At 56.2% G+C, this 120809-nt stretch overlaps 13 protein-coding genes across 14 annotated transcripts; 7 read left to right on the top strand and 6 right to left on the bottom strand.

Moving 5' to 3' along the window:
* Positions 1–3178: 3178 nt before the first annotated feature.
* NCLIV_015400 (conserved hypothetical protein) lies at positions 3179–10330 on the top strand (the record flags this gene model as incomplete). The annotated part of the gene is made up of 3 exons (XM_003881731.1): positions 3179–3695; positions 4191–9488; positions 9954–10330. 3 exons carry the CDS (start codon positions 3179–3181, stop codon positions 10328–10330), a joined length of 6192 nt encoding a protein of 2063 aa, XP_003881780.1.
* A 2523-nt stretch (positions 10331–12853) lies between these two features.
* NCLIV_015390 (Zgc:56049, related) lies at positions 12854–13878 on the bottom strand (the record flags this gene model as incomplete). The annotated part of the gene is made up of 3 exons (XM_003881730.1): positions 12854–12890; positions 13399–13508; positions 13654–13878. 3 exons carry the CDS (start codon positions 13876–13878, stop codon positions 12854–12856), a joined length of 372 nt encoding a protein of 123 aa, XP_003881779.1.
* A 3205-nt stretch (positions 13879–17083) lies between these two features.
* NCLIV_015380 (conserved hypothetical protein) lies at positions 17084–18100 on the top strand (the record flags this gene model as incomplete). The annotated part of the gene is made up of 1 exon (XM_003881729.1): positions 17084–18100. The coding sequence occupies one exon, from the start codon at positions 17084–17086 to the stop codon at positions 18098–18100; it is 1017 nt and encodes a 338-aa protein (XP_003881778.1).
* A 3039-nt stretch (positions 18101–21139) lies between these two features.
* Positions 21140–31235, bottom strand: NCLIV_015370 (conserved hypothetical protein; the record flags this gene model as incomplete). Its single annotated transcript, XM_003881728.1, has 4 exons — positions 21140–21306; positions 22472–23693; positions 24373–29019; positions 29298–31235. The coding sequence occupies 4 exons, from the start codon at positions 31233–31235 to the stop codon at positions 21140–21142; spliced, it is 7974 nt and encodes a 2657-aa protein (XP_003881777.1).
* A 544-nt stretch (positions 31236–31779) lies between these two features.
* Positions 31780–35817, top strand: NCLIV_015360 (putative DnaJ domain-containing protein; the record flags this gene model as incomplete). The annotated part of the gene is made up of 2 exons (XM_003881727.1): positions 31780–32264; positions 33744–35817. 2 exons carry the CDS (start codon positions 31780–31782, stop codon positions 35815–35817), a joined length of 2559 nt encoding a protein of 852 aa, XP_003881776.1.
* A 2147-nt stretch (positions 35818–37964) lies between these two features.
* On the bottom strand, positions 37965–41516 carry NCLIV_015350 (conserved hypothetical protein; the record flags this gene model as incomplete). Its single annotated transcript, XM_003881726.1, has 6 exons — positions 37965–38224; positions 38819–38930; positions 39112–39312; positions 39626–39751; positions 40173–40252; positions 41135–41516. The coding sequence occupies 6 exons, from the start codon at positions 41514–41516 to the stop codon at positions 37965–37967; spliced, it is 1161 nt and encodes a 386-aa protein (XP_003881775.1).
* A 1928-nt stretch (positions 41517–43444) lies between these two features.
* On the bottom strand, positions 43445–44643 carry NCLIV_015340 (hypothetical protein; the record flags this gene model as incomplete). The annotated part of the gene is made up of 2 exons (XM_003881725.1): positions 43445–43814; positions 44582–44643. 2 exons carry the CDS (start codon positions 44641–44643, stop codon positions 43445–43447), a joined length of 432 nt encoding a protein of 143 aa, XP_003881774.1.
* Positions 44644–45466: 823 nt separating this feature from the next.
* On the top strand, positions 45467–50927 carry NCLIV_015330 (hypothetical protein; the record flags this gene model as incomplete). The annotated part of the gene is made up of 5 exons (XM_003881724.1): positions 45467–45719; positions 46511–47808; positions 48057–48690; positions 48781–49409; positions 50370–50927. The coding sequence occupies 5 exons, from the start codon at positions 45467–45469 to the stop codon at positions 50925–50927; spliced, it is 3372 nt and encodes a 1123-aa protein (XP_003881773.1).
* Positions 50928–53507: 2580 nt separating this feature from the next.
* On the top strand, positions 53508–83392 carry NCLIV_0153 (the record flags this gene model as incomplete). Of its 2 annotated transcripts, XM_003881723.1 has the most annotated exons (20): positions 53508–60308; positions 60933–61457; positions 61830–62318; positions 62611–63585; positions 63801–64235; positions 64653–64860; positions 65064–65638; positions 66262–67794; positions 68078–68296; positions 69347–69808; positions 70563–70808; positions 71074–71211; positions 71669–71860; positions 72046–72183; positions 72397–72588; positions 73002–73156; positions 73552–73677; positions 74297–74396; positions 75068–75205; positions 75535–76053. In XM_003881723.1, 20 exons carry the CDS (start codon positions 53508–53510, stop codon positions 76051–76053), a joined length of 14166 nt encoding a protein of 4721 aa, XP_003881772.1. The 2 variants fall into 2 exon arrangements, with proteins under 2 accessions (XP_003881772.1, XP_003881771.1); XM_003881722.1 differs by lacking the exons at positions 53508–60308; positions 60933–61457; positions 61830–62318; ... (15 more) ...; positions 75068–75205; positions 75535–76053 and adding exons at positions 79875–80054; positions 80939–80991; positions 81460–81629; ... (1 more) ...; positions 82607–82825; positions 83221–83392.
* Positions 83393–86655: 3263 nt separating this feature from the next.
* On the bottom strand, positions 86656–90585 carry NCLIV_015300 (putative phosphotyrosyl phosphatase activator; the record flags this gene model as incomplete). Its single annotated transcript, XM_003881721.1, has 6 exons — positions 86656–86785; positions 87245–87312; positions 87566–87640; positions 88405–88555; positions 89225–89664; positions 89833–90585. 6 exons carry the CDS (start codon positions 90583–90585, stop codon positions 86656–86658), a joined length of 1617 nt encoding a protein of 538 aa, XP_003881770.1.
* Positions 90586–91979: 1394 nt separating this feature from the next.
* Positions 91980–98451, top strand: NCLIV_015290 (hypothetical protein; the record flags this gene model as incomplete). Its single annotated transcript, XM_003881720.1, has 10 exons — positions 91980–92732; positions 93314–93591; positions 93845–93903; positions 94592–94686; positions 95414–95507; positions 96174–96265; positions 96496–96607; positions 96907–96995; positions 97413–97696; positions 98250–98451. 10 exons carry the CDS (start codon positions 91980–91982, stop codon positions 98449–98451), a joined length of 2058 nt encoding a protein of 685 aa, XP_003881769.1.
* Positions 98452–101512: 3061 nt separating this feature from the next.
* NCLIV_015280 (putative mRNA processing protein) lies at positions 101513–104991 on the bottom strand (the record flags this gene model as incomplete). Its single annotated transcript, XM_003881719.1, has 4 exons — positions 101513–101548; positions 101947–102022; positions 102690–102723; positions 102975–104991. The coding sequence occupies 4 exons, from the start codon at positions 104989–104991 to the stop codon at positions 101513–101515; spliced, it is 2163 nt and encodes a 720-aa protein (XP_003881768.1).
* Positions 104992–106347: 1356 nt separating this feature from the next.
* NCLIV_015270 (conserved hypothetical protein) lies at positions 106348–110958 on the top strand (the record flags this gene model as incomplete). Its single annotated transcript, XM_003881718.1, has 4 exons — positions 106348–106365; positions 106570–106636; positions 107253–107670; positions 108153–110958. The coding sequence occupies 4 exons, from the start codon at positions 106348–106350 to the stop codon at positions 110956–110958; spliced, it is 3309 nt and encodes a 1102-aa protein (XP_003881767.1).
* Between the last annotated feature and the right edge of the window lie 9851 nt (positions 110959–120809).

The raw sequence follows: 120809 nt of genomic DNA, 5'->3' as shown, positions 1-120809 counted from the left end.
AACTCCGGAATTGCTCGGCCGGCTAGTTGGTCTCAGTCCAGTCAAAGCGTGAGAAATCACCACGAAATGCGGCAACCGCGTTCTTGAAGTCCCTGTGTGTCACACGGGACAAAGGCAGCGCATACCAAGGCTAGTCGTTCTTCCCACAGAATCCCCGTGCCTCACACTAGTACGTATCTGCTTGGACATAGCAACAGAACATACACCTTAGCACGGAAGCACCTTCTTCCAGAATGCGCGCAAAGGGACGTGACAAGTCTCAGTCCCACAGCATTTTACGCACAAGTGCATTGCCGCCCGGATCTACTCCAACAGTCAGGAAACCTTACTCACGTCCACTCCAATTCTCCCTCATCCAGCCATCGACGCAAAATAATCCACTCCCGTGCGATTGTCAATCTGGCGACCCCCCCTACTGATACAAGATCGGCCAATACCCTCTGCACCGAGCGACAGCGCTGGACATGCGGAAGAGCTGAGAAGTTACTTTTTTGATCAGCAACAAAACTCCACAGAGTCTTCTTGCCCCTGCATCTCCCACTCACTACTCTGTATCGCAAGCCCGATCGATCGCCGAAAGCTCCAGCATCCCCCAAATCACCTCACTTTGGGGGGGGGGGGGAAATCCCACAGAAGACTTGCCCCAACAGAAGAATGCAAGCTGCCGGTACTAGGGCGTTCCTGTATTGTTGCTGATCATAGGCATTTGGGCAATACTGAACAGGTGTAACACAACCAATCTCAAGAGGGCCTCAGAACCCCTCAACTTGTTGCCTGCTGAACGTTCCCATAACAACCTTTCAGCCAAACTGGTTCTATCCCAGGCATGCAACGCAGATGAGGCTGCCTTGCACTGAACAGCCGAATCTCTGACTCTCCGCGCAAAGACCCCTGTATATACGAAGTATATCTGAGACTGCCACCAAGTAGCAATTGGAGAGTTATCCCACACATACGCCGATTTTTGCCACGATTGAAGACTGCTGCACACATCAGAAACAATTTTCATTTTCCCCCTGGTACATTTTCGAGTGTGTCTATGCGTGGCGATGTGAGAAGCGCTAAGCCTGAATTCCCACCTGGCTGCAAGAGAGCACAGGGTACAGGGGTATGAAACCCGTTAACAACCCGCCGGAAGTTCTGAAGTAATTACCCGAGAGGCCGATTTTGGGAGAAATGCGGTCAGCCATCCACACCTCCCGATCCTCATCAGCGCACAGTCCGCAGCAGTCCATCTTGGACGAATTCTTTTTAAGTCTGAGGACCACCCTTCTCTTGACCGACTCTTTTTGCGTCAAGTCTGAGGACCACCCGTCCGTTTCTCTACAGAAATCGGCGCTAGGAGGCGAGAGAGACTCTCAGGGAGCTCGCATAATCGATCTGCGACGACAGCCCCGCCACTGGTGACTGTACAGTGTGCGTCTGTACACAGGTAGAAATCTGGGTCTCCCTCTCTTTCAGAGTGGCTGCTGTGTAGGCCAGAAAAAGGGGATCGGGAGATAGCTTGGCAACGACACAGAAAGGTCTGCCGCGAATCCTGGTCTGCAGTTGACACTGCGCCGGCGGCCCCTCCTGCGAGAAAGAGGAAAACTTCCCTTGAAGGACGCGTCGGCGAACGTGAGCGACAATTCCAGATCTTAAAATTGCCGCCTGAAGAAAATACTGAGCATGTAAATTTACCGCATACACGCGGCGGCCACACAGCGGTTTCGCGTGTTCGCTGCGAGGCGCGGCTGTTGGCCGCCCGCACGAGAGGAGAGACGGGAACGCGGCGGAAAAAACTTTATGCCCTTCCTTCTAGAATAATGCCGGGCCGATAAACAGCGCAACAGCGAACTCAGCTTTGTTCTGGAGTGTACACGTAATGACTTCCGTTCCTGTAAGGGACCTCGAAAACTCACACACGGTTCTCGAGCAGCCTGGCACCTTGCAGGATTCACCGCTGGCACGGGCGCGTCGTCTTTACCCGTGCACTGTTTCCCAATCCGCTCCTTGTGGGCGCCTCAGAAAGGTTTGTCCTCGCGATGAACTTTGAAAAAACACTCCCCAGACGCGTGCAAATTCAAAACACCCAGATCTCTGCTGCCGGCCTTTGGTTGTTGCAGAGCGCGCGCGGCGCGGGGTTCTTGCGCACTGCGAACAAGCTGCGATTCCCCCTTGGGACTAGGCACTCACGCGCACCTGCGACAGCCACGTAAGAGCAGGCCACCCGCCCTGCCGATTTCTGCGCATAGATATCGCAGGACGCACATCCAGCGCGGCCTCGCCTCTTCTGTCTCGAGGTCTCGTCTTTCTCTTCCCCTCTCTGCCTTCTCCCGTGCGTGCGGAAGGCGAAAGAGATCGCGTTTTTCCTTCCAGCAAGGGAAAGCCACATGCCGTCACCTCGAGCAAATCCCAGCAGTGGCACGGGGCTAGCACCCAGTACCAGCGCACACATCGATTCTCAACTCTCTGCTTCTGACAACAAACTGCGCCAACCAGCGGGACAAATGTCTCTGCTCCTGAAATGAACCGTCGTCCCATCAGATGGACAGCGTCAGGAGAGACAGGTCACCAAATACCCCGCGCGGGGAAGCGATTCGCTCGGCTCTCCATCGGCAGCCAACAAAGACGCGTTCACCGGATCGGGGCCAGCTGTTCTTGAGCGCTCCACCAGCGCGAACGTTGCCGCACGCGTTTTCTGTGTGGAAAAGTTGCATGCTCTATCCAAATGAGAAAAACACACTACTGAAGGGACACTCAGCGGACCATCGAAGTTTTGTGTATGGACAGATTAATTCCAATTTCGCCGGGTGCACGGGTCACTGTGTGCTGCGACGTCGTGGTCCCACCTACCGAAAGTTGACAACTCGGCGAAAAGTCTGCTCCAGCGAGAGTCTTTTGCCACTGCTGTTGCCCGTCAGATGCGTTGCCGCCACAACAGCCGTTAGCATCTTCCGCTGCCAGGACCGGTGGAGTGACGGTTTCGATGTCGCATGCTTCTTTGGCACTGCCGACAACTTTCGTGTACGCGGGTGACCAGCTTTTCCCCTCGTGCGTGGTTCTCTTTTCTTGCCAGTCCCGTCCAATTCACTTGTTCGTGGAGCTGTGTTTTCTTTTGCAAAGGAAACAGAGTTTGCCATCGCAAATCGAGTGCATGCGCCCAGTGTGTTCCCAGTGAAAGGTGGCTTCTCTGACCATGCGGTGGGTCAGTAGCACCGGCGCCGGCATTCTGTCTTTCTATTCTTTGGGGGATGGCGTGCAGCATGTGCTTCCATACCTGGCCGAAGAGGTAAAGGAGGAAGAAGCTTCAGCCTCCTATCGGCCTAAACCAGCGGCCACAGCTGACGAGATTGCTTCATTCACAGCGCACCGTCACTCACCTTCCGCTTCGCCGCAGGCCTGCAGTGGGCATTCGACCTCCCGGTTACAGCCGGTCCAACCACCCAGTCATGACGACACTCGTCCACCCTGGGAGGAGGGAAACGCGTTTTCGCCTGCGCGCCCGAACGCAGCATGCGCCGAACCACCGGGAGACGCCGGTACGTTGGGGAGCCGTGGCTCTGCGAGAAACTGGGGCGACGCACCTGTCTCGGCAGCGACAGAGCACGTGAATGTCCAGAAGACTTCCAGTCTCGGCTATATCACGGCTTGCATCTTTAGCGGAGGATGGGGTGGATATGATGAGAGCGAAGTGACGTTTGGAACCACGGAAGGTCATGTAGTGGCGGTGCCCGCGCTGTGGCCAAAATCTGCGTTCCAGCGAAATCAAACGCTATCGACATCTTCGAGACACGATGAGGAAAACCGACGAGACTCCTGCTGCTCCCCCTCAGGGAAGCCTAATGAGGACGCATCTCTTCCATTTCCTTGCTCTCGGATCGCATGCCCAGCGAGGCGCCGCCTTTCCCTGCCGTACACAATCCAGCACGTCCAAATGCTGGGTCTGCATACACCGAGCCTGGCTGCTTCGTACCACTCTGAGCTCTTGAATCAGGATGCAAAGGCTTCCGGCGGCAGACGCCTCTCTGGAGGGGTTTCTCCGATAAATGGATCGACGCCGGCGTGCTGCTCTTGGGTCCCGGCCTCCAGAGACAAAACCGATGCAGGCTGCGCCGCGCGCACAAGTTGCTGCTGTGGAAGTCCGCCGCTCCTGGCGTTCGAGCGGTTCCAAAACGATGCTGGGTTACCTTCTCCACTTTGCGCTTCAGAGGATCGGCCTTCTGTCGCGGCAGCGTCGGGCGAGTGCTCGTGCGCGGCTGTGCGGCAGTTCTTTTCTTCCGACCGTCTGTTGCTGGCGTTGGACAAAGGCGGCAACGGTGTTGTTTCGCACTGGTCGTCGGTAGGTGCGGAGGAAGGCGACGCTAGTGGAGGATCGCAGGAGAGTCCCGCCGGTGACGGCGACTGTCCCCCGTCTTCCTTCTTCTCTCTGAACCTGCCGATACACCGCTCTGAGAGCAACCCGATCATCACGCCTCTTCTGTCTGTTGTTCCGGCCACCACAGGCAACACCCGTCTTCTCTCGGTCTACGACCTTGTCACGTCTTCCTTCGTGTTCTACGCGAGGCCTCCTGCAGGCGAGCCCACAGACTGCGAAACGCGGAGCGCGTGGAGTTCGGTGTCTCCTGCTCGTCTGACTCCGAATTACGCCTCGTTTCCTGATGTGCCGCTGGACCCGGCCGGCTCTCCGGACGTGGTCCGCGAGTGGAACGTTGGCAGCCGAAAGCGGAAAATGTGGATGCATGCAGCGGGTGGCTCTTGGGGAAGGGCGCGCGCATATGCATGCTCTGCCGCGTTGCCTGTCACGTCACCTCTCTGCATCTCGGGAACGGCTTGGCTGCCTAACCTGCATCCTCTGCTTCTCGCAGCCTCCAGCACAGACGGCATGCTTCTTTTCTATGACCTCCGTGCGTCGCCTCACCCCTTTTTCGTTGCCCAGCGGCCCGAGTCTGCCTCGTGGGCGTCTTCCGTTGCCTCGTCGACTTCAACTGGCCACTCAGGGTCGAGAAGAAGGAACCTAAATCCGACTTCCCCGCCAAACGGCAGTGCACCGGGAAAGCACGCGTCTGCCGATGCTTCACCTAACTGGCTTCCATCCTCTGGCGGTGCTACTTCTCCCGCGTCCTCTGCGGCGAGTGCCCAGGCGAGACCGTCTCGCCAACATGCGCGACCCTTTTCTTTTCTCACCACTGTCCCCTGGCTCACCTCGGCGTCCGTGCCTCACGACGGCGTTATTCTTCCTTGCGTCTGTGGCTGTTGTCGGGGCCGCGCTGCTTCACTCCAAGGTTCCGACGCCGGAGAATCTCCGTTGTGTTCCCTCGCGTCTTCGTCTTCGCTTGGCACGGGACAGTCCCAGGTCGACACCAACCAGGAAGGGAGGGCGCACCAGAAGACTGAAGGGGGTAGACGAACAGTTGGAGACAGAGACGGCGAGCCGCCGCATCCGACAGTTAGGGAAGAACAAAAGGGTGGTCTCGGTCAGCGCAGAGGATCCACACCTTCGTTTTCAGCTGACCCGCTGGCTGGGGAGGGCGAACAAGGCAAAGGACAAGAGCAGGGACGTGGAGACTGTTTGGAAGGCGTGGAATCCCCTATGGCCGGTCCGTCCGAGCCACTGTTTCGTCAAGGGGCAGAGTCAGTGTCCATTTTTACCGGCTGCGATGCGTCAATTGTCCTCAAACCCCGCAACTGTCGGCGACCTCGGCCAACAAAAAGAAAGAGAAGCGATCTGCCGGCGGATCCCGCGTCTGGACCACGAGAGCCTTCTTCGCTTCTTGGTCCAGCCCCGCGAACGTGCTCGGTTCCGCTGGGCGAAGAAGAGAGCCGACGGGAGACGCGGCGCGACAGTGCATCGCCAAACAGTCGGGCTGATCCAGCGAGTGGGGATGAGCGCGGGGACGCCCGGCGAAGTCGCGCTGACGGCTCAGCTGAAGCGAATGGAATACAGGAGACAGGACCACAGAAGAAGAGCAACGACCGGAGGGGACACTCTTCGCTCGCTGCCCGGACCAGCAGCATGGCGGCGAACGGTGGGTTGACCCTCCGACTCCGTCTCTCTCCCTCGAGCCAGACACCCAGGAACGTCGAGGGTTCTGTTGAGGAACAACACCGAGTGGCGACAGGTCAGAGGAAGACGAGTTCGCCAGGTCCTGTTACAGAGCGGCGTAAGGGCGGAAAAGGGTGGAAAACGCGGTGGTTTTCACAGGAACAGCGACTGTTTATGCGCTTCGCAACAAAAGACATTCTCAGTCAACGCAAGAGGGAACCATGCAGCTGCGTCCCGTCACTCACCGCAAACTCTCCTGGAGCAGCTGTCGCACCGGATCCTTCCCCCGCCGTTTCTGGTCTCTGTGGTCGGCTGCCTCTCAACTCCACAGAGAAAGGCTCGGAGGAAGAAAGAGAAGAGCAGGCGGGTCTGGCTCGTCGCTCTGAAACTTCGTCGCTCAGCAGCTGTGAACGCGATCCACACCGGCGGTCCTCAGCCCAGCCAGCAGTCTGTTCGAGTGTCTCGGGTTCTCCACTTGACGACGTTCTGCTTCCTGGGTTATGTCCAGTGTCCACCAAGCGTCCAGGGCCAAGAGTCTCTCTCCTTGATTTGGCTGCCGATCTCCTGCGGATTTCAAGCTCACCATCTTCAGTATTCACTTCCTTTCCCTCTTGGCATATCTCGCTTCCCCCCCTGAGTCAACCTCGTGGCGAGGCGAGTCGCCTCATGGCTTCGTTGGACTCAGATTGTTCAGCTGTGTCGGCCATATCGCACACAAACGGAGCGCGATCTCTTGCACATGCCCACCTCTGTATGGCGGCTGCGTCTGCTCTCTCTGGACTGCTTCTCTCCCACCGGTTTGATCAACACCTGGTCCTGTCTCAGTTAGCTAGCCATCAACAGCGGCAGTTACTGAAGCTCCTGCACTCGCGCTTGCCCCACGCCTCGCGTCCGTTGACGCAGGAGATGGCAGATGATGTTGCGCGTTCTCTTTCTCGACTTCACAGTCTGTTAGAAGGCAAAGAGACGCCCTCGGACGCCCGCGGCGACGAAGCCCCTGCCTCTTCGTCCGTCGAAACGGAACTGGAGGCGTCACAGACACCCTCTACTGCTGATGCACCACGGTCGACGAAAAAACGGAAACAGGAGACCAGTCACGTCCCGGTACGGCGGAAGGCAGGCAGTGGGGCGGGCCCCGAACCGGATGCTCCCCTGTTGCGATCATCAGACGCGACTGGCTTTCAGGATTCGTCGCACACGGCGAACGCCGGAGAGAACGCGAATGGGGTGTCCCCCGCTCTTGTCTCGAGCATCCTGCGCCTCTACACGCAACTCTTTCTTGCGAGCACGGTGTCTGGGGTGGGCGACGAGCGGCCCACACCGAAAGGAGACACCCGATCTGCTCGGGGCGGGGCGGGAGAGCAAGCGCCTCTTTCTCTCGTCTTGCCCGAGTCCGTGACAGGAGACTTATGGGGTGAAGCTCTCCCGTCCCCTCTCAAGAGAGGACAAACGTATTTCGTTCAGAACCTTCTTCTTCGCCACTACCGAAACGTTATTCAAGTGCTTCGCTATGCCGCGTCCGCTCTCTTTGTCTTTGGAGACACGCCCTGCCTTTTAGAGCCTCCCGCTGACGCACCTCTCTCCGCAGCGGTGAAGACCATTCGCGCAGCCTCTCTCGCATGTTCTCCGTGTCCGTCCGTTGCAAAGGACAGTTTCTGTCACGCGACGAAAGCGGAGCAGCAGGGCCAGAGCCCGTGTCGGACGACAGAGGCTGGACCGACAGAACACAGAGGCTCTTGTGACAGCAAGACGAAGTGGCCTTCGACAGTGGGGCCTGACTTCCGGTGTGGGGTCTGCGCAAGTGTAGAGTCCTTCGTCAAGGTCAAGATGCGTCGCTGGCTGCAGGAGGAGCTTCAGCATGACTTCGCGCGAGTGATGCGACACGAGGAGACGGGAAGGCGACAGGGAGCGGGAAGGAGCACCAACCGGTCAAGATTCAGCAGAGACCGACACGAACACAGACTGAAGATGAGGGAAATTCGAACTCTAGCAAAGAGCGCGGTGGCATCTCTGTGTCTGTGTGAACTCTTCCTGCCTGCTTCGTTTTTCCCGTCTGTGCTTTTCAACATATTCCGGACTTCCGGCTTGTCAGAAATGACAGCTATCCAGAGGAACTGCATGCGCGTGCTGCCCATCTCAGACAGCGCCTTCCACACTCTGGCACGAGCACAGGACCTTTGTGTGAGACAGAAGGGAACGCCGAGCTTGTCCGTGCCTCTTCTCGCGTCAATCCAGGATCGCAGGCTCGTCGCCAGTGAATGCGGAAGACAAGAGCGATTGTCTTCCCTGACTTCTTCCGCGTACCCACATGGTCGCCCTTCTTCTGTCGCCAGTGCCGCAGCGCTTGGCTCTGAGATGTTGTCAGACAGCGACTTCCAAAACGCTTCTCAGAAAGAAGGCTGCGTGTCGCATCCGTCTCTTCAGGGGTCAGTGGAGGAACGATCTGTCGTCAACCAGAAGAAGGGACAGAGTGCACCGTTTGTTCCCCAGTCGGGTCTTGGCGGCGCTACGGCGTGCTCGACAGAGGACGAGGCAGAGAGAAAGACCGTGAAGGCAGAAACCCGGCGACAGCAGCTGTTCTGCGTCGACGCCTTGGGCCGTGCTTCTGTTCTCACAGTTTCTCTCCTGCTGGTTCCGTCCAGGATTTTGGAGAGAAGGAGCGACTGTACGGAAAGGACTCGAATACGAGACGGCATTCGTGCACTGGACCTGAGGCCGGAGCATCGCAGTGGAGGGATGGATTCGGAAACAATTTGTAACCAAGTTGGGAAGTTGTTGACAGCCGATGCAGAAAGGGAGGCGGAAGACGACGGGCAGGGAGACGCACGGATCATTCTGTGCCCCTCGGTAGATGCAAAAAACGATGGGCTCCTGGAGCGTGCGCTCCTCAAAGAGAAATGTGGAGCGTGTTGCGGATTGGCTTCGGGGAATGGCGAGTTCACCAGACCCCCGCGTCCCCGAGGTCCTGTCGCGCAGGCAGGCAATGAGGAACACACGTGCTCGCGCCAAGTGGCGGATTCGCCGAAAAAGGGAACCGCGCCTGAAGAGGATCCCCGTTCCGAGACCGGCACTGCCAGCGGTGGGACCAACAGTCGAAATCGCAATGGACGGAAGGGGAAACTTCAGGAGAGAAGAACGCCCAAAGGGCAGAAGAGGAGGCGAGCTGGGACAGCCGACGCAACCAGTACATCGCCACAAGGAAATCTGTGGGATACTGAGAAGTCGAAGGAGAAAAGCTGTGAGAAAACGGCGAACGCATTTCTCGACCGACTGCCTATTCTGCCTGCGTGGCGGTTTCCTCCTCGTTCTGTTGACTCGAACGCGTCGTTCCTCATGTCCACTCCTTCGTCGACTGAACTCACAACACCGTGTACGACGAATTCAACCCCTGGAGATTCTCACGCTGGCTCGTCTCTCCCCACGACATCTTTGTCTACGTCTCTCCCTTCGCCACAACCGTCAGGCACACCGCCAGTAACCCCCTGTGCTTTTCCGACGAAGCCATGTCGTCCTCCTGGACAGTCGGCAGGGGCACTGTCCGGAGCCCCAGCAACGGAAAAGCGGAGGCTGCAATCTCCAGGCTCTCCAGTGACACAAACAACGCAGCGGACTGATTCGCAGCCGTTGCGTGGAACCCACTCCAAGTGTTTCATTACATTGGAGGAAGATAATTGTTTTTCGGTGCGCGGGCGCAGCGCCCGCGGAGGAGGCGGGATAGCAACCAGCAGCCGCGTGGCGTCGTTGGCTGTTCACGAAAACGGTTCCTACACTCTCCTTGCCACTTCTGCGCCGTCGTTTTTGCTTTACTCCAGCTCAACCACCCTTCCCCCGTACAGGCGCCGTGACAGACTTCTGTTTGGGTGTGCTCTGGGAGCGCATTCAGCGACATCTCTGTTTCGACCTGTGTCGTCGCGGCACGGCTCCACAGGATCTAAGCCCCTGCTGGCTTTTGCGTTGCCTGACGCGCCGGGTGGTCCACGACCTCCGCCGCCTCTCCTTTTATCAGCCGCGCCTATCCTTCCGTCCCACCCGTCACCGCCTTTTCTGCCGCATGCCATGGCGCGACCGTTTTCTGTCACCTCGCTAGCTCCGCTGTATGCCGGGTCCTTTGCTGCTGGGACCGTCTACGGCAGGAAAGCGGCAGTCCACATGAAGGTGCCTAGCGGTGGGGTGAGTGCTCTAGGCGGCAGGAAGGGGCGAGACGAACGAAGGGAAACCGTGTTTTCGGACTGGCTGACGGAAGACGAAGACGACGACCTACCCAGCGACGACGAAGACGATGAAGAAACGCGAGGCAGTGGCTGAATCGATAAGGGTTCGTCAACAGAGCGCACCTAACGCATTTGTTTGATTCCGCAGCGATCTCAAATTCTTCAGCTGGTGCTAAGGGGGAGAGCACCTTCAGACGTTTAGTGTGGGGCGGGCCCTTTGGTTCAGTGCTGTTTGCGATTCGGATTGAGGGCAACGCAAGTGGCAAGCGGCCAGAGAAGCCTCTTGGAGTACTGAGATCATCAAAGGAAACCCGGGCGGGAGCCGGTTGATATGCGTAGGCATGAATCGGCAGACTACGTGTTTACGCTCTTTGCCGGCAGCTCGAGTGGTTCAAAGACAGGGATACAGTTTTACTGAAGTGCGAACTCCGTTACTGAACAAGGGAAGAAACGCGCAAGTTGGGTTTCACGTAAAAACCTGAATTCTGCAGGAGAGTTGCTAATACGTCATTTCACATTCCTCCACAAGGCTCAGACTAGCGTGCTAACTAGAAGCATGTCAGATCACGGATTGAGAAACCCCGGGATGATTGGTATGGGAAAGAAGACGCGCAGAGAAACTCACGTGGCTAAAACAGGAATCAAAACCCAGGGGAAACGGCGGAGACAACATGACGACGGACGCTGAGTCGTACATCTAACGCCGTGGCAGGAACCAGCTAGAAATAGCATCCACGCCTGATTAACCTGGACTTAGCAGCTCAGTCCCCGGGTTCAATAGTGTGGACGTGCTACAGAATCGCATACCCAGCTAGTGGAAACGACCGCAAAAAACGTCACAGACAACTCGTTCCCAGAGCCTCTACGTATAGTTTTCACTCAGATACACAGCTTCTGAACACGCGTCTCAACCGAGATCCGGGCCGGTCTTCCCGCTGTCCTTCGTGGTGGAGCTTTAGATGATGGTGAATACAGTTCTTCCGCTTGTCTGATGGTTCGACTTGCCTCACTTCTGAGCTCGCTCTTTTTTCCTGTCCGCAGGACAAGCAACACAGTTCTCCGACTACAGGGTAAAAGAGGGGCTGTTCATTCAGGCACATTCTCCTCGGGCTGCGCGTGCAAGGGTATCGTGAACGGTGAAAAACGAGATTATCGGAAGACAGCATACCATCGGTCTCTGTTTCTTTCCTGATGCTTAGAGCATCTCTTTCTAAGTCCAATCCCCCGCAGTGTGTTGGCTTTCCTGCATGAATCCGGCGTCAAGAGGATCCTCAGCCGGCGCCACGGCGACGGCTCTCGCTGCTCTAAAAATATGAAGGAAGTCAAAACAGTTATAGTTATGTTCCGATGTGCATCTGAAGACATGCATTCCATTTTCCAGAAAAATAGGGGCTCGACGAACCTCGTCCGTGTTCGTCTTTTGCTCGGGATGGCTTTGAGTAGGTTCGAGGAACTCCCGGCCGATGTAGTCGAACACAGCTTCGATGTTTATATTATCTTTCACCGAAGTCCTGAATGAGCCGTGGCACATGAAGGATGTGTTGAGCAAAGGGTGCAAAAACAGATTTTAGCGACGTCATACGGCGAGCTCACTGTCCTTTCAGATGAGCTGAGGTATCGCTCAAATTTGGCATTTTCTTGTATCGTTCGCAGGACTGAATACGTTCATTGCTGGCTTCGGTGAACTGGCTGATAGCTCGCCCATGTCATGGTGTGTTTTACCTCTTACCTGAAGAGGTCCACATTCAATTGCTTCCTCAGATCCTCGATTTCTGCTGGTGTCACCGCCGCCTGATGATGTTTGTGCGACATACATGATGATGTCTTAATGGGGACGTGGGTATCGACATGCAAGTAATTCGACCACTGTGGATGATATCAGCAAGGTAAGTGGACGCAGAACTACAGATAACACACGTGCTTGGAATGAGAAATAAGTGTGGAATCAGGTATCAGCCAGCTGAACGGAAACTGGCTTTTCTCTGCCTTTAGTGGTTCGAGAAATCAGCTCCTGGAAAAGGAGTCGCACACAGCGGAACACTGATGTACTATCTGGCAGGGGACCAACTCAGTGGTCTAAATCATACAATCGGGGGTCCCACCTGATCCACCGGGAGTACTGGCAACGTCAGCAGACAACCGAATACGTACCTGGTCTAGCATATCTATTTTGTTTTGAACGAGTACACAGGTTGCATCGCCACATTCCTCCGTAATTTTCCTGATGTAAAGGATTCAACCGTCCGTCGAGCTACGGTTTCTTCCTGGTACAGACTAGTGGGTGTTCGCGACAGAATGTATTTTAGACATGTAACAGTGATGTACTAAAGTTCCATAATATGAAAATGTTTTCTTTGGCAACGTGTCGTGGCAATCAATCACCTATCTATGACCTTCGCAATGTCTGTTGACGCTACCGTTTGCGGTGCTCGGCTCGTCTATGGTGTTGACAAGCGAAGGAAAATCAGTCCCACACATCTCACTACACCAAACAGAAGTGCAGGGCACTGTGACAAATGGTTTGGACAGCGCGTCTATGTATGGTAACGTCACGAGAGAAGGTGATATGCCACTACAAATGTTGCTCCTCTAGCCACGCCAGGTGACACAAGTGGGATTATGGGAACATGGTGAACCTCGTTAGTTTTGCATGTCTGCTAGGATGCATCGAACTGAAGGAACATGTTCTGTCTATTAGGCATTGCAAATACCAACTCAACGTTGACATCGAAGCGCTACATTGTTGTCTGTTGTTAGGAGACACGTCACGGTAGTGTGGAACAAATGCGCTCAGTGTCGACCTATGCTGAGTTCCAAGATCTTTTCTCTCGAGCCTCCCTCATACTACGACACAAGTTTGGATTCTATGTTGTTCACGCCACAGCTGTCTTCAGGGAGTGAGGAACTTTGTCTTCCTTCACTCTTGCCAATAATTGTGTCCCATGCTGTTACCATTCTTGAGAGCCCTAACTCCTGACTCTTGAATCGCGAATGGTCTATCTGAAAGTCGTTCATAGTTGCGAGTGTCATTTGTCGATGAGAATATTCATTTTCTGTCGCCTAGTTGACGCGCCTGCGACCGTTTGTCGCCAGACGCACTCTGCCAACAGGATAATTCGCTAGTGTTTTGACCTTGACCTGCTACTGACAGAAACATCTCACCTGTGCCACTCTCGAACTGCATGGAAGCTAGCTCGGTCAGTTGTAGAAAAGACAATTATGGCGGCGCGTGCTCCTCGGTAGTACGCCCGAGTGATGCTGTTGTATTCCTCCTAACGATAAAAGAAAACTCCTTCATCAAGCACATTACAGGGTTCGGCAGCGCAGCGCTTTATGCTTTATCTCGTCACTAGGTGGTAGCTTCTACATGAAACATAGCCTTGCTGTCCGTTCTCTCGTGTGCTGGTTGAAGCTCACTTGTCCTGCCGTGTCCCAAAGGAAGAATGTGACAGTATCGTCCCCGCCGTCTTTCTTTTTTATTTGCCGAGTTTTTTCGATGAAATCAACGGCGAGGGTTTTTTTGTAATCGCTGGTGTATTTGCCATCAGCAAATCTGGCGATCAACGATGATTTTCCGACGGTGCCGTTTCCTACAATTATGACCTTGACGGATTTGTCGAAATTTTCTTCGAGCATCGCCATGGCTATCGGTTTCTGGCCACGCGTGAGCATGTACCAGTGGCAAAACTATGGACCAAAAGCCCCTAAAACAGAACGTTTAAAGGGTAAGCACTCAGAGCCTGTTGCACGTCATAAATTATGGCAAGAACCCGCATGTTAACCAGCGTGGCAAACTCCGGGGGAGCACTTTCAGTGCCTGGTGACAGTGATGTCGATGCTGAGTGAAGAACGGGAGCTTCTGCGTAAACCAGCTCGCTCCATGATGTTCATGATGCACCTCATCTAGTTAAGGAGCTCGATCTTGTAGGTGACTCCAAAAGAGTTCTCCAAGTGACCTGGTGTTCCAGAAGAATTCGCAGTGTCTCTCGTGAGGACTATCGTCGTTCCTAGGATAGTGAGTGCTCAGGAAGAGTCGCCTCCAGTAGACACGCCGGTTGAAAAAGGCACCTGACGGTCCGACTCCTGAAAGATCCAAGAAAATCCTGAATCGCCTTTTGCTGCTGATGACCGCGTTCCGTATTAACCAGCAGGATTAGCGGTCCAAGCAAAAACAACATTAACATACTAGAAACACATGTTACATGAGGAGCATTTTAACATCGGTTCTAACATCCTCGTGTGGCAACACCGAGCTTCAAGAGGGAAGACGAGCTATGGAGGTGCAAACATAGGACGGAAGCATACAAATGTTGCTTCGTGGAATGTCCTCTGCAGATAGCTCCTTAACTTCTTTGTCTTGATTCGAGTTGCGGCTGCGAATTTGACCCCGGATCTCCGGCATACATTCGAGGCTTGGCGCTCGGGCTGCTACCGCGGAACTGTCGCTGCACCGGCCGTGCTACAACCGGGCTCGTACAGAGGCGCTGAGAGTATGGTCAATGGCATTAATAAACCTATTCATTTATCGTGATGTGTGGCTATTTTTTTCACGGTTGGGCAACCGGAAGGAGTTCCAGCTGCCAAGGGGACCCCGCACCCGCATGCGGGTTTGACAAGTCACAAACATCGAACGCGTTTTTTGTCAACGCAGTCTTCCGCTGCTCGACCCAACTGGCCTCTGGCCCTTAGCGCACTCGAGAATCTTCGTCACAAATTTCATTATGTTATCACCGCTTCCTTCCACTTGTGGCCCGCAACTTGGAAAGTGATCGGTGCTGGAGGTAAAGAGAGTGTCTCTGCGGTGCGTGTAAACTGAGAAACCCACCATGAATTGAGTTAATATGCAACAAAGACGCCACAGCAGAGACGTTAAAATGGGTAAATTGCTGAATACCCATTCCCTGCCAGAGCGGAGTACAAATGTCTCGCCATCCATATGGAAGGTAACTGCGGGGCGTACCGCAGCGGCAGCGAAAACTGGATATGTGCCTACCTAGGTGCCGACATCACCAGATCGATGTTAAATAAACGGCAGATGACCTGAGGACGCCCCTATGTTACCCGGTGTACCGGATACCATTACATATTTGAACGGAGAGTGAGCGTGGCCACTGCTCAGCCTAGCGGAATATCGGCTGCATCCAATCCTCACACGAGCGTCACGCTTATACTACCTTGTAAACTCCCCCCGGAAAACCGAAAAACACTTATAATGGCTCCCAAGGGAATGATGGCACTCGCTGCGAACATCGTGTTGGCGAGAAAAAAGCTGTGTTTAGAACTACGAGCTCGACTCAACGTGTGTATAACACACACCACCTGCTGAACGATGCATGATGCTGAGCAGCGGATCAGATTTCGTTAAGCTTCCGTCCTGGAAATCTTCCACCAGCCTTGAAACGGAACTAGATAGTTCATATGGTCGTACTCTCATAGCACGGGTTTGTGGTTCTTAGAGACAACAGAAATGTAAGTCAGGAAAAAGCATTTGCACAGTGAAGCTCGAATTATTAGCCAGAAACTGTTGTTTTTGCCCATGAGGCCAGTCAAAAGCCAGGTTTCGACACAACAAGACGAAGAAGTGTAGCGCCGTTTGTCGCCATAGGGAATTAACCATCACCGTCGTAGTTTTCTGACGACGTGCCGACATCGTAGCAAGACACAGGCCATGTCATCCTGGCATCCCATGTGCTGCTGTGAACCCCGAAGAGTGAGCGGGACGCTTCCCTGTGCAATAACCAGCCCTCTCTCATTGGCCGACACTGAGGAATGCCAGCGGAAAAGGCGCCTTATCTGACCCCTGGTATATCATCTAGCACTGCGTGAAACTAAACACACGCCTTTATGTGGTGGGCAGTTCAGTATCGTTCTCGATTCAGAACAATACGAGTGTATTCATTAGTTGGTGGTTAAATGTCTGTCCATTAGCAGCATGGCGTGTGTAGGTGTCGCCGCTCGCGGTGATGCCGTGGAGAAGACCGCAGACAACTCTGAAGCCTTTCTCTGCCATCGATTTAATATGCGTCTCATATCGCTCACTTGCGACAGCAAACGTTGGGTTTGGCGACCACACAAAATTATCGTAGCCCAGCCAGACTGCTCGTCGCAATAGTGAGCAGCCCGAAATGCGCGTCTCAGCTCAGCCGTTCCCGCGCAGCAGGCCACTTTAGAGACGTGGGAGATACGGCTGAAACCGGAGTCGTGTGTCGAATGACAGCAGTTCGATTGTTGGTGGTGTCAATCGACGATTGTTTCGTTGTGTGTTCAGAGCAAGCTGTGGGGGTGGCATCGTATTAGTGTGTCGGTGTTCGAGCAGCACTGATTGGTAGATATTCTTGTGTGTGATTTTTAGTTTTTTGTGTTACGATCCTTAGCAGCACAATGGCGTGCGGAACCCATTTCTGTCGTCGATCAGTGACGACAGCGGCGTCAACATGTTTCCTTCTGCTGCCGTGCTGGTACTTGCTGTTGAGCTGCACACAGGGTAAGTTGCTCCGTGATAACCTGTTACCGCCGTGGAAGCCCACGTTTGGATTGAGGTCATCTGGGATGTGAAAAAATGCTGATGGCACAGAGACAGATGATGTCATTGACGTACCCTCCGAGATCGGCACACCCAACACGTGATTGTGCTTCTTTCCTTGCTCTGCTTTGGTATCACACGAGAAGAACGGATATCTGTACCTTGATGGGCAACTGGGCATGTTGGGACAGCCATTATAGATTTGGTCGGTGATGCAGGTGAACAGTGGTGTCTTAGGGTGGTGTTGGATGGCTCTATAAAAGTGTAGAACAGGTTCGTTTTTTTATGCCTGCAGGAAGTGAAGCATTATCAGCGAGCAGCACGATGCAGACGATGTCAAGTGTGGCTCACCGTCGTGAGCATCAGACTGCCACTAGAGGTGCCGCTGAAGCAGCCCTCGCATTGGCGGAGAAGGTAGCCAAGGATGCAATGGCTGCTGCATATAATGAAGCTTTTAGGAAATGGACAGGCATCAGTCATCCCGATTTCCACACCACTGACGTTGAAAACTGCAGGATAGTTCTAAGCTTCGACGTAGCGAAGAGGAAGAAGGCCATGGGCGGTGTCACGGAGATTCTTTCCGTGGTTGTGGACAATGCAAAACAGCAGCTGACAGTAAAATACCTCGAACGTCCGAGCATTCGGAATGCCACTGACGTCAGACGTGCTTCTTCCTGGTTGAAGAGGAAACTCGCAGTAGATTCTAAAGAGGAAGTTGTCCCAGTATCGGAGACAATCGAGGTGCCATCAGCATGTATGGCTGATGAATATTCGCGCTATTTCGTAGTCAAGCGAAGTAAAAAGCAGGGGACTCAACGCGTATTCGCTGCTATCGTCGAACTAGCGTTTCATCCCGGCTCCTTTGTCGTTCCACGAGACATCGCGAAGCGTTCGCAGCTCGACTTAATATTGAGGCAACTCCAACACAAACAGATTACGGAAGGACTTTGGGAAATGATGCCGGGCTGCATGATGTTCATCAGGGTCCAGTCGCAGTTACGAGGGGCACCACGTGTGGCAATTAACCCGTCTCGTGGGACTGTTGAGTTTCGCGGAGAAGAGGTGAAAGGGGTGGGCTCCAAGGCGCTGCCCAAAGAGTGTACGTGGGATGACCCCAACTCTGTAAGCGTCATGACTCGCCACAACAGAACCGTGGGAAGCGACATGTGGGATGTTCTTTTATTCATGACCAATGCCCCCTCGGAAACTCGGAAAGAATACGAACTTCCCAAGGCGGCAGAAGTCGAACGGAGGGAGGAGCTGACCCAGTTGTCTTCGTTGGATGAAAGCGTGCAAGACAATGATATGAAGGTGGGCGCTTCTCCGGTCTTGGCCAACTGAATTTCCTCAGGTTTCATTAAGAATGCATGGCTCGGGATCTGGATCTTCTAGTGATAGAGATGTTGCATGAGAACGTAGGAGGTCAGCAGTCTATGCGGGGCGCCTGCTTTTTCGCTTGCCGATTTTCAGCACGAATCATTTGCGGGGCAAGTCGTCCGTGGGATACAGAGAGTCTTCTGTTTGCTCAGACTGCTGCAGTCGGGGCCGGTTTTCCTTTATCGTTCTGGAGGGCTGCAGCTGTTTCCAGCATGCTCTCTTTTCTGCCTGGCAGTTCCGGCAGCTTTTGGTGGCAGTATTTAATTTCTGCGACTGCTTGAGTTTTCAGTCTGGAAATGTGTTTTGTTTGCCGACTACTGCAACCCTCGTTACACTGGTTCACGAGGGAGTATGGCGTAAGACAATGTGAATTCATGAAAAGACTAACGAATGCGAAGCACGGGTCATCCATGAAATAATGTAGTTTCAAGAGGTTCTAATACTTTCCCTGTGTCCATTCGTGGACCTGCGAGCATGCAAGACTTAAGCTACCTACACGCTGGAAGTGCCTGCTATTATACCCTCGCATATCCCTAGACTCAAAAACCCACTAAGCGGACTTTGCGTAACTTAGGTTCTGGATCTACCTACCTAGACCTGCGAGAGCGTCTGGAATTTCTTATGTGGACAGCAACATGTTATCAAATACCTGTCGCGCCTACATAAGTGGTAGCACCATGTAAAAGCATACATCTGCCTTCAGCAAGTACACAAGCCTATGTAAATACGAACAGATATATTCAAGGCGTTAGGGAGACAGCAATGTGCGGCAAGCATTTACACTGTTATAGCTTCCAAGCAACAACGAATACCAGCAGGATACTGAATCCTACACTCGCGGACTTCCGGGGGAGGACAGCCAAAACATGCAGGACTGGCCGTTGTTGATGAACGCCGGCCGTCGCTTCACCTCGCATTGCGTAGACAGCATTGGAATTCACCGCTCTTACCGCCCACAATTATAAGGGAACACTTTCGAACAGCTCGGGTACGTATACGTGGCACTGATGCGCAGTTTCATGGTCCTACATTTGCACGAGTCAGAGCTACGCCGACGCCTGGTCAACCACGTTTTCGCCTCAGGGACACTGCGGTCGAGGTGCCTGCCAGAGAGTTGCCTCCGGCCCCTGTCTCCTGTCACGGGTCATCGTGCAACAAACGGTCCTTCGAGAATGACTGATGAAGGCGGCAGACACCACACAAGAGCCGCATCCCGGCGCCCCGCGACAAACAGCTCTTTGAAGAGGATCCAGCGCCCAGAGCTGTCAAATGAATGCTCCTTCACTTGAGAAAACAGAGGCTGCGAGGGCACTGTAGCGCCGTACTCGTCCCTGGCGCCGTCCCCAGCTCCAGTGTTGAGGATTGGCGGGGTGTCCCTCGGTAGAAGCCCTTGCATCTGTGCTTGCCGTTGCGCATCTGCTGCGGCCGCCATCACGACGTTGCTAAACTGTGGTTTCAAGTGCCGCGCCAACATAACGGATATATGCGGGTATCGCTTCTCTCCAAAACACAGAGAGGACGTGGTGTCAATCTCAGTCGCGCCTCCACAGTTTTGATATCTGGTCGTGCTCACCAAAGACCCGCTGCAGTTGGTATCCACTCTCTCCCCTCTCGAGCTTGGACAAACCAGCAGTTCGTGGGTATTACTTGTCGAATGCAAAGGGCCCCCTCCGCCCAATGGGCTTTGAACACTGGGAACGGGGTGTGAGGTAAGAGGTCGCTGGCCAAGATCGGGTGATAGCCCTCGTCTTTGTTGATCCGAGGACGAAGCTGCACGCGGAAGATGATTCGCACCCACGCTGGCTGTTCGGCCAAGAGCCCCAGAGCTTCTCCGGACTCCGTCGAAGTCATTACTTAGAAGCACAAGGGGGCAAAGAGGCCTGACTCCAGCAACAACGAGGCCCTCTCCGAAAAAAACCAGGTGCGCCACTTCGACCCTGAAAGCTTGTCCTATAATACGACGGGAGGACAAGAACGCAGCCAGCAGTTCTTCATCGCGCGCGGAATTGTTGAATCTGCCACCACCACCCCCAGAACTACAGTTGAACCCACCGGCTCGACCGTTGCCTGCGTGGCCCCTAGACGTTGACGGAGGCCTTCTCGTATTGCCGCTAAAGCTCTCTTTTCCCGTACCCGTAAGAGACACCGCCTGTGCGCGTCTTCGAGTGTCTTCCTCTCTCTGCTTTGCCTGCGCTTCAAGAACATCCACATGTTGTTGAGTAGTCCTCACAACCCCACCCCCCAGATAAAAAGACGTCACGTGAAGGCCTGCGACACACCGCAGCGACGTGCGAACGAGTTGGGAGAAGCGCCGTGCCGCCACAAGGAATTCCTCTGATGGGGCGTTCGCTTGAAGAGTGTCCAGACTGGAGGAGACGAGCGAAAACAAAGTCGAAGCATGACGCTGCACGTCTATGCAAAAGTACACCGGCAGCCGGACTTCAATAACTCGGCATGGTGCTGACTTCTGCTGTTCGTCGTCTCCTGCCCAGACGCCTAACGCTTCCTCCACCCGCGTAGCTGATGATGAAGCTGCCGCCGCTCTCGCTAGCTCAGCCGAACCGTGCGACACGGCGGAACGGCGAGAAGAGAGAGAGGCAGAGTCAGGCCGCCCGCCGGGTTCAACCATCTTCGATTCTTGCGACTCGCCCGGTCTGTCCACACGGTGCACGCAGCCGTCGCGGGCTGTCTGTCTGGGCCCTAGGTGCTCAGAGCATGGAAAAACGGCCCCTGCTGCCACACTGGAGTGGTCGCGGTGGGGCCGTTCTCGCCCTGTGCCCCTACGGACGCCACTCACACATTCACTGACTCCACATTCTTGCCACACTCGAGTACACGGCTGAACTCCGCTACCTTCCTGAACGCCTTGTTCGCAATGGACCCGCTGCTCAACAGGACCCGTCAACTCAGGACCGACTGATGATAACTGCCTTCCGTCTTTACCATCAGCCTGCACTCCTGAAGGTTCTCCTGGTGAGGCACGGCTGCGATGAGAGCCCCCGTCTACACGGGTGTGCCGCTCTGTGCCTGCGCCTCCACTGTACAAGTGAGATGCAGCCCTGGGCCGTTGATGGTCTCGTGCTCGATTTTGCTCTCGCTGTCTGCCTTGCTGGAGAGACCGCTGAGAGCCGCACCCTTCTCGGTGACGTCTACCCTCGACAGGATGGCGGCTGCTGTCGTCCGAGTCGAAGACCAAGAAAGTACGCCCGAACCACGAAGTGCCAGCGAGACGTTCAAACGTTGCCTCTAACTCTGCCGACAACTCGCCGATGGCATCTTCGGGCGACGCAGGTGTTGCTGGTCCATATCCGGAGAAACCTGATTTCTGACAGACTGACACCACGTGATTCTCGCATCCGTCTGACTCTCCGATTTCTGTTTGCTCGGCTAGCAGCGACCCGCGTAGCGAAGCGTCTTGAGAGACGCTGTGCATTTGCTTTGGCAGAGCGTCGCTTTCGTGTTCAGCGGCTGAAAAGAGAAGCGACATGAGACGCTCATAGACGAGAGCGTTTGAGAGATTATCAGCAAAGGGTCTCAGATTTTGAAGCGCAGTTGCGATTAAAAGGGAACATTCGTATTCGACTGGCGCAGGAACAAACGCGTCTCCCGTCGTCGGTTTCGGGTAATCCTCTGACGTTTCGGCTGCTTCGCGAGGGCTCGCTCCAGCAACGTCCGTTGCAGCTGCCACCCCTCGCATCTCGCTTTCCTCTTGCGCCAGCTTCCCACTCTCTTGTTCTTTCCTGCGTCGATCGCGGGAGGCCGCGCGCTCCTGGACAGAAGAGAGAAGCCATACTGAATGGCACGGCAAAATTGCGTCCACGCCTGAAATCTTTCGAAGATCTGCTGGGTCCAGACTCTGATGACGATACAGGGCGACGAAGGACAGAAAGATGTTTACAACCGCAGAGGAGCCCACCGGCTGAGTGCCTCCGGAAGTGGAAATCGGACGCGAAGTGGAGACATGTGCGAAAGAGTCTGAGAGGTTTACACTCTGACCAGAAGTCGACTGCTCAGAGAAGGGACACGGAGAAGCTCGAGAAGAGCTCGTTCCGGAGTTTTGTCTCAGCGACCGCAGCGTCGGGTGGTCCGTGCGACACAACACACGCCGTAGACAGCGGCATAGCGTAGGCAGAGACCACGGAAACGGCCACGGTGAGCACGAGAAAGGAAGCGGAGGCGAAGCAAAGGAACACGGAGAAGTCGAAGGCTGAGGGCAGCGAAAGTGTCTCCTTAACGACCCGTCCGGACACGAATCAGGCGGTAACGTCATCAGACAGACTGCCGCTCGGATGAGTGGTTTCACCGTCCCTCTGCCGTCTTTGTGATGAGACTGACTTGAAGCAGATGCTGTCGAAATGGGGAAAAAAGAGGATGGAACAGCGTCCCGCGAATCCAAGTGGGCACTCGCCTCTTTGCGGAGGGCGCGCGTGCATGACTGGTTAAGCCTTCTGTTGAGGACGGCAAGGTGACGCTGGAGAATGGCAGCCTGCTTCGGCACAGCGTCAACGGGGAAATTTTTGTCGATGAGAACAAGGACTCTTAACGGCTTGTGCGTTCTTCCCGACGAACGCCTCTTCGATTTCGGGCTTTCATTCTTCTGCGCAAATTGCGAACTCGACCTGCCTGAACGTTCATCAACTGTGGACGCGCCGGGTATCGCGCAACCGCCATCTCCCTCACCCTCTGACTCTTCTGCCTCGCCTTCTCCAGCCGTCTCCTGCTCGCGGAAGTAAGCCGTAAGGCGTTCCTCCAGCTGTGCAAAGAAGGCCTCTACACTGGCGGCGAGATTAGCTGCTCCCTCCCGTGCCGCCGGTCGGAACACGTCCTCTGGAATGTCGTACTCTTCGTCTTGCGTTCGCCCTGTCTCTCCACTGCGGTCACACTTCCCGGCCGTCCCGTTCCGTTCTATCTCCTCACCTCCCGCCTGCGACCGGCGTCCGTGGTGGGCGACGTGGCGCAAGTCTGGCGATCCTTCGCTCAGGGTTCGCGCTCCCATTACGTTCGCTTCTCCTTCATTCCAAGTGGACTGGGCGCTTAAAGACATCTCCTGCGCACAGAGGCGAGGGTGGGAAAGGACGCCGTGCGAACCGTCGAGAGCCCTCACAGCCTTCTGAAAGCTTCGACTTGTCGGCACGTGTCGCCGGACACCCCGGCGACGAAGCGCGGCACCTGTGGCCTCGTCTGAACTGACAAGAAAAAGAATGTCCACCCCGCCAAACGCGGAACAGCCGCCAGGCGCCGGACACGCACCGCCGGCTTCTTGCGTAGGTCGGGAATTTCCTCCGTTTGGTGCAAGCGTTTCAGGTGGTCCTTCCCCCGTCCCTGACTGCTCGAAGTGGTGCACGCACGGTGGAGAGGCCGGTTGGGGCAGAGAGCACATCGGCGGGACAGCGCGAGGTGGGGAAGCCTTCCAAACGGTGATGGCTGCAGAGGGACACCAGCGAGACAGAGCACACAGAGAAGCAAACGAGCAGAGAGTATCAGACGGGAAGTGCACAGCGTTGGCAAACGGCGTGACGGGGACAAAGCGCTGCATGCGATCGACACGATACGAACACTGAATCGGACGCGAAAACGCGGACAGCGCCCTCAAGCTCCGCAGAGTGCTGGCGTCCCCATGGAAGCCTAGAAGGAAAGATGACGAGAAAGAAACCGAGACGGAGGAGAGGTGCCTGGGAACTGATCGGGTTTTCTCTTCCGTGGTTAGAGGCCGCAGGAAACGTCCACCTTTGTTTCTGTCCCGCGCCCCTCGTACCTATGTCTCCAGCAGTTGCATCGACACCCGAGCGACGCCGTTCGCCTGTTAGCCTTCTGTCTCCACACGCTCGTATCTGTCCTTGTCTGCCTGCGTCCTGCGCCTCTTCCCTAACCTCCTCCGCTCCGGTCTGCCCGGTCGCCTGCTCGCCTTCTCGCACGCATTCACCCAGTCCCTGTCGTCTCCAGGCTTCCTCTCTCCTGGCAACGCAATTGTGCACTGCTTCATGCACAAAGTGCATGAGGGCTGTGCTCTTCCCGCAGCCTGGGAATCCCACCGGCAGGACGCACGTGATGAGTGCGAGGGGAGGTTGCTCGGCTTCATTCTCCACTCGTTGCGACTTCCCCGTTTCGTGTGGACGCGTTGCGAGCGAAGAGGAATCTTGCCGGCCTGCCTGACGAGAAGATGTAGCGGGACGATGTTCAGACGAACTCTGCGTTGTGTGACCGTTCGCGTCTCGGCTTCTTCCTTCCTGCCTTACCTGACTGCCGTCCGAGAGCAGTCGCCCATTCACCGAAGTCGCACCGGGTCCGTGTCCTCCGCTCACCTCCTGTTCTCCTTTTCCGTTTTCAGTGTGACGCCTCGCCATGCTCCGTGCTGCCTTCCTGACACGTTCTGTGGCGCAGCCTTCTACCGATGGCTTAAATTTCCCGGGACGCGATTGTGCGGTGTCATCGAGCGTCGCTCTGAAGGCGTCGATGATGTGCACAAATTGCCGTAGGCCCTCCCGATGCTCCTCGTGTTTCGATCCCTCCCTGCCGGCCTTGCCCGACCCGTTTGCCTTCACGCTTTCGAATTTGGTCTCAGTTCTCAAAAACGAAGATTCGCCGTCCTGCGTTGTTGCGAGCTTCGCGTGTGGCTGCGGCAGCGAGGCAGCAATGAAGAAGAGTTGGTTCGCCCGAGCTCGGGGGACTGTTTGGTCTGAGAGAAGACGGGAAGACTTCGAGGCGTCTTGCACAGAAATTCCCCGGCGTGTGCGTTGCGGCGTGGAAACGGAAACACCTGAATCAAGCTCGCCCTGCGTCGGCTCGTCCTCTCTCCTTAAAGACCACACAGTGGGCGACGATACTAGGGATGAAGGCAGCCCACGCGAAGGAGACCTGGCAGCAGCAGATGGATACGGAGAAGAGTGACAAGACGAAAACGGGGACCCATACGCGAACGAAACGGAAGACGCTCCAGGTTCCGCACCTTCTCGTCCTGCGGGATCAGAAACCTCCTCAAGTTGACAGGCTCGGTTGCAGTGGGGAAAACTCCGGAGGACCCGCGAAACAGCCTGTGAGCCACCGGCCGCGTCCATTTGCTTCCCCAGCTCAGCCGGCAAGTGGCGCCAGAACCGAAGAAGCATAAAGGCGTGGCGGAGGACGCTTTGTGGAGTTAAGGACGAGGGGAACAGCTGAAGGAAACGGATGGTGGCATCTGCCACAACAACATCTCTGAGAGCTTCCACTAGCTTGTCCGCGTCCTTCACCTCGTCCGCAGTCTCCGGCTTCTTCGTCTGTCTCCTTTCCTCCTCGATGTGTTCACCCCCATCGGAGGCGTCAGGACGCCACGGAGATCCTGCCTGCCCCTTCGCGTCCCCGTCTGCTTGTCCACCTTTCTGGCTTGAGTCGGCCTCTCGACCGCCAGCGTGCCTTTCTCCGCCTCCCTCTGCCTCGCCTTTGCGCCCGTGGTTTGCCTTCGCCTTCTGCTCTTCTCCGTCCTCTTCCACCACTTTACAGAAATTCAAGGCGGCAGCAACCCAACGATTCGTCTTCCCTTCCCGCTCCCTTCCGCCGGGCTGAACACCTCCCCGCTCATGCGCCGGAAACGCCGTGCGCCTTCGCTTTCTGTCGCTGGTGGCTGTCGGATCTAAAGCATTGTTCGCGTGTCCGTCCTGCGTCACTGAAGCACTACTTGCGAAGCACAGGGCGTTGTTTTGGTGCTCGTTCCCCACGAACTCGGCGTTCCCGACCGTGTCTTCGCCTCGATCTCGTGAGACTGGAGGACATGTCGCCAAAAGACAGAGCCGCGCCAGATTCGTGAGAGAAACCCCCGCATGCGCTTCCACGTCATTTTCACTCGGCTTGGGCCACCCATAACCCCAAACAATCGTTAGCATCGCAAAGGAAACGGAATGCAGAGATGCAAAAGATGGCGTGGGAGGCGAGGACGAAGTGCACGTAGCACAAGAAAGAAAGGAAGACAAAGAAGGAAGAGGTGAGGGACACCGGGCCGAACGAGGAACCCCCTCGTCGCTCCCACTCTTCGGCGGCGTGTGCGGATCCGTCACACTTGCAGCTGGGAAATACAGGCAGTGGCGCACGACGAGACGAAAGCCGCGGGAGGCTGCGAAGGCCTTAAGGAAACGATAAACGCTGAAAGAGAGAGCAAGAGGAGGGACGACGAGACACACAACGGGAGGCGACGACGCAACGCTCGAGGCACCGACGGACGAGGCAGGAAACGACGAAGGAACCAGAGACGAACAGGAAGGAAGGGGAGAGACAGCGCGAGAAGGGGAAGTGAGCGAAGACGACACCCGGCGCAGAGGGGGAGACAGATCCTCTGGTTCCTTCTTTTCGCCACATGCGTTGCCCCGCGAGCAGCGCGAGGCCGTTGTGGGGGAGATGGACAGCAACCGAGGCTTCTGCCTTTCTGCTCCGGTTGTTTGACATTCCGTTGTCCCGACAGACCCTGCGGACGGGGGCGAGGGCATGTAGCCGGTCGCTCGTTCGTTTTCTTCTCTCGTCTCCACGGCTGGCTCGCCTCCTTCGCCGCCGTGGCCTTGCGGATTTCTCCCCTGCTTGTCGACAACGGCGGCTTCCTGCAGGAGCCGGCATTCTTTGTCGAGGGACAGACGAAAGGTGGACGCCTCGTTCATGAAGTCGAGGAACCGCAGGTCGACGAAGGCCTCGAGATGCTTCAAGATTGACCACAGGCTCTCCTCGTTGATTCGCTCTTCCAGAGACGAGAGAAGACACCCCGTCCCGAGGCCAAAAGATCTCTTCTCTCCGCTGACCGCCTTCAAATCCTCAGAGGAACTTCCCCGGGAAGCCGGACCAGCGGAAAAAGAAGAAAGCTCCGAGGAACTGGAAACAGGCAAGTCGAGGAGAGACGATACGACAGCAGCCGACGCGATGGAGGAAGCATAGAACAGCGCGTCTTCGTACTTCCGAGTGAGAGAGATAATGATGTCCACAGCAACATCGCCTAGGCTGCGCAGGCAAGAATTTCTTTCCTCGTTATCCACGTTCCCTGTTTCCCCTTTGCGACCTTCCGATCCGGCGCCTTCCTCTTCTCCATGCTCCTTCGAGTCCTTGCGCCTCTCGTTTCCCGTGGCATCTTCGGCGGCTTCGCGTTCGTCGCCCACGACTCGCCTCCCCGGAGCGTCCGCGGTCGCTCCTGTTCTCTCTCCGTGCGCCGTCGCGCCACTGCGCGGTGTCCACCCCGGCACCTCACCCTTTGTCTTGGCCTCGTGCGCGTTCTCCTTTTCCCGCCATAGTCTCTCGTTTCCTCGCTCGCCGCCGCTATAGGAACCCGCGCCTGGAGCTCTAGCTGAAAGCAAGGCTCGCCTCAACGGAGAGACCGTCCCTCGGGAAGAAGAGGATCGAGAGCAGGTCGACGAAAGCAGGGAGCGGAGACGGGAGACAGCAGGCGCGAACGCGGGTTGGGACGGCAGCAACCCGATCGCCTCCTGAACGAATTCGACGAGCCAGCACTCGGATCGTTCCGCAAGGACACTGAGACAAGAAGTCTCCGAGTCAAAAGACAAAGACGACGCATTCCACAACTCCGTGTCAGTCGTGAGCGCCGCACACGCTGCAGCGACGCGCAGTGCCGCGCCAGCCTGCGTCTTCCCCGTCAGGAGCTGCTCAGCCCAGTCCTGGGCCTGCGCTGCCGTCCGCCCCTCTTGCCTGGGTCTCCCGCTCGTCCGCAAAAAGAGTTGTTTCTCATCCTCTTGAGCGTCTCCTTGCTCTCCTTGTTCTTCCTGGTCTGTTTGCTCAAGGCGGCCACGGACGAGAGGCCGAATGCGGTCGAGAGCCCGTCTGAGTCTGGCGTGAACTGCTTCGCTTTCACGCGAGTCTGGCGAGGTGTCGGAGTTCCAGTTCTCGCTTGCACTCGAGCGCCCGCCGCGGCCATGGCCTCTCTCGTCGAATGCGGTGCCCAATGCGTCTCGAGTCGCGGACTGCAGAGGCGACAACGGGCTTTCCTTTGCGCGCTCAAAAACGTCCGCTTTCGGATGCTGCCGCGAGTGCAGGGAAGCCGCAAAGAACGACCGAACTCTCCGCCGCTGCCGGCAGGAGAGGTGCTGGGCATTTTCGAGGAGGTGCGGAAGCAAGGAAGCGGAAGAAAGAGGTTGGCGGAGCGCGAGAGACGCCAGGAAGGAGAAGGAAGGAGACGCGGACATGGACAGCAGATGCGGAGCGAGAGGCAGGAGAGAGAACGAGGAGATGGCGTGTCGCAGTTTCTCGCGAATGCGGCGACGAAGAAGATATCCCAGGCTCTTCACTTTCGAGAGACCAAGAACCAGAGGAAATACGCAGAGGGGAGACGCAGACGGGGAAACAAGACGCGCGGGAGGCGCGCAGGCGGGAGAAGGCGTTTGGGACGACGACAGGGGCAGAGACGCAGGCGCCGTTGAGGACGAAACACGAGCAAGAGAGGGGCCCTCAGACACGCAAGACGCAGGGGAAGCGTCCGCGTCAGATGGTGCGAGCGAAGCGGGGGAAACGTGACAGGGTGCTGTGAAATAGAGAACTACACCTTCTCCCACTCCACCCAGATGCACGTCGCTGCAAAACGTTGCGTCGACTAGACCCTGTAGTTGGTCGAGGAACGGAAGCAACGACGAGGCGGAAAACGACGAGAACAGGCGAGCCGTCGGCAGCTGGTATTTCTCGCGAAGCAGCTGCAGGGCTGCGTGCGGCGGCAAGCACACCTGAAAGCCATCGTGAGGGACTGCCGCGTAGAAAATCAGATACGGAGCAGAAGCGGCGGAAGAGGCGCGAGAGGCACGCGAGGAGGCGGGAAGGAAAATGTCTGCATAGGACGGATCTGAGTAGGGCAGGAAGTGCTGTTTCACCGTGCACCCAACAAACTCTCCAACAATGGTGTGGTGGGAGAGAAAGCGCTTGAGAGACGCGACCTGGGAAAAACAGGAAAGAAACAGGACGAGCGACATGTCAGTCCGTGACGTCGAAACCTAGAGACGATCACCGAAAGACTGAATACGAAAGAGGACAGCGAAGAAAGCTCTGCCAAGGAAGACAGTGAAATCGGAAGGACATCTGTGACCGCGGGGCGCGCCGAGCAGAAAGGGAACCCGACAGGCGAACAGAAGCGAGACAAGTGGAAACAGTGGGAACGACAGAAGCCCAGTGTAGAATAAGACGAAGGGGAAGAGGACAGAGTACGGAACCTTACTTGGTGCGGCGAGCGCCCTGAAAGAAGCCGTTTCCAAGCACGAACCACTTTAGCGGCGTGTTGGTATCGGGTTTCCTTCCTCTGCAAAATATCTTCTTCTCCTGCGTCTCCTTCCTTTTCTGCCTCTTCGCCTAGCCTTCTCGAAGAACCCCCTCTTTCTTCGTTGCCCGCAGTCTTCTCGTTCGCCACCCTTCTGCTGAGCGTCGCTTCTCGCCCTTCGGCCGTATCCGTGTCGCCACCGGTCCATGGCTCGCGTGGCGTCCCTGCTGTCCCTTCTTTGTGAGCCTTCAGCGCTGTCTCCTCGAACAGCGACTCCGAAGGCACGAGCAACGATACGTTCTTGCTGCAGACGCACCAAGCGTCCAGAGCGGCCGAAAACGAGATCTGCGCATTTTCGCCGTTCACCTTCTCCAGTGCAAACACTTCCACAGCGAACGGAGAAAAAGACCGAGAAGAAACGGAAGAACAAGACGAGGAAGCGTTCGTCTGAGCAGCAGACGAAGAGCCGGTCCTCGACCCCGAAGAATGACAGTCCCGGGTGACACACGTGGAATCCACGAGGGTCGGGCCTTCGACTGTACCGCTGCGTCGCGGGCCGCCTCCACGAGTCTCTCCCTCTGCTCCTTCGTTTTGTCCCCGTTCGCCTTCTTCGGGTCGACGCCCCTTCGAATCATAGATGTTCCGCAGTTCGGCAGCAAGCGCGAACGCTGCATGCACGCGGCTCGCCAATTGCCGCGTGGAGAGCACGGCAGTTTGGCTCGCGCTCAGCACAGCCGACTGAAGCGTCTCTGCTCGAACGGCACTTGGCAGCTGGAGGCGGCTCGGCCTGTCGCCGTTTCGACCGGGCGCCGAAGCGGGTGGGAAGTCCGTACCTGAACAGGAACGTTCGCCCGCGCAGTGCTCCTCGCACCTTTCTTCTCTCCGGAGTTTTGCACTTTCCGCCTCGTCCTCAAGCTGTCCCTGTTTCAGTTGCAAGACCAGGGAGACAGCGGCAGTGGGCGTCATCGAAACGGCTCCTGCCGCTCGCCGCAGCGACTCTGTCAAACGTCCTTCCGGATCAGTCCCGCAGACCTCGTCACCGTGGCGACGCAACGCCCCGAGGAACTGCGCAGCACACCCAGACGCCTCGATGCTTCCGTTCGGCGGATCGTCCCCACTCCCAGGCAGAGTCTGGCGAAGGCAGGCGTTCTTGGCGGTGGGGTCCGCTTGCCAGCGCTCCACGGGACCAAGTTTGTCTTTTTCAGGCGCTTCTCTGGAACCGCGAATCGCACTAGAAGGCGCCGGAGAAGCCAGTCGAGCGCGAGGACGCAGACGCGAGCTCTGGTGACGGTGCATGCACAGGAGAAAGGCGGAGAAGAGCGGCAAGTGGAAGTCGAAGAATTTCGGAAGGCCCATCCGCACCAGATGCTGCTCCGTTTCCTTCCGAGTCGAACCGGCAGAAGAAACGAAAGACGAAGAAGACACAGGCGGCGAGGCGGAAGCACACGAAGCAGCGCAGAGTGAAGGAACTCGATCATCTCCAGGCAAACGGGGGACACGTTCTCGAGTTGAGGTGCTCAAGCGTTGCGCAGCGGACGCCGCATGCGCTGTCCTTGCCTCATCCTTCGGCTGCTCTCCAGCGCCGAGTTTTTCTTCGCCATGGCCACGCCTGCAGGTATCTCCGTCCCTGAGGTCTTCGCATTCCGCGTCCTGTCTTCTTCTCTTGCGAGGCTCGGCCGTCGGTCCCTCGCTTGTGTCGACCGGCAGTTCCACCTCCATACGCGTCCTCTTTTCCTTTCTGCTGCCGCATCTGCTGTCGTCATCGAGCCTGTAGGCCGCCTCTCCGCCTTTCGCTTCCTCGTGTGTCTCGGGACTGGTCTCGCTTCCCATCTCGTTCTGCCCGCGGTGCGGCTCTTGGCATTCTCTCGGCGTGTATTTCACGACCTCCAGAAGCGACATGCCTCTGCGAAGAAGGACTTGGAGGGGAGGGAGAGCAGCATAAATTTCTTCCTCTTTGAGGCGCTGTTTCAACGACACGTCTACCAACTTTGCACTGGTTCGACGCTCCCAGAAAAGCCGGTTTGGTGAGTGTCCGTGCCCGTCCCCGTGGCAGACGACGCCCTGTGCTTCCGCGTCCCCGGTCGCATCTCCTTCTTCCCAGTCGCCGTTTCCTAAATGAAGCAACACAGTTTGTGCGCCCCTTCTTCCCGCACCCCGCACTCTGTCTAGACACGCCCTCCGCTTGAAGAGATAATCAACAGGTTGCTCCACACGGCACAGAGCGAATTTCTGAAAAACCGCCGTTGGGGCGCTTTGCGCCTCGCCGTCTCCTGGAGTTTGGACGCAAGCAGGACGATCGCGAGGCGGATGCGAGTCCCGCCTCTGTCGAGCGCACGCAGAGGCGGACGCCCTCGCAAGACGCTTGAGCTCCGCGGCCTTCCGCTTTCTCTCCCTCCTTGCCTGTCGCTTGGACAGAACAGGAGGCGGTACGGCCTCCGCTCCCATGGCGTCTGGAGGAGTCGCAGACGCAGTTGGAGGAGAGGCCTTCACGTCAGAACAGGCCTGGACGGCGCCGTTACCGGAGGCTCTGCGCAGTGCACAGAATTCGAGTTCTCGCTCGTGGCCAGCGGGGGGCTGTGCCGCCGCGAAAGGAGACAGAGGCGATGTGGACGACCAGTCTGGAGCGGAACTGAAAGAAGAGATTGACGCAGAACTGGAGGAAGAAGAGGTTGAAGCGGAACTGGAGGAAGAAGAGGCTGAAGCGGAACTGAAAGAAGAGATTGACGCAGAACTGGAGGAAGAAGAGGTTGACGCAGAACTGGAGGAAGAAGAGGTTGAAGCGGAACTGGAGGAAGAAGAGGTTGAAGCGGAACTGGGAGACGAGTTTGCCGGTCTTGTATGGAGGCCTAAAAGCACTTTTTTCGGCTCTTCACTCTGGACAGTCGAAGAAGGCGAGTGCGAGGCTGCGGGCGAAACGGCGCCTCGCAGGTGCTGAAGAGACTGCCACAGCCGCTGTCCTAGGCGTGCAGAGGGAGGGGGTGGAGAGAAGGTGACGCATGAGAAAGATCTCAGTCCCTCGCTTGGAGGATGCCCCGGCTTCCGTGACGCATCTGGAGTTGAATCTGAATGCCGAGAAGACGGAAAACCGGACGACGGGCAGCTTCGGTCTGACGAGCGTTCCCTTTCGTCAGCAAGGCGGTCGGAAAAGAGTCGAGCCTCGCACGTGTCTTTACAGCAGGTGGGGATCTCTCTCAAGGCCGCGTTTGCAGTTCCCGCCCCTCTCTCTTTGCCGTCTCCCCGGCGTTGAGTCTGCGCGTCCTCTCCGCTCACCTGCTTCGCAGCGGTGGACGGGGCCGAAGCGGCCTTGACCAGTGCAGACGAGTAGAAGAGAGGAAGTCCTGAGAGGTGTCCGAGCCTCTCGAGAAACGCGGCGTCGACTGCAGAGACAGGGACGGAAAGCGCCTCCTCCAACGGTCGCCAGTCGTGTCGGCAACAAGACCGAGCCCCGGAAGCCATGTTGGGAACCGTCCGTTCAGTGGGAAATCGGGGAACAGAGCCGTGGACGGTTGGAGCAGCGCCCCGCCTCCCGTCGCTGCTGGGGTTTTGATTTCGCTGCGCGTTTTCCCATTTCTGGCGTACGTGTCTTCCCCCGCTTGCCTCTTTCTGCGGCGTCTCCGCCTTTCTGTGAGACTCTTCCGTGGCCACCGCTCGTCCAGAGTGGGAGAGGAGACACGGCCGCGAGCGGGGAATGCGACTGGCTGACGAGGCGCGAGGTTTCTCGAGCGACAAACGCAACTCCGCACAGGCTCGCCTCGCGCAGCAAGAGGAAAGGAAGGCAAGCCCCAAAACTGCACTCCGCGAACCGAGAACGCAGGAAACGCGGAAAAGACGAGGTCGTTTGAGAACACACAGAGGAGATCTTGAAAAGAGAGACACGAAAAGACGAAAGGGAGACTGAGAGAAACAGGCGTCGGGGAGCGAGGACAACTTCGCTGACTCCCCGTGTGCGGGCGAGCGCGAGCGCGATGCTCCCGAGAGGCTGAACGCCCTAAACTGGTCCGGAGAAACCCGAAATTCCTCGCTTTTTTTCCCGGAGAACTCTCTCCGCAAAACCGCCGCGCTCAGACACCTGCACACTCTCTCCTGACTCCTGCAATTCATCGGAGATCGAAGCGGCTGTGTCTGTCTGGAGGTTTTCTGGGCGGCTCTTGGCCCACTCTCTCTCCTTCGCGGCTGGTCGCAACCGACCGCATGAGGGCAAGCCAGCGACAGGCCCCGCGCATGCATGCCAGGCGCGGCGTGGCGTTTCTCCTTCGCATTTGCCATGAAAGACCCGCTAGAGTTTTGTAGTGTCTGGTGCATGCTCGGGCACCCGTCTGCAGTTTTTTCCCGACTTGTGTGGCTTCCTCTCCGTTTTCGCGGTCTCGCAACTACGATCTTGCAGGACACTCGCGCCTCTCTCGCCAGAGCCGGCCGCGCGGACGGGACCGCTTTGCGCTCGATTCCGGCCGTCGAGTCCAAGCTTTCCTTTTCTCCGGCTCGGTTTTGGTGCGAGAGACGGCAAAGCGGCTCCTTCCACGCGGCAGCGCCTTCTGTCCGGGCGAGTCGCCGCTGCAGGAATCGAGGCTTCGATCTTGCGCGTGGAATTCGTCGAGCAGCCCTCGCGGAGGTTGTGCGGACCTCGCGCGTTGAAGGCGCACGCGCTCAAAGGACGCAGACGCGCGCACGCCAAGAGTTCTCAACCTCTGCAAGGTTTCAGCGGCGGCATCCGGACTGGCGCAAGATGGCGGTTGCGGAGAGAGCGACGGGGCAGGGGCCAGCGGGTTCCTCCCCCGGGGGACGCCCTCCCGCGCATCACGCAAAGTTGTATCTCTCTTCTCCTTGCTCGACTCTGCCTCTCGCGACTTCTTCTGCCTTTTCCCTTCCGCCTTCCGTCCGACCGTGTAGGGCGACTGGCCAGTCTGTGCGCGGTGTCTCGGGAGGCGCGTCGGTCCGTCCGTCAGTTTTCTCGCGGTCTGTCGCGGCCCTCCTCACGCTTTCTGCGCTTCTCGCCTCCCTTCTTCTCTCGCCACTCTCCCCTCCGTTCTCGAGCGGCTGCGCCGCGCAGACGAACGGTTTTCTCTTCGCGCAGGCTGCCTCGCATCGCCGATCGAGAGCCGAGGAGTGCCCGCCCTCTTCCAGGTCTGACGCGAACCCCTCACCCAAGTGCGCGAAGAAACCGTCTTCTTTCCAGGCTCCTCCGAAGACGGGGGCGTGTCCAATTGCGTCTCGGCCGCCGGCGACCTGCGAGGTTGCCCACATTCGAGGGCTGGAAGGCGTCGCGATTCCCCCGGTCCAGGACGACGGCTCGTTCGACGCAGAAGACATTTTTTCCTTTTTCTTCGCGCCGGACGAGGAGGTGCGAGCGACGCGAACGGCCTCTTCCGCCTCCGGCGATCAGCGAAAGAAGGGAAAGCAAGTCCGGTCAGGGCAGACGGGGAAGAAGAGCTCCAGACAGTCCTCCGCCCCGCCGGCAGAGAAGAGGGGGGGCAAGGGTTCTGCTCGCTCCGCGCCTTTCAGCGTCGACCCAGACGAGGAACCCGAGACGGAGGAACCGCGCGTCGAAGAAGAGGAACGCATGTACTTCGATCCGTACGAGATCCTCGGAGTGCCTTCCAACAGTAGCGAAGAGTGTATTCGCCTGGCCTACAGACAGAAGGCGAAACTGTGTCACCCCGACACTGTGGAGGGGAGGGAGTTGAGGAACAAGAAAGACTCGAGCAGATCTCAAGAGAGTAAGGGAGACGAAGAGAACACGTCCACAGAGAGCCGCGAGGAGAACGGAACGGAAGGCGAGGAACTGGCGGCGCAATCGACCTCGAGTTCTTCTGGAAGTGTCGGTTCCACCGCTGCCTCTCCCTCGTCTGGTGGCGAGGACGCGAGTGACGCAGAGAAGGCCTCGGAGACGTTGTCGCATGCAGAGAAATTCATGTTGATTCGCTCCGCATTTGAGTTGCTGAGCAACAAGACAAAACGGAGACATTTCGACCGGCATGGCCGGTCCCCCGATGAGCCCCGCTTCCTCCACAGAGAGGCTGTGGAGCGAGGGACGCGTGGGCACGACCCTCAGGGGGGCGAAGCGGCCTCGGGATTCGGGCGCGGTCGTGGAGACCAACCAGCCGCGGATGGAGACATCGACGGTTTTGCGGACGCGCTCTTCTCGGCATTCGCCGACTTTGCCTCGCAAGTCTTCGATGAGGACGAGGCGCCCGAGACTCCGGCGAGACGCAGCCGAAGCAACGCTCGATCCGCGCGCCGCTCCAGATCTTCGGGCGAGAAAGAATACGAAGAGGAGTGGAGCCGAGAAAGACGTCGAATGTTCCCTGGCGACGACGAAGACCAGGCCGAGGAGGTAGGCCAACACTGGGACGAAGAGAACGAGAGCGAAGTGGGACTGGAGGAAGACGAAGAAGAGTACGAGAGCGATCTGGACTTCCGCTCCTTGTTCGACGAAGAAGAGGCTGAGAGCAGCTCGTCGGACGCGTCCTCTGACGAGAGCTAACCTGCAGGTGGAAAATCGAGGCGAGGAACCCAAACCTCAGGAGTGCGCTCGCGTCCTGTGCCCAAGCGTTCGCCCCTGTTGACACGCCAGCGTGCCACCGCGGCTGAAGCGAAAGGCAAAAACCAGTCAACGGGATCGGGAGACAGCCGGTAAAATGCATCAAAAAGGTAAAAGGAAGGAAAAGCGAAAATGGTGAAGATTTTGTGAAGGCGATTCACGAGAAGACCCGACGGAAGCGCGTCAAAAGACGCGAGACGCAACCTCACGTCGAAGGGGACTGGAAGCGATCGGAGGGTGCATGAAAGACAGTGGAAGAAGGAAGGAAAGAGGATGGTTGGCGAACACGCGTGTGTGACCATCTCACCGAAGAGACACTCGCACCTGCCTTGCATGGAGAGGAGAGCAAGATGGCGAGGAACCCTAGATGGGAGGGGTGCGGTTTTGGGCCTCTCTGTGGGGCCGTGGTCTTTGGTTGGGGACACGGGAATGCGATGCTGGGTTGTTTGTCACGTGTGTACCGAGATGCACCACTTGCCCCGGGTTGTGGTTCGAAAGCAACCACTTTTTACATTGTTGCTCAAACGCAAACCGCTACGTGAGATTTGATTCCCTTTCCTGCATTCCTGAGTGTGTGCGCGCCGCTACCGACACACTCGCCTCGCGCTCTTGGCTATTTGCGTCGCATCCACACATACACACTTGGTCTATCTGTGTCGTCGATTTCGCCACGTTCTCTCGCGGCCTCTCTCTGCCTGGGAAGACCCGCACAATGCCAGCAACCTCCAGAGAGGCGAAAGGGAGGCCCAGGCAGGCGCCCGAGGCGACGCGGCGGACACGAGCCAGCAGCATAAAGGGGGGAGAGGGACATTCGGATCCGGTGACGCCGCCGCGAAAATCGAAAGATGAAACGGCACAGGCGGGTCAGGAATAAACGCTGCAGCGAAGTCGTTGCGTCCACGGGCGATCAGACGGAAAACGTGACATATATCTGGACCGAGCAGACGGAACAGAGAGCTGAAGAAGTCCCATCACTGGAGAGAGACAAATCCAGTTTGTCACCCAACCCACTGGCGCAATGACACAGGGTTACTCACGCATACATATACATGTATATCCACGGGGACACACGAACAATATGCATATACATCTATATCTTTTTTCATGGGTAGTTCCTCCATGGATATACACATATACGTATATATATGTATATATAGATATATGTATTCGCTTAAAGTTGATCAGACTCGCATGCTTCCACGGTTCCACGAGTTCCCTTGCTCTTGACAGATGAAGGCCTTGTCCGTGCCTCGGCTGCGTTCATGCACTACGCAGCCATTAAAAAACATCGTTTCCTGGCCTTCCCCCACAGGCCAGAGCTGCGTTCGCGGACGCGTTTCCCTGTCGTTTGACCCCGGCCCCGTCACGTTCGATGCCTCCCTCGACTCTTCGCCCGTCTTCGTCTCTCTATCGTCCGCACAACCCGGTCTCTCTGCAGACGCCGTCCACCTTCCCGCTTCTTCATTCCCTCTTCTCGCGGTTTCTTCCCTTCCTGCCTTCTGGTGTGTCGCTGCCCAGGCCATCCCCACGTCGGCTCCTAGACACACGCACGCACGGGGCTTCTAAGTTCAGAAGGCCTGTGTGTACCTACACAAAGCGACATCCCGCATGTGCGTATCGTCTACCGGCGCTCTGCCGCCGCCTGCCTCCTGGAGCTCCCCGCTTCTGCCAAGGCGAAGATTAGCAGCTGATGCTGGGTTAAGGACGACTTTCGACAGTTGGTGGTTTTTAATCCGCCCATTCTGCACATACACACCGCCCCGCCATCGCTTTCTTTGCTTGGCTCTTTTTCTAGTCTTCTGATTGATCTTTCACCGCCGCCCTCACTCCCCTTGACTCGCGTGGTGTCGCCCGGTGGAACAGACCTGTCCCACATGCTTGTCTCGACTGTCGACACACAACTTCGCGGTTTCTGCGACGTCGGCGCGCGCAGCTTCGGCCATGCCGCTGTCCGCTGCCTCGCTTGCTGGAACGTTCACGAACCGCGGTGTCTGCGCTTCCCGCTTAGAGAGGTCCGGCTTCGTTTCTCGCTCCGCGCCTGCCCTTGTCTCTGAAGCGGGGCCTAGACTTCGGCCTTCCCCGCCTCTCCCCTAGGCCTTCTCCCACTTCTGTCTCTGCTGGGGGGGTGGTCCACCACTCAGCCCGAAAACGCGTCCGATGCTTCTGCGCTGGTTCGCGCGCTTCTCTGCGTCGATCTTCTCGAGGAGAAACCGCTTGCCGACGTTGCCGTCGGCGCCCCCGCCATAACGCAGAAGCATTTCCCTCACGTCTCCTGCAGAGACCGCCGCGCCGATGAGAAAGTCCGTTAACTCGGGCAAAGCGTGGTCTTCAAGCATCTCTTGCGCTTCGCCTGGTCACACAGTGGGACGCACAGAACCACGACTGGCCAAATGAAACATATATACATATCTATATTTACCTTTATAGGTACAGAGAGTTCAGACGATAGGCATACGCGTGCGTCTTTCGAGCCACGGCAGGTTTGTTGTATAGGCCGAAGACGGCACCACAATAGGTGCACAGCGATCCTTCAGTATCTTGTGTGCTCGGGGTTAAGGAAGCAAATGCAGGAAAGAAACTGAGACCGTGAGACAGCGCGTGTCGCATGTGCAACCAGATGGAGACGTCGGCGCCGGATGTTTGCAATCCATCCACATGCAAAACTGTCAAAAACTCGGCACCGGCACCGACCTAGGCAGCGCCAGCCTGCATGCAACACGTGCATCTAAAAGCGCTCGGCGCGGCTCCAAACGCTGCCTACACAGCCCTCCGAAAAGCGGTTATTCCCACGGAGCTGCCAAACGCGCGTCTGGATGCCTGTGCGTAAACAAAGACGGCGCATGCATGGTATTCTCCATCGGCTGGTAAGGCGCGTCCGCGTCTCTCTGGGAAGACCTCCCCCAGAGGCAACGCGGGCCATCTCGGAAAAGAAACACAAGCGCACCGTGGAAGGGCGTCACTTTGATAAAGTTGCCGGTTTGCGTCGCGGGTAGATGGGCGCCGTCGACGTCGATGTACAGCACGCGGTCCATTCGGCGGCCGAGACGCTCGAGGTTCTGAGAAAATCGCATTTCACTCTCGAAATCACGTTTCCAAACGCAGCTGCTGCGAGTCTGCCCTAAGTGATTGCCGCGGCCAGTGAAGACCCCAGGACGGGGAGGCGCGACGACTTGCGTTCGTCGTCTCCCTCCGCGCCTCGCGGTCTTCTCTCAACTGCCTTTTTGCAGGCTCTCCTACCCGATAGCGGGAAGATCCCCGGCGGTCCATGTTCTCCTGGTAGAGGGTGAAGGAGATCGGCCACTCGAGGCGCGCGCGGAGCAAGTCCTCGATGAACGGGAACGGATGGTCACTCCAGAGAACGAGTTCGTAGAAGTTCGCCAGCGTCGAGAGGAAGGCATCGACTCCAGGGCGTTTCCTAACAATGTACCCCTTCACCGGCTGCATGCGCAGGGAAAACGAGAGCGACATGGGCTGAAAAGGCCCCCGTGAGACGGCGCGGGGGCAGCGCATGCAAGAAGGGAATGCCGCTGTGCCTAGCCACACAGCGAGACCCGACCGGTGGGCGGCGAGCCTGGGACAGTGAGGGACTCCAGGAGACATGCGTATGGGTAGGGAAGGGAACAAGACGGAAGAGATGAGGACACACACGTGGGATGCCCCTCCGCCGTCTTTTGAGAGCCCAGACGAAACGCATGCATCCCAGTGTAGGGCTCGGTTTACTTTCAAAAAGCATTCCGCGTTCTTTGCTTACGTCGTACGCGATAGACGCCAGGACGTTGTCAAAGTTCAAGACTAGCGTCGGCATCAAATCGGGTGCGTTAATCTCCGCAAGATCCGGCAACAGCGGCTCTGCCTCCTTCTTTCCTGTGCCGATCTTCTAGAGAAAAGACACGGGAAAGCAGCGACAACAACGAGCGCATGCGTTTTGGGTCGCGGGTTTTGTACGGGTGCGACCGTGCGAGGAGTTCGCGGGGAACAGAGAAGGTGGAAGGAGAATCGAACACGCGCTCTCTGTCTCTAGCTCTCGGCCTTAAGATGGGTAAGGACGAAAGGCATGTAAACCTACATAGAAGTGGCGATTTAGTCATGATGAGCCCATGCGACAATATGAACCTATCCACAGCTCGAGAGATGCAGAACGCTGCGGAAGCAACTGCATTGTGGATGGAAGGGCGGCCGACTCCCTTGGGCTGTATTCCAGCACGTGCACAGAGAATCTCCTTCGTGTGGGCCAAGCGCAGCGAAAAACGGAGACGCGGCTGTTCTTGCCGCGAGGCGTTTCCTCGCGTGTGTCTGACCTGATCGAGGTAAAGATGGAGCTGCTCGTTCCACTTGCTCATATGGGAATCTAGATCGCGGATTTCGTCGACAAAAGCCGCTGCATGCAGCAAAAACAACAAAAACAAGCAGCCTATTGCGTGAAGGACAAAACGCCGCCTGCAGGTCACGATGACAAGTGCCGGCAAAGGCTGTGTTCCGGTGTCTGCAAGGGCCGTTCAGAAGGCCACGGGCTGCTGCCGCGCCTCCGACGAAGGCCCCGAAACCCAGTCTTCGCATGCAAAGAGGAAGTGAAAAACCACCGAACAGGAAACGGCGGAAGCGAGTCACAGCCACGACGACGAACCCGAAGAGGCGGCAGCAAGCAACGGAGGAACCGGCGAGAAGGAAAAGGCTAAAAGAGACAAAGGATGCGGGTTTCCGCGAAGCACCATCGGAGACGACGGATAAGGCGAGAGGCAGAGAAGCAGGGGGAAGTGTAAGAAGAGGGAAAAGACGACGACACGAAAAAGAGAGAAAATATAAAGGAGAGACGGTGGATGAAGATCCACGGAAGAGGCGACAGGGGGATGCAAGCAAGCGAAGAAAAACGAAGAGGGAGGGAGTGAACGAGGAGGCAGCGAAGCCACAGGTGAAAAGAGCCTCTCGCTGTACACGCAACGAAAAGGAAGCCTACAGGCCGATAGACAAACAACCCGCAGACAAGGTGTAAATAGGAGCACGAAGCGAACTGTGGGTAGCGAGAGGGAACCACGTAACACCCGAACCGGTGAAGAGAACAAAGGCGCGAAACACACGAGGCGCGAGAGGGGAAGACAGACGACTGCGGCACACACACAAGCGAGAAGGCTCGGAGCGACGGAGGGGAGAGACGTAGACGAGGAAGGGAGAGATGCTTGAAGAACACAACGCCACAGATTCGCTTTGCCACAAGACGCCAGACGGGAGAACCCTTGACATAGGACCAGGAACGCGTGCTCACCTGAGAAGGTTTTTTTCTCTCGGGCAGCGCGTTCGTAGAGGCGTCCTCCCTCCAGGACCAATCCTCCCAGAAGAAAACTGGATAAGAAGACTGCTGAGAACCGCCCGCCGGTTCGTGGTTCGTCCTCGCCGCCGTGCTGCTCAGAGGCTTCGTGGCGCGTTTCAGAGCCTACTGCTTCTTGCTGCTTCGCGAATTCTTTACGCTTTGGGTCTGCATCGACCGGGTTCTCCGCTGTCTGAGTCGCGCCTGCATGGGCGGATCGCTCGACAGCTGCCTCGCCCTGGACACCTGAAGCGGCTGCAGTCGCTTGCGCGCCGCCTGGCGAAGTCGAGGCGGGCGCAGGGGCCGCGGCGACTGAGGCGGCAGAGCGCAGCGCATGCATGCATGCAAAGGGAGAACCGGGCGCGGGCGAGGACGAAGAAAGCGGAAGAGACAGGGCGAGAGCGCTGGCAGAGCAGGCGCCGTTCCAGACGGCGCTCCCTGGTCTGTGTGTCGCCCGGCGCGGGGACGGGGAGACGCGCCAAGAGGCGGCGCCGCCAGAGAACGAAGCAGAAGCGAGGGAGGGTGCAAAAGAGGAAGCAAAGGGACAAAGATGCGAGGGCGAGGAGTCAGGACTCGAGGAGAGAGGAGACGCGGAAGAACGCGAGGCGCGGATTTGCCTGGAGGGCGCGAGAGAGGAGGAAACGTGCGTGCCGGAGAAGGCGCGCGAGAAAGGGAAGGAGGCTCGCCACAAGTGCGCAGGCGCCATGGAGAAGGAGGTGAGGAGATGGAGACACGAATTTTCCCCGAGAAAACAAATCGCAAAAAGATGTCAACCGCAGATGGCCATGCGGAGACAGCTGCCGCGGAAGAGAGAGCGGCGGCGGAAAAGAAAGCGAGGAGCGGAAAACCTGGAGAAGGCGAGGCAAGCAAAGACGAAAGGGAAGAAGGCGAGGGGCCACCCGAGTCTCAAGAGAGCAACGCGTGGCGTCGAGGAGGCGGCGCATGCGCAGCTGCGCTGTTCGTGCTCTCCAGGAGGTCGTCTCTCTCCAGATCTCCAATTGTTTTCCCTTTCGTTTCTTCTCTTGATCTCCGCGCAGCGTCTTTTGTCCTGTCTTGCGGGCGTGTGGGGCCCAAGAGCGGAACGAGGCGGCCACCCGCGGAGGCACGTGTCGGAAGCCAGGCGGAGACGAGCTCGGTGCTTCTGGGCCGCGAGAGAGAAGACGACGAAAAGAGGAGTAGAGATGCCTCGAGAAAACAGAAAAGAGGGAAGGAAAGTGCGAAAAAACCACGCCGCTGGAGAGATGGAGAACAACGCAGCGTCGTTCTCTTTCACCCTCTCACTTTTCGCAGATTTGAGCCGCGAGCGCAGTTTCCAAGACTCGCGCGACAGTCTGAGTTTCCACGCCGCTTTTTCCGCGCTATCCCCCTCACATTTCGACACAAAGACTCTCAAACAAAAACGCGACGCACTCGTGACACACACGCGAGGCGCAGGAAATGTGTCCTCATGTCGTCGTGAGAGACTCTTTTACCCGAAAAACATGCATGCATGCGTCGAGACCGAACCCCGGCTCGATGACCAACCCCACTGTCTCCTCACTGCGAGACACCTGTTTTCGCGCCTTGCGAAAACTGCTGGAGGGCGACGCGGGCGGGTCTTCTGTCGCCTTTTTCCTTCTTTGTTTGAGTCTCCCTCTCTTTCGCCTTCCTTCCTCATCGATTCGACTTGCAAGGCCGCGCGAAAGAGATTTCTTGCAACCGTGGAACGAGGCTCACACCGAGCTTCCCCTCTGCGGAGCCTAGAACGGAAGGCAGCGGTCGAGAACGCGCCTGAGCGAGGCAACAAACCCCGGTGACGCGCAACGAAGAAGAGGACAGGGAACCAGGAAGAAGATGGAGAAGTGTTGTGCGTCGTTTTGTAGGGCCCTGGAAGGATGACGGCTCGCACACAGGAGACACAGAGAGAAGAGACAGAGAGAAGAGACGAGAGAAGAGACAGAGAGAGGGGGCTGGCCCCGGTCTCGTCTGCGCTAGTGCGTGCTTCGTCTTTGCTTCCTGTCCACCGTTTGAACGGACGGAGAGCAGTAGAGCGCCGTCCTGAAAGGATTTCTTGGTCACGCCTCTTTTTTGTCTCTCTGCTTCTGCCCTACCCCCCACGCGTCGTCTGTGTTGTCCTTTTCGCGTTGGTGCCAATCTCCTGTTCGACACGAACCTTTCGCTGTGCTGCCGTCACGGCACCATGGGAGAAGGCAGAGGCCTCATGAAACCCTCTGCCTCTCCCTCCTCTTCTTCTTCCTCTTCCTTCTCTCCCTCCTCTTCTTCCTCCTCTTATTCGTCTTCTTCCTCCTCTTCTTTCTCTTCATCGTCCTTCGCTTCTTCCTCTTCTTCCTCTTCATCGTCCTTCGCTTCTTCCTCTTCTTCCTCTTCATCGTCCTTCGCTTCTTCCTCTTCTTCCTCTTCATCGTCCTTCGCTTCTTCCTCTTCTTCCTCTTCATCGTCCTTCGCTTCTTCCTCTTCTTCCTCCTCTTCTTTCTCTTCCTTCTCTTTTTCCTCTTCCTCGTCTTTCGCTTCTTCCGCGTCTTCATCTTCTTCGTCTTCGTCTTGTGCTCGCCGCGGCTCCGCGTGCCTCTCTTCGTTGGCCCGAAGAAGAGAAGAGAGAAGAAAAGCAAAACTGCAGCTCCAGCACACTGTGTCAGGCCTGACGAGTTTGACCGCCGAGACTCTCGCGCTCAAGGCTGTTGACTCGAGCCTCCGTTTCACCTGTGCATGCTCATCTAATTCCCTTCCTCACGGCTCTTCTCTCTCCCCTGGCGATGGCCCTTCCACCGCCGTTTGCTCCACGCCTTGCAGCTTCTCGATCTTTTCCTGTCCCCACGACTCGCTTTCAAAAAAGCGACGGAAGGACGGCGAGAAGCGACAGGGCGGCGGCGAGGCAGGAAGACGGAACGAGACCGCGATCACGCGTGGAAGAAGACTTTCAACTGGCGAGCCGTCCACACGCAGCGCAAACGACTGGGACGGAGGAGATGGACGCCGGGGGGAGAAGAAGGCGAGCGCAGGAGAAAGGAGAGAGACGGACACGAAGACGCAAGGAGACATGACCTTTCCTCCGAGAGGCGGCGAGCGAGGAACAAAGAAGCCGGCTCGGGCCTTATCAGGAGCTGCTCTCGTTGACAAGGCGTTCGGCACGGTTGTTTTACCGCTTTTAAAAAAACTTTTTTCGTCTGTGCCTGGAGCGTCCTCGAGTCCAGGTGCGTCTTCTTATTCATCTCCCACTGTCTCGTCCCGCTTTGAAGGCCGAGGTGAACTGCCAGGAAGAAAGCGGTTCAGGCGAGAGACGGAGGCTGAAGAACCAAGAGAAGAAGCATCCGATGCAGACGACGACTATGAAGAAGACGATGAGATGCTTCTGGCTAACGCAGTGACTCTCAGGAGCCTCCTGCGGTTCGTGAGAGATGTCCTCACTGGTCGGATCGACCGCGACGCCCCACGAGGTACACGCGCTGTCGTTTCTGTCTTGTTTTCATTCGTTGTCTCCTTTTCTTTCCTTTTGCTCTCGCCTATCTCCAGGCCTTTGTGTCCTGACACACACGTGTCGCTGCATCCGCGTTTCAGCGCGCGTTGGCCTCGATCCAGCGCCTTCAGCGTTTTTGAAGAGTTCACCACGCACGCATGTCTGACGGCCACCAAATGCAAGTGCTTCTTGACATGCGGCTTTCTCTCCACCGACTCCTTAGCTTCTTAGAGATCCTCGTTCCTTTCTTTTCCGCTGCTTCCTCAACTCGCCAAATGATCTCGCGTCGGCCACCACCGTTCGCAGGTTTCACTCGTGTTCCCGCTCTCTGTCCCAGCGTTTCGGGGGCGACGCAAAGGAATCGTGGACGGCCTCCCTATGTCCAGAGCTCAAGAGGTCGTCTCTGAAAACCCTGCATTCATGCTCTCCCCCCTGTGTGCTGCTTGCCGCCGCTTAAATCTCTTGGTTGGCGCCATCTTTCGGTCCGTGTTTCTACCGAGATCTTTGCCTTCACATGTATCTTTCTAGGTGTCTAGACAGCTGTTGTCTCGTACCTCTCTCTCTCTCTCTCTATATATATATATATATATGTATATATATATATATATATATTGGGACACGCATCTATATGGATCTTGGTATGTACAGCTTTCTAAAAGCGTCGACGTGTATACCACTCAGGACACATCTCTCCATACATCTCTCTTTGGGGTAAATACATCTGGTCCTGCGCGGCTGCACGGCCATCTGAGCCGGCGCGTTTCCTGCCACTGGGTTTGCTGTCTCGACCGTGTGTCCCTGTCTCTCTTTGGTTTTGGGTGCATGCAGGCCTTTGCATGCGCGCCCTGTGTCGTGTCGCGGAAGCGGCGTCGCTCCTCCTGTCCTGTCTGACCCCGCTTCTTCCTCCAGCTGTCTGTCTGTCTCCGACTTCGGGGTCGGCCTTCGCTGCGAGCGCCGGCGCACATCGTGGCGAGAGAAACGGTTCCGCGAATCCTTTTCCGCGACTGTTGTGGCTGGTGAAGGAGGACTGGGCAGCTTCGCTCCTCGCATGCATGCAGGTTTTAGACAACTATTTAGGAAACCAGCGATGTGGAAACAGCGGCGAAGGCGAAGCGGCCGGTGCTGCTGGCAACTGGACTGTGGATATGGGGACATTCGTCGCGGAAGCAATCGAGGGCTTCGCTGCCCTAGGTAAGGACGACTGCTTTTCAAGTCGCCGGATGAATATCACACACACCCATCTGTAGTTCACAGGTATGCAGACGTATCTGTTTATCCAGCGTCATATCCAACATCCGTATATATATATATATATATATATATATATATATATATATGAATATTATGGGTTGCTTCGGTTCACTGTCTCTGAGTCTATAATACACACTCATCACCACGTTTGCATGTATATATATATATATATATATGCATAGATATGTGTATATATTTGTGTCCACTCAAGACTATGAATAAATGTATCCAATTAGCAAGTGTATATGTGATGAGCTGTTCCTCTCGAGACCAATGTCTGTTGACTCTGTGTTTCTTCTGTTGTCATGTTACGCGCTTCCGTCTGGCTGTCGGCACACTGCCGTTGTCACTCTGTGGGCGTGAACGCGAGAGTGTGTATATTTTCATCCGGACACTTCCGTCGCCTGTCGAAGGGCTGCATTCAATGGATCTAGGATCTAGTTTGGTATTCTCGCGACTTCCGAAAGCCTTTCACCTCATGCAACTCGCTCCACCGTGGCAAGATCGGGAATGTTGCCCACTGGCTGTGCTTCTAACGCTCTTCTCGCGGGCCTTCTTGTCACCCTTTGGGTATTGTTCCCTTCTTTCAAATTGGCGTCAGATCGTCCTGCTGGTCTGTCTTCATGCAGCCGCTCATCCCCCGCTGCCGTCTCGTCTCATCGATCAGTCTTGGCCTTCTCTCTTTCCGCGCACTCTGCTCTCGTTGTCCTTCGCCGACAAACGAGCCTTCAAACACCATGCCTCTGGGTTCCTGCCCTCCTCTCTTTCGTCCAGTTCTTTTTCGTCGTTTTCGTCGACTTACCGTTTTGCGGGCTCGCCGCTGGCCGGTCCGCTTCAGCCTCCTCCCGCTCGCCAGGCAGCGCATCCAGCTGCGCTTTCTCTCTTTCAGCAACTGCTAGTTCAGCTGCTTTCTCTTGGTTCTTTGCCCGCGATGCGTGACGCCCCGTGCGCCTTCCTCCGACCCTCTCGCCTGCCGAGCTTTGCACAGTGCCCGTGCCCGTCAGCTTCGGTTTCCCCCGGTTCTCTCTCTTCCTGGTTTCTCGCTCGTTCTTCTTCCTCCTCGTCTGGGCACTCGTTGTCGCGCTCGGCCTTCTCTTTGACAGACGACGTGAGGCGAGCGAACTGCCCCAGAACCACCCAGATAGATGACGAGGTATCTCCAGCCGACCAGGAGGACGAGGCGAACGCGGAACGCACCTTGCCGTCCCGCCACTCTTCGTCTCCTCCCTTCGCAGTGTCTTCGCTGCTCCTGTCGTCCGTATTCCCAAGCGCATCGACGGACGAGGCAATTCTTTTTTCTCTCGCAGGCGCCTGCGGAGCCTTTGCCAGCAAAGGTGGAGACGCGGAGGACGAAGCCTGCATGCACTTGTGTGGCCTCGCCATCGAGGGCGCGCTGGGGAGACTGGCGGAGATTGCCAGCCGCATGCATGCACCTGGCGACTCTCATGTGTTTGATTCTTCCATCTCTCTGACGGCTGTCCCGGCCCTTCGGAACCTGCAACGTCGCAAGCGAGCGCGCGGAGACGAAGCAGATCACAGGCCGGAGAGAGAAGAGGCAAACGCGCGAGGTGAGCAAGCGCGAGAGGCGGATTCGGAAACGCGTCTCGACGACGAGCGCCAGCTTCTGGCTTCCTGGATAACGCTCGTCTTGCATTTTGCAGGAGAGTCGAGCGACGCAGAAAGTGGAGGGAGAGGCGACGGCGACGCATGCAGTTCCTCGCAACCGACAGTGACCGCCCGGTGGGCGTCCCTCAGAACAGACGTTCGCCACGTCTATTCCAGACGGTACGCAAGAGAAACAGAGATCGAGGGCAATCGCGGGAGAAACAAGCATGAGACGTGCGCACGACAAATGCAGCCAAACAACAGACGGAAGATTCAAAAAAAGAGAGAGAACACTCACATGCTTCTCGTCAAGGGTGAAGGCGTACCGAACATCGAGACCGATTCATATATATATATATATATATACATACGTGTATGTCCCTGGGCATCTAGGTATATTTGTGGAGAGGGAGGACAAAGATGAATAGAACGTTGTGGAAACCGGAATGCGTAGGTCGGCAGCCAATACTCATCGCCTGGTCGGTAGCTGCTCACCCTATCCCCGGTTTGAAACCGTTTGGTTGCTCTCTTTCGGTTTTTGCACTGCATGCGTTTCTCGCTTTCTGCGAGTGTGGTGCTCGCCTTGTGTGTCTGCGGTTCCCCAGGCTGAAGACGCTCCTCCTCGCTCTGCATCGCACGCTTTTTCTCCCGGCGCTCGCAGTCGTGTCTGCATCTCGGCCGGCCTCTGAGGGGGATCGGAGGCAGGCCGTCGAGAAGGACCATCAAGAGACAGGAAGCGAAGAAGCCGTCCGGCCAGGAGGCGCTCGATCTGGCTCGGCGGCAGCCCGTTCCCATCCGGTGGTTCCAGCGGGAAGCGGGGAAAAAAGCAGCACTCGAGACGAAAAAACAGGGAAACTGCGAGGAGTCCCCGAGGCCTTCTGGGTCGTACCCTCAGTGTTTGGGCCTTTGCTGCCTCTCGTAGCTCGCCTCTTGTCCATATACTTTTTAGTCGAGGATCTGCCGGCTGACGAAGACGCAGCGCTTCGGTTTCTGGATGTCTGGACCTCTGCGCGGTGTGCGATCCCAGCGCACGGTGCCAAGCCCGCGTGGACCGTGGTGCGTCCGAGTCACCAAGAAACAGAGGTTGCTGCACATTGCATGCACGTGTTCTGCATCTGCAGCGGCTTTGAAAGCCGCACAGCCACGTGTGAACATGTCTGGTCTCTATCTGCCTCGGGGCTGTGTTCCTCCCGGATGCTCATGAGTAGATGTATCCATATAAAAATTAGACGGAATATATATATATATATATATATATATATACATACCTGCATGGGTAGATACTGCCTGATAGACAAATCGAGAGATGCGTCACAGTTCCTGACGCTCGCTGGAGATTTGCTTTGCGCCGGCAGTGATCGCGACTCGCTTGCGTTTTCTCAGTTTTGGGTTCCAGTCGCCTTCAGCAATTTCCCCGCCGAGAATGGAAACGTCGCGTCCGCACCTGCATGCACACAGCAGCCCTTGGGCGCGACTTGTGCGAAGGCGCTTCGGCCGCCCGAGAGGGCGTGGTGCGTGTTTTGCTCTTTTTTCAGCCTCCGGAATTGCCCCACGTTCTCCGTCTCCTTCTCACCGCCGTCGCCGACCCTGTCCTCCGCGCGGAGGTGTTCCTGGCGGTGCCTCTCCTGCTCCTGGGACGCGGAGAGGACGAGGTCGCCGGGAGCGGAGAGGAGCGGGAAAGAGAGGAAAACGAACATGACGAACAGGCGACAGGCCTTACGTGCCGGCGAGGACGCGCCGCAGGCGAGAGACGAGGCAGCGAAATCGCCTCGCTCTCCCTCGTCGGCGCTGTTCGCTGCGAGGGCCCCAACATCGTCCACTGCGAAGCACTGCTCCGAGGCGCCTTTCAGCTGGTCACAAATGGTGAGGCCTTTGACGCTTCGAGCCGCTTCGCGGAAGACGGGGAGCCGGCCGTGTCTGCCTGTGTTACGGGGGTAGCCTCTCTCATCACACGCCTCCGCACTCCACGGTTCGGTTCTGCGTTTCCTCTCTGTCCGTCACTAGCCGGCTTCATCCTGTAGGCGTGGCTTCACGTGTGAGTTGGCTGCAGAGATGAGGCTCCGGCCCCCCCTCTGTCTCGCTCCTGGAATCCCGGCGTCTTGCCACAGGGCAGGCAAATCTTTGCTGAGCGTTCCTTTCCTTGCGTCGTTTTTTTCCATGCTCCCGTCTTTGTTGCTGTGGCTTCTGCACGTTTTTCGTTTTCCGCGCGGCATCGCATCGTTTCCCTGCAGATCAGCGCCTCTCCTTCTACCGCCTTCTCCACCGCCGGCTCGAGTCTCTCGCTTCGCCGTCCATCTGGCAGTCGCCGTTCTCTGCGCAGCCTTTCCCGGCGACAATTTCGCCAGAATTTCTGTCGTTCCAAGCCGCGCTGATTGCGCTGGCTGCTCGCCTGCTTTCCCCGCCGGCTCTGCGCATGCACGGCAACGAGGCGGAGGAACGCGCACGCGAAAACCCAGGCTGCCGCTCTGTGAGAGAAACAGGACTTGCAGCTGCATGCGATGCAGCGGAGGCTGAGGCGGAGCCGGAGTGGGATGAGAAGGCCGACAGTACGTTGGTGCTGTCGCTTCTCGCCAGCATTCCCAGATTGCTTTCGTCGGCCGAGGTGAGGACGGTGACAGCACGAACCAAGACGCGCGCCTGATCCGTAGACAGAGAGATAAAGCGAGAAGGGGAAGCGGCGAAACAAAAGCGCAAGGGAGCGCAACACAGGAACGCGAAGGACAGAGCAAAGAAAACGAATGGGGCGCAAGGAAAGCTGACCTCTCACGATGGCGAGACAGGCTGGTCGGTGACTCCGTGCTTCACCTCTTACGGTTCTTTCTCCCGGTGTCTCTCTTTGCTTCTCCTTCAGTCTCCCCTCGTCTGTCCATGTCCCCCGTCTAGATCTCGCTTTCGTGCGTTTGGATTTTGCTGCAGGGTTCCCGGCCAAAAACTCGCGGCGACGCGCTGGAGCGGGGCATTGCCTGTTCTCTTTCCTCACTCCCCCCAGATGTCCTCGCCCGGCTTCTGCAAGCTTGGCAGACGGCCCGCGCGAGCGCACCGCGTCTCTCGCCTCATTCGGCGTCTCCGATGGCCTCTGGGTCTCCCCTTGCCCATGCAATCTGGTGGTTTCCGCAGTTCGCCGGCTTCGACACAACAGTGCAGGGCGCCCTAGGAGAGACATCTCGTCCCCAAGGATCCGCGAATTTCTCTGCGCTTCTTCGCCGCCAACTTACCCATGAGATTCACCGAGTAGGGCAATCTCCAGCTGCCCTCACCGCGCTGATGATCGTTTCCAAACTCCCTAAACTGTCTCTCTTTGGTGCTCACCCCTACGTAGCCCGTCTCTCAGCTTCCAATCGGTGTTTGGCGTGCTCACGCTTCTGCTCGAAGTGCGGGTGTCGCTACGGCTTTCGCATCCATTTTCTCGCTTTGCTGTCTCCCCCGTTTCCGCGTTTCTAGAGCCCGCCCAGCCGGGGACTCTGCGACCTTTTGGACGTATGGTTCTTTCTGTGCAAAAATGCTTCGAGGGTTTAGCCTTGCCCCCGCTCTCGTCCCTTCATTTCCCTTCGCCGTCGTTGCTCATTTGCGTAGCTCTCTGGCGTGCTGGTCCTTCAGTCACCGTTACTCACTGCCTTTCTCATTCCTCTCCATCTCGACGGTCTCCGCGTCGCCATCCTGCCGCCGTTTTCGTCTCCTTCGCATGCGTCGCCTCCCTCGGTGTCTGTCCGCGCCTTCCCCTGTTCGCTCCCAACCCACGGTTTCTGCTTGTCTCTCTCTCGCCTCAGTTTCTTCGATCGCCAAAGACTTCGCTTGCGGCCTTGCAAAGAGAGAACACGGTGGCGACAGTTTCTCGCGCTCTCGCAGAGAGTCAGAGACACCGCGCGTTCCCTCGGGTCTCGGGCGTGGAATCTGCGACCCAGCCTAACACAGTCCGCGACGGAGACGTCGGAGACGAGGAGGAAGGCCGAGGCAACTCCGCGCTCCGCAGGCGCGACGATGGCGTCGCGCCTCTTTTGGCTTCCACGCCTGCGTCTGGTGGTCGAAGGGAAGGCGAGCCAACCGACGGCGAAGGCGGCACGAAACGCGAGGAATCCTTGCACGGGCGCCGACTCGCGAGGGCCTGGATGAGGTCGACCGGACCCTGTACGGAGCATTTCGAGCGAATTAAGATCCTTCTGCATGCAGTCGTTGACGACGATTCCTTGACAGTGGAAGAGCGTCTCGACGTTTTGCTCTGGGAGGTAGGAATGGGAACTCAAAACGCGGCGTCCCGTTTTTCAACGCGCCCCCTGTTGCGCAAAACAGACGCCCAGAGGACTGAAGAATGCTATACCAAGCAGGGAAGTGTATCGGAGGCGGGCGAGTTTACAAGTTTGGTCCCGTGTCCCACGTTTTGAGTGGGAAGGACACAAATGGACGAAATGAACAAAGGCAGAACCACCGCGCGAGGGGATGTGCGCGGAACCCACCAAAACTTCAGGCTCGGGGTTGCCGTGCTCCTCGCTGTCGCTCACGCCTCTCACCTTCGCCTACCTTTACCTCGTCGTTGCCCTCGCGATCGCCGAGTTCCTGTTGTTCAAAGCAAGTCCAGATTCGCACCTGAGGCGACTGTGCCGTTACGAAGTTTTTTCCGTTCTGCTGAGAGAAGAGGAAGGGGTGGAGGGGACACGTGCTTGCCAGGACACTGAGCGATATAGCCACTTTGTCTGCATCCCGTTCTCTGCTGTCTTCTCTTTTCTCTCCTGCCTTCCTTCTCTCGCTTCACAGGTCTATCCGGCCACGGGTTCGCGTGCGAGAGACTCCCCCTCGGGTCTGCCACAGCCTTGCGCCTTTTCTCGCGCCTTTCCTCCTGCGTCTTCTGCGCCTGCCTCTTTCCAGGCTGGGGACAGGAAGAGACTTGCGAAGCAGGGAGACGGCGGCCGAGCTGGAAAGATCCCCGACGAGGCAGCGCAGCCTGCGGATCTTCCAGAAGAGAAAGCGGGCCCTGCCGCGCTTCCCGTGGAGTCGCTGCTCCAGTTCTGTGTCCTTGGTGCCATCGGGCGTCTCCTCTACAAGGTTGGCTTTTGCGGTGAAGCGATGGCGACGCATGCCGCAAGCAGGATTGAGAAAGGGAACGGGGAGACTGGAGAGGCACGAGCAGAAGACCGAGGGCAACCGGCTTGGAAACGCCTCGGAAATGCGCTTGCTCGATTTCTCAGGTGAGGCCTTTCTGGCAGTCCCCTGCTAGCTCCGATAGATCTGCGGAGATGTTGTCTTTTTGCTTTCCCTCTTTTCTGCATTCCCTACACACCCAAACTCTCTCTCGCTCTCTGGCGGCTACGAGTCCTCCGTCGCTGCTTCGTTTCACGCCTTGTAGTGCGGCCGTCGTTCGCCGTCTTTACCGGATGCAGGCAATGCAGCGGGCGATCGTGTCGCCCTCATCCTTCCTCATCCTCTTCGACTCAATCTCCTGTGGTTCTACCATCTTCTCTGTCTTCTTTGTTTCTGTCGTTTTCGACTCTGAGGTCTCCTGTTTCCTCTGGTCCGTTGCACAGGCTTCCTGCTTGTGCCTTCTCTAACACGTCGTCTCTGCCGCTGCGTGGCGGTTTCGTTTCTGGCTGCAGCTTTCTCGCCGCTCCGGATGCGGCCTCACCTGCCGCCGTCAGCGTCGCGCTCTCTTTGCTCTTTCCTTTCTTCCTTCTCTTCACCTCGCATGGCGCATCCCGGCACTCAAAGGTGCCTTCGTTGCCCGCCTCCTCTCGGGCTTCCGATCCTCGGGCTGCCTCGGCGCCGAGGCTCGAGTCGGCAGTTTCCGAGGCTTCCAGCTGGCCTTTCCTCCTGCCGCAGCGGGTGGTGGAGACTCTCTTTCGGCTGCCCCGAGAAGATGCAGCAAAGGGATACTGCGAAACCGCAGATACCCTAGACGAGGAACCGTCTCCGCCGCCCTTCTGCTACGGGCTCTGGCTGTCGCTCCTGGCTAGCCAGAAGGGAGACGACGTCGGAAGGGACGGAAATGCATGGACCTCTGCCGATGTCGGTGATAGAGCTAAGGCGCCTGGAATGTCGGGCCAGCGCAGAACGGGGGAAACTGGAGGAAAGCCATTCCAGCTTTGCTTTTCGCCAGTCGAGAGTGCAGAGAGACTTCCGCTGCTATGTCCCTGCTGCGGGGATCTGTTTCGGGATCCAACTGTCTCTTCCGGGTCTCTCTCTCCTGGCGCGTTCTCCGTTTCCTCCTCGGCGGCGGCTTCTCTTCCGGCCTCGTTCGCGCTCTTGCTGCCTCACACCGTCACGCCGCATTTGCCTCTTCTGACGAGCTCAGCGAGGCGAGCGACGACGCGTCAACCCTGGTGTGCCGCGCCCCTCGAGGCTTTCTCCGAGCCGTGCTGTCCACGCCTCTCCGCCGGTGGATCTTCCTTCTCAGCTTCGCGCGCACATCTCGGTGCTTCAAGCGGTGCGGCCTTCGCAACCGACGTGCGCTGCACCAAATGCGGAGTGGCGATTCCGCCTCTCCCGCCGGCTCCCTTCCTCTCGCCAGCGTCGGAGGCCCCGACAGCCTCCTCTCGAGCCCCGGAGCGTTCAGGGTTCCTGTCCTCGCCTCCGCCACAGCTGTCCGCCCGCATTGGCTGTGAGTCTCTCGACGGTCCCTCTCTGGGATTCGCTGTCTCTCTCCTCTGCGCTTTGGTCTCGTCGATGCTCCGTCTTCCTTCGTCCCACCCTCTCTCCTGTTCCCCGCCGTTTCCCGAAGGGCGAGGAGGTCTCAGTTCCGACAGCGCGAGGGCGGTGCCTTGCCGAGAGCAAACAGAGACAGTTGTCTCTCGGGCCGCTCGGGAGTCCCCACCGAGGAGACAAGGCGCGCGGCCCCTCCTGGGCTCGCAGCAGTGGCTGGTCGAACGCGAGCGTGAGCAGAATGCTATTGCGACGGCGCTTCTGCCTCTTCTGCTTCTGTCTCCGAAAGACGCAATGGCCTCGGCCTCTGTGATCTCCCCCTCGCTCCGTGACGCCCCGCCCTCCCTTTCTCATGCGTCCTCTTTTTCGGCGGGTCCCAGACGCGACGAGAAACTGACAAACGCAGGGGGAGCGGAAGGCACAGCCACGCGGCGAGACTTCGAATCTGAGAGCGCGAGAATACAAACCAGCTGTGGATTTCGCCTCCTCCATCTTCTGCGACTCTCCGTCCGCACGGTATCCTTCTCTGCTCTCCACGGCCTCTTCCCGTCCATCTCCTCTCTCTCGTCTCCTCCTCGGCTGTCTTCCGGCTGGGCCTCGCCTTCATTGCCTGTTCGTCGCCATCGTGGTGCGTCAGGTTCAGTGTCTCCTGAGAAAAATGACAACCTGGAGGTCATCGTCGACCGGCAAGAAAGGAACGGCGTTGAAAAGGAAACAGAGGCCGCGGAGTCTCTGCGACCCGGCTTCAGTCCAAAGGATGAAGCGTGGCCTTGGCTGTTGCCCGACGAAAACGCGTTCATCGGTCAGGTCGGAGCGTCTCCCTCGCGGAAGTTGCTATCGTTCGCCGTTCACTCCCAGGACGCCTTCCTCGGTTCCCTGCTTCATCCTCTCATCGTTCCGTCTGCCTGGACTTCCGCCTCTTCATCGACTGGTTCCCAACTCTCTCTTAGGTCGCCTTCGTCTCCATTGCGGCCTTGTGCTGACGCCAGAGAGAGTGGAGGCAACGCCTTGGCGTCGCCGTCCTTCCCGGAGGCTCCGGCTGTCTCGCGCTTTTCAGCTGACCGAAATCTCCCGTGTCTCCTTCGCGAGGCCGTGCCGCACCTTCGTCTGGCTCTGGTGCTGGGGACGGGTCTCGGTCGTCTCCTCGAGTCGCTTTCCCTTGCGCCTTCCTGGCAGACTCGAAATGACGCAGAAGCTCAGGACGCAGCAGACAACGCAGCCGACAAGGACAGAGAGGAGACAGTCGCTGAGGAAAGTGAAGACGAAGGGAGCGACGAAGGCGATGATGTCATTTGCATCTCGTGCTGTGAGGGCTTTGGCGAGCGTCTCCATCTCGCACGCGACCGTGCACAAGCGATGGACGAGAGAAAACGAACTTCCTTCTCGAATGCGTCTTCGGCGCCTCCAGCGTCTTCGAGTCCAGATGGACTCTTGTCTCTTCTTCTGTCTTTTTCCAGCTATTTCTCTTCTTTCGTCTGCTCTTCCGCTGCTTCATCTCTTCGTACTTCTTCCTCGTCCACGTCCTCCGCCGCCGGTTCTCTTTCCCTCTCTTCGGTTCGTCCTAGCCACACACGCCGCGGGAGAGGCGGCGCGACTCGCGGTCCGTGCCTTCTCTATTCGCCTTCTCTGCTGGTGCTGGCAGATGCCCTTGAGCAACGGGGAGGAACTCAGACACACCGAAGCTGCGGCTTTTCCTTGCTTTCTTCCCAGTCTTCCGCGCCCGCCGCGTCTGCTCACGCCTCCCCTCTCGCCTCTCTTCCTCATCCCTGGGAGCCTGGGACAGCCCTCGTTCTCACCGCTCTGTGCATGTGTCAAAGACAGAGCTGGGCCTGGCCGTTTGTTCCCACTTCGTCCCCGCTGTCCCTTCAGTCTCTCCTCTTCTCGCCCTCGGGCTTCTCGTCTTCTTCGCCCTCGCTCGTTCGTTTCCTGTGCGAAGAGCGAGACGTCAGTGAACTGCACACAGGCCAATCTGGAGACGCCCCTTTGCCGGCGTCCTTAACGTCTTCGGTCTCCGGCTCGGTGCCTTCTTTGTCTCCTCTCTCGCCCGCTGCCGCCCTATCGCTCCATCTCCTCAAACCTGCTCTCGCGTGGCTCTACCTGGCTGGCTGCAGCGCCTCCCTCGTCGACCGAGGTCTGTCCGACTTCTCGCCCTTCCCTTCGTCTCCATCTCTCCCTTCTGTCTACAAATCGTCGTCTATCCTGTCGACTGAGGGGCCGTGTCGAGTGTCGCGACCTGCAGGCGCCTCTCCGTCTGCCGCCGCGCTGTCTTGCGGCCGTTCGCTCGCCTTCGCTATGCACCTTTTCTCGGCCGTAGTTCGACGTCTTGGACTCGGATCTGGTCCATCGGCTCTTGTCACACTGGGCGAAGACGCATGCGGAGGGCCAGCAGGGGCGAGCCCCATTGAGACTTTGTTCTCTCTTTTCTTCTCGCCCGATCTAAGCCGGTCAACTTCCAGGTGGAGAAGCCTCAGCAAGACCCCATTGCCGTCTGCGTTGCTGTCACCGTCTCCCTCGCCCCCTGTGTCTCTTGTTTCGCCCACTGCCTTTTGGCGTCGCAGCTGTCTTCTCCTTCTGCTCGGTCCCCCCACCTACACGCGCATCCTCCAAGTTCGCAGGAGACGCCCACCGCCCTACTCCTCCTTCGTTCCTTCCTCTTCAGATTCCTACTCCGTTTCATATTCTACCCCGGCCACTTCTTCGTTCCTCTCTGCGTCCTCCCCTGGTGCCCCGTCGGCGGCTGGTCTTGCCGGCGTTGTTGCTGAAGACGCAGACAATCAACGCCTTTCTCGCTTGCTGCTTCCGTGCTTCCTTCTTCACTCCGCTTTCAACCTTCGCGCTCTGCAAGAAGCCACGGGGCTCTACGCAAGTTCAGCGCTCGACTGGAGTCACATTTGCGCCTCCTTCGTCTTCCTTTTTTTCCCGGACATGCCTCACTCCGTCGCGGGGGCTGATGCCGCTCCCGTGCGCGCACCCGCTCACCGGGAGCGAGGCGCGAGACACGCACGTGCGCCGGAAGCTAACGAAGGCCGGGAGAACGCCGCGCGTGACCGTTCCGCGATGGTAGCCGTCTTCACTGCGCTTCTTAAACTCGCCATCGAGGGACGCGTCGCCGACAGGCAAACCGCGCCGGTCGACGGACCGGAGACAGGCTACGCAGGCGAAAAGGTGTCAGGCAACCGGGACCGACCGCGGACTGCTGCGCATGCGCCTAGCGACCTCGCGGACGCAGCGGCGGAGGGAAACGCGAAGGCGACAACGGACGAGTTTGCCGAGAAGAAAGCCGCGAGGAAGTGCGAGAGTGAGAGAGGCCATCCAGGAGACGAGGAGCGAACCCACGCCACGGTAGGTTTGCGAGGAGCTGGCGAGTCTCGAGTCCGCTTTTCGGTTGGCCGACGCCTCGAGGACGGCGCGGCGAAGAACTGTGCGAAGAGAAACAAATCGCGCTTCGCTGCATGCGACCGTCTTCTCCTCCTCACGCTCGCGAGACTCATCTGGGCTCTGGCCGCCTCTCAGGTGCCGCCAGAAGCCTCGCTCGAAGTCCCGGACGCCGACAGCCGAGGCGTGAAGCCTTTTCGGACAGCTCAGCGTGGGGCGTCCTCGCATTCCAACTCCCTCGCTTCTTGCCTTTCGTCTCCGCGTCTGTCTTCGTTGCCTTCGTTTTCTGACGCTACTTCCTCGCCCTCATCCGCCGCATCTGCTTGCTCTTCGCCTGCGTCTAGCGGTCGGGATGAACTTGAGGCGTGGACGGCGGGGAGACGGGAGTGGCTCTGGGCCTCTTTTTCGCTTCTGCTTGATGCCCGGGAGAAGCTTTTCGGGTCCTCTGGAAGCATGGGGCTGGAGCCGAATGCGTGCGCGGAGGCCGGAGAGAGACAGGCCAAAAGGAAGAAGAACCACGAGAAAGACGGAGCCTGCGAGGGCAACGTGACGTCTTGCCACGCAACACAGTCGTCAGAGGAGGGAGACTCCCAACCTCTCCTCGTCATCGACGAGGACATGCGCGTGGCTGGTGTGAACGGAGAAGGCCTTGGAAATGAAACTGCAGGAAACGTGGGGGCGAAAGCCGTCGGTACGAAGCCGGCAACGCCCGCACCGGCATCGAGAGATTTGAGAGACAGGGCGCGACCCAGGAGGGGCATGCGACTTCCCAGCACTCCTGCTGGAAGAACGACTTCTCTCCACGACGACGGCCAAGGAGAACAAGGTGAAGAGGAGGATTGTGACGCGGTTGACGTTCCTGACAGAATCGCTTCCCCAGACGCCTCGACCGGATTGGCGGACTTTGTTACTTGTCACCTTCTGGAAATTGAAGAACTTCTCCTCCACTGTTTGTTTCCATCTTTCCCGCTACCTCCAGCTACGCGGCAGTACCTTTCAAATTACCTTTTCCTGTTTTCTTCGCCTCACGAGCTTCCTCAGTTTTTCGTCTCTTTCCTCTTGCGGCCGCCTCCCTCCCTCTCGCTGGGCGCCATGGACAGGATCTTTGTGGACGGAGGCGGCGACGCGTCGGTCGACAGAGACGCCCGCACACAGAGAGGGCCTGGCATGGCGCCGGCTTCTTCGCCACCCTCGGCCCCGCAGGCGGCCGCGCCAGGATTCACCTCGCCTGAACGAGAGCTTCGCTGGCGAGAAGCGAAACTTCAAAACGCGCTCGCCTCCTCACTCGACAAACCGCGGGGGCTCAGGGCTCTCTTCCTCTGCATTGCGTGTGCCCATCGAGGCCTTCTCGGCACGCATGCAGCGCGACTCATCGACAGTCTGCGCCATGCATTTGAGCAGTGCAAACGGCAGCTGGAGCTCCGCTCGTTGCCGGGAGAATTCGAGTCCGGCGGGGATGTCAACTCCACAGCCTCACGACCCACATGTCGCTCTCTGCCGCCCGGTGCGCCTTCTTCATCCTTTCCTTCCTCCTGTGCCGCTGTCGCCGCCTCGCCCTTGCCTTCGTTCCCTGCATATAGATCGCTTGCGTGGTCTGTCGGCCGCCGCGTGCGCCTCCCCCACGATGTCTGTCAGGTGTATCTAGGCGCTTTCCGCCTTCTTTTCATATCCTTCTCGCCGTCGACTTTGCTCTTTTACACGCCCTTTTTCCTGTACACGTTGAGCGAGTTTCTCGAGCTGAAAGAGCCTGCGTTCTCTTCTGCCGTCAAGGCCACGGCAGACAAGGAGACTCGAACGGCGCGCCGCGGGCGAGAGCGAACGTGGGCACCCGATATTCGGCCGAGGCCAGCGACGGTTGGTGGCGGAAACCCCCAGGAAAGCGCATGTCTTGCCGAGCCTTTTGAAACTCCCGAATCGAGTGCAGACTGTCGGGAACGCGCGAGCAGCTTCGAATCGTGGAACATGCAAGAGGCCCAAAGGCTCGTGCTTCTCCTTATCAGGCGTGCAAGTCAAGCGGTCGGGGAAGACGGCGAACTCCCTCCGTCCGCGCTCTTCGCAGCCCTAGCCTGCACGCCAGTGTTTCCGGCTGTTTCAGACTGCGACGCTGCAGAGACGACGGGAAGGAGTGGAGTCTCGTCGCTCTCTGCTTCCAGTCAGTATGACTGGGAGACGAGCACGCAGGACCGTCGGCCAACAGAGCCTCCGGGAGACGAGGGCGACAATGTCTTCTTCGCGCACGTTGACGACAACGGGAATCCTCCAGAGATGCCGGTGGTGTCATCCGCGTCCAGCCCCCCGTCCGTGGGCGATCTGGACCCGTCAGCCCCATCTTCTCTCCTTCCCCTCCTCTCTCTCCTGCCTTCCTTTCTCTTTTGCCCGACGGCGTCTCTCTCCTCGCTTGCTGGCGCGCCTCCTCTCCCTGCCGCTTCGGCCCGGTCGGAGGGACGGCGTCACTGCATGCCGGCCGGCCCCGGGGCCCTGAAAGCCGTCTGTCGCGTGCGTCGCTGTCGGCGGTTTCTTTCCTTCCAGCGCCGGCATCCGCTCGAAGTTCTCGCCCTGCGCTTGACTGCGATTGCCGCCTTTCTGGACGATCTTCATCCCTACCTCACGCGGCTCTCGGCTGCCTGTCTGCTCCAAAAGTTCTTGCTGGCATACGGGACTGTGCTGACGCGTCTCGTGCATGCAGCGACCGAAAAAGGCGGAACAGGATCCGCCTCCGCCGTGTGCAGTCGCGTCCAGAAAGGCCTCGGGCAGGACGATGTGGACGCAGCAAGGAGACGAGTCGAGGGCGAAAGAGCTGCGATCCACCTGCTATCGAAGGTACGGAGCGACGGCTCGTCAAAGAAGCTGGAGAGGCCTGGCAACTCGGAGCGAGGCATCAGAGGCCAAAGGGGACATCAACGCGACGGCACACGCACACACCGCGGGAAAAGGGAGGTTCAAGTCAAGAGATGCAAAGGCACGTGCCAAAGCGTGTCAGATACCCGTGATGTCTCTCTCTGGTGCGATGCGCAACGAAGGAGTCTAGGGGGGAGCCGTCTGTAACCGTTTTCTGCGCAGTCCTCGGCCTTCCGGGTCATTGGTGCGCGCATCTGCCGGCTGAGTCGACAGCCATTCCGCGTTACAGGAAAGAACAACACACGCCCGAACATCTGTCAGAGACCGCGTGGGTCTCTCTCCGCGTGTGTCTGCCTCGTCACTGTATCGACCTCAGTCGCGGAACTGTCGCACGATGCCCCGTGCCTTCTCCATGCAGAAACACGCCACACAGCGGATGCACCCTTTCGCCAGTCCCCTTGCCTGCCTTTTCCTTTCATGTGCGTCTCAGTTAGGAACCTAACTCTCGCTTTTCTCTGTCCCCTTTCTCCTTCCCTTCGTTTCCTGGTGTTTCCGCAGGTTGCAGAGACGTGTCAAGCCGTCGTCGCGGAGTTTTCAGATGACTACTCGATGGAACCGAAAGCTCTTCCTGTCGCCTGCGTGGCCCTCCTTGGTTTTCTCTTGCCTCTCGTCGCTCTGCCTTCCTTCCCCTCTGCCTCCCCGTCTCGGGCGCCATCCTCATCCCTCGCCGCCCTCCGCGGCGAGCCGGAGAGCCTGTCCGTCTCCGCTGCCGCTGTCGCGTTGCTTCTCTCTTCTTCCTGTCCGTCGGCTTCTGCTCTCGCACCGGCGGCAACCTCTGGCAGTCCCTTCCTCCCCCCTCGCGCTTCAAAACTGTCTCCTCTCGCCCCTGCGGCTAGTGCGGGCTCGGGGGCTCCGCTGGCCTCTTCAGCTGGAGCTGGAGCACCCACTGGAGATTGCCCGTGGCGAATCGGAGACGAAGCGCAACTGTGTTGCGGGCTGCTGGAGCGCGTCCTGATCTCCCACCTCCAGCTTCCAGTCGCGGCCTGCTCTGCCCAGGAGATCTTGCGGCAGTTAGGCTTTCACATTCACTCCGAGCCGGGTAAGAGCATGCGTCTACAGAGAGGCAGCCGCAACCCCCAAGCAGGAGGCATAAAAGTGAAACCGAAGGCGGCGAAGGGCGAACAGAGGCGGGTAGAGACCGTCACGAGGGGAGAGAAAGCGGAATTCTCTCTCGAAGATTCTTCTTCGCTGCGACGAGATAACGGAGCGGCAGGGCATGACCGGCCGGGAAGACAGCGCGCGCGCCTCCGCCGCAGTGGCCTTTTAAAATATGAAAAAAACGCAAGGGGCGACGTAGGCGGGAACGTCGAGAACCTCTCACAAAAGCGAGCCTGAGAAAACCAGATCGAAGCTGGAAAACCTGAGAGGATGCACACGTCGATCCTGGTGAACCAGGGAAAAGGTGTGCCGACGCACACACAAGGAGGGGTCTTCACTTGCCGGACTGTCTTGTCTTTGTTTTTCTGCCTTTTCGCTTCAGGGCGCCTCGAGCTGATGTTTCCTTCACTCGTCGCGATGTTCCGCGCGGAACAGAAATCGTCTTCTGTCTCCCCGTCTCTCTCTTCCTCCGCGCTTTCTCCGTTCTTCCATTCGTCATCTGCGCCGTCCGTATCGAACCCCTTCACGCCGGCCGCCCTGACAGCTCTGCTACGGTTTCCCCTCGAGTCTCTCTCGCCTGCGTCTCCTTCCTCGCTGACGAGCGTGAACGAAGAAGCGTCGCTTCGAGCGTATCTCTGGCGCCTCGTGTTTCCTCCGCAAGTCCGCACGGCCCTGCTGCCTTACTGCTTCACGTCCTACGAGCGCACGAGCGCGTCTGTGCCGTCGTTTTCCTCCCACAGCGCAGCCTCCCCGGGATTGAGGGGACCACGGAGCGGGCGAGACGCAGGGACGAACAAGACGAACGCTCGCGGAAAAGTCTGCGGAAGATGCGGCGACGGAGACGAGAGAGATTGCGGACCGCGGTCTGTGGCTGCGGTGAAGAAGAAGGCCCTGGCCTGTGGAAACGCGCGTACGTCGATCGCAAAGTAGAGCGAGAAAGCACATGAATGACAGCATGAACAGGGGCGAAAACAAAGACCAGAGAGAGGCATGCGTGCGTCATATTGCATGCACTCAGAGAGGTCCTACAAATATGCGAACATATGTTCACATTTTGTTCGCACTTCGTCAAAGACCAGCTTCTCTTACATTCCCAAGTTACATGGAAACGAATCTATATATATATATATATATATATGTTGTTCTAGTTCTCGCTTTTTGTCTCCAGTTGCGTGCGCTGCCGTCTCGGCGGTTGAGGGCCGAAGCCTTGACGGGTTGCAGCTGTGTTTCGTGTCTTTGCGCGTTGCTGTCTTTTGCTCGTTGCGCTTCGCTTTCAGCGGCACGGCGCGGCGCATCGCCTGCGGGGCTTCCGGTCTTCGTGACTTGGCTTCTCCACCAGCTCCAGACGCAGCTGGTGACCTTGGAGGCCGCTGAGCGACGCCAGGCCAAGGCGTTCTCTGAGGCAGGTGCCGGAATGGAGGAAAAAGCCTCCCACTCAGATCTCAAACCGCTCGCGAATGAGCGACAGAAAAGCCGGCCGAAGCTGAAGAGTGGCGGGTCGCAGAGATCGTCTCAGCGTTCGTCATCTTCTCGCTCTGCGTCTGCCCTCACTTGCGCGGGTGCGCGAGGCACAGATGAAGTGATTGTTCTCTCTTCCTCGGCCTCTTCTTCCGACGAAGAGCGGCGGCCGTCTGGGCGGAAACGCGAGCGCGAGGCTGCCGTCTCGAGTTCCGCGGTGCGGCGCAGTGCGCTGCGCCTGGCGATCTTCCGTGCATGCGACGTCGTCCTGCTTCAGCTTCCAAAGGTGCTTTCCTTTCTTCTGCCCCACATGGTGGACTCTTTTTTGTCGTCTGCTTCAGACCCCGTCAAAGCCGCCGAGGCGCTAGGCAGGCGCATTGCGGTGCTCCTCCTCTCTTCGCTCGAGGGCGGCGACTACGGGGATGTCCGGGATGTCCCCGGCGAGGAGAACAAGGCGGCGCAGCGCCTCGAGCGCGACAGAGCGAGCGAAGAAGAGAGAGAACGAGGAAGGCCACAGACGGGAAGCCGAGAGATCCCGTATGGAAGGAGCGACAGCCAGGCAGCCTTTCAGGTGAGCCGAAACGTGAAAAGGAAGAAACCTCCGCCAAGCAGCGACCTACACACACACACACACAGCGGCGCAGGGATGTACACCACTCCCACCAGCAGGCAGAAAGACAACTCCTTGAATATGAAAAGCTCTGATTTTTTTCAGATTCCCTTCCCTCTTTTCCTCTGAGTCCGTCTGCCTTACTATTCGCCTCTTTTCACCCCGGCCGCGACTTCTCCTCCAGGCTTTTTGCTTCCTGTTCTTGCTGTTCCTCCCTCGCTTCTCATTTCCCACTTTTTGTACTGCGCTGGCGGTACTGCACTCGCCGAGTGTTCCCGAGCTTCTGCGTCCATCCTTGCCGCTCTGAGGGGTGTCGTGTCTCTGGCCAGGCCGTTTTTTCCCTCTTCCAAAAACTCCAGTCCTGGCGTGCCTGGATTGCTTCGCATGCGCTGCCGCGTCTCGCGTCTCGCCTGCGGCCGCTAACCGAAGAGCTCAAATCTTTGCAAAATGCTTCGTCGCCTCCTTCGGTCTCGCCCGTGTCTCTCGCGGCTCTCATGTCGAGTGCGAACGACGACCGGGGACCGTTGGGCGAGAGGGACGTGGCGAGGGGGCCTTCGCAGAAGACTGACGACGCACGGAGACAAAGAGTCGTTCTGCTTTCTCGATCGATCCAGCGCTACCGAGCGCAAGAGCACAGACAAAAAGCCGTTCTTCAGGCCCTAGGAAGGCTCCTCGAAAGCGTGGACCGCATTCTCCTTGCTCGCGCCGCTGCCAGCTGCGAAGCCTTCGCCAGGTTAGAATACCACTCAGAACGCATTCCTCCCCCCCCCCCCCCCCCGCCCCCGTTTTCTCCGGACCTTTTGTGTTCTCGCTCGTGACTTGTGGCTGCCCTTTTCTTTGGTAGGCCTTGCCTGTTGTTCCTCCGTTTCTGCGTCGCTCTCTCCTCCTCTCTCCCCTTCTCGGGCTTTTCATCGGATTCTTTCTCTCGTTCTTCCCCCTTGAAGTCTGCTGTCTCTTTTGCTTTTCATCGATCCTCGCGCGTTTCGCTTCTCTTCACGCCCAGCCGTTCTTCTTCGGTCGCATGCTGTCTCGCTACGTAGACCCCGCCTGAGACTTGTTTGCTTCGCCTTTGTCGCTTCTTCCGGTTTTCCTCAACAGAGCCCTCTACTGGATTGAGGCGGAGATGGCTGCCAACGTGTTCAGTTCGCTCTACCGCCGCACCAGCCTGGGGATCGTGGGCCTTCCTCCAGCCGTTTTTGCCTCTTTTTCGTCTCGCTCTTCGCCGTCATCGTCCCCGAAGAAGGACGGCTCCCCGGGCGCCTCCCAACCCTCGGCGCTTGCCTCGACATCTGACAAACTGCCAGGTGCGTTGTTCTCTCCGGTCCCGTTCTCTCTGTCCTTCCCGCTCCCGCGCTGCTGCCACGTGTCGCTATTTTTCGCGCGACAGCCACAGATCTTGGTCTCGCGTGGCTACGCTTGTTTCTTTCCAGCCTGCGCGCTTTCCACTGCGACGCCCTGTCCTCACCACGGCCCCTCCTGCGCGTTCTGGGTTCCTGTTTCTTCTTCCGCAGATGAGACGCTTTTCTTCGCCTCCGTGCCGCTGCTTCTCAGCATCTTCCGGGGCCTGCATGCAGGCGACGCGCTCGTCGGGCTCCTCGAAACCTGCAAGTGCCTCGCCAGCGTCGGCGTGGCCGACGGGGCGGCTTCCCCTCTCTCTTCGGCTTCCGCGTTTCGTGGTTCTTCTCCTCTGCCTTCTGCTTGCTCGGGCTCGAGGGGTCGGGAGTCCCGCCGCTCCGAGCGAGAGAGCGAAGGCGCGCGGGGGGAAAACGCGGACCCGCGCGGAACAGCGTCGCACGTTGAAGACGCTCAAGACGAAGAGAAAAACAGGAAGGCGGCAAGAAACAGACACGAACGACGAGACGCATGCCAAGATTTGCACTCCGAAGTAGCAAGGAAAGACGCGATGGATGGGCAAGGCGACGATGGCGCTCTCAGCACCACGACAGACGACACGGACGTCGATGATCTCGTTTTCGACCGTGACGAGAGAGAAACGGGAAGCGACGATTCGCATCTCGATATGAGGGCCATCGAAAAGGAATTCCAGCAGCAGTGGAATGAGGCAGCCATGCTCTATCTCCAAGGGTACGATGCAGTGAATCACCGTGCACGAGATACCGATGGAGAGGCCTTTTTTGAACCACTTCTGGACGCGTTCGCCTTCCTTTTCTCCCCCATGGTTTTTGCAGCTCGTCTCCTTGTGTGGCTATCTGCCGGCATCGTTTAAACTCAATATAGATATGCGTGGATATGTGGATATATGTGAATGCAAGATGATGTACGTATATGGACATGTATGTACGAAACGATGAAATATATACATATACTTATAAGATCTTTATATGAGCATGAATGTACGTAGCGACACACGCCTGGCGCACTGTGTATATGCAACACGCGTTCCGTGGAAGCATCTACCATTGGTTCTGTACATGCACCCTCCTGCGTGTATCGATCCTCCAAGCCAGAGCGAACCTAGGGCGAGCCTAAGACATATATATATATATATATATATATAGATAGATAGATAGATAGATAGATACCTGTGAGTATCCTGCGTTTCGCATGGTTTTGCTCATTCTGTTTTTGCGACACTTTGCGCTTTCATGGGGTTGTGCTTACCTTTGTCTCTCCCGCAGGGCTTCGCCGCTGTGCCCAGCAGCCGGTGCCGAGGCGGAGGCGGTCGCAGAGGACGGGAGCGGACTCGAAGAGAGAAAGGAAGGCAGTCGCCTGCGTCTCCTGTCTCCTGCTGGCCACTGGGCAGGGTGGTTCAGGTGCGTCACGCATGCAGGCCTCAAGTGCTCGTCTGGTCTGTGGCCTTCGCTCTCTTGCCTTCTTTCACTCGCCACTTCGGAGATCAAGGCTCGCCCTCGCCACGAGCACGACGCCGCCGCCGGGGCCGAGAGGCGACAGCAGCGTCTGCAGCCCACCGCCCGTTCGTCGCCTGCTTCGCTTCCGAGCGGGTTTCTGGCGGACGCCGCAGCTGCGTGCTGGAGCCTGGGGAAGTGGGGCGATCTCGCGCTGGTTCTCGCGGCGGCTTCGCCCCCCGCCTCACCTGTCTCTTCGCTCTCTCCTCCTCCCGCCGCACACGCAGGCACGCACTCGCGCCCCACAGATGCCGTCGAAAGCTGGTTGTCTCTGCAGCATGCGCAGCTTCTCTCTCTCGTCCACCAAGCGCTTCAACGGCGTCCTCGCTGCGTCGGCGACGCTCCAAAACCCCCTGCGGCGGAGGGCAGTCTGACTTCGACGAGACTCCAGCGGCTGCCCCAGCAAGAAAGACGGAGCCCGCTCGACTCGGCTGCGCCTGGCCACAAACGGCTGGCGATACCTGGTAGCGGCCTCTCTCCTGCCTCGACTTCGCTTCCGTCGCCGGCGGCCGTTGCTCCCGCCTGCCCTCACCGAGGACTCGCCGCCTTCCTTTCCCAGGCGGCCTCTGTGCATGCAAACGCTCTTCGCGGCGTCTCTCGGCCACTGGGAGCGGCCCTTCGCGAGAGTCCCGAGCGCGCCGCGCCTCTGCTGCGAAGCATGGCGGCGCTGTGTGACTTGTCTTTGGTTCTTCAGAACGCGGGGCTTCCTCTCTTTTCCTCCGATTCGACGTCCGTCGGCCTTTCTCGGGCCCCGCGTCGCGTTCGCCCGGTGACGCGTCCGAATCTGTGTCTTGCGCCCGCGTCTTCCCAGCTTCACGACGTTGCTGAAAACGCAGAAAACGAAGGCTTTCTCTCTCCGTTCGGGAGTCGGCCGTCTCTCGCTCCCTCGCCTTCGCTGCGTCTTCCCCCGAGTATCTACGACCAGGTCTCGGTCGCCTCGCTCCTTCTTCAAAGGTCTGCCCTCAGCTTCCAGACGGCTGCGCCTGCGTTCGCTGCCGCCTCGGCTTTGCGCGCCTCCCAGTCGGCGTCCTTTGCCTCCTTCCACGCGGTTCTCGGCGCCGGGAAAGTCGCGCTGGAGCAGACCAATCAGCTGATCGCCGCTGCATGCGTCGGCGTGGCCATTCGCGAGCGAGCGCGAGAGCTCAGATCGCCTTCTCTCCAAGTCCCGGGCTTTCTTCAGTTCTCTTCCGAGGACACCCGGTGCGTCCTCTCTCAGGCAAACGCTTTGCTGAGAAGAAGGAAAGGACGTGGATCCAGAGGCGCGGGGGTTGGAGCAGAAGACGGGGAAACCTCCGACTCGATCGCTTCGCAAGACGAGAGTGAAGCTGAGAGTGGCGTCATCCGAGAACTCGTCTATCGAATGAAAGTCGAAGGCGCTCTCGAGTTGCTGGATCAAGTAAGCAGAGAAACGAAAAGGGGGGCGCATCCACAGGAGGCGGCTGCAGCTCATGACAACTCGAGACTCTCGATTTCGCGAGACTCCAAAAAAGGGGTGAGTAGTGTTGGCCACGTCCTTTGCACTTTTGGCGTTCCTCTTGTTTGTTCGTCGCTTCGTTTCCTTGCCTACGTTTCCACTTTTTTTACGTTTTCCCTCTGGCCTGTACGTTGGTGCTGTCCACGCGCGTGCTCTTTCCAGCCAGAGCTCAACCTTCGTGCAGGTCTTTCCCTTCCTCTCGCGTTCTTCAGGGACAAGTGACCGACGGACTCCAGGCCTTGAGCCGCCTCGCATCTGCTTTCTCGTCGCCCTCTGCTTCGTCGCTCTCTCCGTCCTTCTCGTCGGTCTTCCCTTCGGCTGCACCATCCGCGCTTCTGCTGTACACGCGGGAGGCGGCAAAGCGCCTTCTGCTTCCGCCCCACGGCACCATTTCCTGCTTTCAACAGGTGCGAAAAGAAAGCAGTCGGCCTGTGTTTCTGCCGACTCTCCAGGCGCCGACTTCCTGGGGTCCAGCTGTAGCGCTGTTCTTCTGTACATTTCTCGTTCTTCTCTCTGGAGCTCAGCCCGGTTGTCTCTCCCTCGCCACGACGCCCATGCCATTCTTCTTCCCTCGCTCTCCTTCCCTGCCTACGTGCCGGTTGTCTTCCGCCTTCTCGGTTTCTTCCTTTCTGTCGCCACAAAGCTGGTTCTTTTCGCCGATGACTCGATATATTCGCCTGTCTCTTCTTCCTCCCCTGCTTCCTCTCCTGCCATCCTCTCGTGTCTCATTCGCTGCTGAGGGCCCTCTACCTCGGTTTTTTTGTCTATATCGCCCATCCCGGAACTGCATGCCGCGTCATAAAGTGGTGATGTATCAGCATTCGAGCATTCCAGGCTCCACTCTCTCATCTCATCCTAGAATAGTAGCATTGAGACCAGCACGGTCTTCCTGCGCGGTTGTCTCCGTCTATAGGCCGTCAACCAGAGCCCCTGCAGCTCCACTGTCTACTTCGAGTATGCGCGCTTCATCGACTCGCTTATTTCTGCACGGATCGAAGAAGAAACTGCTCGGCCTCCTGCGCTCGCATCTCCTCTCGGCCCTTCCTCCTCCGTCGCTTCCTCCTTCTCTTCTCTTCGTCGAACAGGCGAGCGAGGATCTCGAGTTGCCGAAGGCGCGCATGGAGATGAAAGAAGCAGTGCGTCAACCGCAAACCTACTGGGCAACAACCGACCGTTGCCGAAGTCACCCATCTGTCCACCTATCCTTCCATATCTACATACGCCTACATTTACATATGTATATATTTATATGCGCACTTCGTACGTCACTATCTAGATATATATATATATATATATATCTAGATAGATATTGATCCGTGGAAGTGGTCAAAACTGTGTCACGCCCTTTTTTGTTCGCTGTCGTTTCACCATTCCGTGAATTCATTTCCTGTCCCTGCTTGGCGTGTTTCTCCTTGCAGGCCTTACACTTCCCTTCCTAGTCTGCGAGGCTGTGCGCCTCTACCTCAAATCTCTCGCGCATCTCTCTGTCGCGGCTTCTTCTGTTTCTGCGACTGCCCATCCCGTCTCGTCCTTTCCCCTTCTTCCGGAAACGCGAAACGACGAACGCGCCTCGCTCTATCACCACTACAGCATCCACCGGATCTGCGCCCTCGTCTTCACCTTTTGCACGCCTTCGACGTTCATCTCGCCGCACACGCGTCTGGACCAGTCCACGTGTGAAGCGTATGCAGCGCATCTTTCTCGCCTGCTTACTGACGAGGACGCAGTTGAAGGAAACCGAATCTCTCTTTCTCTTTGGTTCCTGGCTCTGCCTCAAGTAGCCTGCCGCTGCCAGCATCCTCTCCTCGGCCGCGACTTCTGCGAGGCGCTCCTTGCAAAACTCCTGGCAGCCTTCCCGTGGCGAACGATGTGGATGCTTGCCAGTCTCTCCAACTCAGTTGCGCGCGAAAAGGAAAGACGCGAAAGCCTGCGCCGCACTCTGGAGACCATCGTGCACCGCGTAAGCTCTTCAACGCCATCGAGCAAGAAGAAAGGCGAGCAGAAGCGCGAGCCGGGTGGGGCCGCAAACGGTTGCCGATCTCAGAGTTGTTAGGCTTTTCACCACGCCAAAAAATGCGGCCTGTCTGCGGGGAGGAGGCGTTGCAGATCTGTTTGCCGTCTTGTGGGAGGACGAGACACGCCAGGCGGGTGCGGCGCGTCTGGCGATTTCTGGGACCTCAGCCACGCCTTGTTCAGATGCCGACCAGGGGGGGAAGGTTCGGCAGGCAGTGCCGACTCTTTGGGTGCATGCGAAGGCGCTGCTGGGTGGTTCACAGAGGCACGAAAAAAGTTGGACTACTGGTTTAGATCTCGAATGTCTTTGTTTACCGGATCCAAGTTCTATTGTGTTAGCATGGTTTCGAGAAATGAAAAAGCGGTGACGCGGAATCGGGGCAGAAGCGAGCGGTGCTGCCGCGTGTAGGAGACTTCTTTTGCGAAGAGAAGACCCAGTGAACTCTGAGTCCGCAGCGCCTTACCATCGACGTGGTTTCGAGTCTCTCGCATCGAGCGAAACCCGTGAACGAAAGAAAATCCACTTATCTCTGCATAAATATATGTGCGTTTTCGTACATGTAGACATGATTACGTAGATAGGGAGACGCCGATATGCTATATATGCAAATGCATATAATATATATATATATATATATATATATATAAATTGTGTTGCATTTGCGCACGGGGTGTTGACTGTGGTTTGTTTTCTGTTTTTTAGGCAGCAGAAATCCAGAAGCGGTCCATCGTTGCCACGTCGGGCCGAGGCGCAGTTCGGGTGCTCGATGTCTACCGAGTCGCTTCGGTGTTTGTTCGCGAATTCCACAAAGTTGCCATGGACGAGGCGATTCGAAAAGAAGATGCCTTGCATGCAAACCAGCGGTACCCTGAACTCTACGAGTAAGACACGACACAAAGGATCATACGCGTTCACATACCAATTTATCTCCGGCACTTCCAGGTCATTTCTCCACGATATACATATACCTACACACTCATATATATATATATATATATATATCTGCGCATAAAGTGTCTATCGGTGTCTCTTAGAGTATCGACGGCGTGTTGTTTTTGCTTGTCGTGAACGCCCTTTCTTAAAAAAAAGAATTTTTTAAACTCTCGCTTCGCTCTCTTCCCCTTCCGCCCTGGTGTGTGCCCAGTCGCGCATCTTTTCTCTTCTTTCGATGCCTGCGTTGCCGTTGTTTCCTTCGTGCCAGGATGATCGCATCTCTTTCTGAGCCCTCTAGCCTCGCCTCGCCTTTGCCTTGCATTGCGCTTCCGACCCTCGCGAACCTTCGACTGTCTCCTGCGGAGGCTTCCGGCGACGTCGAGTCTCTCGTGGAGATACGTTCTCTCTCTCCCGAAATGCAGGTGAACAAATGCGAGAACGCTCCCGCTCTTTTCCCTCAACTGAGGGTTTATGCAGCTTAATCTTCTATGCTGCGGGGCGGCTGCAAGAGTGGTTTCTGTGTGGATCTTTCCTACTGTCAGTTGCCTGTCGGTTCACAGTGGTGCCTGTAGGCCTGCGTAAGCTGTTTAGGATCGGTCTCGTTTAGTCTACGAACGCCCATCTGAATACCCACTTTAATGTATAAATATGTATATATGCATGTTGGTTCATGGGCATGCATATACGGGTGTGGTGCACGTTGGTATGCATTTACGCACCTATGCATTTGCATGATTATACGTGCGTGGGCGTGGAAAGAGGCGCGTTGTCTTGGCTGCGTGTCTTTCTGAAAACGTTCGTTTTGTTCAGGTTTTCCCGAGCAAGCAACGACCGAAAAAGGTGACCGTCGTGGGGAGTGATGGCCGCACTTACGCGTTTCTCGTCAAGAATGAACGCCACGGTGATCTGAGGAAGGATTCAAGGTACTGTTCCGGCACTCTCGCCTTGCAGTTTCCGTCTTTCTCTCTCGTCTTCCTTTCCCTCAAGTCGCGCTCCGCCTCTGTCTCCTCTGGGCCGCAAAAAGAAGTGACTCTACCGCTTCAGCTGTCGCTTGTCCCCTCGCCGTCGGTTATGCAGGTTTCGGAGTTCCCTTTGTTCCTTTCCCTCGACTCCTCGCGAGTGTCGTCTCTTCGTTTTTGAGCGTAGCGTCGTCTCCACGCGTCTACCTTTCCTCTCGGCACTCACACGCGTTACCAGTGTGCCTTCCCGTCCACGTTTTCAGGACGATGGACTTGGCCGAGAACGTGAATGCGTTGCTGGCGCACGATCCGGCGTGTCGCGCGAAGAATCTGAGAGTGAGGCTTTCCTCCTGTCTCTTGCTTCGCCCTTTCGGTCTCCGATTTTCTTTTCTCCTCCGGTGCCCTCCTTGTCCCTTCGGCTCTTTCAACCAGGCTCTTTCTTTCCTTTGTTTTCTGCCTTGTCTTCTTCGCTTGTGGTTCGGCTGGTGCCCCGCTGGCTTCCCTCCTCTTTTCGCCCTGCGCGGATCTCTGCAGCCCCCCCCCCTCTTCCTTTTGGATTCTTGGATTCCCTCCTCTCTCTCCGTTTTCTTCCTTCAGCTCAGAACCTTCAGCGTTGTCACCCTCAGCGAGGTGACGGGCATGATTGAGTGGGTCGGGGGTCTGACCACCTTGCGGCGATGTGTCTCCTCTCTCTACAGCGAGAGTCTCCCCGACTTTGCGCAGCGTTCCTCAGAGGTAAGGCGAAGAAGAGATGTAAAGGAGAAGAAAAAGAAGAGAAGTCAAAGAGCGAAGACACGGTCCAGCACTAGAAGGGGAAAGGGGCGCGAACACCTGGATGCGCCTCGTTACCGTCTCTCTCCACGCTCCTCAGCAGTCGTTCGTCTCGCATTTTTGCTTCTCGGCCTCTCTCGCACGCCTGCCGGCGACCTTCTGGCCGTCGTGTGTTGTGTCTTCTACTCACACTTTTTCGTCTCTTCGTCGCAGTCTCATTACAGTCTCAGTGTCGCCTCTTCCTCGCCACTTTCCCTTCGTGTTCGACGTCTCTGCTTACTTCCCTCTGTCGGGCAGGCTTCCTTTTCTTTTCTTTGTATCCACCTGCATGCCGTGACGCTTGGTTCCACCGCGTGCGGGCAAAAGCGCTACGAGTACGAAAGGATGTCCGAGTGTATATACGCGTATACGTCTCTGTGTATCTTCAAGGAATGTGTACATGTTGCTCTGATTCCCTGCTTGTTCTACTCTTCGTTTCCAAGTTCTTTCGAGCCTTTCAACGCGCACAAGAGCGTCGAGACCATCAAGAGTGCTACCGCGTTTTCACTCAGCTGGGTCTCGGCCGCTTGCCTCCTGTTATGCAAAGGTAAGAGACGAACCGGTAAACCCAGCGTTGACTCGCCTCTGCTCTTTCAGCCACGAGCGCACACCCGCACACGCTTCTCCTGATCTCTCCGCAGGCGGAAGCCCTGTTCTCTCTGACTGTTTTACGCGTCTGTGCGCGGAAAAAACGCGCGGATGTGTTTGCATGCCTTTCTAGCCAGTACCAGTGCAGGGGCGATCCACTCCACACTTCCAAACCTTTGCACGCTTGTTTGAAAAGCGCCCCTGAACCTCGTCTCGGCGAATAAACACCTATACTATACATGCAAATCAACACGCATATACAGCTGTCATGCTCCTCCGTTGACTCGTGCCGTTGTTCACGCTGCAGCAGCTTCCGTCATCGCCGCTGTCCTCGCCGTGTCTGTGCATGCGCAGATTGTTTTTCCACTGGTTCAACGAAGACCCTGCGCGTTGGTACTGCGCAAGGCAGAACTACGCCCACACGCTCGCCCTCTGGTCGACCTTTGGTTTCATCATCGGCCTCGGCGACAGGTACGCGCAAGACAGGATGAGACGTCTGCTGCTCGCGCTCTCGAGGCGCAAAGCATGTTTCAAGAGGAGCGGTTTCCCGATGTGCATGCAACGACACAAACCTCTCCCGTTTGTTGCCCAGCTTCGTGGCCAGGTCACGGGGCCTGTCGGGCGTGTGGCCATAGGCGGCGTTTTTTCCGGCGGGGTTTCAAAGCCGACAACAACACATAAAGATTGTAGCTAGACCATGTACTGTCAACAAGGAAGGGGAACGAAGAACAGGAACCATCCCAAGAGGCGCAGACAGGGATCGCGTGTGCAGACTCTCGACGTAAAAACGAAAGTTGAAAGGAGGGGCATGTTTTTCGTCCGGCGCTGGTTGGAGCTGCGCGGGGCGAGGCAGGGTGGTGTGGATGATAGCCATGGCATCCAGAGACGATTTGAAGAATTCGGCTGTTTCCCCACTGTCTGTGGTTCACATCCGGTTTCTGCCTCTCTCTCTTGGGGTCTTGAGCTCGATGTGGAGGATCGATTGCCGCGGCTGCTTTCTCTCCGGGATGCGGGATCCAACAGAAATGCAGTGGGTGCTGATTTCTGTTCTTCCTTTGTTCTCTCTTGTTCTCTGATGCCTCGTTCCTCACTCTCACAGGCACGGCGAGAACATTCTTGTCGACACTGCAGACGGATCCGTCATGCACGTCGACTTTGACTGTCTCCTTGAGAAAGGCCGAACCTTGCCTGTCCCCGAGGTAAAGCCCTGTTTGACAGGCAAATGTCTCTTTGCCCTGCTCCTGTCTATGTGTGGTCTTCTCCCGCGGTCTCTTCAACGCCAGGGACACTCCGTTGCTTGACGTGTCTTGCAACTGTCCTGCATGCGCTTTCTTTTCCACGTTTCGAGTCTCTGCTTTGCCGCCGCTCGTGAGTGTGCGTGAGGGCGGCCCCGCGGAGGATGTCGCCTGCCTCCGAGCTGATCTGCTGATCTCTCCCAGGCCGATGGTCCTGATCCTCCTCGCCTCTGGGCAGCAGGTTTCGCCCTGGGGATAGTGTCGCCAGGCGCCCCTTTTCACCGTGGGTCTTCGTGCTTTTGTGTCTCCTGTCTCAAGGCTCGGTTTCTTCCCCGAGATGCCGCAGCCACATCCGCACTAAAGCTGGTCTCTCCCCGTAGGTAAATGTGTTTGTCTTGTGGTCTCGATCTTCTGCTCCACCACGAGGAAGGTGGTGTGGAGAGACGCATGCACGGTTGGGACCACCGCTCTCTCGGCCAGGCGTTTGTGCGACTCCTCGCCACGAACTGTCACTCTGACTCAACGTCGTGTTTTCGTGAATCGAACTGACGCCGTGGTCCGTGTCTTTTCTCTGGGCTGTTCTCTGCTCTGGAAAACGTTAAGGGGCATATCGTTTTGCCTTTTTCGTCTCGCAGGTCGTTCCGTTTCGTCTGACTCAGAACCTCGTGAGCTGTCTCGGAGTGACAGGCGTCGAGGGCCCTTTCAAAGTTGCTGCAGTCGAGGCAATGAACGTCGCGAGGCAGAATCGGGAGATTCTCATGTCCATCTTGATGGTGAGGCAAAGACAGGATTGGGTGGTGTTTGTCGCCGGGTTGTGGGGAGTTTTGCTTTTCCAGAGTCCCTTTTTCCTTCATCTCTCACTTCCGTTCTGGACGCCGTGTCCTCCGTACCACAGTCATGTCGACGTGTGTCGTCGCCGGCGCGCCTCTCCTTTTCGTCTCTCCCTCACGTTCTCTCCGTCTTTTCCCCCCACTGGAATGCACCCCTTCTCGCAAAGGCAGGTGGTCTCTCCCTTCTCCATTTTTTGTGGCGTTTGCCTCTGCCGCGTCTCTCCGCCGTCCCCCGATTTCGCATCTTTGTCTTTCTTGCTTCTGCGCTGCAGAACTTTGTGTACGATCCGCTGGTCGAGTGGCGTCACGCAGGTGCGCGTCACGCTCAGCTCCAGCAGCGCAAGCACAGCTCGGCGAAACCCGGCGGAGAGTCTTCGCATTCTCTGAAGGAGGGGTGGGAGAGGATTGCGTACGCGAGCCTCGTGGAAATTGACTACAAGTTGCGAGGCGGAGTCGGAGGGATTTCTCGCTCCTTACCCTCTCACTTTCCCTCGAGGCTACTCGCAGGCGCCGACGCGAGCACGGCTGGTGGGAAAGGACGGCAGAGATCTGGGGGCACGCGCGATGTGAGGGAGAAAGAAGAGAAGGAACCGCGAGGCAGCGCTGGTGTAGGAAGCGGCAAACCGGGAGAGAAGACAGAGGGCCAAGGGAATCCTGCATCAGAACACATCCAGGGAGGAGGATCCTCTTCCTCTCTGCCCGTGCGAGAACAAGTCGAAGCTGTAATTCAATCTGCCATGAGGCTCGATAGTCTAGCCAGAATGTATGTCGGATGGGTCCCCTGGCTCTAAACCTCAGAAACCACCAGAGCAAAACGCCTCTCAATAATCACTTCTGACCCACGCGGATACATACATTTACGCGAATATACATATATACATACTTGCTTATTTAAGGTAGGCCCAAATGGATAGGGTTAAAGTCCAACATATGTGGAAGTCTCAGTGTCCTTCGAGAAGGATCCCCAAAATCCGAAAAGGCGGGGCGCCTTTCAAGTGGCGAGGATAGTGGGGAACGGATTTCTCCTCTCTCTGCGCGTCTCTCGAAGTCTGTTTTCCTCTTTTCGCCGGGTGGTTTTCGTTGACCGTATCTCTCCGGGAAGCCGTTACGCCTACTATATACGTGTCTGCTATAACGTATATGCCTGTTCACACATATATTTATGGGTCTACATGTAAAATTTTCGTGGCTGCGTGCTCGGGCGTGTCTCGAATCCTGAATTCGTCGTTTTGTCCTAGCCGTTTTTGGCTGCGGCTTCAATCGAACGGGCTTTCAAGGAACAGGGAACGGCTGTTTGCTCCGGGGTGCACGCGACAGTCTTCTCTTCACATCAGCCAGTTTAGGCGTGGGGCGACAACTCTCGAGATTTCGGGTTTTGGATCTGTGGACGATGTCCTGTTTTTGTGTGTGTGTTCAAATCCAAACGCGCGTCTGCCGCACTCAGCGCTGAGGTAAAGCCTTCCTGGATTCTGTTCTCAGGTGGCCAAGTTATCTGTGTGTGCACGTGGAATCTCAAGGCGACTTTCTGACACCGAAGTTATGCACGTATCTACACCCCATCTCGAGTTCTTTCTAGGCCAAGGCCACGGTTCACACAGACCGTCTTCACGCTTCTTCCACATGCGTTTTTATTGTCCTCTGCGGCTCTGCAGTTGGCCGGTACCAGATTCTTGGCCGGTCGATTCTGAACCGTCTCATACCCATGTTGTCCCTCACAAATGAATTCCAAATAGAGGTTTTCCAGGTTATCAAGGTAGCCCTCTGTAGCGCGACTCAAAGTGTCCTGCCACACTAAGGCAGACGTCGCCTACAAAGAGTTGCGGTGGTTTTCTGCAAAAGCTCTGTAGCACAGAGCACGTAGCGTTCGTGTTGTGTCCGTATCTTTTCCGTAGAAACGTAGAAATATGCAAGTTCAGCGGGTCTCAATCGTGGTAAGCAGAAGACTTCTGACACTTGGTCATCCCATTTCGTCATTTGAAAGTGACAGACGAGCCTTGTGTGGCGCAATTCACCCCCCCCCTCCCCCCCCCAGCTTCCATATAGCAACGGAGACCCTCACAGGGGTTGGGGGAGACGTTTTTTCGGTTTTGAGGTGTTACCCAGGCCACAGCGGTCCAAGTGAGGCCTGCCGCATTCCACGCACAATTCAGGATTTGTGGCAACTGGAAACGCAAGGCCTCCGCTATCCATCTCTTTCGTGGAAAAAGAGAACCTCGACCGGTCCCGTGCCTGAGTCATGGTCCACGAATCGGAACAGGGTTCGCTGTTCGCGGCGTGTGTGTTGGGCGCCCTGTGGACTTTTCAGGCGGAACCGGAAATCTGAGATCGCCACAGAGGAAACCTCTCACACTTTTCTCATTCCCAGAGAAGAGAAAATACCCGCGCCTGAGAGAGTGCGTTGCTTGTCGCGGCGCTGCCACTACCTAAACATGAGTGGAGAAGACGTCTGTTTTCCACGATACCTCTCGTGTCTATGGCCAGCTGCAGCGGTTGAAAACGTCGAAGGCACAGGACACATTTCAGCAGGTTGCCGTTCGGCGGCAAGACGCGGGAACAGGGAGGTTTTATAAAGTTCGTGTTCCTTGCTGCCAACAAATGACTTCTTCTACGGAGAGAGACGACGAACAACCGTTTTTTTCTGCGTGAAGGGCGCGAGAGAGGCGGGTGTGGTCCCTTGGCGCGCACACTGGGCTGATGTGAGATGACAACAAGGATAACGCCGTTCCCCGCGGTCACCCGAAGGCACTCTCTAGACAGATACACAGAAAGTGGCGATCGGCGTTCAGCCTTTTCTCTTCGTGGAGAGAAACGAGGATCGACGGGAGGAGACGGCAAATTGCTTTACGAAATGCCAAGACTTCAAGCATACACTCCCAGTTTTTAAAAGTGTGCGACTCCCGGTCTGTTCCTCACGTGTGTCAACAGGGTGGCGTGAACTGCGTTTTCTTTTGGGGTGTTGCCTCGGAGCGCGGGTCTTCTTCGAGTCTTTTTCGCCTTTTCTGGCCTCGAAAGCGCCCGAGTTTTGCCACGTGGCACGTCTGCCAGTCTCCGTCGCTTCTCCTGTGTCTTTCCCCTGTCTACACACACCGTTTCTCCGAATTCTCATTGTGCACACCGCCCGCGTTTCCGGCCAAAAAGACTCTCGAGTTCCTTCGCTCTCCTTGTCCCTCTGCGCGTAGGCTCCGTTCTCAAGAAAACGCGTCCGTTCTCGCCGAGAAGAGAACGGGAAGTGTATCGGACACACACGTGAAAGTTCGCGTTTCCTTTCCAGAGTCTGCCTAGCCGCTGGCCAGCTGGAGCGTGACCGTTTTTCTCTTGTCTTCACCGCTCGCGCACGGTCTCCGTTTCGTGTGCGCGCCAACCCTCGCTCTCTCTCGAGAAAAGAAGACGAGGGCGGGGGCCGCGAAGCCGTCTTCCCCCTCCCGCAATCTTTTTCCCTCGAGAGTTTCTGACTGCGGAACAGCCAAGAGCGGTGTCCCTGCGCTCCAGAGACTGCCTGTGTTTGATTTTTCGCGTTTCGCGGAGATGCTGTGCGTCGAGAGGACGGGATAGTTTCCTCGAAGGAGCCAAACAGGACGGGTCCCGCGATTCGAAACACCCCCCATTCCTCCCTGCTCGGAATCCCCCTTCGTCCCTTATTTCTCCACGCACCTTTCTCTTTGCGTCTTCGCCTCTCCGTTCCCGCATTTCGCCCGCCGTGTCCCCCTCGTTGGTGCTTTCTTCCGGCGACACCTTTTCTCGTGCTCTTCCCCGTTTTCGACCGCCCGCGCGCCGGCTCTCTCACCTGCGTTGCAACCGGAACGAGAAAAAAAACGCGCAAACAGCTTTTCAACGACTCGCCGTGCGTCGCTCCAACTCGCAAAGACAGACAAGCTTCTCTCTCCTTCTTTTCCGCTCCTCCCTTCTCTCTCCTTCTTGTACACATGTGCAAGACTGAGTAGCCTCGCGCCTCCGCTCGCTCTCGTCTCCTGTCTTGTCTCGCGCCCACTCTTTGGCCGTTCTCCTGGGTTTCTCCCCCTTCCTCGTTTGTCCCCTGGCTCTGAGGAGCCGGCAGCGGGAACAGGGTCGAAGGCGCGTTCCTCCAGAGGTCTCAGGAGACCGACAACGCACCCCAAAAATAAGCCGAACTGCACGCCGACAGGACATCTCTCTGTCTACAGGCGTCGCCTGCGCTCTCTGCACGCTCTTCCTTGTGTGTCTCCGTTCGCTCCCGCTGCTCTTCCAGTTGATCCTCGTCTCGCTTTAGTGCGAAGGAAGAGCCAGGCGTGTCGTGGACTTGCCTCTTTTGCCCCGCAGCCTATCACTGATTCGCGTTCGCCGGCTTTTCCATTTCAACCGTGTCTACGTTTTTCCTCGGACACACGGTCGGTGACACGAACTCTTTTTCGTCGGGCTATCATCTCTGCGTCGTTTTTTTCGGCGCGCTCTTTCCACAGTCCTTTCGGCCGTCCCGTGTTCTCGAAAAACCTGTCCCGAATCGTGTCTTCTGGTCGCCCAGTTTTGTTCGCTCAACGCCTGTCCGCTCCGGCCCCCCCCCCCCCCGTGTCCCTACTCGCCTCTCGTCCTGGTCTCAGGGCTCCTCTCGTCGCTCCGCTCTCTCTCCCAGGCCAAAATGAAGCTGGATCCGTTCTTCACCTTCCTCCTTGGCATCGTTGTCACCTGGTCGATGTACCACTTCTTCTACATAAAAGATAGGGTTGCGGATCGGCAAAAACACTTTGCGGCCTATCCAAAGACCTACGATGTCGTCTCGGCCTCAGCTCTCATTGCAGGGGCATGTCTCCTCATTCAAGTAAACATATATATATATATATATATATATATATATATATATATGCATGTAGATATATATATATATATATATATTTGCATACCTCTGTATGAGGAGTCTGTGTGTAGATGCGTGTGGTATACTGAAGAGAGAACTCTAGAGAGGGGACAGAATCCCCCTCCCCGCATTTGCATGCAACCGCCCATAGCGTGAACACGAGTTTCGAAATCCACGTTGAATCTGCCTCCTGCTCGGCGAGAGCCGTATTGAGAGATGAGAAAGGCTGCAGTGCATATTCTAGAAAACCTTGCTCCAGTTCTCGAAGCATGCACGTCTAGAAGGACCAGATATCCCTATATACGTGTACGCATCTACACGTATACAGAGATCTATGTACCCATATATATATATATATATATATGCACGTCCATATCTGTGAAATGGACGGTGTGCCGAGAACGAGTTGGAAATACATATGTGTATGTATATATATGTATATATGTATATATATATATATATATATATGGGAGGGCGTACGAAGGTGTGTATCTGTGGGAGGAGACTGTTTCGCGCCAGTTTTTTCTGTGGAGAAACACTGCTCGATCGAGAGCAACGTCTGTGTGTCGCCGGCTTTCGCGCCTTTCTCTGCACATGCATGCGCTTCTTTTCCTTTCTGAGCTTCCGCTTTTTCTTCCGTCTTCTTCCTGATAAAGTTGCCGGTGGCGTGTGCTCGTCTAAGCGTTTCTCGCCCCTCTTCATTTCAGCTCGCAGGTGTTTGACCAAATACCGCCTTTTTCGTCCCGAGGATTCTCCGTTCCGTTTCCACGCGCGCACGCGCTTTTCTTCTCGCATTTTTGCATGTTTTTTCGATGTTCTTCCTTTTTTTGTGCATGTGACGCTCTCAGAGTGTGGGCCGTCGACTCCTGCAGTCGCTCGCAGAACGCATGCTGCCTCGCGAGTAGGATTTCGGGAAACTGGATACTGCCTTTTCTGATTTCTAGTCATTTTCACCACTCACCAAAGGCGGAAACGGACGCCTTTTCTTCCCCCCTCTCCTGTGTGGCCTGCCGGTTGAATTCTGCCTGACGTCCTATATTGTCGTTCCTCTACCTTCTCTCTCTGCTACTTCGTTGCCTTCGCTTTCACGTGCAATGTCCCTCGTGTCTTTTCTGTGCTTTTCTGGCACTCGTTTCGCGCGTCCCTTCACTTCGCCCTCATCTCGGAACAAATGCAAGCCTTGTTTTCGTACCTACGTACTTCCCTACTTCCATATATATATATATATATATATATACATAAATATATTCGAAGAGAAGATGCATCATACCTACATATCCTATCTAGCAGTGTACTTACGTAGAATCATTAGACTCTGTGGGATGTTTGGTGTTTTTTTGTCACAAATGCTTTGATTTTCTCCTTGCAGTCGGTGGGCTCGCCAGGTGTTTGCCTTGAAGCAGCGACGCTTCTCGGAGATGGCCTTTAAGTCGATCTACTTCCTTTCGCTCACATTTGCGGCTTTCTTCTTCCTCCACAACGAGTCTTGGTGGCCCAGACTCCTCGGTGGAAAAGGCGACGAAACCGAGCTCTTCAAAGGTGAGAAAAGAGAACGGCGTCGATGGCGCCTCCCTCGCGTTTGCTTTGGCGCGTCGTGAGTGTTCGCGACATGCCGACGTGCAGCGCGGACCGGGAAGAGGCACTGCGCTCGGAAAGGAAGGGAGAGAAATGAGATGCTCCCGAGGTGCCCCTGCCCTAGAACTCTGTCTCTCGGGCTTCACTGTGGACCACGCATTTCCCTGGGTATATGCATGCAGCCCTCATCTATGCATGCGCGCATGTCTTTTACACGTACCGCTTTCCCACATGTTTGCTTTTGTTCGTCTCTCTTTGCGTTTCGCTTTTGCCTTTTTGGCCGTGTTATCCGGACGTTAGCCCCCTCTCCTGTTCCCTCATTTTCCTCGTCCTCTCTGTGTGCATCTGCAGACTACCCGAACCAAGAGTCGCATCCCTTTACCCACATTTACTTTTACATTTCCGCGGGGTACCACGTCGCCTGCTTCATCTCTCTGCTCCTCTCTCCGAAGCTTCCAGACTTCTACGAGACGCTCTTGCCTTGCGTGTGCGCCATGCTGCTCATCTTCTTCTCCTACCAAGGCAACTTTCTCCGCGTTGGATCTATCATTCTCTTCTGCCACGACTTTTGCGATATCTTCTCTTGCGGGTGCGTCGCCAGTCGCCGAAGCGATGGCTTTCGCTCTGTTTTGGAACTGTCTCGCTGAGGGCTTCTCCGCGATCCACAAACGTTTCGAAACCAACGGCTCTGTGTCTCTGGAGAGCGGTTGTCCACTTCCTTTAAATGCCCGACATTTCTGCCGTGAGAGTGCGTGTGTGGTTTTCTATGCATGCATACCATAGACGTACATGCATATACATATATATATATATATATATCTGTAGATGCATATCCACGAATCGGCCGTAAACACATATCCAATTATATGTGCATAGAACCTACATATATAGTCGTGTATGTGCCGTCTGTGCGCCGGGTGTTTTCGGTTCTGTCTCTTCAGGTGCAAAGTATTTGTGGATACCCGCCACAAGGTTGTAACCTTTTTCCTGTTTGCCTGCCTCGTCGTCTCTTGGGGATATTTGCGCCTGTTTGCTTTCCCCGTCGCTGCGCTGTTTCCGATTTTCAAAAACGTCAAGAGCATGAAGGCCACTGCGGACGGAGAAGACTGGGGATTCTTCGTCTGCCTCCTCCTCACTCTCTTTGTCATGAACATCTACTGGTGAGCATGTCTACCCTTCTTTCTCGCTCTCTCTCTATAATATGTATATATATATATATATATATATGTTGGCGAAGCGAACACATGCAGAGAGAAGCACACACGTGTGTATATCAGTTGGTAATCCCGTGGTACGTGAATCCATGCAAGCATGTGTGAGTGCGGAGGCTGTCTTGTTTTTGCCCAGAGTCCCTGTTTGACGGACGGCAGGTGATGGATTTGAATAGATATAAAGATCAATATAAATAGGTACTCGCATCTTTTTAGATACGTAAGCTATCTAGACAGCTGTCTAGAGTGATGTGTGTAGTGTGTAGATGTCTTTTTGACTGCAGGATCCGTGTCCGTGCGGCGGTGTGATTCGGTCTCCCTGTTTTCAACGTTTTGTCCCTCAGGTTTGGCCTCATGCTGAAGATGTGCATGCATTTTTGCACAAGTGGACAAATGTCCGACTTGCACTCCCCGACTGTCTCGGAGGAGGAAGTGAGCGTTCCGGAAAGGAGAAAGAGCCCCCGAACGGCCGCGACCAGCTCGAGCAGGAAGTCGGAGAGCAAGAAAAGCTATTAGACAGCAGAGGGTCAACGCTCTCTTGTCCTCTCTTGTCCACTGTCTCTGCTCGAATTTTGTTTCCCGCGAAACTGTCACGTGTTCCGGGCGACAGAAAAGGAGTGGTTAGAGGCAATGGACCGGCTCCGATGGAAACACGGTGAAGCGCAAAGACGAGAGCGCGTCACCACGGTTCGAGCGGTGGAGGATTCTACGTTGGGTCTCGCCATTTCTCGCGTTCAAACTTCGAGAGGACGGCGAGTTGCACACGCAGCCGGCCGTCCAGCCCAGCGCCAGGGGCGAGGAGGGGGAGACTAGGCTTTTTTCGATTCCCCGTTTTTGTGTCTCTTCCCTTTCGGAATCTCCCGCCGCGCGACGAGGCAAGATGAAAGGCATCCCCCTATGAGAGAAAGAACGCCTAGGCGGATGCGGCCTCTGTTTTTCCACGTTTTTTCCTTGTCTCAAGGCTTCCTGGAAAAGAGCCTTCAGCAGTGTGAAAGCAACCGAAGCAAAGCGCTACGAGCTTGACGCACGCGCTCTCGGGGCGTTGCGAGTTCCGTGTTTTTCGGAGGTGGACTCGCGACACAGACACACAGTTGTGCTTGCTGTTCAAGCACCGAGTCCACGTCTCTCCACCGATCAGACGCCCAGCGCATCGCATTTTTTAGCAGAGCGATCGACACCGCACACAAACGCTCGCGAGATAAAAAGAGTCCCCGAATTTAGCACAAAGCCGTCATAAACAATGCGAGAGCTGCCTCGCTAAATGCGCGCTAGGCTTGTGACAAAACAGTCCCAAACACTGTGACAAAAACTGAACGTAAGGCAAGCTCTTCGGGCCACAGAACGCGAACCCTGCGCCCCCGAGCAACAAGTGGTGCTTTCCGCTCGCGCTCTCTAATGCTCTCGATCTTTTTCGTCCTCTTTTTCGGGTGTCTCTTGGCTTTTTCTGTCGAGACTCACGTCTCTCTTAAACACTTCGGTCCCCCCTCAGACCCAGGAACAGTTTCCATTATCTAGTAAAGATTAAAAAGAACGTTTTGACTGAGACGACTTTCGCCACAGCGAAGCATGCAAGGAAACCCTCTGTCGCTGCGTGCTCCATCCTTACGAGCTTCTGTTTTCTTCCACTGTCGCACATGTTTTCCATTTCGTCGCTTCTCTGGGCGCACACTTTGCAAGTGTTTCTGTAGAAGCGATACAGCTCCTGTCATCAGACGTTCGTCCTTTTTCCATCTCCCCACGGCGTCTGTGCTCTTAAAGTGGCCGCAATTGCTCTTCCTGTCCTCGTTTTTCTGCGCTGCCTATCCTCATGCCTTTTTCACTTTACTACAACAGATGTAAGTCGCATGGATATGGCAAAGACACTCAAGATCTCCGTCAGTAGCTCAACTCGCCGGATATACTCCCTAGAAAAGGGTTTGTCTGAAAACGCCTGCTGTTCTCTGTCAGGCGTGGCTTCTGAAGTATATCTAAATGCTAGAGTGATGCCTGCAATTATTTGGAGTACAAAGGTCATTGCAACTAAAAAACCAAAGTTATAAGATGGATTGGGCTCGTATAAACGGTAGGTCTCTTAGGGCCGGCATCGGTCTTGACATCGAGTTCGGATATATCTCTGCCTGCCGTCGAAGAGTTTCTCCCTTTTGTTCTGTGTCTGTTGTAGTTTTCCTCTCTTCCTCTTCGCATCGCCTCGCTTCTCCAGCACTCGCGCCTCCTGCTCTCTCACTCAGGTCTTCTCTCTCGATGATGGTTCGTGCACGTGTGTTGACTGGGCACCCCTCGCAAGCTGACAACTGGTTACAGTTTGTCTCTCGTGAATCGTGAAGAAACGATCATTCGTCAAACCGCTTGTTAACCCCCAGTTTGGGAGGGTGAACGTATTTGTGGCGGGGAAGCACGCCTGCGCTTTAAATGGACATTCCTTTTCGCACGGTGGGATCGACTCTTGAACTTCTAGGCGCCGAGTCGCCGTTAGAGAAAGATCGGTATGACGCACTTCTGTTCCCCTTCTCTTTCCCTCTTTGTCTCCTTTTTGTTTCGCGTGTACTTGTCTTGATGCGTATGTTTTGGTTCCTTCTCCTGGCTCCTCCAGAGGTTTTCCTATCGTCTCCGGCTCTGCAGTGGAGAAAGAAGTCTCGAGTGAAGACAGAGCAGGGAAGAACGGGGGAGCGGAAGTGATCGTGAGAAGCTCTCGCGAGAGATTATCTTTCCAAGAACGGCCTCAGCATGCGGCGCAGTCTCGGTGAGTAAGCAAACCGAGCATTTCGACTCTCTAGAAAAGGAAAAACACGGCGCAGGTTGTTGAAAAAAAGACACGAAAACCGCGTGAGTCGGCCTACTACAGACTCCAGTGCAGGTTTCGATCTAGCTTCTAAGCTCGTCTCTTTTCTGCATGTCTAGGGACTTCAGCCGTTGTTTCCGTTCTCGAGTTTTGTCTCTCCTCTGAGCTTCCCGTTGCGTGTGTTTCCGTCTTCCTTCTCTGCGGCACGTTGAGAGAAAAACGAAAAACCCACTGGGAAACAGCAGAGCCTTAGGAACAGGAAACATGCGAGAAGAACGGACAGGAAAGAAACAGGCGCGGAAGAGAACAGCAGAGACAGCACACCAAGGACGGAATTCGAAAAGTGCTGCTTCAGAGAAATCCAGGATTCAGGGGAGGAGGCGCCGAAGAGGCCACAGGCAACGCACAGGGCCGGAACGAGGAAATCGCGAAGCAAAGGAGAGACACCAAACAAAAGGGCTGACAGTATCTAGGGAAAAGGTACTGACAAAAAGGAAAGGAAAAGAGACAGATTATGCGAGAACAACACGAAGAAAAACAAATGGTAGGGCAACCCCAGAGAGACAACTCCGGAATGCGTTTCCGCCTTTCGCTCGAGTTTCAACCGCCAACGTCCTCCGGGGGCATCTGTCCCTGGCGGTCGTCTTCCGGCTCTTGTCCTTCTCGCTCTTCGTTCGCCTCCACCTCTTTCTTTCTTCTTCCCTGTCTTCTTCTCTGTCTCCTTCGCCCCGACAAACTCTTTTGTGGAGGAACAGAACTACACCCAGCGGGAAGAAAGAAGCGGAGACCCAGTAGCAGAAAAGAAGAGGAAATCGAGAAAAAGATGAGCAGGAAGAAACGGACGAGGACAAAGAGGCGGAAGTGGATGAAAAAGACAAGATAGAAAAGGAGGAACAGGACGGACAAGACACCTGCTCCTTGCCTGTATGTTTCTTTAAAACAGGGCCGAGAAGCGAGCGAGACGCGCATTCGATCCACCTTCAACGTCGAAGCTCCCCTCTCAAGAGCCTGCCGGCTTTGGCAGAGAAGGAAAAGGAAAGTACGAGCCGAAGAGAAAGTGCTGAGCAATCGGGAACTTGTTGAGCACCTCGCCCTCGTACATCTTGAGAAGCCCGCTGTGGATTTTGCGCCTGAGAGACCAACCCATTCCACGCGAAACCTCATCTCGCAATCTCGTGATTTGTCCACTCGCTCACCCCGAACCGGGCGAGGCAGGGGCCAGAAAGCCTTGTGAAGGAAACGGCCAACGCGTGGAGAGACACAGACAAACCGTTCATTTATGTGGACAGACGAGAGAGGCTCTGTTGTGGCGTGCCTCTATCTCGGCAAAGCGAGAAAGAGAGGGTGAAGCGAAAACCGAGGAAAAAAGCGGAGACCCCAGACGCAAGTTTTCCGATCCCGCACCGCATGAGGATTCTCTCCCTTGGTATACGTCACTCTTAAGTGTTCCTCTCTTCTTTCGCCTTGCCGTTTTGCGCCAAACGCAGCTTCGCTTGGGGCCTTTTCCTCTGCATGCGCTCCCTCGCTTTCTCGCCTCGCACAGCTGGTGATGTAAACGAAAATCAAATGGATACAGAGACCACACTTACCACGTGCTTACGCCGGAGATGTCGTAGAGCATCGGGGCACACTCTGAGAACGGGACACCCCTTTTCACCTGGGGAAGAAGGCGAGGAAAAGGCGGTCAGAGAAGAAGCAGCAAATCGGCGACAGCCAAGAACGACACGGGAGGAGTGAAGGGAGGAAAACCGAGACGGGGAAGAAGCAAACGCGCAGGAACGGCGGCGACATAGCGAGAAGTGAACATGCAGAAAATGAAGGGACACAGAAGCAGAGTGACAGCAGGGAGGAGTCGCCTGTGAAGGCGGCAAGGCCACAAGAACACGGGGAAAAGCGGGAAAATGCCTCACCTCCATGATGTACTGAATGGAAGAAAAGTACAGATTCGAGGGTGCAAATTCCTTGACGATTTCCATATCTGCAACCTACACGCACATCCCCGAGAGAGACAAACTGGAGAGAACAAACTGGGAAGACGTCCGTCTCTTTCGCGTTTCTTCGTCCTTCCTACGATGTATGTATGCGCAATCCCCATCCAGAAGTGAGAACGCCACGAACAAGCCGCGTGTTTTTCGATCGATCTGTCTGCTCTCGTGTGAGGTTTCTTCTTCCCTGCACAGTGAGCATGCGTCCGCGGAAACTTTCCGAGAAAGAATCATTTCTTTCTCAACACCGAGCTGAAATAAGACCCGCGCGCTTCAGGGCTTCAGCGCTTTACGGCGCTCCGATAAAGGGGGAAACGCCGACAGGCAACTGAAGAGGCGCGGCATTGTCCCCAGAAGCAGAAAACGAAGAAACACCCGCCAACAGAACTCGAAGACGCACAGTGACGTTTACTTCCATAACCTCTCGAAATGCAAAACTCGCTAATGGTACAAAACGAGCACATCCACATGTGCAACTCTATGTAGATACATGCAGATAGAAATATCGACGAAAGCAGACAGATCGAGAGAAAGATGTACATATCGGCATCGTAAGAGACAGATTGAGACATAGATCCACATAGAACGTTACATCGATAAATAGATAGCGACGTGATGTCAACGTGGACAGGTGAGCATCTGGATTTAGATCGGTTTCAGGACAGAACTCTGTGCATCGACGCCGCTCTGGGTCTTTCTAGCGCTCCCCAGGCGCTAACACACATGCAGAGGAAGCGAGAGGGAAAGACGCGACATCGGCGCACCTCTGCGGGGTTAATGAAATGGTTCTCGGCCAGCTGAGCTGCGCCGAAGAGAAAAGGAAGAAAGTGAAAGTCGTCGAGGCCCCACGCGCCGCGACTCCCCGCCGGCTCGAGACAATACGTCGTCTGCAAGGCGTGACAGACTTCAACGTATCTGTGCAAGAAACAGGCAAACATCCCTGAAACGCGCCGCCTTTCTTGCCATCCTCTTTCTCATTTTCATTCACCTCACGCGCCTCGCTCTCCTCACTCCCTCCTTCTGCCGATCTCCGCTCTCCCCGGGCGCTTCTTCTTTCCTCTCTGCGACTGCGCATGCAAATGTGTCTCTACGCTTTGACGATTGACCTGCATCTTTTCGTCTCCAGGTTAAATACCTCCGACACAATCGGAAAGTGCGGTGTGTGCTCGAGGAGCCGTCTACTTTCCGATCTACCAGATTATCTTTCGGATCCGTCAAACGCGTGGTGCCGCAGTTCCCCTTCTTCCGCGTGCTCGCCTGTCTGGACCCAGTTGTACCTGCCCCCATCGGATCGCCGATGTACGTTCCTCGTTCTCCGACCCGCCAATCCACCCAGATCCTATCTATCCACACATCATGTAACTTCTTACGCGCACCCACGTTACCGGCGCGCCTATTATACATATGTTTATGTATCTATATGTATGTATGTATATATATATATATATATGTATGTATATATGTGTAATTGCATATGTATGTGAGTATGCATATGTGTGGTGTTCCTGTATGAGGCGAGATGCAGTCGTGTATGCCTTCAGGCGAGTACATGGAAGGCCTTCACTGCTCGGTGCTTGTGCTTACTGCGCAAAGACGAGGAGGACCGCAGCTGCGTCGTCAGAGTGGTCTGCGAGGATTTTCGATTCAAAGAGAACAAACAGGAAGAGGGCGAAAGACACCTCATGGCCCGTGCCGTAGTCGATTCTTTGCGGATCCCCGAATGCGTGGCTGAAGTAGTCTGTCAGTTCATCAAGGAGAGCTTCTCGGATCCTCTTCTTTTCGTTTCCCTCCGCGGTCTTCTCTTTGTCGGTTTCTTCTGTCTCTTCTTCGCCGCGCATCTTCGCCGCCATTGCAGGCGCCTCTTGCATGCACGTTGAGTTGCCAGGAGAATACGAGTCAGGAGAAGACGTGGACGGAGACAAAGAAGGCAGTTCTTCCTGCTCGGGGATCGGCCCAATCGAGAGCGAGGCAGGAGGCGGAAAGGGGTCCGACGGCACGAGAGGCTCCAGGAGGGACTTGCATCGCTGCAGAATCGAGAAAAGAAAACAAGTCTTTTGACCACACGACGCGAAAGAGACGAAAAACGGCAACAGGAACAGAGCGCTGCAGAGACGAGACCGAGGTGGAGCGCAGGCGGAAATCCCCAGGCAGGCGAAACAGAGGCGCGCTGGAACGCAAAGGGAAACCCCTACCTCGTTTAGGCGGCCCATCCACGTCCTGAAGGCTCGGTTTCCAAATCGCATCGGCTGTTCGATCGGGGGAATTTCACCGACCCACGCCTTCAACGTCGCGAGAATCTCGAGGAGCACGACGACGTTTTCACTTGCGACGACGCGCTTTCCTTCTCGCGAGTTTTGCTTGCTGCCCAGTTCGACGACGGCACGCGCCTCGGCCTCGGCTCTTCGCCTCGCCTCAGCTGCTGTATCCTCTGGGCCTTCGTCCAGCTTTGGTTCGTCGCCGTCTTCTCGCCGAGTCACTGCTTTCTTGTCGACGACAGCGGCCGAGAGGCGGCGCAGGAAGCGCGTGAAGGCCTGGTAGCTGTGGCTAGCTGTCCACACACTGAGGTCCTGGAGGGTCCGAATGCGCTTTTTGCAAGCATGCAGTTCTTCGTCGCGCCCCGCCGCGACACTCTCTGGGGGCGGGACCGCCCCGGACATCCCCGCGAGCGAGCTGCCAGGTGGATGTACACCCGAGAGCGGATGAGCGGGAAGCGAGGCAGACGCCCACGGCGCGACGCAGCAGACGCCGGGAGGTGCGCGGCCTGCAGGCGAAGAAAACGAAGTTGGTGGACGGTAGAGCGGCGAAGAAGAGCCCCACGGCGCCACACAAGAGACGCCTCCTGAGGGACCGAGACAAGGAGGAACAAAGGAGGACGCAGGGACCGACGTAGCAGAGGAAGAAGAGGAAGAAGAGGGAAGGGAACCAAGTTCTGGATCAGTTGACATTGTTGAGACGAGAGCGGGAAGAAAGCAAAGACGGAGGAGAACAAACGATCAAGGAAGAACAGGAAGACGAGGAAACCGACTTGAGTGTGTAGAAAGCTTAGCCACGAGCTGCTCAAGACGAGAAGTTTGTTTGACGGCGGCCTGGGGGAAGGCAAGAGCTCGACGCGCACACGAGCCTGACAGGAGCGCGAGAGAGGGACAGGGGGATGGGGCGAGAGACTCCGACAAGAACAGCCGAAAGAGCGGAAAGGTTGAGGAAGAACGACAAACCTCTCCAGAGAGACAACGAGCTTCGAAGGTATTTGTGGCAGCCTCAAGCGGCAAATTTTCCGGGGAGGAAGATCGACGAGGTTTTTAGGGCGGTTAAACCACCAGGAACGCCAGAAGGAAGAAAGGAAGGCGACACGAAAGATATGAAAGAGACCAAGAAGACGAAAGGGAAGAAAGAAACAGAGGAAGGAGTCAAGGCACACAAGGTGGCATCGCCTGGCGCGAGTTTTGAGGGACGCGAGCGTCCACAGACGACACACACACCTTTTAGACCGAAACGCGAGAGAGGAGAAGCTGGAACGGAAGAAGGAAGAGCCAGGAACAGCGTAAAGAGACGCTTTTTCGACTCTCTTTTCCGTGCTTTCTTTTTCGACGGAAAAGAGGACATCACCTTTGGCTAGTCCAGAGACAGGTGGGGAAGAACAGCCGGTGAGAAGGCCTCCTTGTTGGTTCTCTTATTGGCAAAGACACTTTCCAGGCGGGAAGAGAGAGAAGGTGGACGAGAAAAGAGAAAACCGCGCGGTTCCTTTTCCCTGGACCGTCCTTGCACAAAGAACACAGAGCCGCACAAGGCACGCGCATGCACCCTCCTCGTCGTGCATGCTGCGTCAAGTCACCCTGTGCATCGTCGTTTCTGATACTTAAAAGGAGACAAAAGTGACGAGCGACGGGAAAGATGGAAATCGTCCTTCAGAAAAAATGAGAGAGTAAACCGTACCGGGTGTTGTTGTACCTCTCAGTGTCCTGTCACTCTGCCGTTGTCCCCAAGTGTCCTGCTCGCCTCTCGCGCTCGACCCTTCCTCTCTCGTCCTTTCGCTCTCTCGCGTCCTTTCGCTCTCTCTCTTCCTTTCGTCCTTCTCTTTCTTGTCTTCTCGTTTTTTGCGTGTCTCCTTCTCTATCTCTTCTCTCTTGTCGCTGTTCCCCCCTTCCCCCGTCGCGTCTCTGCCTCGTCATCTCCCTGGCTTTTTCCCTCGCGGCTCGAAACACAACTCTTCACATCCAACTCACTCATCTCTACACATATATTTGCATGTGCATCTCTTCCTCGCTTCTCCGTCTCTCTTGTCTCCGCCCGTGTGTGTTCTCGCTCTGCTCGTTTTCTTCGTTTTTTTCTCCCCCTCACCATGGCAGACGGTGGAATCGAGCTCTCTGCCTTGGGGCCTGGCGGTCGCGCCACCCGGACGCGCGAGAGGTCCGAGGAGCGCCACGATGCGGGCTCCTGCGTGCTTCCCCTGTTGGTGATTTTGTTTTTTCTCCTACTCTTCTACAAGCTCGCGACTTCCTCCCTCCTCTCCCGCTCGTCCTCCTACCTCTCCGACGCGGCTGCGCACGCGGCGGGTTCACCGGTCTCGGTTTGCGTCAGCAAAACCTGGCCGATCTACAACCCGCTGGAAACGTACAACTTCTACACCAAGTTGGGTGTATGTACACCCGAGACCTTCGAGTACGCGCCCATGACGCTCGGCCAAGTGCTGCGCGGGGACCGCCTGATGAAGAGCGGCTACGGCATTTCCTACGGCGTCGCTGAGGACTCCCCGCGAACAGTTTGCTCGATGACGCTCGACAGAGAGCGGCTCGCTTCCTGGCGAGACTTCATTGACCAGAACTACTTTGTGGAAATGTACGTCGATGAACTGCCGATCCACGAACCTTTCGGCCTGAAGGTGAAGCAGGAACGCAGGGCCGAACCCTCCGAGAAGTCGGAAGAAGACAAAGACGAAACGGCGGCCGCGAGTCCAGAATCAGACAGAGCCACGCGATACCTCGTCAGAAAACACCTGGCATTTCTCCTCGGCTACAACGACGGTCAGGTTGTGCAGGCCGAGATCGAGAACACCAGCCTCGACCAGGACTTCGTCGACATCACCGAACCGCCCGTACGTTTCTTTTGAACCACGCCTCGGCTGGCCTTCTGTCTTTTGTTTCCACACCGCGGCCGCTGCAGTTCGTCGAGAGGAAGCCAGCGTGGCGGATCTGGGGTTCGGTCTCTTCTTTTTTGAGTCAGGACCGCGTGCGACACGAGAGAAGAAGAAAAGGACAGGGATGAAGGACGGAGAGAGGGAGGATGGAAGGAAGAGAGAAAAACAGAGGGAAAGAACGGGTAAACCTACAGCTCACGCCTCTGTTATTTTTCCCTCTTTCCCGTTTCTGACACGGTGTCCTCCCGAGTCCTCTGCTCCATTCCTGCCTTTCGCTTCTTTCTCTGGCACCCTTGTCTGTTTTCTCTCCCTCCTTGTCTCTTTTTTCCCCGCTCCCTGCGCCTCCGAGATGCTCGTCTTCCCTGTTCTCTTGTTCCCTTCTCGCCGCCGCCCTCGACACCCAACGCGCCTGAGAACAACGCCGCTCTCTCCCTTGTCTGGCCTCTTGTTTTGCCTGACTTTCTTTCCCTGCCCGATGTACCCCTAGTGGGACCGTCTATCCTCCGCGTGTCCCACCTGGAGTGGTTCTTCTTTTGCAGCCGCCTGGAGAGACACTCGCGGTCGACTTCACGTACACCGTGCGCTGGCAAGATCGCCCAGACATAAAGCCGGCGTTTCGGGTGTCTAGACAGCTCTCCTCGCCGTTCGCGCCCGTGTCGAGCGACGAGACTGAGCCCAAAACGCCCTCGGGACAGCAGAAGCGGCTTTCAGTCGACGTGCACTGGCTGGGCATCCTGAACTCGTTCGTCTTCACTCTCCTCATTGTTCTCCTCCTGACCGTTCTCCTCCTCAGAATTGTGAAGGCCGACCTCCACAAGTAAGCGGAAAAGCGTCGCTCTCTCTCTCTCCCTGTCCTTCGCGGGGGAGTTTCAGTGTCTGTGCACTGTGCCTTTCCGCGAATCTAGTAGAACATAAAAGCAAACGCATTCCGAGAATCTGAGGCAGCAGATGCGACACATAGTTTTGTGGGTGAAAGTGTGTTGCTTGATGAAGGAGGCAGTTTGCAACTGCCAATGCCTTTCGAGCGGAGTGATCTCCGGTGTACAGCCACTGGTGCGGTGTATGTACAGCATGATGTTCCGACTGGCCGACGAGGAAATGGCCTCCGCAGGACTGGAGGAAGAAACAGGTTCGTTTTTTTGTCTCGTCTCTCGCGTCAAGAGTCATGCCTTGGCTCTTCTTTTGCCAGCTTACTTCCCCGTTGCCGCAACACGTTTTGCTCATGCGCAGCGTCTCTCCATCGCGACTTGGCTTCCAACTGCACAGACACCGCAATGCATGCGTAGACCCAGATGTGTGCATATGTATACATGGCGCCCGTGCAGAGACACATGTGGGTCGAAAGACAGCAGCTGGACAGTCTACTTCGGCTTCAAGTCTTCTTCAGTCTGACAGACGTATCAGCCTTCGGAAACTCAGAGCTCGAACGCCAGCTAATCATCCTACATGAATACGGGGTAGTTTCGTCCGGGAGGCACAGAATTCTAAACGTACATCTCGTGATTGCTTTCCCTGGAAAAAGGGTTCATCTCATTGCCCAAGACAGAGCACGAACTGTCCTTTTCCGCTCCGCGGCAGCGGCTGATCCGTCGTTTCCAGCCTCCAGCCACTGCCAGCCTCTGGAGCGCTCTAACACGGTGCATGCGCTCCAGCGAAGATGACGCGTGGAGCAAGAGGGATCCGCGGCATCCGCTTTTACTGAAGGTACAGAGATGGGGACGGAGTTTCGGACGAGGCTCTGCAGTGCTGGGTGTGCTTTTCGCCTGTGTGCGTCGAACACGTTCGGCTGCCGCTTTCTTCGTTGCCTTTTTTGTCAGGGTGGAAGCTCTTGCATGCAGATGTCTTCCGCCCTCCGCCACATCGAATGCCGCTCTCTGCTATGGTCGGCTGTGGCGCACACCTGTTGATGTTGGTAAGGGAAGAAGCTCCGTCGGCATGGCCGTCTGGGCGCGAAGGCAAACCGACACACACACTTCTCGCCAGGTCCCTTCTCTCTGTTCACCAACACTCACTTCAGCCTTGTTCTCTCGGCCGTTCACCCTCTTGCGCTTTCTGCTTCAAAAAGGGAGGTTCTCTCTTTGCCGCGTTTTGCCGTTCACACGACAACCGTCTGCCTCTGTGTCGACCGCTTGAGTCCACTGGAATGTGCAGCTACAGCCTGGAAGCGAAAGTGTGCTGAACCACTTTACAGTCGCCGCCTGCGCACTTTTCCCTTGCGCTCTCGTTTGCGACTTTCTTCGCTTCTCACGCCTGCTCTCATGATTCTTCCCACCAGTCCATTCGGTGCCACGAGTCGCTGCGTCTTCTAGTCGAGACGGTGAACGTTTCAGACTCCTTCACAGGTTGATTCATCTTCTTTCTGATGAGAGTCGCAAGACAGAGAGAACCTGTCTTCCGCTTTCGCGTTGCCGTGTTTGACAGTGGTGAACCACATGCGGGGACGGAGACGAAAAACGAGAGACAGTTTCGTTTGTTTGCTCGATCTCGTGCAGAGAGCGCCCGACTCGCTATCGGGGCCGAGAGGAAGGTCCATCCTCTCTGTTTTCCCTCTTGGTGTTTCTGTCTCTCTGCCTTTCGCCAGAGACAGGGGAGAAAGATCTTCTGTTGATTTCTGGGTTTTCCGGCCTCGTTGCCCTCAGGTCCTCGCCACCATTGTGGTCGGATGCTTCACGCCTTATCTTGAGAGAGGCGAACTTCTCTCGTGCAGCCTCTTGTCGTATCTCCTTACCTCGTGTAAGTCCCTTCTGTTCGTCCGGACGTGCTGTGCTGCCTTTCTTGTCACTGTGCTCCCTCGCCTTCGTTGTTTAGCTGGAAGAGACAGCGTCGTGCTTGCGGGAGTCGAACGAAAGAGGCAGGAGAGATCTACACCACGGCGTGCGTCTTCTAGAGAGAAAGTTACGGTTACGTGTTGACGCCCGCATGCACATTTTCTTATGTCCCTCTGCATGTTTTGCATTCGCCGGCAAAATCCAGAGAGATATAGACAGAGGAGAGATATAGACAGGGATGCATTCATCCAGATCAACGGGAAGTGTATTGGTGTATTTTCTTCGGGGTCTTTCGACGCAGTGCGGAAGTCGACACGGACTGAACCTGTCCTGCATCTGTCCACACGTGGCGAGATCGGGTTGGCAAGGAGGAATGCCATGGACAAAGCGACAGTTGAACGGGACGTGAACGTGCGGGGAAAACGTGAAAAGCAAGAGATGAGACGACGGCGCAGCCCCGTCCCCCGCTCATGGCTGTATATGGTTCTTCGGAGCCCGATTCATGTGTGTCGGGTTGTGTACACACACACACACACCAACGCTGAGGAAGTCAGTGGCGGACGTGCCTCACGGCTACCCTTTTGGCCCACGTGCATGCACCAGCTCGCTGCGTCTATATGTGTGCATGCAGTTATTGCAGGATACATAAGCTCGAGCACGTATCGCAAGATGGGCGGCGTCAAGTGGGCGTGGAGTCTCGTTGTCACCTGCATCATGTTCGCCGTAAGGCTCTTTCTCTCCGCTTCGGGATCTCTCTCAGGGTTTCTCTCCTGCTTCCCCGCTTCTCTCCCTCTGTACCGTCTCTGCTTCTGGCGGCGGCCAGCTTTCTGTGTGCTCAATCTTCCGCGCGACGACAGCCCCCCCCCCCCCCCCCTAGCTCGTGTTTTCCACGACAGTCCCCTCTCGCTCGTTTCCCTGATGTCCAGCTCGGTGTGTTTCCTTCTCTTTCGCAGCTGCCTCTTTTTGTCATTTGGTGCGTGCTCAACTCTCTCGCCCTCGTCTACAACTCGACCGCTGCGCTACCCTTTGGGACGGCCTTCCTTCTCTTCGCTTGCTGGTTCTTCGGTAGGCGGTGAAAAGCGAAACAAGGGTGCCGGTGGATGAAACGAAACGAGGGGACGTGTGCGCCTTTCTGTCTCCTTGGACCCCTCACTGGTGTCTCTCTTGCTTGATTGGTCGTCTGCCGTGAGTGCTCCGCCGGCTTCTGCCCTCCGCGTCTTCTTCCCTTTCCTCACGCGCTGTGCGCTTCGAAGAAGGCTTGGTCGTAGCTGCGTCGCCTCGGGTCTTCTCTCGCCCCCCAGGGGAGTCTCGAGTTGTTGCGCGCTCCCGATTTTCCAAGTTTCCTTCTTTTCTTTTGCTTCCAGTCACACTGCCTCTCACCATCGTCGGCGGGATCTGGGGCAGACGCCGAGCCACGCGGCAGATCGCTGGCGGCCACGCGTTCCCCTGCAAGGTGCGTTCTTTTCGCCTTTCCCGTGAACCAAAGAACCTCCTCTTCTCCGGTTTCTCCACTTTGCAAGATATGACTCGCTCTCTCTACACACCTTTTGTTCCCTACGCATGGATATGTAGCAGTCTGTCTGTGACCCAGGTCTGTCCCTCTCGCTGTATCTCCCAATCTGCCGCGTCATCCCGCATCATCAGCCGTGCCCATCTGTACTGGGCTTTATCTAGCATATATCTATACCTGCATCTATATCTATCTATCTATATATATATATATATATATATATATATACATACACGTGGATACGTCACGTGAATATCAGTTTGAGTGCCGCTGAGTGGGGCGTCCCAGCCAGCGTGAAGGCCTCTCCTGATTTGCTTTTTCGACGGCTTCCCGCTGTCTTTCCCGTTTTTTTCCGTTCAGACCAACAAGCTGGCCCGCGAGATTCCTCGCGTGCGGTGGTACAACCAGCCGCTTCTCCAAACGGTTGTCAGCGGCGTCATGCCGTTTAGCGGAATTTACATCGAGTTGCACTACCTCTTCATGAGTGTCTGGTCTTCCAATCGGATCTACAGCTTCTACTTCTTCCTCCTCCTCGCCGGCGTTCTCCTCTTCGTCTCCGCAGCCGCAGTCAGCATCCTCCTCACCTACATGCACTTGAACTCGGAAGACCATCGCTGGTGGTGGCGATCGTTCCTCAGTGGAGGGTAAGCGCATACAAAATGCCTTCTCATAGATATATACACATATACATATATACACATATACATTTGTATATGTGTACATATACATTTGTATATGTGTACATATACATTTGTATATGTGTACATATACATTTATACACGTATGCATATATATATATATATATATATATATATATATATATGTGAACGAATGTGGAGATGTTTCCACGTAGCTGTATGTATACATGTGTATATGCGTATGTGCATTTGCAGTTCTGGTGTCGCTTATGGGTCTTCTCACGGTCCTTTTCGAAGCCCCTAACAAACGAACAATGGGGGATGAAAGGGCTGATGGTCCACAGACATGGAAATCGAAGGCGCACATCGATAAATAAGAGAGGCTGAATGATAGGGCGATAAAGAGACATAGATCGAGAGACCAGGCGACACTGATGCGTATGCCTATTTGTCTCCTTTGTCACTGAGTTTTCAAGGGACAAAGAAGTCATGCTGGTGGGCATGTTTCATCGAATGTGTGTGTGTGTGTGTGGATGTTCGTCTGCTTTTTGGTTTTCAGGAGCGTGAGCCTGTATTTCTTCCTGCATTGCGTGTACTACTTCTTCACGAGCACGCGCATGCACGGGGTGCTTCAGACTGCCTTCTTCTTCGGTTACTCCTTAGCAGTCTCGTGGATGCTCTTCCTCATGGCCGGTTGCGTCACCTTCAGCGCGAACTTTTTGTTCGTCAAATACATCTACTCTCGCATCAAATCCGACTAGACATGTCGGGCGAAAATGAAAAGCTCGCGGACAGGATGGACTCTCAGAGATGGAGAAACAGGGTAGGACGACAACCAGCGCGCGCGGGGCGAAGCAGGACGAGCAAGGGCAGCAAATCGAAGGGAAACTAGGGAGATGCGAGTCTCCGGAAAAGAACGGTTGGCGGGTGCTAGGTTTGTTCCCTCCCATTATTTGTTCCTGTTTTCTCGGCTGTTTCTGAAAACATCCTGTTCTCACGCCCACAAAGCGTTCTCTCATTCTCTTTTTGGTAAAGGCCTGCTCGTGTATAGGAGCCCCGGGCACTCGCCTCCCACCTGCACTGTGTCTCTTTGGGAGGGCTCGACTCTCCACGGGAGTTGTCATTTTGTGTGCATGCACAGTTGTTTGGAATCTTCCATTGCTTTTCCGGATTTCTCTCGTCCGCCTCTGCTCGCATGCCTCTTCGGTTCTCTCTCTTTTCAGTGTGCCCCAGTCTGTTCTTGTTTTTGTCTGCCGCTTCGACTCCACCCGTCGTTCTGCTGTCTAGAGCAGTGCTCTGAACGTTCTTCTTTTCGCGTCTCGGTTGTCCTTCCTCTCAGTATCTGTGCCTTTTCCCGTCCTCTCGGAAGCCGTTTTCGGTCGCGCTTTGAAATCCCGCCAGGATCCAGTGAACGGGGGCTCAGCTCAGAACCGCAGTTCCGGGAAAACCCCGCTGAGAGCCAGAGCGTGAAGTGGGCATTTGAAGAGACGCGCAACCGCTGGAGACCGAACGCACGCAGGCAGGCCCCAGGAACGGGCAAAGTACGCGCTTTCACCGACACGAGGAGGAAGCAAGTGGTGCAACGGTCACAGAGCCTTTTCCGTCGCGTCTTCATTTTCTCTGGTCGCAGGGAAACGATGTGTACACTGGGTCGGAGACCGTCTTGGGCAACGGTGCGGGAAACACAGAAGCCCAACCGCGATGGCCGTGGTCTCAGCCCTCACTTGTTTTCGGTTTTTCCTGTCGCAACGCCTCTCGCAAACGAGCCAGTGGAACCGCTTTCTCAAGTTTCTCTCAGTAGGCAAATCCCTTCAGCTGTTTTCAATGGTCGTGCCTCCTGGCCCTCGGGCAGCAAGACGGGGAGTCGGTTCGCGTTCCTCCTCTCGTTCACCCCACTTCTCTGCAACAAAACGAGCAGCCACACGGCTTCACTTTCTACTAATGCAAAAGCCACGAATGCAACAGCTGTCCGTGTCGGCCTCGCTGCAGTGAACCGGACACTGCTGCAACACACGCGTGCGAGCTCCATGCTGCTGTCGCCGACATCCGACAATTCCTCACGCAATACACCCCACACGAAGGTTCCAGCACAGCCGAGGACGGGCGCCGAGTAGGCGGCCATCCGTGAGTCGCGCTCGCCTGGCGACTTTCCGGAGTGGAGTCGTGTCTAAAATGTTGGGCGTAAGCCGCTTCTAGGTGGGCCCTATCGATTCTCGTAACTTAAACTCTGTGCTGTGTTCTGCAGTCCCCTTCTGCGTCCCTAGGCGACAGTTGACACAAGATACGCCATCGGCTGAAGAATCGATGCCTCTTTGGCTTACGCTTCCTGGGCTGCAGCTTCCACGCCTTTCACTTGCTGGCGCTTCGTCGTTGCTTTCTGCATTCACTCGAACTTTTTTGAGGATGTGCTGAGGACTGCACTCTCAGTCTCTAGAGGCGAGCAAAGCGACAAGATAAAAAGAGAGGCGGTCTGCACAGGGGGGGGTTTTCCGCTGAGGCATGAAGCAAACCGTCAAGTCCCCTGGACGCCGGAAAGAAAATTATCCCTGTCAGGGCATACACCGCCAGAAACAGAGCGGGAAAGTGAACGGGGCTTATCGTCACACTGGCCGTTCAGCGAAACGCGAAAAGTGTACCTTAGTCGGTCGTTAGAGCACCTGTGAATCACTGAAAAAAAACAGGCAGGCTCGCGCGGGAACCACCAGCTGGCCTCATGCGGAAAGTGCAGAAGAAACGGAGCACGCGGGAGTGCCTGCAGATCGTGAGTTACTGCAAATTCTAACGGGATCTGTGGCAGCGCGACTTTCTGTCTCTCGACAACTTTGGGACCCCGTCGTTTTGCCACATCTACGCGTCGATGTTCGCAAACGAAAACGACGCTCTGCTGCGCATCACAGCTACCGTATTCGTATATATATGTGGAACGCCCCCGCTCGCGGAATAATGCTTCTTTGCTTCGAAACAGACAGCCGGCCGTGAGGAAGCTCCCCCGGCCTTGACTTGTCCGAGCAGGCCTTCAAGCGAAATGTGACAGAACGCGGCCTAAGGCTGTCCACAAACAGACAGTTTTTCAGGCGTGTGCGAGCGAGCGTTTCGTATGCGCTCGATTGACAAAAGTGTAAGCGCAGAACGAATCCGGTACTAAGATACAAGACAGCAGCTGATCTACCATATAGAAGTAAGTCGCTTGTGGAAGAGCACTGCTCAAATCAAGATCATACTGCATACCCAAAAAAGAACCCCTCAAAGGCGCGAAACAGCGGAGCGCCACGCAGTCGTCGAAGAACAATCTGAAAAGGCAGCGACTCGGACAGATTTCCCCAAGGCGCCGTATACGCTCGCTTCTGCTTATTGCAAAGTGCGACCAGTGTCCGGGGTCGCACCTAAGCGTTTTCGGGTGTATACGGTGACGACTCCACTTTCGCGTTTCTCCAACTCGGCACAGGTCGTCTCAAGGTGCCTAGGCCGTTTTTTTTGTGGCAAATGCTGGGGCCTCAAAAGGTATACACAACACGACTGTTTAAAGCCGGATGCCAGAGAACAGGAGTACAGGTGGAATGACGCGACGGCAAAAACCGACAGAAGCAAAACGACGTGCATTTGGGCCCCCGAGAAAACGGAGACAAAGAAATCGGACCAACGAGCTCCTCCGCGACGACACGGCGACGCTGTGTCGGATAAGGAACACAGAAAAAGTCACAAACGTGCTTGAAAAGGAAACAAGGAACCTCTCGGGCGTGCGTCTCAAAATCGAATGCAAACTGACGCCGCCTGCGCTGGCTTCTCCTCCCCCCCATCCCTATCTGCATTTCTCTTCCCACCTCACTGAGCGACGCGGAAACCCCTCCTCAAGAGCGCCTGCATGCAGAGAAGAACACAACACAAGAGACAGTTCGTCTCGGGAAGCAATCGCCTGCGGGGGGGTTCTTTGTTAGAATCCGAGAAAAACTTTTTTTTCTAACCTTACTGATCACTCGTGCGTATGTGAAGCATGACCGCGCGTGGCCCTAGAGTCCACCCACATAACCCCAAACACCTCGTGTACCGATATTCTACATATATATATATATATATATATACATACATATAATTATATAGATTTATATGTATATACACATATATACGCATATGATGGGGCGTAACAGAGTTCGACAGAAAAACTGTCTTGGAAAAAACCCCGGCTGTTTTTTTTCCCTTGAGCTTTTCAACCGTCTCTTTCGTTCTTGCACACTCATTCATCCGTTTTGCGAACTTACCGACTGAAGAGCAAGGACTTGTTGGCGTTGTTCTTCTGGCCAGTCGCGCATCGCGCTCGGCGTGCTTCCCAGAACGCTGCCGAACAGAGAAGGGGCGCGAAGCGACAAAAAAGAAGCAAAGTTCACCAGATGGATTCGCGCAAAAAAACATGAAAAGCCTCCTCCGGTTTTCAGAGAAGGGACGTGGACCAGTCAAGAGACTTGCGGTATATCTTGTCCTGCCACTTCTGCCTCCTCAAGCTGACCCTGATGCAGGTGGTCACCATGCGTGTACGCACCTGCATTTGCAGCTGTGCATTTGTGTATCACACCCCCATGCGCGAGCAGACGTCTAGACTAGAAACGAGACACAAAAATACACATGTATATGCATATATATATATATATATATATATATACATACGCACTAGATATATACGGTGTCAGGTACACACAGTTTCATGCCGAGGACTAGAATTCACCCACAGGCTGTGGACCTGAGTATACACCAGTCTCTCTGCGTCAGTCTCGACACGGGACAAGCGACGGTTTTTCGCGGCTTTCAAGCGCTCGCTGCCCGAGGCCCACTGCACGGGGATACACGCGACGGACGTGTAGACGTCGGCAAAGGTGGCGAGAGCAGATGAAACCTCGTGAGTTCGAAATAGAGAAGAGAGCTGGATGTAGAGAAGAATCCACAAAATCGAGGCAGCGAAGTGACGAGCAAGAAAGGAATATGACAGGGGAAGGCAACAGAGGCTTACTTGGAAAGGATATCGGGGCTCTTCAAAACCTCGTCTGAAAAAAGGAAACAGAAGAAAACAGAACCTACAATGCACCAGCTCAGTGAGCAGTGGGAACAGTCTAACTTTTAAGGCGACTGTGCTCGGAGACGGCAACAGTTCGCACCGCAGCAGTGCAGCCGCAGGAGCTCTCACGCCTCGGGGCCTGCGCGTGCTCTGCGGAAAAGCCGAGAGAAGACTCTGGGTCAAGCCCCTCTACTACCTCTCAATCGTCGTTCTCTCTCTTCTTTGCTTTATTCCACCTACCGACAAGCGCATCGGAAGCGGGGGGAACTGCGAGAGCGGGATGCGGGGAACCGCCCGCCACAGGTGTAGGCGCCTGTGAAAGCATTTGCGCTTCAGTCGAAGGCCCGGGGACTGCATGCAGGCTCTGTCGCCGCTCGCCGCCTCGCCCTGGCTGCAAGGCTCCAAGTGTCTCCGCCTGTCTCCCTGCCTGAGGGCGCGTGTGGGGCGCCTGCAGAGCGTGGGGTGGACCTCCGGGAGGAAGGCCCCGTTCTTGTGCTGCGTCTGGAGGGAGTCCCCGAAGGGCGGTAAACGAAATGTCTCTGTCCTCGGACTGTCTCCCTCCCGGCGCCACGCGCAGTGACTCTTCGACTGGGCGTCGCTCCTCAGCTGCCACGCCGACGGGAAGGGCGCCCTGCCGAGCCTCTGGCGGAGTAAGGGGGACAGCACTGCCTGCAACTGCCTGCAGGGGAAGGCCTTGGTGTGGGGCTCCAACGGGGGCGCCTCGGACATCGGCCGGAGGCGAGGAGACACTTCGGGCCGCGCCTCGTTGCGCAACGGGAAGGCCCGGAAGCGGGCCTTTTTCTGTCCCCTCCTGCATCGGGAACGCCTCCAGCCCTCTGGTGGGGCGCACGGGCTGAGGAAGCGGTGTCGCCAAAGAGACACTCTGACCTCCAGCGTGGGGGACAGCAGCCAGGCTCTGGGGCACGAGAGCAGCCTGCTGGAGCGGCGCCTGAGGCGGCGCAGTCGCCTCGCCGAAACCCGGAAGCGGTCGCCCTCCCACCGCGGGTGTCTCCAAAAGCGGCGCCGCCCTGTCTCCGATTGGGCCCACTTTTTCGGGCGCCAGCGGGCTCGCGAGTTGGGCTCCACCAGCCTGCGGACCGAGGCCGCCAATGCCCCCGGGGCCGTCAGGCCGCGTCCCCACGTCCCCGGGCGACCTCGTCGCCTTCTCGCCCGCGCCATGGGCACGACCGTGGACGGGCTTGTCTTGAGAGACGACATTAGAGATTTGAACAGAGAGTCCTGCGTGCTGGAGTTGCTCGAGGCGTTCCGCCCGGTTCCTCCTGGCCTTCTCGAGCTGCGCCTCCGGCAGGCCCATGCGGCGTTCGAGCGAGCGGAGGTCGTCCCTCTCGAGCGACGTGGCGCGCTTCTCTGCTTCGCGGGTTGTCTCCTTTGGTGCATCCGCCACTTTCTGTTTCTTCTCGGGCGGGGCGAGAGAAGACGACCGCTGGCTGCTTCTGCCTTCTTGCTTGCGGCCGTCGCTCTCGGCGCGCGACGCCCCCAACAAATAGACTGCATGCAGCGCCGCGTACACCAGAGCCGGGTGTGCGCGGAGCAACCGCCGACAGGAGGCGGCGTCTTCTTTCATCAGTTTCTTCAAATCGCCGAGAAAGGCCAGCAACTGCGTCGTGGAAAACGTCCGAAGAATCTCCATGATGTCGGTCGCGGCCGCAGCGCCGTCGTACAGAGTGAGTGCCCGGGATCGGAGCCCGAAGCCCGGAGCTCGCGTGTCGAAGAACGGCCCGCGACTGTCTCTTCCGCGGCCTGCAAGCTTCCCACTGGGGGCGGGGCCCAACAGACTCTCTCCCGCGTGGAAAGGCCCGAGAAGAGACGAAACGGCGCCCGCGCCTCGAAAGGTTTCGTCCGCGCTAGTCGGGGCAGAACTCGGCAAGGCCGCAGCATGCGCCTTTCGTCTCTCGGGGCGCGAGACTCCCCCGCTGGGTCCGCCTCCGCCCGAGGAACCGAAGCGCTGGCGGAGCTCGTCGGTGGCGAAGTCGATCTTCAGTTTCCTGCCGCCCAAGTCGACGTTGTTCAGGGTGACGTACGCGAGGTAACACGTCTCCGGATCGGGGAATTCGCAGAAGGCAAACCCCTTGCTCTGGCCTCCCTCGTCGTACTTGATGCGAACCTGCAGTACGCGGCCCACGCGCGACAGCAGTGTCTTCAAATCTTCTTCGGTGGCATCAAATGGGATGTTCCCCAACCACATCTGATACGCCCCCGAAGACGGAGACGAGTTGCGCTCCATCGACCGACTCATCGTGACGGCAGAGCAGAGAAACGGAGCGAGAAGAAGAGTGGGGAACAGAGGGTGGGAAGACGAAAAATGGGAAGGAGGGTGAGGGGAGGAAGACGTACAAAGCAGAAGAGGGAGAGAGAACAAAAATCCAACCAGGAGGCAAAACGCGCTGCGCAGGCGAAAGAAGGGAAGAAACACTCAGAGAAAAGGGTGAGCCGGCGTTGTCAGCGAGATTGGAAGGGTTGGAGAAACGACAGTCCAAAAAATCTTGCGACAGGGGAGTGAGGAGACGGATCTGTTTTCGCAAACAAGGGGTCTGTGCGCCGACCGAGCGACAGAAAAAGAGACGAAAAAGAGAGGCAGAGACGACGCGAGAACGCGAGAGGAAAGCGGAGAGACACGTAAAAAAACTGGGGGGGGGGGGGGGTTACTGCTCTGCGTCGTAGCGAGATTCCAAGATTACAAAACTTGCCTACAGAGGCAAAGGAAACAGAACTTTTCGAAAAAAGGCGTTTACGGAGAGAAGCAGCATCCAACTCGAGCATCAGACTTTGTCCCCGGGGAAAAGGAGCGAGAGTCCGCACGCGCGCGCTCTCCCCCAATTGTGACGCTCACCTCCTTTCCTTCCCTCCTTTTTCCTCCAGAAAAATCCTGGAGAAAACAGAGAACTCGTCACTTAACGTGTTCTCTCCTGGTGAGGTGTGAAACGGAGGAATCGGCGATGGCCCGTTGTCTAGACACTTGGCAGGCGCATGCAACTCGCGCGTTTTTTCAACTAGAAAATCCGAATCTACATGCGCACATCTGCCACTGCGCTCCTCGCTTCTTTAAACTACTTTTCACGGCAGGAAACGGAGGTGATTTCTTCTCTTTCTTTCTTCTCTTTCTTTCTTTCTTCTCCCATCTCCGCATGCCCTCTCCTTGCATGCGATCGTGCACATTCCAGTGGAGTCGCTGAAACGCGACGGAGAGGGCGACAAGCCGACGCACACACGGGCAATGCAGAGAAGGGCCAAAGACACATGGAGGGAAAAAGAACAGAATAGAGAATCGAAGAGGAAAGGAAGAAAGAAAGAAGAACGAAGTTGGGAGAAAAGAAGGAAGACGAACAAGGATCGCGTCGACTAGACGGAGAACGGCGGAAGGGACAGTACAGGGATGACAGAAAAAGACAACACCCAGCGTCAGAAGAAGAGACGAAAACCAGATGTGTTGAAGAGAAGAAGCAAGCACTTCTAGCAAGAAGAGGCGGAGACGCGCAGAAAGGCACAGGGAAAGACGGCGTCAGCAAATTTCGAAGATTCAGAAAGAACACCACGAGGACATCTTCGCAGGAAGGAAACGCAAGGAAAACGTGGAGGAGGAATACGAAGACGCATGCGGAGAGATGTCAAGGTGAGAGATGTCAAGGAAGGGAGCAGAGAGAGGAGAGGCAGATCCTCATGACCGAGAAAGAATTGGAAAGACGCGACTGCTTTCCGTCTCCTCCAGAGTGCAGAGAAGAGAGAAATGGAAAGACGAACTCGCACCTCGGGAAATCTCGACGCTCTACGGCGTCTCCTCTTTGGCTCTGCCTCGGCGTCGACTGATTTTTTTCAGAGCGACGAAGGCAAACAAAAAATTCTTTTTGTGACCGGGGCAGGTACGGATGTTTTCCCGTTTCTCCGTAAGCTGTTCGAGAGAAGCGGAGGGTTGTTGGTTTTTGTTTTTGGAGCTCTCCGTTTTTTCCAGAATTCTCCATCTTTTCCAGAATTCTCCGGTCTGTTGAAAAATCGTTTCCATTCGCTCTGCCACGCACGCGTGCTGGCTGCATCGTCCTTGCTTTTTTCCTGTTCTTTCTCAGTCGTTTTCTCCCCTTCGCTCTCTAACCCCCCGGTCCTCCGTGACAAACCCGATGCCTCTCCAACTTCGTCTCCTGTCCCGTTTCTCAGTATCCGTTTCTCTCTATTCCCACCCTCGCCCTCTCTGCGTTCTCTGTCTGTTTTTTCTCTCTCGTCCTTTCCCTTGTTTCGTGTCTTTGCCTTTTGTCTCCTCCTTTCTTCGTTCTTCAGCCTTCCTCGGCCCTCTTCCTTCTCTTCCGTCTCACCTGCCTTTCTTCTCTCCGACCTGCCTCGTCGCGGGCAGCAAGTCGGTCTTGCCTCACCCCTCTCCGTTCCTCTTCTCCAAAGTGCACCATCTCTGTTCGTCTGCCTCTCTTCCGTCTTCGATCTGTCCGCTCTCTCTGTTCGCTGGGATTTCTCTCTTCATGTTTCCTTGTCTTCTCTCTGTCTGCTCTTTTGCAGGCCTCAGTGTCGGCAGCGGCATTCCCCTCTACCGCAAGGCCAGCTCGGCGTTTGAGGGCGGGGCCTTAAGCCAGGCGAAAAGGCGTCGGCGAGGGGATGGGAGAAATGAGAGCGCCCGCGGCCGCAGCGACGAGGCAGAAGAAAAGGAAGAGGCGAGACGCTCGTCCACAGACTCCAGTGAAAGGAGAGTCGAGGGGGAGACGGCGAGTCCAGCTTCTTCGGCGGGGCGGCGTTCTCTGGAACCTGCAGTTGTTTGGGACGGAGAAGACGCAGGCGAGACGGGAAAAGCGAGAAAGAAAACCAAACAAGGAAGAGGAGAAAAACGCCTGGGAAGCGCAATGCCGCAACAGAGAACGCGCGGCATGGCATCGGAAGACTGGGGCCTTGTCTCCACCTTTCGCCGAGAAAAAGAGAGATGGTAAACAGGGAAGACAGAGAAGCAAAGTGCCGCTCTGAGCCACACGTGAAAAAGATTCTTCCCAGCCTTATGCATGTGCGAAGAGATCTGTTCTGTTGGAGACAGACAGGAGAGACGTGTCGGATCAAACAGAGATGGATCCAGTGTTGATACACCCCTGAGGGTAATGGAGCGTAGCAAGTAGACAGAAGGCGCAGCACCAAACGACAACTCAGAGGAAGACGCACAGACAGAGAGAGAGAGCGGGTAAGGAGAGCCTCCATCGCAGTCGGATGCAGGCTCACAGTGTTCTCCTACTCTTCTTGTCTTTTCGGCTTCATTCCACTGCATCCCCGTGCTTTGCCTCCTGGTCTCTCTGTGGTGTTCTCGAGTCTCCTGTGGATGTGAGTTTTCGCGCCCGCGGCTGCCGTTTTCTCATCGCTCTTCTCTCCCTCTCGCCTCCACCCTGTTCATGCCTCGCCGGGTTTTTTCGCGTCTCTCAGGTTTTCTTCTTTCTGGTACCGAGCACATGACCCGCGCCTGTTTCGGCGCGCGTTTCCCTCCCCTGGCCACTTTGTCCTCGCCTTTCTTCTTCTCTCGCGGCCCTCGTCCGTTCTTCTCGTCACCCAGAATGTCGACCGGATGCACCACGTCGCTCTCGTCATCCTGAGAGACGCGATGGCCACGCAGCTCTGTCGGAAGGCACTGGAGAGGGAAAAGAAACTGCAGAAAGCCACAGGTGCGGAGACAGAACAGACGGCGGAGAGAGAGAACGAAGGGACACAAGAGCGAAAGATGGAGGCGCACCGCGGAGAAGAAAGAGGGGAAGAAGGAGGATCTTCTCTTTCGGCCTCACGAGTCCCTAAAGCGGTGTGGCGGGGCCTGGCGACCCGTGGAGGTTGGTGGCGAATCCCTGACGCATGCGGCGTCGACGGGCAGGCAGGAGAGAAGAACGTGTATGAACTCCATGGATCCATTTACAGCTACAGGTGCTCGGGGTTGCTTCCATCATCTCGTGTGCTCCTTTCCAGCGTCGCGGGAGGAGACCAGAGAAAATTCGCGTCCGAAAGGGAGCGACGAGGAGCGAGAGAAACAGTGAAGAACGAACAGGATGAGGCGGACAGGACTGCGGTTTCCACCTCGCTAAGGTCGGCAGGCGAAAGAGACGAACGACTGATCTGGCGAGAAGCAGAGAGTGGGGGAAGCGGAGACGCGTCTTGCGCTTTCCGCTTCCATCTTCCGCTCCACGAAACGCAGGTCGCGTGGTGTCCGTACCCTGCAGAAAAAGGTACGACGCCAGAAAAGAAGAAAGCGCATCGTGGAGAGGACGCATGGAGAAGCGAAGAGAAGGAGAAGGCGGAAAACGAGTCGCTCGACGAGGCAGCTGGAGACGAAGGCGCGCTTCAGATCGCAAACCGGCGCTTCCCTCGGACTCCTTGCGAGACGCTGGATCCCTGGAGTGCGCCCTCGCCGAGCGACGATTTCGTTTCCGCGTCTCCATTTCCTTCGGCCTCTTCTCTCTCTGTTTTGCCGACATTCCCTTCCGCGCGCCTCCACCCTTCGTCTGAGGCTCTGGAGAAAGCCCGGAGTAGCTCGATTATGCTGCCTGTCTGCCCGTCGTGTTCTTCCCTCTGTCTGCCTCTGTGCCTCTGGTTCGACGAGTCTCTCTTTCTCTCGCCCCACAGCGCCTTCGAGAGCCCCGCGGCTTTCCGCCACGCCTTCCTTTTTCTTGGCGGGGTGAAGAGTGCGAAAGAGAGCGACGTGAATCGGTCAAGAGACACCGCATCCGGAGGCTCGCCGCGCCCTTCCTCGCGGGCAGAAGAGCAGACAAACGACGGAGCAAAAGAAGAAAAGGAAGAAACGCGAGACGAAACAGCCGAAACAGAGCGAGGCCGCGGTGGCGAGAAGACGCAGGGAGGCGGGAAACGAGGGAGAGCAGGAGAAAGCACAATGGAGGACCTTTCTTTCTCTCCGAGTTTCGAAACGAGAAACGGTGAGGGCGGCGCCACTGAGCCTCCCGGCTCGGCTCTTGGAGCTTCTTTGCAGTTTCCGCCTTCAGCCTTCTCGGTAGACGTTCAAGAGAGTGCACCGTCTCTGGTTTTTGTGGGAACATCGTTCAGCACGGCCTCTACAGACTGGCCTGTGCTGCTTCACTCGCACGCAGTGAAGGCGCGGCGCCTTTTCCGCAGCCGCACGCACAGTTGGGGAGAAAGCGAAGGAGAAAAGGATTCGAGACTCAGAAAGGCCGCAGGTTTCGAGAACGGAAGCTCCACTGCTCCGCGGCATCAGACAGAAGGCGCAGAATCCACCCGGAGGCAGTCAGGGAGAAACGGCGCGTCTGGAGAAACACAAACTTTTGGAGGACCCGAGGCTGGTGGCGAGGTGTTTTGCATCAACAGCGGCAGCTGCCTGGACGCCTCCTACGAGGCGACAGAGCGACAGAAGGCGTTTCTGGACTCGCAGTATGCGGCGCTGTTCACCGCAGCTCGAGCGCGCGTGCCGACCCCGCGGAGTCGAGTGTCAAGGCGCGAAGTGAGCGGCTGTGAAGAAACGGAGAAGCTGAGGCCAGAAGACAGAGGAGCCGCGGCGCGAGGAGACGGCAGTGCAGTGAAGGCAGAAAACGCGACAGCGGTCAAGACACAAGACCACGAAGGCGAGAGAAGAGGGACAGGCGAGAGACCGGGCCGAGGTGAGAAAGCCGGGGGTGCGGTCTTAGAAACAGTGACAAAAGAGACGAGTGCCGAGCTGGACTGTCTCCACGCCGACGGCGGCGGGTCTTCGTCGACGTCGTGTGAAGACGTGGCCTCGCCGGAGGAGAGCCTGTCTCTCTTTGCGTCTCCAAACCTTCACGAGACGGAAAAAACGGCGAACCGACTCGGAGAGACCGGAAGACACGTGGGAGATCCGAGCCGAAGAACGAAGACAGAACTCCCCTCCTCGCCCTCTTCCGCTTCTCCCGCGTTCGCTCCTTCCGTTTCGTCCCGCTCTTCCACGTTTGCTGGTTCGTCTCCAGAGTCGCCTGGTTGGTCTGAGGGATCCGTTTCTCTCCCCGCCGCACCCCTCTCTTCTCTCGCGCACTGTCTCCCGTCCCTCCCTGCCGATTTTGCGGCGGCCGGAAGTCCAGAGAGAGGCAGCGTTCTCGAGGTGCGTCCTCTTCCTCGCATGCGGCGAATCGTGGGAGACGCCAGCGACGTGTTGCTCTCCGCGTGTCCCAGCGAAGTCCGCGCGTGGCTGACTCAGCTGCACAGCGCCGCGCAGAGGAACTTCTTCAGGATGGTCACTGGGCTAGCTCACAAGGAGACAGTGTGAAGGCGAAGAACGGATTTCTCCCCCCCAACGAACCAAGACCCGGCGAGCTTCTGTGGAGTCTCCACGCGGCGTTCGAGAGGAGAAGCACACGCGAGAGCGCGCGGGAGACACCACACGGAGGCTCGATGGGTGCGTCAGAGAAGTGCGCGTCGCCTGGTGTGTACGGATAATTCGCCACGCGGCTATAGTTTAACCGCTCCCCAGTACATTGATCATACTAGCATGTGAGCAGGTGTTTCTCGCGGTGGACGAGAGAAAAACGAAGTAGCCAAGAGTCTTCAGAGTCACAGGAGTCAAGCGCGAACGCAGTGAGGAGACACCACTCTCTTACGGCGGGACGTCTCAGGAATCGCCAAGAAAAAAAATTTTCGGAGTCAAGTCGAGGTGCGTCGCTACCTTTCCACATGGAGAAAGCCCCCTTTTCGCGTTCTGTGTATCCCCTCTTCACCGGCATTGCCTCTGTGGATGTCCTCTTGTTCCCTCCCTCTCTTTGCGTCTTCCTACTTTTGATCTCAGGACTGTGGTCCTCTCTCGCCGTCATCTCAAAGCTTTCTGTTTTCACTTTCGACTTCTTCCTGAGCGTTGATCGAGCCAGTCTCTTTCCTGTTTCCTTTTTCCCGTTTCCCTTGCTCGCATTTCCTTCCTCTCCTCTGCGGTGGTCTGTTGGCCTTCTCTCCCGCGTTCTTTCTCCGCTTTGCCCATCGTCTGCGTCTTGTCTTCGCGCTCCTTGTCTATTCTCTTTTCTTGTCAGCTCCTTGCTCCGAAAGAGAACTGATTCCACTTCGCGCGAACAAGCCTCGAGCCGTGACAGCCTCGACGACAGGCGCCGCGCCGTCGAGCGACGTTCGGAGGCTGCTGGAGGTGTTGAAGTAGGCCAGGGTTCTCGATCGCCGAGCCGCTTCTCGCGTCCTTTCCTCGCCCAATCTCCCACCAGTCGGCGACCAAGTGCATGCACTCGGGGCATGTGGAGACGCCTGGAGAGCGGCGCTCGGCGCGCATGCAGTGCATGCAGTGCATGCAGCGCAGGGTGAGGAGCCGGAAAAAGGGCCACCAGGAGGGTGCGAAGAGGCCGGGGAAGGCGAAGGCAAGACCAGCGAAGTCATCGCCGGAAACGACGAACTCGTCGAGAGGCCATGAAATTCAAAGTTGCGCATGATGATGTCCATGGTAAATTTCACCCAGCCGTTACTTCGCGTTGTCAGCTTCATTCTTTCACCAATCCGCGAATCCAAAACACGCAGGTCTGCAAGGCCTACGCGGCGACCCAGAAGACGGCCTGCGGGACTCACATACGAAAAGGGCTGAACACGGTTCTCCAGACAGGCAAAACATTCTAAAACTATCTTTCGCATGTGTAGACATTATATATGAATATATACAGATATATATATATATATATATATATGTATATGTTTACGTATGTGAGTGTCAGCGTGAGTATATGACTATGCACATAAGCCTACATGCATATATATATATATATATGTATATATATTCGCGTATGTTTACAGGTCATGTTTAAGTTTCCTGAGGATGCGAAGCTCTCGTTTTTTTTTAATTGTATAGTAGCAGATGTGGGCGTATATGTGGGGAGCGGGAGAAACGCGCCCACGCCAGTGTTTGCACGCATTAGTGGTAAAATTCTGCGTGGCTCTGTGGCGTAGGCGAAAGGCCGTTCGAATTGTTTATGGCCTTCTGCATGCAAGGCGACTTGAGCCCGCGCATCGGCGGGTTAAGCCCAGCGCGCATGCAGACATTTGCATGAGACCGCATGCGTGGAAATAGAGGATGCAGGTAGCGACCTTGTCACAGGTGAATTTACATGAGGCACCAGACACCAGACCCGCTTGCCAAACAGGCAGGAAGGAGTCGGCTTTCGGCTTTTAAACGTTCGGAGGAGCTGGAGGGAGGTAAAACCTCGGGAAAGAAGTGTGACGACGCGAGAAGAAAGAAGAAAGCAAAGGCGGATCACGCCGAGAGCGGCAAACGGACGTGGACGCTTAAAGAAGAGAAAGGGACATTTCCTCACGAGGCGGCGAAATGGCTCTTCTTTCGGTGTTTCCACAGTGAAAGTGAGGCTGTTATTCTTAGAACCTTACGTAGGCATACCTTTGGCGTTACGTGCGTGAAAGCGCGTACGTATTTCTACACACGCCATCATGCCGAGAGAGATACAAATAGGCACTGTTATCTGGATAGACACCGCGGGAATGATTCATATATATATATATATATATATATATATATTCATAGGGCGAAAGGTTGATAGAGTCGTTTTCCCTACGAGTTGCGTTTGCATCTTTCGATACAGAACCTCCGATTCAGTGTCTACATGGGCGGGTGTGTAAGGGCCCGCGGCCCCCACTTCGCGAATCCCTCTGTTGTTTCCGCACCTGCAAATTCTTCGCTGTAGGTTCCTAGTGGCGTCCATGTGTGGCAAATGAACTCGTGGTGGCCCGCAGCGGTGGGGAGGCTCACAGTGCCGTAGGCGACTGCGCAAGCGGAGACAATTGGGGACACACAGGACAGGAGCAGAGAAGAACAAAACCTTGAAAGGAGGCTGTTTCCTTGGCTTCTGTCCTCTGCTGTGTTTCTCGATTTCTGTCCAACGCTCTTGTTCTCCCTCACGTGATTTCTTCCTCTCGGGTTGTCTCTTTCGTTCTGTCTTGCTCTGTCTCCTCTTTCTCTCTGCGTCTCTACTCTCTCTTGCATCCGCCTCCTCTGTCAGTCTTCGCTTCGCAAGTGTCTTTAGCTCAGTTTCCTTCCGAAAGAAGGGGAAGAAACTGGAAACGTGTGGGATGCACGACCGCTCCTGCCGCACGAAACAGTTTCTCTCTTGGTTTCAAGGTGTCCTAAGATGAGGAGGGAAAGGCGCAGTCTTGTCAAATCGAGTTTTCAACTGAGTCACTGGAGTGCCTTCCCCCTCCTCTGCTTTTTCAGGAACCTTGCGGGGGCTGCAGAGGCGGTTCCACGCTGTGACAAAAAAGTGTATCTCGGTAGCTTTCCCGGTTTTGTATCTCTTCTGGGAATCACGGGACCGGCTGAAGGGGAGAGGCGTCTCTCTGTTCTCTGTTTGGGGAGGAGAAAACACACAGTCTCTACCCCGAGCCGCCCCCTCTTCTTTCCTTCTTGTGCCTCGCCTCCGAACGTACTCGGAAACAGAAACGCTCTCAAAGTGTGAAATATCTGTGTTGTTAACCCCTTATCGATCTCGCCTGGAGTCATCGTCGATTCATCTCTGGATTGTGTCTCGGTGAGCCTCCTTGCGAAGAAAAGAACAACGCGAGGCGCGTAGGCTGCCTCACCATTTTCGACCGTCCCGAGATTTGTCAACTTCCACACAGAAATGCGGCAACGCGGCCAGCCGACCACAGACGAAACCGCGTAGTGTAGATCGACAGGGTGATTCCAGAGATACACATCTCCCACCTACGAGGGACGTTTGCATGACAAACAGAAGAGCGAGAAGACAACAGAGAAACACTGGGTTGCCGTTTTAGCGCCGCGACAAGGCAGCACAATGGGGGGAACACAATAGCGCTACGGGGACCGCGAGAGGAAAATCGGGATACGAAGATGTGTGGGCTACATGCGTGTCTGTTTGGGACGGGCATTCAAATACAGCTAGGTATAGGCATATATGTATTCGCATATCGAGGAGTACAAGATGGTGCTCCTCTGCTGGCTCTCGAGCTCGTGGACTGGACATCTTGCAGTTTCTTTGTAGGGGCTAGAGCAGGCGCGGTCGCCTGTCCACACGGAAGAAAGCACAGACCCAGATAAAGAAGTTGTGTTGTTTGTAGGTGTTTTGCACATCATTATGCATGTACATGTGCACATGTCTTGTTTTTTGTGTGAAGGATAAAGTGAAGGAGACGATAGTGAGTTTTGGGGGGGAACCGGAGATAAAGTGGACGGAGAAACAGGCGGGATATCCTTACACTTCCGTAGGCCGTCTGGGTTTGGTGGCGTTGATCCGCTGCCTTACAGAGGCTAAGCCAGTGGTTTCCTGAAGAAGAGCGTAACAAAGGGGAAAGGGGCAAAACCCTTGCAATCTGAATAAGCATTCTTCAGTCTGCTCACTCTGTCTCCGGTCGTGGGCCGTTGGCTCGACCCGGAGAAACCTGCGGAAGTTCGGCCTCCTACCGCCTCTGTCATTTCGTGTGAATAGATAAGCACCTATGGATTTCTTCGTGGGCGACATAGCTTGATATTTTTTTATCTATCTCTTGACGCAAACGCACATATCCTAAGATGAAAGAGTGCAGAGATGTGCCACGCCGGAAGTGTCTCTGCGGCAGACTGACCCGCCTCGAAAGAAATCTCACAAAACAACCCATCAGAAGTCCGAAAGCCGTAGCCTGCCTCCAGCTCGCCAACGAAGTGAACCTGAGAAGGCAGCGAGACCGGGCACAAAGACAACTTGTAAGCCTTCCAACCATACAAGGAGAGAGCAACTCGACAGGCCTGTAGAAAGCCATCTTCCTCTTTGCCGTTCACCTTTTTCCTATTATCTCTCCGCAAAATCCCAAGTTTTCTTGTACTATGCCTTTCCTTAACTGTGCTGCGTCACGAGTTCACAGGACTGCCTGCTCTAAGCTGTTGCTGGCGAACCACACAGCATGCAAGGCCCCCAACCGGATGCCCACCATCTGCCGCCCCAAAAATACCCCAGTCTCGCATTTTATCGTTCTCTAGGACACCCCTTGGTCTTTCTTACCTCGGCCTCTGTGCTTCCCTGGTTGACAAGGAACGCCTGGTGCGGGTGTTGAGATGGAAGAGAGGAGAGGAGCAGACCTGGAACGAGAGGCGGCTCTGCGCCTCTGTATGTGTCCCTCAATCGACTAGGCCACCTCGCCAGTTTCGGAGCCGAAGGTTGCATTTTGGGACTTTGCGCTTCAGACTTCCCAGTGTCTTCCAGTGTAGGTGGGAGCCGTGTCTCAGCACGGGCGGCAGCTGGACTGAGATTTCCTCCCAGAGTGGAAGCAGAATTCCTTTGCTGGGTTGTCGCCGCGGTTTCCGCGTTAGTGTTGCTCTTCCCTGGGGAAGATGCCTCGGCCTTTGTGGACGCCTGGCTCGGCTGAAAAAGAGACTCATTTTTACTGGTGCCAAAGGCACGGATTGGGGAAGGTGAGGAAGCAGATGACGATTGAGCGTCAGGGCCCGTGGGCATGTCGGTGCGGCCGTGCCGACCTGAGGCACCAGTGCGCTTCGCTGTTCTCCGGCCTGCCGTCGAAGGAGAAGAAGAAGTGTCGCCTGTGCTGAGTCCAGCTGGATTTGCAGAAGTCATGGAACGTGACGGCTCTGTAGTATTCCGAGGCGAACTGCTGCTTTGCGCAGAATTCAAAGGCGCCGTGTCGGACGGCATCGTCGCAGGCAAAAGGCACCAAAACACGAACGAGGACAAGCACAGAAAAAAGGAAGGGGACCAGTGGTGACGACACGCCGCCAAGAAGACACGAACAAGCGACTTGTGCGCAGGTCGTCCAAGTGGTGAGGCGCCCCTGAGTCTGCTTTCGCCAGTCCTCTCACTACACCAGATTCGCTGTTAGTCCCAGACCGGGGAAGTGCCCAAGAAGTCAGCAGCCTGATGCAAAGCTCTCCCCGTGTTATTATGCGCCTGTTGGTTGTGGCCGTGGTAACGTGAAGAACTCGTGTGGGGACGAAACAAATTTTGCGGCTCAGCAGCTGTTCTGCCACGAAGGCAACTTGTTCCTTTGGAGTTTCATGCACGTCTGCCGCTGAAGCCTTTTTGCGATGAAGTGCCCCCTTCTTTGTCTACGGATCGGACGTACCAAACATACGTCCGTTTAGAGCTTTCGTCTCAGGCATTCGCGACATGGAAGGCTCACACACAGGCCCGACCAAAGGACTTTCCCTAGTTCCAACAAGCGAAAACAAAAGATACAAAACCATATGCTCGAACGGGTCATTCGAGTAGTCTATCGAAGTGAGGCACTGCAGGACCATGACCCGTAAAAAGGGAACTCGGCCCAACTTTCGTTGGTGGTGGCTGTGACTCACTAATGACTTTTTTATGAGTCAGCACCTTCGTGTCGAAAGAGACGTTCGTTCAGTGTGTATTAGGCATTGCAGGCTGTGGAAATTTGTTGCGATGTCTGTGCTCAACTCGCTCGGAGAGTGGTGCCTTTCGAAGCTGGGACACACGGGCCCTAAACAGTAAAGAAGAGTGGCGCAGAAGGCCTCCTCCCTGACTCACCGATGGCGCTTTTTACAGTGAAAAACGTAGAATGGCATATCCCGCTCTGTGTTTTTAGATTTTTCACGGTACGAGAAAAACGATTGGCGGACTATCCACCCGAGAGTCTTGAGAGAAGGGAAGGACGCTGCCTGCGGACGATCGTGCAGACAGATCTCTACGAAGATACTTGAGACATTCTGGAGAAATTTTTGGAGAAGAAAAGCCGTGAGGCCAGTTAGAAGCCTCTTATCTAGAGTGGCTACCGGCAGTTCAGCAAGAGCACTTTTCTCCGCTAGACACATGCACGCTCCCGCTCCGATTTTGTGACGCTGGCCCACACTTAGCGTCTCTTTTTCACAGAACCGGAATTGAAAAAGGGATCACGGACCTTGGAAAAGTTAGCAACCAACCAAATTCGGAGCACGGTACGATGGGCACACCACCCCATGCTGGCCTTCACGTTGGCCGCTCGGGAATTCTCGTGTGCCTCTGTCCATCAACGAAAGGAGCCTTCCTTATTCGCAGAATCTGCAAGGTGCTTTTCTTTCTCAGCAATTAGCTACGACAAGTTCACTTCAGTGTCGGCAAGAGTCTCCCCTATGCTGCGAGTACGGAAAAGATCCCGAACTCGCAAAGGACTGCAACAATCCACAAAAAGAGCCTGCTGAATACACGAGCCCATCCTACAAAACAAAGCTGTGTGCGATTGTTCACTGGAGCCTCCGTTCAGAAACGCGATCTTAGTGATTCCTCGATCGTCCGTATGACATAGGAACCCAAGGCAAGAGAACGCTTTGAAGTGCTAAACTGGTGAAATCGACAAGAAAAGAAAAAAACGACGAATTGGACCTCCTGGCAAGTGTGCCGAGGACTTGATGAAAACGACGTTGCGTTGAGGGTTTTGCGGGAGACAAGGCGGGTGGACATTAATAGTATCGTCCGCCTGCTCACTTCTTTGAACGGATAGTGAGCAATGCAAGAACCCACTCGTCTCGAGAGCTGGGGCGGACAGAGGTGCGACCAAAGCAAGGACGTTCAACAGGGCATGCTAGCTTGCCTCCGTAACTTTAATCTAGTGCCACGGAATGTATGAAACAAGTATATCTTGTTAACGTACGTTACAGTATCGATGTGGCAGCAGAATAGATTGGTCCTCTTGGCATTTTGCTTCGAGTTTTGCCTTTCCCCGCGGAACTGTCGAGGAGCCGGGGCGACCCATGATGCCCCAGACTTGGAGCAGTGGATATATGCATTTGCCTTCACGAACACTTTAACACGAGGAGGCCTTCCGGCCTTCTCCTGCTTCCTGTTGTCCGATAAACTTTTTCCGCAGTCCCACTCCCGTCACATCCTCATTCTGCGTGGCTCCTGGTGAACTCCGCCTGTTTTTACCCTTTTGACCTTGCGTTCTCGATCTGCATCACATCAACATCTCTTGCTTTTTCTAGGTTCCTGCGGTACTCACAGCAGCACCCCACGTCGGACTGTTTTGTCCTCTCAACGCCTAGTGTCCTTCACTAGTTGGGGAGATTTCTCGACAGGGTCAGCACGAAGAGTCATCCGGGTTTTTGAGCCGCACTCTAGATTTGCTCTGAAGAGAACTCAACAGCCGTTCTTTCTGGCTTGTTTTCAGAGCTGTTTCCCTCCGCAGATGCCGCTACCCATGTCCATCAACCACTAGAAACGGTGTTTCTGGAATCTCGCGAATTGTTTCTGGGATAGACGGTTGCTTGCTGCTGGGCAACTGCTCCCTCCCTCATCATCGACAGGGTACGTAGGCCCCATCCCCTCTAGCAAACACTTCTACGCCTGCTGAGCTCCTGGGCATCTACGCCAACACTGTAGCCACTGAGACGCACGAATTGCACATAGACTTGAGGCGAGATCCGTCTCCGACGAGTCGCCGCCCTCCCGCCGCGTCTCGGCACTTCAGTGCCCCACGACAGACGCGGTGACCTGCGCATGCTGCATTGACTAATGTGAACTAATTCCCCCAGGATGTCGATTAGTGAAGTGCTTTGACTCCCTGAAATTTCTGGTGCCCCAAATTGGCGACGCCTCAGTTCGTGCTGCCGACGACAGTCTGTGTACGGGAAGCAAACGACGCGTGTCCTGCATGGCGGACACGTGCAACGCAGTACGGATTGCTTGCCAGGATGCCTCGAACAACTGATACGCGGAACAGTTGGCTATCGTTGCCCACTTCATTCTGCCTGTCATTTTGTGGCTAAACGAACGACTGTCACCATTTCCTTGCGCCCTGCCGATTCTCGTGTCTAGTGTGCAGAAGATGGGACTGCGCCGCCCGCAAGTGGCAGGGGAACTTACGTACACTCCAAAAGGCTTGTGGAGAGTTTAGGAACTGTGAGTCTGTAGCGCGTTTTTGGAACGAAAATTCTCGCCGGAGAAACTCGGGAGTACCTTTTTGCCTTCCTATCGTGCACTGTGCGAATTTTTTTTGCGAACAATACACTGGTTAAAGGTTTGCGGGCGGCTTGGACGAGTTCGGCTCCGCCCACCTCCAGTGCGGTTCACGCTGCATCGTTTCCCGCTGCTTTGCGTCAACGCCGCCCCTCCTGCTGCCTTTCTCAACGGGGGGCGTGTGCTGGAACTGGACGTGTGCGAACTATGGGAGCTAGCACATCCTGGAGTCGGCGGAACACGTCGATGAGGAAGAACGTTCTCCTTTCCCTCTGTGCAACTTCACAGCGCAAACGGTGCGGTGTGCGCGACTGCGGAACCGTGTCCGTTTTCTGGTCCAGCGCGTTGCCGGCGTCGTGATATACTGTTAAAGCTTTGCCTTTGCGCACTCTTTTTCCTATCTGTGGATCTTTTGCATTTTCCTTCCTTTTTTTCTGTTGGTACCGCTAGCGCAGTCCGCGGCGAAAACCAGAGGGATTCTGGCGATTTTTCCTCTCGGAGTGTTCTTGCAAACGGGTCAATTCGCAGAATGGGGGCGCCACAGCTGGAACAATGTGCCAGTCACGGCAAGCTGCAGGAGGCGAAGAAGAAGCTTGACAAGGCGCATTTGAGGGAGCTGCTCAAGGACGAAGCCCGAAATGATCTTCTCAGCAAGTCGACTGACCGTGAGACCACACTGCTTTTTGTTTTCCGTCGCTGTTTGTCTCCTCGCTCATCTCCTGCTGGACAGACACCGACGAATCGTGCGCACACACGTGGAGACGCCGTTCCGTAGAGAACCCTCTCTTCAGACAGCGTCTTCCGTTTCACTCCAAGATGAGGCTCTCCTTGGTCTTGTGTTCCCGGTCTTTTTCTGTTGCATGGACTGCCGGGGAGTTGTCTTTCCCGCAGCGAAAAATCCCGCTCACCGCATCACGCGATCGGAGCTTACCCGAGGAGAGACGTGTCGTTGTTTCTGGACGGACGGCTCTCCCCGTGCTTTCTTCACGAGCAAGGGATCGCCAATCCCTCCTGTAGCTCTCGAAATCAGGACTCCTCTGTCTCGCTAGAGAGCACGCGGGACCGGACTGGAGCCATGCACTCATGATCGCCCACGCAAAGCCGGCGCGGTTTACCCATTGCGCCTGGCTTTCGGTGCCTGCGACTCTCAAGAAAATTGCCTTGGGTCCTTGCCGCACTCAGCCACATTCCGTACCCTTGCTACGGCACGCTCCGCCCCCCCCCCCAA

The sequence above is a fragment of the Neospora caninum genome, chromosome V, assembly GCF_000208865.1.
Source record: "Neospora caninum Liverpool complete genome, chromosome V".
Taxonomy (NCBI): domain Eukaryota; phylum Apicomplexa; class Conoidasida; order Eucoccidiorida; family Sarcocystidae; genus Neospora; species Neospora caninum.
Note: the sequence above shows the minus strand (reverse complement) of the source record. Positions and strands in the feature narration are given on the sequence as shown.